Raw genomic sequence first — 144179 nt, 5'->3', positions numbered from 1 at the left:
CGGTTGGCCAATTCTGGCTCCGAAACAATTTTATACTAATTATCGAGCCTTGGAAATAATTTAGAATAATATTTTAAAGCTCGAAATTATTTTTTGGAATTTTTAAATCATTTTTAAGTAATTATATCTAATTAAATAATTAATTAAAATCAATTAATAATTAATTAAATCAATTAATCAATTAATTTCCAAATTAATTGACCAATTAATCGATTAAAAATTAACTGAAATTAATTAACTAATTAATTCAGATTTATTTCTGAATTAAAAATAATTTTCGGAATTAAAATACTAATTTTTAGAATTTTCAGAAATTAAAAATGAATTTTTATAATAAAAATAAATAGAAAATATGATTTTAAACATTTTTAAAACAGGAATCCAATTTTTGCAAAGTCTGGAAACCTGGGGGACCAAACTTCATCGTTTTCAAAAGTACAGGGACCAAACAGCAATTTTGCAGTTCCAGTCGCCGGAAAAGTCGGGGGTGGCCGGAGAATTCACCTCCGGCATCCTCCCACCATCATCACCTCCAGAATTAAACTACACAACACCAAGAACCTATATCTGCAATCAAAATTCATCAATAACCCCAGACTTGGTCGGAATTTGATCAAGAAACTCGCCGGTTTCCGGCGGGTTCGACGTAAACTTCAAAACACAACTCCCTTCTCTACAGATCTCGTTGATTCATGAAACTTGTACGACTAGATTGCAAATTTCACAGAGAATACAATACACTATACCACAACATCAATCTATATCAGAATAAGAAACCCCCAATTTCAATTAAGAACATTCATACGGGTTATAAACCCTAATTTTAAAATTCAAAAATCAAACTCAAATTTGAACATGTTATTGAACTCCAAATCAGACGTATAATATATCAAAATAATCAGGAAAATAAGCTCTACAACATGGAGTCATCAAATCATACAAACAATCATCCGAACAAAAATTCATATTTTTAATAAATTTAATTCGAAAATAAATAAATTTCCAGAAAATAAACCTTTGATTCTGCAGTGAAACAAAGCTCAGAATCTGATAGAACACTTCAAATCCTTCGTTTTGGTTACTCAAGCTTTGAAAACAGAGATCGGTAACGCCTTCGTTTTGCTGTTTGATTCTTAGAACAGTTTTTTGTAATTAGGGTTTTTCTTTAAAAATTATAGAATTAACTATCTGCAAATGATTTTGATAGGAAATAAAATACGGAAAAAGGCTATTTATAATTACGGAAAATTAGTATCCCGTTGGATCATTCCGGATATAAAACGGTACGTTTATTTATAGAAACTGATCCAAACGGTATCGGTTTTCGGGATAATTATCCAAATCAGTACAATTTGTACTGCGGTCTTGGTCTCAGCGCCTGGTTACACGTACTACGAAGTGATAATTGGGATAGTTTAATAAAAAGCTCCCGTTTATCGAAAATACGGGTTTTATTGATTTACCGAAACGAATATTGTATTGAAAATGTTGCGCCGGGACCCGCGCAGAACAAACCGTACGCCGGATCGAAAAAGTCGAAACATGGAATATGCTCGGAATATTACAATTAGGTTAGGAAGGAGTTCTTGGAAGAGTTTCGGGTTCCAAAAACGTAACAACGGATGACGTCGATTGGTTCCCATTTTTATAAAATAGATTTTAAATACTCAGAAAAAGATTTTATAAATTTCATATGATCCTTATAAATCCATAAATCAATATAAAAATAATTAGGAAGATATGACAATTATCTATGTTTTATTTTGGACATATAAAAATTAAAATACTCAATTAATATTATTTTTTTGAATATCCAAGTACAGATAATATTTAACAATTAACTCACAGAATAGATACTGAACACACATAATAATTATTTAATAGCAAAATAATTACACGATATATCCCGGATATTACAGTTATGGGAAAAGAAATTGTGGGTTGTGGGTTGTATTTTTGTTTTTGAATTTTTCTAATTTTTTTGGATTTTTTAGAAGGCAAAAAAAATTTCAACAGTCGGGGGCTGAGCGGCCGCTCAGCAAAGCTGCGCGTGCGCCCAGCATCCTGAGCGGGCGCCCAGCAAAGCTGAGCGGGCGCCTAGAGGGTTTCTGGAAAATACTATTTTCTTGCCCAATTTTTCTGATTTTTTTTGTGGTTTTGGATAGGTTACTAACTTCTAAGGGTTCCTATAGTCACAAATCTTGGGTTGCCTCCCAAGAAGCGCTTCGTTTATGTCATTAGCTTGACGTAGAGTACTTCAATCAAGTTGACAATAAAACGGCACTAACCACTTCCCGGTTTGCCGTGTCCCCATAGTAATGCTTCAATCGCTGACCATCAACCTTGAATGCTTGGCCTGGATCATCCTCAAAAATCTCCACCGCTCCATGTGGAAACACAGTTTTAACGATAAAAGGTCCAGACCACCTTGATTTCAACTTTCCAGGAAAAAGTCAGAGACGAGAGTTGAATAAAAGAACTTGTTGCCCCGGCACAAATGACTTATGATATAGCTTCCTGTCGTGCCACCTTTTCACTTTTTCCTTGTACATTTTGTTGTTCTCGTACGCTTGGAGTCGAAATTCATCAAGTTCATTTAACTTAGGCATTCGCTTCTTCCCAGCTGCATCTAGATCAAGGTTTAACTTCTTCAACGCCCAATAAGCCTTATGCTCAAGCTCCGCAGGTAAATGACATCCCTTACCATAAACAAGTTGAAACGGGGACATCCCAAGTGGAGTCTTGTATGTTGTTCTATAAACCCAAACAGCTTCATCGAGCTTTAAAGACCAATCCTTCCTTGACGGACAAACAGCTTTCTCTAGAATGTGCTTGATTCATCTATTAGACACTTCAGCTTGACCATTCGTTTGCGGATGATAGGCAGTAACAACACGATGATTCACATTGTAGCGCTGCATCATAGAAGTGAACTTACGATTGCAGAAATGTGACCCCTCATTACTTATGATTACTCGTGGTATTCCAAACCTTGTGAAAATCTGCTTATGAAGAAAATTCAACACTACCTTTGCATCATTCGTCGGTAGAGCCTTGACTTCTACCCATTTTTAGACATAATCGACTGCCAGCAAGATGTACTGATTATTACAGGATGAGACAAATGGTCCCATGAATTCGATTCCCCAAACATCAAAGACCTCGACTTCAAGCATCACATTTAACGGCATCTCATCCTTCCTTGTAAGATTCCGCACTCTTTGGCAACGATCACACCTTAAAACGAACTGATTTGCATCCTTAAACAAAGTAGGCGAGAAAAAACCTGTTTACAGAATACGAGCTGCTGTCTTTTCACCACCATAATGTCCACCATAAACTGTGGAATGGCAGTCTCGTAATATCCCCTCCATCTCATAGAATGGGATACATCTCCTGATGATCTGGTCAGCTCCTTGTCTAAACAAATACGGTTCATCCCACATGTACCACTTCACCTCATGCAGAAACTTCTTCTTTTGAGCTGCATTCATATTAGGAGGCATTATATTGCTGACAAGATAGTTCACAATATCTGCGAACCATGGCTCTTCCTCCTGAACTGCGAACAACTGCTCATTCGAAAAAGATTCGTTGATCAATGTGTTACCATAAGAAGTAGAATCGGGATTCTCTAATCTAGAGAGATGGTCAGCTACTTGATTCTCAGTACCTTTTTGATCCTTGATCTCTAACTCAAATTCCCGTAGCAAGAGCACCCAACGAATAAGTCTGGGCTTCGAATCCTTCTTTGAGACAAAATAGCGAATGGCAGCATGATCAGTGAATACTGTCACCTTTGTCCCAAGCAGATAATATCGAAATTTTTTCGAAACCAAAGACTATAGCCAAGAGCTCCTTCACAGTAGTGGTGTAGTTTATTTGAGCTCCATTTAGAGTCTTACTAGCATAGTAGATCACATGAAAAAGATTATTCTTGCACTGCCCAAGAACTGCTCCCACCGCATAATAACTCGCATCACATATCATCTCAAAAGGCTCTGTCCAATCAGGTGCCGTAATAACTGGTGCAGTTATCAAACTCTTCTTGATAGTCTCGAATGCCGCCAAGCATTCATCATCAAATTTGAAAGGCACATCCTTCTCGAGCAAGTTGCACAATGGCTTAGATATCTTCGAGAAGTCCTTAATGAAATGCCGATAAAAACCCATATGACCAAGAAAACTACGGATTCCTTTCACAGAAATAGGTGGTGGGAGATTTTCTATGACTCCCACCTTGGCTTTGTCCACCTCAAGACCCTTGCTAGAGACTTTATGCCCAAGAATAATGCCTTCACACACCATAAAGTGATATTTTTCCCAATTGAGCACCAAATTAGTTTCCACACACCTTTTACGCACCGCACGAAGATTATTCAAACATTCACCATACAAATGTCCAAAGACGGAGAAGTCGTCCATAAACAATTCGACATTGTTTCCAATCATATTAGAGAATATAGCCATCATACATCTCTGAAAAGTGGTCGGTGCACCACATAAATCAAACGATACTCTGCGAAAAGCAAACGTGCCAAATGGACAAGTGAAGGTAGTCTTTTCTTGATCCTCTGGTGCAATGCAAATCTGATTATACCCCGAATAGCCATCCAGAAGACAATAATACTCATGACCGGCCAACCTGTCAAGCATCTGATCAATAAATGGAAGAGGGAAGTGATCCTTTCTCGTGGCTTTGTTCAACTTTTTGTAATCCATGCATACCCTCGATCCTGTGACTGTTCGAGTGGGGATGAGCTCGTTCTTCTCATTTGCTACCACAGTGATACCTCCTTTCTTAGGTACACATTGCACGGGGCTCACCCAAAAATTGTCAGAAATAGGATATATGATTCCCGCATCCAGCCACTTCGGAATTTCTTTCTTTACCACTTCTTTCATGATAGGATTAAGTCATCACTGTTGCTCAACAGTCGGTTTACTACCTTCCTCTAGCAGAATTTTATGCATGCAGTACGAAGGGCTGATCCCTTTGATATCTGCTATAGTCCACCCGATAGCCGATTTGAATTCTCTCAAAATCCTCAAGAGCTTGTCCTCCTCACTACCTGAAAGGTCAGATGCAATAATAACAGGTAAAGTAGATGCATCACCTAAAAAAGCATACCTCAAGTGTTCAGGCAATAGTTTAAGCTCCAAAGTAGGTGCTTCCTCAATGGATGGTTTGAGCTTTCCTACAGCATTCTTGAGATCAGAAGTACCAAGAGATTCAAATAACATGTCTAGCTTTCGCCTCCAAGAAGAAGCATTTAGATATTGTAGTTGCTCATTGCCATCCTCATCGTCACTGTCAAAGTCCCCCACTAAGGCCTTTTCTAAGGCATCAGACATTAGCATATGATCAAGTTCTGAAGTTACCGCAGAATCAATCAAATCCACCTTTAAGCACTCCTCGTCTTCTGTAGGGAATTTCATTGCCTTGAATACATTGAATGTCACATCCTGATCCTGCACCCTCATAGTAAGTTCACCATTCTGCACATCTATCAAGGTACAGCCTGTAGCCAAGAAAGGTCTTCCCAAGATTATGGGAATCTTCTTGTCTTCCTCAAAATCCAAAATGACAAAGTCTGCAGGGAAGAAGAGCTTATCCACCTTAACTAACACGTCCTCCACTATGCCTCGTGGGTATGTAATAGAACGATCAGCCAATTGTAGAGACATGTAGTTGGGCTTTAGATCAGGAAAATTCAACTTTTTGAAGATAGACAACGACATCAGATTGATTCTTGCTCCCAAATCGCACAGGCATTTGTCAAAAGACAACTTGCCAATGGTGCAAGGAATGGTGAAGCTACCTGGATCTTTAAGCTTTAGAGGTAATTTTTGTTGCAGCACAGCACTGCACTCTTCCGTTAGAGCAACGGTCTCAAGGTCATCCAATTTCACCTTCCTTGAAAGAATACTCTTCATAAATTTCACATAACTAGGCATTTGCTCCAGAGCCTCAGCGAAAGGTATGTTGATGTGAAGTTTCTTGAACACCTACAGAAACTTACCGAACTGCTTATCCAGCTTTTGTTGTTGCAATCTCTTAGGGAAAGGTGGTGGAGGATAGAGTTGTTTCTCCCCTGTATTACCCTCAGGCAGAGTGTGTTCAACAGTAGTCTTCCTTGGTTCCGCCGCTTTCTCCTTTTGCTTCTCTTCTTCATCAACAACTCCAGCTTCTCCGTCTTTCACTTTTTCAGCATCAACAACTTTTCTAGACCTTAAGGTAATAGCTTTGACTTGCTCTTTAGCTTCCTTCCTGCCTGGCACTTCAGTATCGCTGGGAAGTGTTCTAGGTTGACAGTTGAGCACTGCATTGGCTATTTGACCGATTTGATTTTCCAAGGTCTTGATAGAAACAGCCTGACTTTTGCACAACAGCTTGAGTTCCACAAAATCAGCACTAGAAGGTGGAGCAGCACCTCCTTGTTGAGGATATGATTGCCTTTGAGCATAATGTTGTGGTTGCTGGAATCCAGGTGGATTAAACTGTTTACTTACACCTTGCTGATATGGTTGCTGAATAGCATTCTGAGTATTGTTCCAGCTGAAATTGGGATGATTTCTATTGTTAGGATGATAGGTAGCTGGCACGGGCTGCTACGGTCGCTGATAATTGTTCACATACTGAATAGATTCATTCACAAGAGAACACTGATCCGTAGCATGAGAACCTGCATAAAGCTCATAAACCATAGCTATCTGATTGACTCCATAGGTGGCTAAAGAATCGACCTTCAAAGACAGCGCTTGGAGCAGCGCTGCAATAGCTGTAGCTGCATCGACTTCCAGAATACCTGCTACCTTCCCAGGCATCATCCTTTGAGTTGGGTTTTGATGTTCATTTGCAGCCATACTTTCAATAAGATTATAAGCCTCGGTATAGCTTTTGGCCTACAAGGCGCCTCCAGCTGCTGCATCGAGCATGGGCCGAGATTGGGCCCCCAAACCATTATAGAAACCAGTGATCACCATCCAGTCAGGCATACCATGATGTGGACACTTTCTCAATATCTCCTTGTAGCGCTCCCAAGCTTCGCACATAGATTCTGTTGGTTGCTGCACAAACTGAGTAAGAGTACTCCTCATAGCCGTAGTCTTCGCCATTGGATAGAACTTCACTAGAAACTTTTGCGCAAGATCTTGCCAAGTAGTGATGGACCCAGCTGGTTCAGAATGTAACCAGTCCTTAGCTTTATCCCTCAGAGAGAATGGGAAAAGCCTCAACTTGATAGCCTCATCAGTCACACCATTATATTTGAAAGTACTACAGATCTTGACAAAATTCCTGATGTACATGTTGGGGTCTTCAGCCGCAGCACCTCCGAAAGAAACAGAATTTTGCACCATCTGAATAGTGCTCGGCTTGATTTTAAAAGTGTTAGCATGAATAGCCGGATGAAGGATGCTTGACTGAATGTCATCAATTTTAGGTCGAGAAAAGTCCATCAGAGCTGGATCTGCCGGAACTATACGATCACCCATGATTACTGGTTCTTTCTGTTCACTCTATTTATCCGAATCTTCAAAATCTATCTTCTCTGGAATATCAAGAACTGAGTCTGTCTCCTCAGCCGTATCTAAAGTCCTCTTGCGAGTACGAGAAAGTGTTTGCATAAACGCTCGCTAAAGTACCTGAAACACAACCGGAAATAATAAGTAACACGTCTTAATCAATGAGTCCTAATGACCACTGATGGTAAGTACATTGTTATTCCTAGTGGACTAACAATGAGATTTACAGAAGGGGGGTTGAATGTAAATCTCAAAACTTTTTCAAGTTTTGAGCAGTTTCAAAGGCTGTGTGTTTAAGATAAACAAGTGTGTGAATTGCTTTAAGCTAATGCAGACAGATATATATTCAAGCACAAAAGTACAGAACACAACAGACCTTAAAAACTTTTCTGGTGGATTTGTTGTTCCACCAGAGATGGTATTTCAGAAAATCTGTGATTCAAGAAGTTGATCACAGCTGCATCCTAGTACAAACTAGATAATTTTTCTCAAGATTTTTCTAAACAGCTCTGGAAAAATTCTGTTCTAATTACTAGCTGCTACTTGGTTTATATAACACCAAGTTTTTACAAGTGAAGACAAAGATAAAAAGTACAATAATAAAATAAGTTCTCCACTTGTTTCTTCTCCATTTTACTCCAGTGCATTGTTGACTATTGCCTCTTTATACTAGAGTAGAACGGCTGCTTTTTCTGATGTTTCTGAAATAGGCTACCACATCTCAGTTGTCTCTGTCAACCCATGTGCCTCTGTTTGTAGGTACAACTACCACTTGTCAACTGCTATTTAACAAAACATCCGTTGAAGCCTTCATCCGTTGATGGCTTTATCCGTTGATGTGCTAGCAGTTGAAGCTCTATCCGTTGATGCACTCATCCGTTGAAGGATGTTATCCGTTGAAGCTTTAGAGACATCTGTTGAAGCTTTGTTTCTCATCCGTTGAAGGTCTTTAAGTTATCCGTTGATACCATTTCATTTATACAAAATTACAAGGCTTGAAATATTTACAATTGGCCTTCCTATCTGCATATCCTTTAGTAGTCAACATGACTTATAATTTCCCTCAACATTTAAGAATTATATCTCAAATTCAGAGACTGAAATGTGCTACAACACTAGACTTATTTCTTAGTAAAGCTACACCATCAACGGATAGCCAAAGTGGTCTTATCCGTTGAGGCTACAAACACTAGATTTCTACTTAAGTGTTTTGTTAAACATATCATCAAACTAATGCACATATATTCCTAACAATCTCCCCCTATTTATGTCTATAAGAATTGTAGACATAAATTCAAGGTTAACTTGATGATAACAAAACACTTAACAAATATATGAACTGAAACTAAGTAGAAATTTAAAAGTGCTGCCAAAGTGTATGTACTAGAAGGTAATTGAAGATTTACAGTGTTTCCAAGGGTGCTCCTCTAGCCTGAGCAAATCATCTTTTTCTTCTTTGATCCCTGGTTTTCTTTCCTAGCCCTTTTTCATTTTCCTCAATTTGGAGTTGGAGTTGTCTGAAGAATTCAGCTTCATCTTCATCACTGATATCCAACTTAGATTGCATTTCTTTGAGAGTTTCATTGCTGGCAATCTTGAGTTGGTCTTCAAGTCTGAAAAATCTTCTGACTCCTTTATCATCTCTGAATTCCATCAACCAATGAGGTGATTTGTGAATTGTAGTTCCCCTTTCTTGAATGAGTAAGGTTCTGGGCAAAGCATTGGGCTCCCTCCAAGTTTTCCTTATGTTGGCAATCTTGTTGAGAATTTCAGTCTTGGCAGTCCTGGTAAAGCCAGAATCCTTTTGTATGGCTGAAAAGACTCTGATCAAGGTAGAGTAACCTTCATTCAGAATCCTGTAGAGAGGCCATGTTCTTTCCCCAGCTCCTTGGTATCTGAACACCAATCTCTCTGGTAGCTGTCTGTAAGCAGCAATTCCCCTTACATCCTCCAGCTCATCCAGATAGAGTTCAATGTCTGAAATTTCTTTTATGTCACAGATGTGAACATAATCATCTTTAGAAATGGGTGGCTTAGGGTTAGGTTTATGTTTTTGAGTGAATTTCTTACAGTTTAGGAGAGGTGTAGATTTGGATTTTCTTTTCTGTTTCTTTGGTAGTGGAAGAGTGGTTAAAAAGGTAGGCAAATTGATGGTGTCCCAATCAATAGGTTCCTCTTTTGGGATGATTGGTTCACCATGGATGTTTATAGTGGGATCAGCAACAAAGGGTTCAGGTATGGAAGGTAGAGATTTAGTTTCTTCAGTGTTGCCTTCACTCCTTCTATGTGCCTTGGCCTTTCTTCTGTTTCCCTTCTGCCATTCCTCTTTTTCCTCCATGCTTTCACCAAATATACTCCCAAAAACCTCATCTAAGTTTGCAATCTTGTCTTCACCCCTGACTTCAATTCCTTTCTCATTTTTAACTAGACTTGACTTTAGCTTTTGTTCAAGCTTTGCTTGTGCTCTTTTGTCAGCCTTGAGTTTTTCAGCTTCTTTCTTTAACCTTTTGGTTTCTTCCCTCTTGGCTATTGAGAATTTGGGATGTCCTTGCATCACACATATGCTCTTTCCCTCTCTAAAGATAATAGCCATGTTTCTCCTTACTGCCTCATCCATGGTCTCCTTGTGTTTTATGATGCTTGTACCCAAAACTTTGTCTTCATCAGGCTTTGGAAGAGGAAAGTCCACTTCTTTCATCTGAGCAAAGTCTAGAGGGTTCTTTGTGGAGTCCTTGCTGGATCTGGTGTTGGGCTTGAGAACCATAGGTTTTAGATTCTTGAAAGAAGTCTCTCCAACCTTATTTCTCCTTTCTGGCTTGTGCTCCATATTGATTGGTTCAACCTTTGTGCTATGTTTCACAGATATTGAATTATCTTGTGTTGAGCCAAACAGCTGTTGCATCCTTTCATCAATTCTCCTCCTTTGCTCTTTCACCTGAATTTCAGCTGCTGCTAGCTGGATTAAATCAATTCCATCAGGCTTTCCTTTGATTTGAATGATTGGAGAAGTAGTGATGGCAGGAACTAGCACTTTAGATATTTGGATTTTTGTAGATGGCTCTCCTTCCCCTTCCCTTTTACTCTCCCCCTTTTTGTTAGCATCAAGGAGAGGGGTCAGGCCCTGTGCTTTTGCCAGCTGCATAAGTAGATTTGTTTGAGATTGTTGGTTGTGAAGAATGGTGGCCACAGAATCTTCAATAACTTGAACTCTGTCTTCCAATTTGGCCAGCCTTTTTTCAGTATGTGATTCCTTTTTCAATCTCAACAAAATGTTCTGCATTGTACCAAAGGGCATGACTGAATCCAATTTTTCAGAATTGTAGGATTTCAAGTCAGCAATATCCTTTCTGAGTTCATCCACACTCAGATTCTGTCTTACTTGCTGCAACTTCATGAGATGCAGTGAGTCCAAGTGAGCTGTAAGGATAGCCTTTGTACCAGCATGAGAAGTTTTCTGAATGGCCTGTTTGATAGTACTGATTTGTTTGACTAAGGAGACATTGAATTGCCCTGTTGTAGACTCCTTTGTGAAGGCCCATTCAGGTAGATTTGGAATAGAACTAGGGCCCTCATCTCCCCCTAAGTTCATGCTTCCATCAGAAGAAACAAAGTCATCATCATCAGAATTTACTCCAAATTCTTCAAATGACTCACCAGCTGTTGAAGGCATCTTGTTAATAGCAGTTTTGTCCCTTTGAAGAGATGCTGTTGTATGTACTAGATGTAGTGTCTTTTCTGCCTCCACATTGCCCTGTGCAGCCAATACTTGATAGGCTGAAACAGGATGAGTAAAAGTGTCAGCATCCAAGGAAATGTTATCAATTACAGCTTTGTAATGTTGCTGAAATTGTCTTTCCTTTTCAGCATCATTTACAATCATTGACTCACTAGCAATGGCTGGATCCATCCTTATATCTGCTGTACCTGCCTTTCTCTCATTTTCTCTATGTTCTTGCATCAGGGGCTCCCCCTGGCTCACACAACTCACTCCCTCACCTTCACCTACTAAGGTGGTACTCCTCTCACTTACTTTTGCCATGCTGGAAGAAATAGCATGCATATTGGAGCTCTCAATCTCTCCTTTTTCCTGGGAGCAACCCAGCCTCTCACTCAAATTGTCACTCCCTTCCCTCAGTCCTAGCAGTGATTGTACAGTAATCAAGTCTTCTACACTTGGAATTGTTTCAGTTTTTTGTGTAGAGACTATCAACGGATGAGGAATAGCCGTTGAAGGTGAAACTGATGGTATCAACGGATAACTGCTGTTAAGCTTATCCGTTGAAGAACAACCACTTGTCAACGGATGAGTAATATCCGTTGAAGAAGGAAAAGAAGTAGAAATTGAAAGTGATATAACTGTTGAATCTGTGTAGATTGATATGAGTTTTGGTGACACAGATCCTTCAATTACATCTGAAAGAATTTGCGGGTGATCCAACAAATCATCTAAAAGATGATGATCACCTGTATTTGAGTGGGGCTCCTCCCTGAGTTGTAAAGAGGGAGAATCAGGAATTGATGGGAATAACATATCCACATCTAGAGATGGTGAAGAAGTGTGTGGTGATTGATGTGTGTTAATTGTGAGAGAATGGGGCTGTGACTCCACATTTGTTGGAGCCACATCAAACTGAGTTTGAGAAGGCATAGATACAGATGGGTGTATCTGTGCAGTGTGTGCACCCTGTGTAGAAGATTGGGTTCTAGCTCTCTTTCTTCTAATAAAGGCTTTTGTTGGTGAGTTTTTGGCTTTAGTGTCCCTCCCTCGTTTGTGTGTTCCTGGTTGGGAACTATTTTCAATAGTCACATCCTTTTGGGAGGATGCAGCTAGGGATATGCTAGTAACCTTTTCAACCACCACAGCTTTTTGAGAAACTGTGGCTTGGCTAGCTTGGGAAGCACTTTTCTCTCCTTCCTTATCCTGGGGGTTTCTTTGATGTTCACCCCTCCCCTCACCACTCACACCCTGTTCACTCCCCTCAGGGTTAATGGTAGGTGTTACAACTGTTGTCTTTTGAGAAACAACTGAGGTGGTTTTCTTTGTCTTTGATTTTGAAAGTTTAGTTTTGGTGACCTTGGTAGGAATCTGTTGGGGCATTGTCACAGATTCCATGGCCACACTAGAAGATAAAGAAATAGAGGGGTTGGAGGAAGTAGGAGTTGTAGAAGCAATTACCTCACCTACCTGAGGTGCATTCATGATTGGTAAATATACCAATGGCACACTGCTGTTGAGATCCATTCTCAATAAATCTGCAAGAACTCTTTTCTCTTGTGCCCAGCACTTGAGTTTATTATTCTCATTCGTAATGACCAAACCTTCAGCAACATGGTTAGCCAATAACATAAAGAATCTAGCATAATAGATGTTATTAGGTCTATTAGCTTTGTTACCTAATCTAGTACCCAATTCTAGCATAACATAGTTGCTAAAATTAAAATACCTATCAGAAACAAGCATATAGAGCATATTAACAAGAGATGAAGTTATGGCATCAAAATTGCTAATTTTCCCAGAGAAAATCTTGATAAAGGCATCCCCAAGAAAACTCCATTCTTTTCTAAGGCCTTTTCTTTTAATACTCCCTAAACTAGCAGAGGAGAATAACCTATGGAATCTAACATGTTGGATACATCATTATCAGTGTGTGGTGTCATGGCATTGTTCTCAGGTAATTTAAAACATGCTAGTAAGTCATCACAGTTAACACAGTGATTTTTACCTTTGAGAGTGAAGGAGATAGTCATTTCTATGGAGTTGAACTCAGCAGTTGTCCAAATTTCCTCAACTACTTCACAGTAAATCGTTGGGGCTTCCAGCATTGCATAGCTAAGTTTACAGTTTTTGATGAAGTCCATCATTTTGTGATAATCTGAGTGGGCTTCATTCTTTTCTACCAAAGCTATGAAATTGTTCTTCTCATAGATGAACCCAGATTGAGACATAATCTTTACTACTGGTGCCATTGTTGTGAGTAGAAATTGCAGAGAATAACTTGAAGGTTTTACAGAGAGAAAATGGTAAAAGCTTTGAAATTTCAAGAAAGCGTAAAGTAAAAATGAAAAATCAGAAGGGCTTATATACTTTCCAAAAAAAATAAATAAGTGATTAAACAATAAATATGTGTAAGTGAATTTCAGCCGTTTAAGAATAAACTGTAAGTATTCTGAAAACTACCTTTAAAACAAATACATACAGCTGTATGTATGAGTATCAACGGTTAAGACAATAGAATCAACGGCTGTGAAACACTTGAATCGACTGATGTGATATTTCAACGGATAAGGTAAACTGTCATCCGTTGAAGAGCACTTCAGTTTTATCCATTGACGGATAAAAATTCCAGAAATGTATATGACTTTCAACGGATAATGAACATCCGTTGATAGAACAATTTTGACTTTCAACGGATAGGGAATATCCGTTGATGGAATAATCTATGTTAAAAATCAAATTTGTTCTTGCAGCTAATACATTTCAGGCTTCAATTCAAATTGCAATAAGGACATGAATTTTAAGAGTAATTAAGCATACCTAGCTCACTTACCAATCTTGTGAAAGTTGATTCATCAAGTGGCTTGGTAAATATGTCTACAATTTGTTGTTCACTTGGAACAAAATGAAGTTCCACTGTACCTTTCATCACATGTTCCCTAATGAAGTGGTACTTGATATCAATGTGCTTGGTCCTTGAGTGCTGCACAGGATTCTCTGTTATGGCTATGGCACTTGTGTTGTCACAAAAAATAGGAATTCTATCAACATGTAGTCCATAATCAAGGAGTTGATTCCTCATCCATAACACTTGAGAGCAGCAACTTCCAGCAGCAATGTATTCAGCCTCAGCTGTAGAAGTAGAGACTGAATTTTGCTTTTTGCTAAACCATGATACAAGCTTGTTTCCCAGGAATTGGCAGGAGCCAGTTGTACTTTTCCTGTCTATTTTGCAACCTGCATAGTCTGCATCTGAGTAGCCAATTAGATCAAAACCAGACTCTCTAGAGTACCAAATTCCTAGATTTGGAGTCCCCTTGAGATATCTGAAAATTCTTTTAATAGCTACTAAGTGAGATTCTTTAGGGTCAGCTTGAAATCTAGCACAGAGACATGTAGAAAACATTATATCTGGTCTACTGGCTGTTAAGTATAAAAGTGAACCAACCATGCCTCTATAACTTGTAATGTCTACAGACCTTTCAGTCTTATTTAATTCAAGTTTGGTGGCAGTGGCCATGGGAGTTTTTGCAGATGAACATTCTATTAAGTCAAACTTCTTTAAAAGATCATAAATATATTTAGTTTGACTAATGAAAATTCCATCACTAACTTGTTTACCTTGTAAACCAAGAAAATAGGTTAGTTCTCCCATCAGGCTCATTTCATAATTACTTTGCATTAGCTTAGCAAACTTTTTACAAAGCTTATCATCTGTAGATCCAAATATTATGTCATCTACATAAATTTGAACAAGTATACTAGAGCCATTAACATTCCTAAAGAAGAGAGTTTTATCAACAGTACCTCTAGTGAAGTGATTCTCCAAAAGGAATTTTGATAAGGTTTCATACCAGGCTCTAGGTGCTTGCTTCAGTCCATAGAGTGCTTTCAACAGATAATACACATAGTCTGGAAAATTTGGATCTTCAAACCCTGGAGGTTGACTTACATAAACTTCTTCCTCCAATTTCCCATTTAGAAATGCACTCTTGACATCCATTTGATAGACTTTGAAATTGGCATGGGCTGCATAGGCTAGAAAAATTCTGATGGCTTCAAGTCTTGCAACAGGAGCATATGTCTCATCAAAATCTATTCCCTCTTGTTGAGAATAGCCTTTAGCAACCAATCTTGCTTTATTCCTTATGACAATGCCATTTTCATCCATCTTGTTTCTGAATACCCATTTTGTGTCAATAGGACTCTTGTTCTTTGGTTTGGGTACCAGCTTCCAAACTTTGTTTCTCTCAAATTGGTTCAGCTCTTCCTGCATAGCTAATATCCAATCTGAATCCAATAAAGCTTCTTCCACTTTCTTAGGTTCCTCCTGAGATAGAAAACTACTATACAGACATTCATCTTGAGTAGCTTTTCTTGTTTGCACTTTAGATGATGCATCACCAATGATCAGTTCAAAGGGATGATTCTTGGTCCATTTCCTTTGAGGTGGAAGATATACTCTAGATGAGGTGGCCTCAGTATTGTCATGATGTGAGACAGAGTGTTGATTAGTTGAAACTCCCCCTGAGTTGTTGGTCCTTTGCAGGGAACTTGGAGTTTTATCAACTGATGATGTAAATCGATTATCCGTTGATGAACTATGATCAACGGATGCTTCATTTTGTACTTCAACGGATGATGCACTATGTCTTTCAACGGATACTGCATTGCCTCTATCAATGGATGCAGAATTTTGTGCATTATCCAAGTGCATGTTTTGAATCCCTTTTGAAGTGTCATCTCCATCAGTCTCCTCTTCACTATCATCACAATATATCTCAATGTTGTCAATTTTGAGTCTTTCATGTTGTCCCTCATCTGTTAGTCCATCAATCTTTTTATCATCAAACACAACATGCACAGATTCCATAACAATGTTGGTTCTTAGATTGTAGACCCTATAAGATTTTCCAGCTGAGTAACCAATAAATATCCCTTCATCAGCCTTTGCATCAAACTTCCCTTTATGGTCAGATTGATTTCTCAATATAAAGCATTTACATCCAAAGATATGAAGAAAGTTTAGAGTTGGTTTTCTTCTCTTGAACAACTGATAAGGAGTCATGCCTTTAGCTTGATTGATCAAAGAAATATTCTGAGTGTAGCAGGCACAATTAACAGCTTCAGCCCAGAAATATGTTGGTAACTTTGATTCTTCAAGCATTGTTCTAGCAGCCTCAATTAAAGATCTGTTCTTTCTTTCAACTACCCCATTTTGCTGAGGTGTTCTTGGAGCTGAGAAATCATGCATGATTCCATTTTCTTCACAGAACAACCTCATTGTCAAATTCTTGAACTCAGTTCCATTGTCACTCCTGATATTCCTAACCTTCAAGTCAGGATGATTATTGACTTGCCTGATGTGATTGATAATAATTTCACTTGCTTCATCCTTTGATCCAAGAAAATAGACCCATGAAAACTTTGAGAAATCATCTACAATCACTAAGCAATATCTTTTTCTTGCAATTGACAATACATTGACTGGTCCAAACAAATCCATATGTAGCAGCTGTAATGGTTCATCAATTGTTGTTTCAAGCTTCTTTTTGAATGATGCTTTCCTTTGTTTGCCTTTCTGACAAGCATCACACAAACCATCCCTTGAGAATTCAACAAGAGGAATTCCTCTAACTAAGTCCTTTTTGACTAGATCATTCATTGTCTTGAAATTCAAATGGGATAGCTTCTTGTGCCATAGCCAACTTTCAACTGGACTTGCTCTGTTGAAGAGACAAGTAATAGATTCTGCATCAGTAGATTTGAAGTCAGCTAAGTACACATTTCCTTTTCTAACTCCAGTTAGAACCACTTTGTTGTCTTTCTTACTGGTGACAACACAGGCTTCAGAATTGAAGGAAATTGTATTCCCTCTATCACATAGTTGACTGATGCTCAGTAAGTTGTGCTTGAGACCATCAACTAATGCAACTTCATCAATGATGACATTCCTTATTGAAATCAAGCCATATCCCATAGTAAACCCTTTGCTGTCATCTCCAAAGGTTATGCTAGGGCCAGCTCTCTCCTTAAACTCTGTGAGCAGGGAGAAATCTCCTGTCATGTGTCTTGAACAGCCACTGTCCAAGTACCATAGATTTCTTCTGTTTCCCTGCACACCATAAAATCAGTCAAGTTGATTTTGGTACCCAAGTTTCCTTGGGTCCATTCATGTTAGCCTTTCTCCTAGACTTCATTCCTCCTGCATCTTTAGACTTAGGTAACTTTGAGTCAACCTTGATCTTAGATGTAGTTGGTTGAGGTGTAGGGTTAGTCACAGAATCATTTAGCACATTTGGAATTTGATAAGGCATGGATTGTGCAAACATGTTATTCCACATAGGCATATTGTATGGCATTTGAGGCATACTAAATGCAGTAAGATAAGGATTGTTAAAATATGGCATGTTTGCAAAATGTGCATAAGGATTCTGTTGAGACATAACAGGCATAGCATGCAGAGGTGATGCAGACATTTTAGGCATGGAAGAGGGTACAGGTTTGGGAGTTTTCTTAATAGATTTGCAATTAGCAGATAGATGATTAACACTATTACAATGCACACAGCTTTTTCTAGGAGCATACTTATCAGGTGTGTAATTGTTATGTTTGTTAACCCCTACCTTCCCATTTCTATTAGATTTCCTTTTAGTTTCCTTTTTATCCTCAACCACTTTGAGCCTATTCTTTAACTGATCTAAGGTCATGTGTCCTATATTCACCTTACTGAAATCTTTGGATGTGCTTGCTTCTTCTTTGACAAAGTTCTTGGAAGTTGAACCAAACTTTTTGTTGAGTTTCTTTAGTTTTTCACTGTTAGAAACATCTGCCTGTTTTAATTGAGGAACCTTCAACGGATGCTCCTTTTCTTCCTTCAACGGATAATTTTCATCATCCGTTGATTCCACATCCGTTGACAGCCCATCAATTAATTCCATTTTCTTTTTGTTTTTATCCCAGGCAGTCTCACAAAATGATTCAATTCCTTGGACCTTGACAATTTGAGCACTAACATCCCTAGATGTCTTCCAGGCTTTAATCACCTCTTGCTCTCTCTCTAATTGATTAGAAAGTATTTCTACTTTCTTAACAGATTCAGCTAGTTCATTTTCAACAGATATACAATGTAGCTTAGTTTTCTCTAGGTCAATCAACTTATCTTCTAACACAGCATTTCTATTACTTAAAAACAGATTGTTCTCTTTAATCCTACTATTTTCTTTAGCAAGAGATTTAAGAGACACACGCAAGTGATACAATTCAGTAGACATGTCATTAAAAGCATCATTGCACTCTTCTTTAGTAAGCTGTGTTAAATCAGTAGTGATTACCTGGTTGCTTGATGAAATAACTTCATTTTCCTCAGAATCAGCCATGAGAGCCAAGTTGACATATTCCATATCTTCATCCTCTTCTTCTCCATCAGCTGCCCAGTCTTTTTCTTGAGTAATGAAAGCCTTCTCCTTTTGCTTGAGCAGATCAAAATATTTCTTTTTGTAATCTACTTGGTCAAATTTCTTCTTTTCAGAAGTTGGCTTTCTGCACTCACTTGCAAAGTGTCCACTTATACCACAATTGAAACACTTGAACTTGGATTTGTCCACCATGTTCTTATGAGGTTTAGTGTCTCTAGTGTTTTTCTTAAATTTCATCTTTGCAAATCTTCTGGACATAAATGCAAGATGCTCATCAATACCATCAGAGTCATCTTGGCTGGAGTTGTCTTCATTCTCAGCAACTTGCTCCTTACCCTTGCTTGATTCTGATTTGCTTGTGCCATCTTTGGAGTTTAATGTTGATCTCACAGTTTCTTGTCTGCATTCTTTCTCATTTTCAGCTACCAAGGCAACTGAACCTCCTTTCTTTCTTCCCTTCTCCAATACCTCATCCTGTTCCAGCTCTAGTTCATAAGTCTTCAAGATTCCATATAATCTTTCAAGAGTGAAGTCCTTACAATCTTGAGAGTTTCTCAAGGAGACAGTCATGGGTTTCCATTCCTTTGGCAAGGATCTTAAAAATTTAAGATTTGAATCCTTCACCTGGTACACTCTACCATACAGCTTCAGTCCATTCAACAGCTTTTGGAATCTATTGAATGTGTCATTTAAAGATTCATTTTCTTCAAAATGAAAGTACTCATACTGTTGAATGAGAAGCTGCATTTTGTTTTCTTTTACTTGTTCTGTACCTTCACACAGTAGCTGAACTGTGTCCCAAACCTCTTTGGCAGTTGTGCAATTTATCACATTGTCAAACATATCCTTGTCAAGACCATTAAACAAAATGTTCATAGCCTTCTTATCCTTGTGGACTTCTTCTGTGTCTTCCATTGTCCATTCTGCTCTAGGTTTTGGAATGGATTGACCAACAACAATTGTGGCTGTAGCAACTGTGGCTACTTTGTGGGGAATGTGAGGACCATTCTCAATGCAGTTTATATAACCTTCATCTTGGGAGAGTAGATGAAGGTGCATTTTCACCTTCCAATGGTGATAACTATCTTTGTCAAGAACTGGGATCTTTACTCCAATATCCTTCTTACTCATCTTTGTTAGTTTCCAAGAACTTTAAACTCTTTGTGTGTCAAGAGCCTGCTCTAATACCAATTGTTATTCCTAGTGGACTAACAATGAGATTTACAGAAGGGGGGTTGAATGTAAATCTCAAAACTTTTTCAAGTTTTGAGCAGTTTCAAAGGCTGTGTGTTTAAGATAAACAAGTGTGTGAATTGCTTTAACCTAATGCAGACAGATATATATTCAAGCACAAAAGTACAGAACACAACAGACCTTAAAAACTTTTCTGGTGGATTTGTTGTTCCACCAGAGATGGTATTTCAGAAAATCTGTGATTCAAGAAGTTGATCACAGCTGCATCCTAGTACAAACTAGATAATTTTTCTCAAGATTTTTCTAAACAGCTCTGGAAAAATTCTGTTCTAATTACTAGCTGCTACTTGGTTTATATAACACCAAGTTTTTACAAGTGAAGACAAAGATAAAAAGTACAATAATAAAATAAGTTCTCCACTTGTTTCTTCTCCATTTTACTCCAGTGCATTGTTGACTATTGCCTCTTTATACTAGAGTAGAACGGCTGCTTTTTCTGATGTTCCTGAAATAGGCTACCACATCTCAGTTGTCTCTGTCAACCCATGTGCCTCTGTTTGTAGGTACAACTACCACTTGTCAACTGCTATTTAACAGAACATCCGTTGAAGCCTTCATCCATTGATGGCTTTATCCGTTGATGTGCTAGCAGTTGAAGCTCTATCCGTTGATGCACTCATCCGTTGAAGGATGTTATCCGTTGAAGCTTTAGAGACATCTGTTGAAGCTTTGTTTCTCATCCGTTGAAGGTCTTTAAGTTATCCGTTGATACCATTTCATTTATACAAAATTACAAGGCTTGAAATATTTACAATTGGCCTTCCTATCTGCATATCCTTTAGTAGTCAACATGACTTATAATTTCCCTCAACATTTAAGAATTATATCTCAAATTCAGAGACTGAAATGTGCTACAACACTAGACTTATTTCTTAGTAAAGCTACACCATCAACGGATAGCCAAAGTGGTCTTATCCGTTGAGGCTACAAACACTAGATTTCTACTTAAGTGTTTTGTTAAACATATCATCAAACTAATGCACATATATTCCTAACATACATAAACTAAACAAATACGCCGAGTCCCCGGCAACGGCGCTAAAAACTTGTTAGACACAAAACACGCGCTAATAATTCACGCAAGTATACGCGTTCGCAAGAAATATAGAATAATTTCTAGTTCGTTCCCACAGAGACTCAGACTAATTATGTTCAATTAACACTTGCTCACCAATGTATGATTACTTCTCAATGTCCAGATAATAACACGTAGATTTGATTAACCAATTATTAACTATAATTAACTATGGGAATTAAACACTTAATTGATACTTTAATTAACAATATTAAACACACATGAGATCATAACTTCATTACTACTTCCTTCAATAGTTATTGTTATTACCCTTAGCATGTATCGGTGATGATATTAATTGAACAACACGAAACTGATAAAAGCCAACTTTCGTTGTACTAATATCATTTCAACCAAACATCCATAATTAAGATAGAAGTTGAATAGGCATCAATTATGTTGAGACCCTATATGTCTACAGAATTTGACAACATAACGATTTAAGCACAAGTCATTCCTTATGATTACACAGGGCAAGTCAAAATGGTTAGAGTTACCCACTAATCATGCATACACATACATGAACCTATGCTAGCATGGCAAGTTCTAAACCTCAAGATCCACCGTTGCTTCACAAGAGATTAACACCCTATCTTATATGTTCGTGACGCACATAAAATGAATAAGCGCAACCTATACTAGATATCATATAATCATCACACACTAAGGTATTAAACAACTAACTAAAGAATTCCATAGTAAATCCGTTACGACCCCATGATCACGATTAGCCCATGATAGAGCTCATCGTCACTATGGGTTCATATGAAAACATGATAATAACACACAAGATAAACTAAATAAAATACTTATTAAAACCAGAGTACGTCACAAGAGTAATAAGGTTCAAAGTAAAGAAAACTAGCATCCACTGATACAACGAATAAAACGGTCTTCTTCCTTCTCTCCTTGCTCCTCTTCTTCGTTGCGATGTGCTAAAACGGTCTTCTTCCTTCTCTCCTTGCTCCTTGATTGATACCACGATTCATCAAATGTGAAACGTCTCTGAAAACTACTTATATAGAAGCTCCACAAGACCCAGCCATCTCAGAAGTCAGAAGTCCAACAGAAATAGAACTCTAAAAAACAATATTTAATTTTACGACCCCGAGCGGCCGCCCAGCAATCCTGAGCAGGCGCCCAGCTTCCTGAGTGACCGCCCAGCCAGGCTGAGCAGGCGCCCAACACCTTACTGGAAAAATGCTTATTTTGCTCCCATTTTCTGCTGCGTTCTGCTCCAAACTTCCCACTTCCAATGCCAAGCACATACCTAGGCTTATTCCTGATGAAATCTCTCCACAAATGCAAGTAATACCCTGAAATGCACAAACACTAGAAAAACGCATCAAATACACAAAATACTTGATTTTAAGGCATCAATTCAAGCCATTATAAGACGTTCTAAGTGGTATAAAATGCCACTTATCAATTAAATCAATTAAAATTAATTAATAACTAATTAAGTTAATTAATCAATAATATAAAATTAATTGATTAATTAAAATAATTAAAAACTAATTAAAATTAATTAATAAAATAAATCAGATTTATTTTTGTATTGAAAATGAATTTTGGAATTAAAATAATGATTTCAGGAATTAAAAATGAATTTTAGAAATTAAATAATGGATTTTTGAATTATTTTTAATTAGAGAATTCCATAAACAATTTTTATTGATTAAAATACAAATGAAATGGATTGAAATCGGGTTGGATATTCAAAGAAACGGGTCGGGTTTCGGGTTGCCAGGAGAATCCGGGTTGCCAAGAACAACCCGCCGGATTTCTGGAAAACCCAGAAACCGGCGTGGATTCCGGCTACCTTGGAAACTCCGACAAGACCCTAGCAGCCCCAACGAACTTCGAATTAGCATGATTTCTACTGCGTTTTTGATATCCAAACAATCCAGAAACACGATTCATGCCATAACATCACCAAAACCATTTCAAAACGCAATCTCCGATCACAACTCATGAAATTTCCGATGAATAATCCAAAAACTTCGATTTCACAGAATACTTGATGAAATTTGGTGCTTAATATAAGAAATTAAAGCTGGGATTCATACAAACTCAACCACACAGTCAAAATCAATAACTCTGACATGATTGATTCAGAGAAATCAAAAATAGAAATGAAGTAAAACCAAAACTCGTCTTAGATCGTTCGGGAACCAAATAATAAGAGTTTATACTCAAATCAACTCTAATAAGCATGATAAAGCTTGTTATATCATCATATACAATCAAGAATCAGCACAACCCAGAAATCCAAATTCATGAATAATGATGAAAAATCGTTTTTTTTCAAAACACCTACCTTATTCGATGATATAGGTATGAGATTGTAGAGCATGGAACAAGCTTCGAATCGGTTACAGGAACGTCAACAACGGATCTTCCGATCACTAGATATCGCTGTTTGAAGATTAGGAACAAATCAATCCATTCAAATCACCCTTATCTTATTTTGTAATTATCTGATTTTTATGAATATTTATGGATAATTATGAGAAATAAAATAGAAATTCAACTATTTATATTTACAAGAAATCAGGAACCCGTTGGATCATTCCGGATATAAAATAATATGTTTATTTGAGAAAGCATATCCAAAACGGTACCGGTTTTAGGATAATTATCCAAATCTGTATAATTTGTACTGCAGTCTTGGTCTCAGCGCTTTGGTTACACGTATTACGAGGTGATAATTATAACATTTTAATAAAAATATCTCGTTTATCGAAAATACGAGTTTTATTGATTTACCGAAACAAATTTTGTATCGAAAATATTGCGCCGGGACCCGCACGGGAAAAACCGTACGCCGGATCGAAAAAGTCGAAACATGGAAAATGCTCGGAATATTGCAATTAGGTTAGGAAGGAGTTCTCGGAAGAGTTTCGGGTTATAAAAACGTAAAAGCGGTTGAGGTCGGCTGGTTCCCGATTATATAAAATAGTTTGTAATTACTCGAAAAAAGAAATTATAAAATCCATAAATGTCCAATAAAATCATAAATCATCATAAAAATAAATAGGAAGATATTACAATTATCTATATTTTATTTTGGACATATAAAAATTAAAATATTCAAATTATATCATATTTACATATCCAAACACAGGTACCACTTCAGAGATAATTACCAAAATTCATATAATAATTACATAATATTTATTATTAACAAAAATAATTACACGTCATATCCCGGATATTACATGGTGGCGCTATGCGTGCGTGTATCATGCATGTCATGTGTGTGTGTCCTGTGTGTGTGAGTACAGTATGTGTGTGTTATGTGGTGTGGTTCCAATCGTGCAATTCTTCCGGTGTTTTCACCGGGTATCTCTGATGGTTACTTCTGCGGTTGTGTTGCCTTGCTGTGTGTTTGTTTAATTCGAATTAATTCGAATCGAATTTTGGTTTTTGGAAAATTAAATTAATTTAGTTCTTTTAATTATCTGCAGGATTTATTGACTAATATTTCGTGATATAAATAAATGGTGCAGGAATTATAATATTAATCGGTGAAATTTACGTAGGATGCCCAATATAACGGGAACTCGTAAATTTTATCGTCGTCGGTGAGCCGATGGTGGGCAATGATGATTTTTATCTGAGTCCTAGATTTATTAATTAAATAAAATTAGTTCGGTAAAAATTAATTATGAAACGAAATATACAAACAAAGACATAAAAGTACGGATAATAATAATAAATAATTGAAGTTGTACTGGTGTTTGCGATTTGAAATTGGATTATATGTTGTTGTTGATTGAGATTGACGTCGAATTGTTCGACGGGTAGGCCGATAAACAAAGGAGACGCTGCCCGATTTTGGGGAAATTATTTCCGAAAATACGGGAACATGACCTATAATTATCGAAAACGTCGAACAAGAATGTGTAACTAAATTTTACAAAACCTACTTACGTGGCGTGACAAAATATTTTGTGAATAATCAATTACCCTATTATTTTCAAATAACAAATATACATACTTTCCGAAAATAAATACCCAACCAATTTTTGACGATGTGAACCATAATTGCTATGTGTATTTCAATAATACATATAAATATGACTTGGGTTATGAAACCGTATGGGTAGAAGTGATAGGGGTGTTATGCTAAGCAAGACGATTATCTATATTAGGGTATCTCAACCCTGTAGGTCCTAGTCAGAAGACCCGAGGAGTGACGTCGGACTAAGAATGATCTAGTGATTAGTTGTCGAGCTCAGCGAGGTTCCAATTGAAGTACCTGAGTGTTGAGATCGTAACTAGAATAGGGTAGTGGTTTGACGATAAAGACAAATGTTCAAGGCAATCCAAAAGTCAACAGATAATAGTGATTAAAGCTTATCAAGCCAAGTATTCCTGAACTTTTTTTAAAATACTGCAATTATTTCTTCGTTCCTATTCTAAGTTTAGAATAGTTATATATTTTATATTTCGCTGCAATTACTCTTATTATGCAAGTTCTTTTTATTATTGTTCCTATAATTCGATTGCTCTCTTGAGCAAATACCCATTATTTCAGGTTATTTGCGAACCCCGAGTTGGGATGTTTTGAAATCGAAATAATTTAACATCAAAATACTCTACGGGATGGATGGTTATGGTGATGGTTATGGTGAGGGCCAGCGATGAGTTGTACCCTATGGGCCGGGGATGGACCGGACCCTTGGGCGATAGTACCTGGGTACCCGAATGGATCTATACGGGAGGGTATAGATCTACACTATATCCTGACTGATCAGCGGGGTATGAGTGTGAACTAGTGTCCAGTCTAATTTGTTGTTGATCGCCATTAACGGCATTCTTTCATGAAAAGTTTTATGATTCCAAAACCGGACAAAACCCTGATTCAGGAGATGAATCTGGGAATCGCTTATCACTTTTGGATTTATAATTAAAGGCTGGTAACAAGCCAATGTTTATCTGCTCAACTCTCTCATATAAATAGAATTGTTTAAAACTGTTTAAAGATTTTGTCCGGAAATTTTCCTTTGATATCAATGCTTGAAACTCAAATTACATACTTGCTGGGCATTTTTGGCTCACTCTTGCTTTGTAAATTCCTATTCTTTCAGAAACAGATAAGGATAAAAGTGAATAGCGTTGATAGACAACAGAAGTTAGAGATATCTTCGCTGCGAGAGGATGAAGATATTAGAAAAATTATGACAAGGATGTTCACATAAAGGTATTTACACTCGTATTGTAGTTGTTGTGAATTGTAGAAGGTTAGATTCTTATTTCATACCATAACTTGTACATGATCCGGATTCAAGGGGTTAATTGAATATTCTATTACCTTATGTAAAGATTGTTTAGTGACACCAAATCTTGATCCCGGATTTGGGTTGTTACAAGTTGGTATCCAAGCTACAGGTTATTGGTCACTGAAATAAGAATAGGTGAGGGTAAGATAGGAGTGATAGGCCATAAGAGATAGGAAAGACCCTAGGCATATATATTTTAAGTTCGAATTGAGTGCGAGTGAGGATTAGCAGGTCCGATACAGAATTGGTAAGCCAAAATTATTGAGGGAAGTGTGAGACGAATATTACAATGCTATAGGTATATTGAGTTCTCAGATTCTACAGTAATGAGGAATCGACAGATCAATGGAGACTGGGTATGTTACCCTACTTTTCATGTGGTTTTGAAGAATATGCGATTGATTCTTGTGAGAATTTATGTAAGGGAAGCTAGGTGAGTATTAGTACGATTGAACTTAAAATTAGGTATTATGACGAGTTCCACGCCGGGGGAAACCAGTTGATGGAAGCTGATGAAGAACAAACGTTGCACATTTTAAAGGCACCACCGTTGCGAGAAGATTCTTATCACTTATCGGGAGTTGCGCAAGGAATGATATTTACCTTACTGGATATAGGTAAGGCTAGCAAGAAGGTGTGACCCTATCTATAGATAGAACGTCGAATCTCCTGCGTGGTTGTAAGCATAACGTCAAGGACGATGACAAGAATTTCAAAGATAGTACCAGATGTCAGCATTGCGGTAGAATTGCGAATAAATGATATACAACGGTAAATGAATATTCGTCGACTAATAAGTACGAGCAGAATCCAAGGAAAAGTAGAAGATTTACCAAAATGGAGAGACCCTTATATGGGCATTCTTTTAATTAGATATATCATTAGCGAATCATAAGAATAGCAAGTAACTTATATAGTAAGGACGACCAAATATTTGATTTTCAAAATTTTAAAATGAGATTTCGAAAATGATTTTCTTAATCAACTTTTAGAAAATCTTTGCATAAAATGAGTTTCACGATTTGGTTGTTGAATTACTACTTAAGTTCTTGTCATTACAAACAGAAAATGATCTAAAAAAGAAAAATGGATTTAGACTCAGTATTTTTAATTTGGAGGACCAAGTAGACCCACTAGTAAGAAGAAAGTTTAAATTTTTCGTGAAAGACCAACATAAATTTTGTTTAATAATATCAATAATTGAATCAATGTGTTACAACATTATTTACCTAATTCGTGAAATTATTAAAATTTAACGAGATTCGAACGGACAGTGGATGATTGAAGGAAATGGAAGAATATTCCATATGATTAGAGAAAAATAGTATTCCTATCGACGGAGTTGAGACATTGTGGGATCGATTGTTATTCTACGCGGCATAGAGGAAATCGGAAATAATAATTATAAATTTCGTAAGGACGCGCTTATGGTCGAATCATTAAAATAGTTGATGTGAAGGCATTTCCAGACAGCATTCTGAAGCAATAATGTGACTTGAACTGTGAACCTGTATTCGAATGATCCTGAAGGCATACGTAGGTGAAGCGTGGAAGGTGATCAACCCTGACATCCTTTCTTTTAATACGATAGCATATGTTCTTCTTAATTCTTGAGTACGTATGAGCTTCTTTTGTAGATAAATCATAGGAGGCAAAAATGAAAGAAAATTTATTGTATTCCTTCTGAATTGTTTCTCTTCTCAAATTATTGATTCTTGATTGAGAAAAACAGTGTTGTGGTGTGACGCTCTGTCGAAATGATGAAGAGTCGGGTGGGACGCCACCTAATCATGTGTTGTATGTGTTAGTGTATACTGAAAATATTTATTTGAAGTATGTACATTTATTTCTGGCCAGTTTATTTGAGAATCATTTGAATGTTTACATGTTGTCTAATATTATATATTATGAACAATCTAGTATCAAATGGGATACAGAATATTAGATTGTTAAATACGGTTATATAATATAATAAGGTTCACAACACAGGTGGTGTTGGACAATCCACTGGTATGGCTGTAGTATTATTTAGATTAGTTTATATTGACTAATAAATAATACTAGTATACTTTGTGTATATTGAACAGGATTAAATTTAGAATTGTTCCCTTAATACTGATTAAGAAGGAGAACTAAGATTCTATGTTATTATTAATGCTTAGGTTCTTAATCCGGAAATAGTAATTAACACGTGTATATTATTTACAAGCTTTGATTTATATATGAAATAATTCTTTTGAATTATATCATTATATTTTGGGTGATGGAATTATATACATGGTGGATATTATTTATTGAAGGAATCCATGTCCTGATAATATTCGGGTTAACGATGTCCCCTTGAAAGCTCAAAAAGATTTAATTATGTGAAACCCTGCAGGTGGAATTTATTCTGGCATAATTAAATAAAGGTTGAGTGGATGATCAAGGATAAAAGATATTAATTAAATAAATTATCAGTAATTTATTTAATTAATGGACATATGATATTTTAAACATGGGGAATTTAATAAGCAAATAATATTGGAACCGAATTAATTAAATTACGGTATTAGGAAAGGTAGTGCAAATATTAATTCTTTAGTGGATTGAATTGATATTTAATTACATTGGGCTAGGCTCAAGATGTAATTAGAAGGCCCAACCTAATTATCCATGGTCCCTATTGTAGCCTATATATATTCTTATTCTCTTCTTGCTTGGGATTGTGTGAAAACATATTGTAGCCACCAAGGAGCAAGAAGAGAGGATAACTTGAGAAGACGGAGGCCACACTTCGCTCAAGGGAATTTGGGAATACAATAGAAGAGCGTGGAATCAACCATTAACAAGGTAATCCTCTTTTCGTAATCTTTATCGTAAAACGTAGTAACACCCTAAGTCTGTGGTTCCCAACAATTGGTATCAAGAGCCTGGTAATGGGTTCTACGTTTTATGATATAATGTCCATGTCGTAATTATATATGCGTGTATATAGTGTTTTGCTTGTATTGGTTTTGATGCAGGTTGTTAATCCACTATTATGGCCATGTATATTTTAATTATGTGTTTGGATCCCACGTGGTTTAATCGTGGTTAATTTTTATTTTGGTTTCCACGTGGTTTAATCGTGGTTGTAATTTACACGAGGGTTGATCGTGTTAGAATAGATTTTACAAAATTAGTTTTGTATTAGATCTATTTTTTTATAATTCTTCCAGGTATTTTGTAACAAGTTATGTGCGATCGGAAATCGATTCCGGTAGGTTTTTGTTCCGCTGTGCGATTACAAGGGGCTGCTGGGTCTGCTGGGGCTACTGGGGGCGTCGGGACGCGTTTGGGGCATATTTTTTTTTGAGAGCTGGATTTTTTTCAAGGGCCATAATAGTGGAAAATTTATTTTAATTTTTTCCATTAAATTTTAATTATTGCTTTAATTTATTGATTATGTGTGTCGTTAATTATGTGTGTAATTCTTTTAAAATTGCATGTTTAACTTAATTAGGACGACATGGACATAAATTTTATTTATTGCTTTAATTAAATGTTATATGTTGCTAAAATTATGTGTGTATTTTGAATGCATGATTAGACATAATTATAAAAACATAGGGCCCCATTTAATTTTAAAATTCCTCAATTTTAATAAAAAAAATTCTAAGTGGGAGAGGGAATTAATATGAAATTAAATCTCATGGTCTCCATTATTGGTTGTAGGTAATTTAACATAAAGACGAATATAAATTATATATACGTCACCCATCGTGGCATGTAATTTATGGTGTCTAGAATGTTATAGAAATTACTAGAACAAACTACTTAAATTAATAAATTTTGAAAGGAATAAATACGGATTTTCTTTATTTCTGATTTGGGGCGATTTTGTCAAAAACGGGTTCATCAAACTTGTAAGGCTGTGGGTTTTAAGCGAGACCGATATGACTCCTCCACTACCTGGAAATCAAACCATTGATGAATATTGAATTGAAGTATTCTATTCAAGGCAAAATTACGAATATTGGAAGGTATATACGCCACCCATCGTGGCGTACCAAGTTCCATAGATTTCAAATAATTTAAGATTTGATGATGGTATACACTTAGCTATGAAAAATAATATAGTCCACCCCAACGTGGCATATTGTTTAGTAATAGGACCGAAGTAACGTTTAAACGAAATTAGGTGGTATACATGTCACACATCGTGGCGTACCAGAAGCTTATGGTGTTTAGATGTTAGTGCATTAAATTTTAATAATTGTTAGAGGAATCAATAGATCTTAATAATTAATGCACCCTTATTTATGTGATGTTTTTATGCATGATTCTCAGGATAAAATGGGTTTTAATCCACTATTCACCATACTTAAGGATAACAAATTTACCGGACCTAACTATATTGAATGGAAACGAAATTTGGACATTGTGTTGACTGCTGAGGAGTACAAGTTTTGCACTTATGAACCCAAGCCTGAACAGCCTGTTGCTGATGCTCCTGAAGATGAGAAAGAGTATTATAAACGGTGGATTAAGGCTGATGAGATGTCGCGATGTTACATTCTGGTAGCAATGTCGGGTGTTTTGCAGCATCAGCATCAGTCTATGGCCACTGCTTCGGATATGCTCTTTAATCTCAAGGAACTTTTTGGAGATCAGAATAGGGCTGCTAGGCAAGTAGCCATGAAGGCTTTAATGAACACTCAGATGGCTGAAGGCACACCTGTAAGGGATCATGTTCTCAATATGATGTCCCATCTGAATGAGATAGAGATCCTTGGTGCTGAACTTGACGGGGAAACCCAGATTGACATTATCCTTATGAGCTTGTCCAAGAGTTTTGAGCAGTTCCGCTTGAATTATAACATGAACAAGAGGCAATATAGTCTCGCGGAACTGCTGACAGATTTCAGGCAGCTGAAGGATTATTTCGGCAGAGTGTTCAAGTGAATGTGGCTGAGAAAGGTTCTTCCTCTAAGCCGAAAGGTATTAAGAAGAAGAAAAAGGCTCAGACACAGAAAGCTGTGAAGGCAGTGGGAGTTCAGGGTGGTGTGAAAAAGCCTAAGGGAAAGTGCTTCAGATGCAAACAGTCAGGTCACTGGAAACAGGATTGTCCTCTTCCTAAGAAGACAAACAATACTAGTATGTCTCTTTCTCTAGTTACAGAAACATTTATAGCGGTTATATCTACGAGCACTTGGTGTGTAGATATAGGAGCCACTGATCATGTTTGTAATTCTATGCAGGGGTTCCAACTATCCAGAATGCTTAGAGATGGTGAGATATACGTGTTCATGGGAGATGCTACGAAAGTAGCAGTAGTTGCAGTAGGAGTTATTCATTTATCTTTTGGTTCTGATAGGATTTTGGTTTTGAACAATTGTCTTTATGTACCTTCTTTTAGAAGGAATTTAATTTCGGTTTCTAAACTTGCTTTGGATGGTTATAATGTTTGTTTGGATCGTAATGTTTCTATTATGATGAATAAACGAATTATATGTTCTGGTACATTGCAAGACAATTTGTATATAATTAATCCTAGTCAACCTGCACTGCAACTGCACTTTAGGGAATCGAACAACACATCTTCTAACTCTACTAAAAGAAATGAACCTTCTAGTTTGAACCAAACATATCTTTGGCACTTGAGATTAGGTCATATTAACTTGAGGAGGATTCAAAGACTGGTAGTAGACGGGCCTTTAAGCTCATTGGCAGTGGAGCCATTTCCAGTTTGTGAATCCTGCTTGGAAGGTAAAATGACTGATAGGCCTTTCAAGGCAAAAGGGAATAGAGCCAAACAACTGTTAGAATTGGTTCACTCTGATTTATGTGGACCCATGAATATCCAAGCAAGAGGTGGTTATGAAAATTTCGTCACTTTCATTGATGATTATTCTAGATATGGGTACGTTTATTTGTTGCACCGTAAGTCTGAGTGCTTTGATAAGTTCAAAGAGTACAAAGCTAAAACGGAGAAGCGACTTAATAAAAGTATCAAGTCACTACGATCAGATCGTGGTGGCGAATACTTGCTTGGAGAATTTAGGGAATATTTATCAGAAAATGGGATAGAATCCCAGTTAACTGCACCAGGCACACCCCAGCAGAACGGTGTAGCAGAGAGAAGGAACCGGACTCTTTTAGAGAGTGTTAGATCGATGATGAGTTATTCGGATTTACCCAAGTCGTTTTGGGGACATGCCTTAGAGACAGCAGCTTATCTTCTGAACTTAGTACCTTCTAAGTCGGTTCCTAAAACCCCCTTAGAATTGTGGACCGGGGATAAACCGAGTCTAAGACATATTCGAATATGGGGTTGTCCAGCACATGTGTTGAACAAGAACGCGACTAAGTTAGAATCTCGTACAGAAGTAAGGTTATTTGTAGGCTACCCCATGGGAACGAAAGGATATTTATTTTATAGTCCGAAGAATCGGGATGTCATTGTTAGCACCAATGCAAGATTCTTGGAGGAGGACTATATAATGAATCACAAACCCATGAGTAGTGTCATTTTAGAGGAACTAGTGGGAGAGACAAATAATACCCATGAAGCTGTAGTACAAGTAGAACAACCACAACATAATGTACAACCTGTCACTAATACCGCACCAGTGCCTCGTCGTAGTGGGAGGGTTGTTCAACAGCCTGATAGATTCATGTTTTTGGGAGAGTCTTCAGACTTGGTCCCTGGTAAACATGATGATGATCCCCGTACATACGAAGAGGCAGTACAAGACACAGATGCAGATCTTTGGCAAAAGGCGATGGAATCTGAGATAGAATCAATGTATTCTAATCAGGTCTGGGAGCTCGTGGAACCACCCAAAGGTATAAAACCTATTGGATGTAAGTGGATCTACAAGAAAAAGAGGGGATTAGATAAAAAGGTGAAAGCCTGGAAAGCAAGACTTGTTGCGAAAGGGTATACTCAGAAAGAAGGTATCGATTATGAGGAAACCTTTTCACCGGTAATCATGCTTAAGTCAATCCGTATTCTTTTATCTATAGCAGCTCATCTCGATTATGAGATTTGGCAAATGGATGTCAAGACAGCTTTTCTTAATGGAAGTCTTGAAGAAACCATCTATATGCAGCAACCAAAAGGATTCATTAAGGAAGGCGAAGAGCATCTGGTATGTAAGCTTAAGAGGTCTATTTATGGACTTAAACAAGCTTCTAGAGACTAGAATATTCGTTTTGATCAGGCAGTCCAGTCATATGGATTTGATCAAAGTCCAAGTGAATCGTGCGTGTATAAGAGAAGTGAAGGTAATGCAGTGGTTTTTCTAGTACTATATGTAGATGATATTTTACTCATTGGAAACAATGTTGAGATGTTGTCATCAGTAAAGGCATGGTTGTTCAAACAATTTGACATGAAGGACTTAGGTGAAGCGGCATACATCCTTGGGATCAAAGTTATAAGGGATCGCAAGAAAAGGATGTTGGATTTATCTCAAGAGCCCTACATTGATGAAGTATTAGCTCGTTTTAACATGCAGAACTCCAAGAAAGGTTTTTTACCTTTTAAGCATGGAGTTGCTCTATCTAAGAAGCAGTGTCCTTCGACACCTAAGGATATAGAGAGCATGAAGCAGTTCCTTATGCTTCAGCATGTGGAAGCTTAATGTATGCTATGTTATGTACGAGGCCTGACATCTGCTTTGCTGTAGGCATGGTTAGTAGATATTAGTCGAACCCAGGTCAGGAACATTGGAGTGCAGTAAAAACTATACTCAAGTACCTGAGAAGGACTAAGGAGTATATGTTAATTTACAAGGCCTCAGATCTATTTCCTTTGGGATATACTGATTCAGATTTCCAATCAGATAGGGATAAGAGGAAATCAACCTCGGGATATGTTTTTACTTTGGGAGGTGGAGCCGTTATATGGAGGAGTGTAAAGCAGAAATGCATTGCAGACTCCACCATGGAGGCCGAGTACGTGGCGGCCTCTGAGGCTGCCAAGGAGGCTGTATGGTTCAGGAACTTCCTTTTAGACTTAGATGTGGTACCTAATTTGCCTAGGAGCTTGACGGTGTATTTTGATAACACTAGTGCTGTGGCAAATTCAAAGGAACCGCGAGACCACAAAGCAGCTAAACATATTGAACGTAAGTATCATCTCATACGAGGAATCGTAAAGCGAGGGGATATAGTTGTGGCTCACATATCATCAGAAGACAACCGAGCAGATCCTTTCACAAAGAGCTTGCCAACCAAGGTTTTTGACAAGCACGTGGAAGCGATAGGAGTCAGATGGATGGACACATAGATATTTATGTAATAGTGGATTAAATAAACACTGATGTACACATAGAATATTTTGAGTATAAGTGGGAGATTGTTAGTGTATACTGAAAATATTTATTTGAAGTATGTACATTTATTTCTGGCCAGTTTATTTGAGAATCATTTGAATGTTTACATGTTGTCTAATATTATATATTGTGAACAATCTAGTATCAAATGGGATACAGAATATTAGATTGTTAAATACGGTTATATAATATAATAAGGTTCACAACACAGGTGGTATTGGACAATCCACTGGTATGGCTGTAGTATTATTTAGATTAGTTTATATTGACTAATAAATAATACTAGTATACTTTGTGTATATTGAACAGGATCAAATTTAGAATTGTTCCCTTAATACTGATTAAGAAGGAGAACTAAGATTCTATGTTATTATTAATGCTTAGGTTCTTAATCCGGAAATAGTAATTGACACGTGTATATTATTTACATGCTTTGATTTATATATGAAATAATTCTTTTGAATTATATCATTATATTTTGGGTGATGGAATTATATACATGGTGGATATTATTTATTCAAGGAATCCATGTCCTGATAATATTCGGGTTAATGATGTCCCCTTGAAAGCTCAAAAAGATTTAATTATGTGAAACCCTGCAGGTGGAATTTATTCTGGCATAATTAAATAAAGGTTGAGTGGATGATCAAGGATAAAAGATATTAATTAAATAAATTATCAGTAATTTATTTAATTAATGGACATATGATATTTTAAACATGGGGAATTTAATAAGCAAATAATATTGGAACGGAATTAATTAAATTACGGTATTAGGAAAGGTAGTGCAAATATTAATTCTTTAGTGGATTGAATTAATATTTAATTATATTGGGCTAGGGTCAAGATGTAATTAGAAGGCCCAACCTTATTATCCATGGTCCCTATTGTAGCCTATATATATTCTTATTCTCTTCTTGCTTGGGATTGTGTGAAAACATATTGTAGCCACCAAGGAGCAAGAAGAGAGGATAACTTGAGAAGACGGAGGCCACACTTCGCTCAAGGGAATTTGGGAATATAATAGAAAAGCGTGGAATCAACCATTAACAAGGTAATCCTCTTTTCGTAATCTTTATCGTAAAACGTAGTAACACCCTAAGTCCGTGGTTCCCAACAGTATGCCATATAGTATGAAAGACTGGCCATCTTGCGTACAAATATGGTTGTCTCATTCACATCTAAATCTTCACTCATTCTTCTTCCTTCAATTTATTGATTTATAGATTCTTCCAACTGTTTGTTGCATTGTTATTCCTTATCTGGTTCTTTTCAATCAAAATCATATTCACAAACTCTCCTCTTACGTAGAGTCTGTTCTTTGATGATTAGAAAAGAAATGGAATAGTCCTGTGTGATAGGTAGAGTTAGGTGTCGAAGGAGGATATGATTGCAAGCCGATAAATGGTGGACATTTGCGCGCAAGGAAGAATGGATAAACCGACAACGCGGTCATGGCAAAGATATCAAATCAGACAATTGTTCATGTTACGAGGATCTCATCAGTATGGTAGATTACTTTAACGCGATGCACTTCAAATCAGAGGATTTCGACGTGAAATGAATGGTTAGCGAACCGTAACAAATAAATTAGTTATAAAATAAGGAAGTAAGGTGGTATGCATCAGACAAAGCGAACGAGTGTCGGGACGACAATCGAAGATCAAAGGAATTCTGAACAATGACTCAGATAGGCGATTAATACATGAAGCATCCTTTCGTTGTGGGAAGATATTTGTTGTGAAGATTCAATATAGAAGCAATCTTAATTGCAACCAAATTTCAAACGTGTTCTTCAAGAAACTATGAGGTTCTCCAATTTGAGTAAATAAGTTTTGGTGAATTTGATACCCACAACTGGACCAGTGATGAAAGTTCGATGCGGAAACATAAGTGGAGATGAGGTAATGATGATTCAACTGTGAAACCTTTTAAGAAATAACGATCCGGCAATTGAGTTTCCACCAGATGGTGACGATAATAAGGAAAACCATGCGTGTTTATTAGAAGATAAATAGATTAGTTAACGAAATTAAGTGTGTATCGTCAACAATAAAGGATTGATGTGATTAGTTGAAGGACGCGGTATAATTCTTAAAAGTAACTGTACACAATTAGTAATGACATGAAATAAGTTAAAATACTCGTGAAATAAAATTTTGAGAAATAACAAGATAAATTTTAAAGTTCACTAATCAAATTTTGTAATATTCTGAAAGAACTGAGAAAAGTATGGTTATATTAATCATTGTTGGTTTAAGACCTTAGTCCCATTTCAAAAAGAAATATGTTATGCCAGTTAATCATACATATGCTGGTTAGAATGATATAGTTTGAATTATGGTGAATGGATGAATTTGGTTGATAGAAGTGGATGGATATCATTGTGGACGATTTGGTTGATTGATGGTGTCGGCTTGAGTCCGACTGGTAGTCAATGATATAGGGGAATTGCTACCCAAATTTTCAGAAATTACCCTACATTTAAGGATAAAGAAGTATATTGTTGTTCTCATCAGTACTCCAAATGATTGCGATCTCGATTCTTGAGAAAGTTGTTATGACCAAACCGACTTTTTATAATTGGTCTTTGATTCCATTTAGCTAGTCAGCAATTGATTTAAGTGATCAGTTAAAAGAGTTAATTGATCAACTTTACCAACTAATGGTTAGTTAAATGGAGATCGATTCCAATTAGATTGAGTCAAGCTCTAACATGATTTTCAGATCCGAAATCAAAGTAGTTAGCAAGTTGAAGGAAGTAATGGCATTAGCAGAAATTGAAGGTTTAGTAAAAGTAGTGTGATGTTACTGCAAGCCTGTGCGAAATTTTACCTAGATGAATACGCCCTTTTCGACAAACAAGAGGAACAGAAAGTTATTGGTACATGCTAGTAAGAGGAATATTTTCAAGAACTGAAGGTTCAAGATAAAGTAAAGAGTTTCTATCATCTGTAATACGTTCCAGGAAGGACTTGGATGTATACCCATATCGAATGACGATTTAATGGAAGCTACTATAAATTAGTGGAAAGAACGTTTGCAAGAACCGAAGATCCAAGATAGAGAAAAGAAATGTTACAATTTGTAATAATACCCCATGAAGGACGTGAATGTACCTCCACTGTCGAATTACGATTTAATGGAAGATGCTATGTGTTAGGTCACACACACTGTAGAAGGGGGTTGAATACAGTGTATAGCACAATCAAATCGAATTCAAAGAACACAAGTAACAGAAAACAAACTTTATTAAACTCTGTTACAATGTAGAACTGTCCTCTCCCAGTGATGAACAAATATCACGAGAGCTGCTAGGGTTACAATTAATAATATTCTCGATGATGATAACACTTATAGTGTAAACCCTATGTCTGTGTTTATATATCACACAGTTACAAGATAATCGCTAATTGATGTGGAATATAATTTTGCTTCCTAAAATATATCAACCAGTTATCTTATCTTCCAAGTATTCCATTCTTCACAGAATTCCTTCTTCATGCATATCCCTTCTTACGTTTATCTTGATCATCTTTCCTTTCAATCAGCCGCCTTCCTTATCTGAAAGTTTCCTTTAAGTCCTGATATTATCTCCTGATAAATATCTCCTGAACCTTAAGTACTGATAACTTAAGTTCTGACTTCAGTATAAGTGCTGATTTCAGTTAAGTACTGATTTGTCCTGTTTAAGTAAGATCTGAAAACTAAACATAAATCATATTAGACATGACATTATCAAATATATCTAACAATCTCCCCCAACTTGTAAATTAGCATAATATACAAGTTTAACAGATATTTGATAATGTCAAAAACATTAAGTACAAATGCATGAGAATTTGACTAGATAACTACAACTTACAGTCCTTAAAGCTTTACCAACTTTAACTTCTGATAACAACTTCAGTCTGTATACATATCAGAATTTGAGCAGTTGTAGATCTTGACTTGGCTTCACTTTCTGATCTCTTCGATGTCAGGAGTTGTTCTGAGATAGTTCTTTAACAAACATCTCTCAGCATATCTGAGTTCATCAATCATCCTCCTTTTTGCATCTTTGAGTTCTGCAGTATCTTTACCAGTTTGAAAGATAACATATCTGAGATCATTAATTTTTGCTTTTCTCAACTCCTGATCTAATCTTATGACATAGGCTTTGTCAGACTCTAGATTGAATTCAAGTCCCTTAATACCAAGATATGTTCTGATCGTTGCAGTATTAGGCTTCATATCAACAATATCACCCTTGTGATCTCTGTACTTGGGACAGTATGTGTTGTCATACTTTACAGAATAAAGCCTTTTCTGTCTCTGAATTTGAGTCTTCAAATAACTTGCAGCACTTTCTGTTATTCTGTCATTCACTTGAAGTAAGAATAAAACATGTTCTAGTTCCTCAAAATACTTCAGTGGTGTAGTATTTTCCCTTATAAGATAAACCCTTCCATCTGTCATGAAATATAACAAGATGTGTTCTTTCAAGAAGGTATGGTATACCATCTGTACAGATTCTAGTTGATTCAATCTTTCAGGAGTTGCTCCAACACCTGGTTCACTTAAGGAAGTTGGATCATTGGTTGTGTTCTGCACTCTTCTTTCATCAGCACTACCCAATCTAGATTTATCTCTTGTTTCCTTTCCAGTAACCACTCTTGCTTCAAAACCACTTGCTGCAGTCTTTAAAGGTTGAGTTTGTTTGGCTTTAGTGAATCTTGGTAGGAGTAACTTTGAGGATTTAACATGAGCAATGTCAGAGGTTTCCTTTGACTTATCTTCTGATATCAAGTCAACTTGAGCTATGTCAGAGGTTGCTTGCTTCATTGTTATATTAGAACTAACTATATCTTGACTCTGAACAACTTGAGCCATGTCAGAGGTTGTTTTAGAAATCTTCCTTGAAGTCAGAGTAAGATCAGCATCTTCAACAAAAATTTCTTCATCCATAGGAGGCACATAAACCTTTACAGGTTCACCAACTTTTTCTTTGCCCTTGGTCCTTGGATCTATCTGCAATTGTGATTTGGCCTTGGTTGCCACAGGATTTGTCCTTTATTTTATCACAATGCCTTTAGTCGTAGGAAGTTTCTTTTTAACAACAGAAGCTTCAGATTTGGAGTTGACCTTTTCTAACTTAAGTCTAGCTTCTTTTTCCATTAGACTCTCAAAGTCCATTCCTGGATTTTCTTTCAGAAATAACTGTCTTGAAATTTCTTCATCAAGATCCAAAAGTTCATCAGAACTTATCCTTTTACCAGTATCAGAAGTTATTCTTCTCCCAGTATCAGAACTTGTTCTATGACTTGTAGTTCCAGCTCTACTTGATGAGAGACCTCCACCTTGACCACGACCTCCACCCATTCCAGAGTTTCCCGGGTCATTACCATCATCCTTTTTCTTCAGTGTCTTATCAGGTTTGCATTTGGACTTAATTACTTTCTCCCCCATTTTGGCATCAGCAGGTAAAAGAAGAGAGAGAAGCAATTCCACTAAGGATTGGATCTCATTGAGTTGAGATTGCTGAGAAGCTTGATTTTTCAAAATTTCATCAATCTGAGACTGTTGCTTCTCTTGGGTTTTCTCAATGTTGTTAATTTGGTCAAAAGAAGGTTTGAAAAACCTTTTCTTGTCCAGCTTGATAAGTGTATCTTGCTGCATTAAGGATTCTTGAATCTTGTCAACCTTGGCCTGAGTTACAGACTGTTGACCTTGAAGGTGCCTTGTAGTAAGTGCAGTAACTCTTAGCTGTGTCTTGAAATCTTCATTGACTAACAACTCATCAGCTTTTTCCAAATGATCAGCAAGAATCTTTTCAGTAGGAACAAAGGTAACTGAGTTCCACTCCTTAGTCCACTCCTGTCCTCTAGGAGTTTCACTCCAAGGTACTGGTGTTTCCCCTGTAATAAACTTTTTGACTATTTCAGCCTTTAAAGGAGATTGCAGAGGTGCATGTCCAGAAGGACCAGCTGCATCAGCATCTAAATTTGTAGGAGCATTACCAGTAGCATCAACATTTGCAGCATCAAAACTTACAGAGTCAACAGCTTCAGCATCTTCTGATACAAGAATAGTATGAGAAGTTATGGAGACTTCCACATCATCCTCTAAAGGCTGATCTCCAACTAAGTTCTGATCAACATCCATATTATGATGCTCACCTAAAATCTGATCTTCAGTGTCTAAATGCAGAGAAGGTATTGTAGGCAATTCTGGATGAAAATCAGCATCAGGAATTGGTGTGGCTGGTGGAATGACTTGTGTTATTGGAGCTTCTAGATGCAAAACTTGAGGCACTTCCATTATGAATGTCAATTTCATCACTTGGCCCCTGGGTATCAGCATTTATTGGAGATACTGGAGGTGTAGGAATGTGAGTGGATTCTTGCTCATGTAGTGGTGAGTGATGAGTAGCATGAGGGTCTGAATCAGCACTAGGAGAATTGTGAGCTTCAACAGGGTCTTGTGAGATCAGAGATTCCTGATCCCCTTCCTTAGCTGCTGCTTCCATTCCTTTACCAGAATCTTCAGGCCTTTTTGCCAATGTTTTGAATCTTTTAGCTTTTAAGGTGACTGTAGGAGCTTTATCATCAAAATTATGCTTTCTAAGCCTTTTTAGAGGCCTAGAACTCCCAATATCATCATCCTTCTGAGAAGAGACCTTCTCAGCTTCTTGAACAACAGGTTCTGATGCAGGAACCTGTTCCTCAGCATCTGATTCATCCCGCAGAATGAATCTCCTTCTCTTCTGTTGTGTCTGAGGTACTTTCTTAGTCCTCTTAGATTTGGAAGATGAAGGCTGCACTGTAGGTTCTGATTGTTGAGGTTGAGAATTTTGTGGTGGTTGAGTAGAGGTAGTAGGTGCTGATGGATGAGGTTCAGATGGTTGAACATCAGGGTATAATACAGTGTACTTAACAGGATCATAGGTTATTAAGGCTTGTTTGACAGATAAAGAAATTAAGAGGGGTCTTAATATAGCCTTCTTATTATCAGTAGATAATAAGTCAGTAAAAGCTCTCTTAGCTATTCTGAATGATGAAATTAAGTCACCATAATTTTGGGGCTTAGTATCACAACAGAAACTATAAATAAGCTGACAGAATCTAGCAAAATAAATAGTAGATCTATCTTCATTCATTCTGTCCCCAATAAAACCTAAAACAGCACGTGCATAGTCAAAATCAGTTCGATTTATAAGAGCATGCCCGATTTGTTGGCTGAATATGGGAATTGCATCAAAATTGGAACATTTGTTTGCAAAAGCTTTAGTTATGCAATCAGAGAAGAAACTCCATTCCCTCCGTATGAAAGATCTCTTCAACTGGCCCAGCTTTGCCAATGTTCTTTCATATCCCAGACTGGCCATCATGTTTTGAAGACTGGTTCGTTAACAGTAGAGTAGACACAGTTTTTAGGTAGCTGCAGGGCTTGTCGAACTGTAGACAACGTCACAACATACTCATCCTCCCCAGATGAAAAAATAATGCTTGGGGACCCTTGAGCACCACCATCATCATACACATCGCTTCTCCAGAACTCCAGTACTTATGTACCAGAAACTGGTTCGGGTTCAGTCAGAGCATACCCAATATCAGAACTAGCAAGAAAGTCCTGAATAAAATGAAGTTCAGAGGGTGCTTCTAACTTGCTAAGAATAGCAGAGAAGTTATTGGGAACAAACGTTGCTCCATCAAAGATTATGTCCTTTGGTGCCATGTGAATTCGTGAGAAAGAAGATTTCCTGTAAGGTGTTTGAGAAAATGTATGTATGAAAAATTGTCAGTAGATGAGAGAGAATAGAAGTAAAGAGAGAGAGAGAGAGATAAAATATGAAAGTAAATAAAAGTTTTTACAATCTTTTCTCTCTTTTACTTATACATGGTAGAAAAAGTAACCGTTTGGACACCTGTCAGACATGCAGCAGTAAAAGATAATTAATGGGCACGTGTATTCAGTAATCATTACTTATCACATGCAGTTTTTCAAGGAAAAACCGTTCCACTTACCAAGTAATCCCATTAATCAAGGTAGTTCAGTTTTATTTTTAAAATTTAAAACTGTTCCCAATTAAAAAAATTTATCACTACGTGACCAATATTCTGTAAAAATATGACAAATGAGAGAATAACCAAAAATAAATCAAGTAAATAAATCCTGCCACGTCAGAATCAGAACTTGATTTGTATCAGAGCTTGAAGGTCATCAGAATATGGTTAGTATCAGGATTTAACATGTTATTAGAATATCAAACGACTCAGAGACAAAATCTTGCATAAATATAAAATTTCATTAATATATTTAGCAAATACATTTCATGATATTCAAGTTACATGCTGAAAAGTACAAGATTGTCCTAAGCTACAAATCATAACATCAACAGCTTTTGTCCTAAGCTAAGAAGCCAGACAAAGCTGACGGTGAAGAGAAACAGGGGAGCAGAAATTATTTCTTCTTCCTACTCTCAACAAAAAGAACAGCGAGACGAATGATTCGCTCCTGCTGTCGGAGATGACGGAGATGTAGATCTCTTTGGACTGTCAACAGGTCACATTTAATGATCTTTGGAAATTGAATCCAGAGATTATGAGGAATGTTGTTGATATGATATGGAGTTGGAATTCCATTTTGAAAAATATGTACAGTCTCAGTGCCATAATTGTAAAACCAGCCAAACTCAGCCATTTGTGGTGATAAGAATAAGAAGAGAGTGAGTTTGTGAGAAAATAAGAGATGTGCTGGCTGGAATGAAGTGTTGGTTTAAATAGGCAATAGAATGCCAAGAGACACAAGGAAAATTAAATGGTTATAGGTAGAAATAATTCTACCTCGTCTCCCTAGACTGATGAGAATAAAAACAGCCTTTGGAAGTGTAAAACAGGATTTAATGCGCACAAGAAATAAGTAAAAATTATTGTGCATAGACGTGTACCACTAACCCAAATTATATTGACTGTTAATATCTCACCCAAACATATTCTGATTTTAAATAAGACTGTTTCAGATTTTAACCACAAATAAGTCAAGTAAAGAATCAGAGTGTAATATCAGAACTTAGACTTATATCAGAACTTAACAGTCATCAGAACAAGATTTCTTAACTCGAAAAATGAATGCATATTTCTGTAATTCATCACACAAATTCTGATTTCGTTTCTTCATAACTTAATCATCATAACTTCCATCATAACTTGTCCTCAGAATTTATGTAACTGACACTTAAACGTTCATCTAAACACCATTTATCACCATAGTAATTTTCATCATTCATATGGAGTGTATGTGTGTGCAGTATGCTAAATATCAGATAAAGATTAAAGTCTGATTCACTTCAGTACATCTTAAAACCAAGGCATAACTAAGAACTTTGCTCAAAATCTGTCATGATTCTGAAGTCTACTTTAGAATGGGTTCATGCATGAGTCCACCTCAACTGTTTTGTGCTCATTTTATGCATCTTTTAAAATTCCATTTTACAGTGGCTTCTCAGTGTAAGTGAGTCACGACTGCTTATCAGAATTTATGCTATTATCAGAGTATTTCTCCAGTAATCATAGAGTGTGAAAAGTCACCAAGAAAAATATTTATTTTTGCTTTTCTGATGCATATTACTTAATACCAGCAATGCACTTGGGTATTCCCTTCCACAGTTTGTACTCTAGATCTCAAAGGAGTACCTGATTTTTATTTCTTTTTCTTTTCCTTTTCTTTTGATAAGTAAGGTTTATCAGCACTTAGTACATTCACAAGATTTACTAACATCAGAACTTAACAGATGAGAATCATTATTCTAGTTTTTGACTTAGTAATAAGATAGACAAAGTAAACTTAACTAATCTCAATATCAAAATTTGCTTGTGTCAATAGATTTCCACATAAACAATTACTTCAAACATGGGATTTGTTAGTATATTAAAGACTACTAGGTCAGCATCTAGCATATTTATCCTCATTGGATTGAATAAACACAGAAACATTCATATCACTATCAGAGTTTAGAAATTCATAGCAGACAACAATCAGTACTTAAGCAATTTTCAATTAAGCACATAATACACAAAGATAGTAATATCTGTAAATACTGATCATAAAGTCTGATGTATAAGAACAAAAACTAAGCAGATTTAGAGAAAGAACATGAAACCATTCCAAGTTCATTTACCAATCTTATAAAAGTAGCTTCACACAGTGGTTTTGTGAAGATATCTGCTAGTTGTTGATCTGTTGGAACAAAGTGCAGTTCCACTGTACCTTCATCCACATGTTCCCTTATGAAGTGGTACCTTATGCTGATGTGCTTAGTCATTGAGTGTTGAACTGGATTACCTATCATAGCAATAGCACTTTGATTATCACAGTAAATAAGGATTTTAAAATATGTTAACCCATAATCCAGTAACTGATTCTTCATCCAAAGAATCTGTGCACAACAGCTTCCTGCAGCAATGTACTCTGCTTCTGCAGTTGATGTGGAAATTGACTTTTATTTCTTGCTAAACCAAGAAACCAATCTGCCTCCAAGAAATTGGCAGCTTCCACTTGTGCTTTTCCTGTCAATTTTGTAACCTGTAAAATCTGTATCTGAGTAACCTATTAGATTAAAGTCTGATTCTCTAGGATACCACAATCCCAGATCAGCTGTTCCCTTAAGATTCTTGAAAATTCTTTTCACAGCTGTTAAGTGAGGTTCTCTTGGATCTGCTTGAAATCTTGCACAAAGACAGGTAGCATACATGATATCAGGTCTACTAGCAGTTAGATAAAGTAGAGAGCCGATCATACCTCTGTAATCAGTAATATCTACTGATTTACCAGTATCCTTATCCAATTTTATTGCAGTGGCCATGGGAGTGGATGCACTTGAACAATCTTGTATTCCAAATTTCTTCAGCAAATTTCTGGTGTACTTGGTTTGACAAATAAAAGTGCCTTTTTTATTCTGCTTGACTTGAAGGCCCAGAAAATAGCTAAGTTCCCCCATCATACTCATTTGATATCTTGACTGCATCAGTTTGGCAAACTTATTGCAAAGTCTGTCATTTGTAGAACCAAAGATGATATCATCAACATATATCTGAACCAAAAGTAAGTCCTTTCCATGGTTGAGGTAGAACAGAGTTTTGTCAATAGTTCCTCTGTTAAATCCACTTTCCAGAAGAAACTGAGCTAAAGTCTCATACCATGCTCTTGGAGCTTGCTTAAGGCCATAAAGTGCTTTATTAAGCCTGAAGACATGATTTGGAAATTTGGAATCTACAAAGCCTGGAGGTTGTTCAACATATACTTCTTCTTCCAACTCTCCATTGAGAAAAACACTTTTCACATCCATTTGAAAGACAGTAAACTTTTTGTGAGCAGCATAAGCCAAAAATATCCTTATGGCTTCCAATCTAGCAACTGGTGCAAATGTTTCATCATAATCAATTCCCTCCTGTTGAGAATATCCTTTTACAACCAGCCTTGCTTTATTCCTTGTAATTATGCCATCACTATCAATTTTGTTTCTGAACATCCAATTTGTACCAACAACAGATATGTTCTTTGGTCTTGGCACTAGGGTCCAGACTTTGTTTCTTTCAAATTCATTTAACTCTTCCTGCATTGCTTGCACCCAATCAGCATCTTGAAGAGCTTCTTCCACTTTCTTTGGATCAGTCTGAGAAAGAAAAAAATTATAGAGACATTCACTTGAAGTAGCTGTTCTAGTTCTGACACCTGCATCAGGATTTCCAATAATTAAGTCAGGTGTATGTGATTTAGTCCACTTCCTTGCAGATGGAAGGTTTTCTCTAGAACTGGATGCTCCCCCATGATCCATGCTATCTTCATCAACATTTTCTGATGCTTCCCCTGAAACTATGCTCTCTGAGTTGGATCCTTCAGAATTTAAGTTTTCAGAACTATCAGAACTTGGCTTATCAGAACTTGATGAATCAGAACTTGAAGAGCCAGTTGTATGTTCTGATGCTTCTTGAGATGTGGTTGTATCTTCAATATGCTCCCCCTGAACAGGTGCATCTTCCTTTGGCGTAGTCACCACAGTTTCAATAAAATTAGTTTAATCCATCAGAGTTTGCAGTATCAGGATTTAGATTGTCAGGATTTTCAGTATCAGAATTTAAGTCTTCATTTTCAAATCTCAGCTGATCAAGATCACTGAAATCTTCAAGTCCAGTAATCTTCTTATCATCAAAGGAGACATTGATAGATTCCATGACAACCCTTGTTCTTAAATTGTAGACTCTGAAGGCTTTTGTAGAAAGTGGATACCCAACAAAAATTCCTTCATCGGCTTTTAAATCAAATTTGGATAGCTGTTCAAGGTGAGTCTTAAGAACAAAACACTTGCATCCAAATACATGAAAATACTTCAGATTTGGCTTCTTTTTCTTCACCATCTCATATGGTGTCTTTCCATGCTTGTTATAGAGTGTTGCATTCTGAGTAAAACAAGCAGTCTGCACAGCTTTCAGCCCAAAAATAGGTTGGTAGCTTTGCTTCATCAAGCATAGTTTGTGCAGCTTCAATAAGAGATCTATTCTTTCTTTCAACAAATCCATTTTGCTATGGAGTTCCAGGAGCAGAAAATTCCTGCTTGATTTCATGGTCTTTGCAGAACTCTTCCATTGTCAAATTCTTGATCTCAGTGCCATTATCACTTCTTAAGATCTTCACAGAATCTTTGACCAATTTATCCAGTTGCTTGACATGATCAATCAAGATAGATGCAGTTTCACTTTTTGTGTGCAAGAAATACACCCATGTGTATCTGGTGAACTCATCCACTATGACCATAGCATATTTCTTCTTTACAATAGACATGACATTCACTGGACCAAATAGATCTACATGAAGTAGGTGATAAGGCTCAAGAATTGATGATTCAGTCTTGCTCTTGAATGAAGATTTTCTTTGTTTAGCCTTCTGACATGAATCACAAAGGCCATCAGGAGAAAATACTGATTTTGGCAGTCCTCTCACAAGATCTTTCTTGACCAGTTCATTTATATTGTTGAAATTTAAATGAGAGAGTTTCTTGTGCCAATTCCAGCTTTCTTCAATTGATGCTCTACTCACCAGACAGATTGCAGACCCATCAGTACTTGTTGAAAGCTTGGCTTCATAATGTTACCATGCCTCTATCCTTTCAGAACAACGTTTCCTGTAGATTTGCTTACAACTTCACAGTGTTCTTCAAAGAAATCCACATGATAACCTCTGTCACATATTTGACTAACACTCAGCAGATTGTGTTTAAGTCCTGAGACCAGAGCTACTTCTTTAATGATGACATTCCCAAGATTGATATTGCCATATCCCAGTGTTTTTCCAATGTTTCCATCTCCATGAGAAACACTTGGGCCAGCCTTCTCCACAAAGTCTGATAGCAGGGCTTTATTTCCAGTCATATGTCCTGAGCATCCACTGTCCAGAACTAGGATGTTTTTCCTGTTGCCCTGCAATCACAAAGACCACTAATGATTAGTTTTAAGGACCCAGACTAGCTTGGATCCTTTGGCCTTATTAGGTTTGTTAACATTTGCAGCGGATATAGTTTATGTTAACATTTTTCTTATCAGCATTTACACATTTACACTATCAGACTTTGTATCAGAACTTACACTAGAAGGAACAATGCTAACTTTCTTTAAAGAAGGTTTTATTTGATAATAATCATAGTACAAACTATGATATTCCTTACAAGTATAAATGGAATGCCATAAACTACCACAATGAAAACAAGGATTTTGTGGCCAATATCTAACAGACTGACTCTTAACTCCTGACTTTGAAGATAAGGAGTTTATATTCTTATTCATCCTGCAAAAAGAAGCCAAATGGTTAGAACTTCCACAGTTATGACATGTTTTTCTAGGAGCATTAGGAAAAGGCTTATAATTATTGCTTTTATTCACACCTTCCTTTCCATTCCTATTTTTCCTAGGTGACTTTACCTTGTTTATATTCTTTACATCTTTCAGCTTATGCTTAAGCTGCTTTTTTGTCATTAAGCCTACGTTTACTTCAGTTGTCTTTTCCTGTTTTAGTTCGTCAGAAGTTAATTGCTCTTCAACTTCTGATTTCTCAGTATCAGACTTTACAGCTACAAACTTAACAGGTTTTAACTTTGGCTTTTGTTTAACAACTATAGGCTTAATTTCTACAGTTCATTTATCATTCTAATCATCTCCATAACCTAAGCCCTCTTTCCAGTTTCCACTACTTAACAAATTCTGAGTTGTTCTGCCAGAGTTAGTCCAAGTCCTGATAATCTCTCTTTCCTTTTCTAACTCAGTCTTTAGAGATTCATTCATTTTAAGTACTTCATCCCTAACATAGAAAGCATCATCTCTATCTTTCTGAGTTTGATGGAACATGTCTAACTCTTTTTCTAAATAATCCTTCCTCTTTTTACAAGCAAGAGTTTTAGAATTTAATCTTTCACATGTTAAAGTTTGATCTCTATAACTAATGAACATGGTTTTAAGATATCTTCTCAACTCATTAATGTCATCAGTATGAAAGGCATAAGTAGTTTGAGGTACCTTTAACTCAATAGCTTCAGGACTGCTATCAGCATTTGCCATCAAGGCATAGTTCACCTCACTTTCAGAATCTGAAGTGCCTGTCCAGCTTTTCTTCTTTGTGAAAAGAGCCTTGCCTTTGTCACTCTTCACTTTCTTGCAATCAGGAGATATGTGGCCTTTCTCACCACAGTTGTAGCATTTGACATTTGTGTAATCTCCTTTGTCAGACTTCCCTTCTTTGCCTTCAGATTTTCTGAAACTCTTCTTATCAGAACTTGCACCTTTGCTGGAAAACCTCTTTCCCTTTCTGAATTTCGTGTATGCAATCCTTGTGATTCCATTCACCATAAGAGCACACAACTTCATCATCTCTTCATCAGCATCCATCTCAGGCAAGTTTTCAGTTTCTGAGTCATCATCACTATCAGAACTTGATGACTCAGTATCAGACTTTGTGATGAGCGTTTTTCCCTTGCCTTTCCTTGAGGTAGCTGCCTTGGGGGATTCTTCTTCAGCCTTAAGAGCAACTGTTCTTGACTTTCATCCTTTCCTCTTGCTTCTTTGTTCCATCTCAAGTTCATGAGTCTTGAGCATCCCATAAATTTCATCAAGAGTTGTTTCATCAAGATTATAGTTGTCTCTTATAATTGTTGCCTTCAAATCCCAACTTTCAGGAAGAGCTAACAGGAATTTAAGGTTTGAATCTTCAAGATCATACTCCTTATCAACTAGTGACAAATCATTCAAGAGTTTGACAAATCTGTCATATAAATCAGTCAATGACTCATTAGGCTTTGAGTCAAAGTGTTCATACTCTTGAGTAAGTATTGTCTTCCTGTTCTTCTTAATCGAATCAGTTCCCTGGCACCTTGTCTCCAAGGCATCCTATATCTCCTTTGCAGTCTTGCAGTTAATTACCCTGTTTGACATTATATTATCAATGGCACTATGCAGCAAGTGTCGTACCTTAGCATCATTAGCAATTGATGCGATATCTTCAGCAGTGTAATCACTCTTCTCCTTTGGTACAGACTTTGCTACTTCACCTGTAACTACAACAGCGAGTTTTGTTAGCTTGTGAGGTCCTTCATTGATTCTGTCAAGATATTCTGGATCTGTAGCTTCCAGAAACATAGTCATCCTCACTTTCCATATGCGAGTTTTGTCCTGTTTAAGTAAGATCTGAAAACTAAACATAAATCATATTGGACATGACATTGTCAAATATATCTAACACTGTGAAATACTGGGAAACTCGCAAATCCAAGTATCTGATGTAAGATAGAGACTGACGAAGTCTGCATGTGAACTCAGGAAAAAGGAATGTTGATCAAATGGGGAAAGCCAAATATGCGATCAGTGATGATTTAAGCTAGGCTAAGAAGAATAAATACCGATGAATTTTGATAATTCTGTTAGTAAGAATTTAAAAATTATAAATAAAAGCCTTCATTCTAGCGTTAACTTCAGAAATGACTTATCTAATGATGAACATATTGGTATTATCAAGAAAAAGAGATCCCTTATGTTTAAAAGAAATAATGAATAAAGAGAATGAAGAAATAAGTAAGAAAAGAAATGGAATCAAAAGGATGATAAATAAATTTTATAAAATGATCCAGGATATAAGCAAGTTGTAAATGTAGGTTGTGCTAGAACGGATATGAGAATGAAGTGAAACGCCGATAATTAAAAATAGGAATTTCATTAAAAGAATGCGCGTAAGCAGGAAAATTAAATAACAGTATTTGTGGCAAACTATTAGAGAAGAACGATACAATGAATCTCATATCGGAATTCTTTAGAATTAAAGTGAAGTCCCAAAGGTTCGAACAAATGATTTATCAAGGTTACCTCGGGGAATGAAGTAACAATTTCTCATCGGTTATTGTACAGAGATTGAGCTGGTGTCAAAAGCCCTGTATCGTATGACCCAGTAGGGATGAAGTAAAAAATTAAGGAAACTTCAGAAGTATAGAATGGAGGAATAATAAAATAAGAAGTGTTTCGCGCTATGTATAAAAATGGTCAGGGAAAAAGAGAATGGAGGTATGAAGTTACGCATCGATCATCAGAAGTTGTAAATCTGAAGATTAAATGAACATAGTGTGTAAGAAGTATGTGGATAGTGTAATTGTATTTATTGGTAACATCCTCGCCCATTCGAGGACTAAGGAAGACCAAGTTGAACGCCTGAAGATATGCCTACGAAGGATTGAAAAATAGAAACTGCATCCTAAGCTTCAAATGTATGAATTCAGGTCATAATTGGTTATGAGCTATGGAGATTTGGTTAATTACCAACCAGACAAGGGCCATTTAGAGACAAATATCTTGAGTAGAAAAGAAAGAGTGAGTATCACTAAGATTTCTGGGGAGTGGATAAAGGAATTGGAAAGGTTAGAAATTGAAGGTCGGATTTTGATTCAGTTTATGTTTTATGCTGATACTTACTTTTTTGTTAGATATCAAAGGTGGTTTTAATATAAATGATTGATGTTCACTTCAATATGGAATGTTGTGAGCATCAAAGTTCATATTAATATCTAATTTGATATGACAACAAAATGAGTATTATTACCAAGAGACCGGGTTTTGAATAAAGTTATGATTCATTCTGTTCCAAATTAATATATTTCCTTTCAGATAGTAAGAGATTCTCGCTGGATGAAAATAAGAAATTGGGATATACTGTTAAGTGGTAAGTTAAATGCAATTGTTGAAATTTTTCCTTTAAGTTTAACCTTTTGAATAGATTTAGGACATTTTGAAGCATAAAATGCCATGAGCTCAGTATATAGGATGCAGATGAACGAAAAGTACACGAGATCGGTTAAAGATTCTCAAATACGATTGAAAACGATAATAGGTCAGGCTAATCGAATGAAAAGAGACTTAAGAAGTAAAGTTGAACAACCAGTAAAAATGGGAGGCATTCATGACCATGACTTATTAAAATTAGAACCAAAATAAGATTAGTGCAAACTAAGTTAGTCCTTTGAGACAGTAAGAAAATAGAATGATTTTGAATGAGTTGGTCTTGTTAGTCACAGGTTTAACGAGTTCATAAGACGTTCATGTGTGTATGACCAGGAAGAGTAATTTAGCTCCATATTTACGGACTGGAGATTTAAATTAGGTTGCATGAGCAACTGATAGATGTTAATATTGGCTAAAGACTGTTGAGTAGTGATGAAAATGATGAGTTCTGAGAAATTTTAAGTAAGATACTCGAAATGTATCCGTGTTTGTTCCCTAGCATGATTCTTTTAAGGGGGGGGGGAGGATGTAACGTCCGGGAAATATTATGTAATTATTTTTATCAATAAATAATTATTATGTGTTTTTTATGTGAATTTTGGTGAATTATTTGATGATTGATATTAATATTTGGATGTTTATTTCTGATAAAATTTAGATATTTTAATCTTTAATTATCCAGAATTAAATATGGATACTTTTGGTATTTTTCTGGTAATTTTTGAATTATTACATGATTTTATAAGGATTTATAGAATTAATAACGATTATTTTTACGTAATTATAAAATTACTTTTTAGAATTAGAAATCATCTCACTTCAACTGTTTTTGCGTTTTTACAATCCGGAACTCTTCCGAAAACTCCTTCCTAACCTAATCTGATAATTCTTAACACTTTTCATGTTTTGACTTTTTCAATCCGGGGTACGGTTTGACCCGTATGAGTCCCGGCGTAAAATTTTCGACACGCTAATCATTTTATAGATCGATAAAACTCGTATTCTCGAAAGGCGAGTTATTATTACCTTATTTTTGTATAAAGTGTTTTATAAGAGGCCCTGTTTTGATAATTATCCAAATCTTGTATGAAAATTGTATCGTTATATAGTTACTTAGCGGCTAAGTAACCTAGTTTTTGGATCCGATATGTAAATGTAATTATCGAATTATAAATAAATGAAATATTTGATGGGTCTCTCAGCGATGTGTTGCCTTATTGTTAATTATGTGTGATTTGTAGGTACGAAGATTATTTGTGTAATTAATTATTGAGCTGTATGGCATTATTTTGTTTTAAAATGATTTTTTTGAATATTTATTCTCATAAATGCTAAAATTATTTCTAAAATTATATTTGTTGCTTTTTAATTTTATTTATTATTTTTAGGGGTTTATAAAATTTAGAAATCAATTTTTTATTGATTATTTGTCTCTAAATAATTTTCTGATTATATTTAATTGTAAAATCAGTATTTAATTCCAGAATGCTTCAAAATCATGAAAATTTTATTTTATTAAGTTTGGAATATTTCGAGAATTTTAAAATTATTTCGGAAATTTTCGGATTAAATCTACCTGCAAGTTCATTCGTTAAACTATTAATTTCGGGTGTGTTGAGCATTTTAAAAATATATTTCAAAACTACGAAACTTGTGTTTTATTAGTTTCGAAATATTTATAAAATTTAGAAATTATCTTGATATTATTTCGCTGAGTTTTTGCACGCATACACCGTTAAATTCCCAATTCCGTAACAGAAAATAGGATAATAACGAAAAGAAAAAAAAAAGAGAAAACAAAACAAAATAAATACAACCCCTAATTCCCCCACCCCCCTTTTCGATCTTTTCTCTCGGCCCATCTCTCTCCACCACCGACTGTTCTTTCTCCCTCGCTTAATCTCTCTCACGTTTTTGCCCTCTCTCTCTCCCGATTCCCTGTTGTTCTTTTCAATTAATTCCTCCTCCTCCTTCTACCTCGTTGTCCCGTTGTTTCCCCTATCTTTATTTCCGGTAAGATTGCCCTCTGTTCGTTATTTTCAGGCCTCCGCCCTTCGCTGTTTTCTGGCAAAGTGGTGGCGCGTATGCGTGCGTGTATCATGCCTGTCGTGTGTGTGTGTGTGTTTGTGTGTGTGCCCTGTGTGTGTAAGTACAGTACGTGTGTGTTATGTGGTGTGGTTCCAATCGTGCAATTCTTCCGATTTTTTCACTGGGTATCTCCAATGGTTACTTCTGCGGTTGTGTTGCCTTGCTTTGTGTTTGTTTAATTCGAATTAATTCGAATCGAATTTTGGTTTGTGGAAAATTAATTTAGTTCTTTTAATTATCTGCAGGATTTATTGACAAATATTTCGTGATATAAATAAATGGTGCGGAATTATAATATTAATCGCTGGAATTAACGTAGGATGCCCGATATAACGGGAACCCGTAAATTTTATCGCCGTCGGCGATGAGCCTCGACGAGCCGATGGTGGGAAATGATGATTTTTATTTGAGTCATAAATTTATTAATTAAATAAAATTAGTTCGGTAAAAATTAATTGCAAAATGAAATATACAAACTGGTATTTGGGATTTCAAATTGGATTGGATGTTGTTGTTGATTATGATTGACGTCGAATTGTTCGACGGGTAGGCCGATAAATAACGGAGACGCTGCCCGATTTTGGAGAAATTATTTCCGAAAATACGGGAACGTGACCTATAATTATCGAAAACGTCGAACGAGAATGTGTAACTAAATTTTATGAAACCTACTTACGTGGCGTGACAAAATATTTTGTGAATAATCAATTACCCTATTATTTTCAAACAACAAATATACATACTTTTCGAAAATAAATACCCTACCAAGTTTTTGACGATGTGAACCATAATTGCTATGTGTATTTCAATAATACATATAAATATGACTTGGGTTATGAAACCGTATGGGTGGAAGTGATAGGGGTGTTATGCTAAGCAAGACGATTATCTGAATTAGGGTATCTCAACCCTATAGGTCTTAGTCAGAAGACCCGAGGAGTGACGTCGGACTAAGAATGATCTAGTGATTAGTCGTCGAGCTCACCGAGGTTCCAATTGAAGTACCTGAATGTTGAGATCGTAACTAGAATAGGGTAGTGGTTTGACGATAAAGACAAATGTTCAAGGCAATCCAAAAGTCAACAGATAATAGTGATTAAAGCTTATCAAGGCAAGTATTCCTGAACTTTCTTTTAAAATACTGCAATTATTTCTTCGTTCCTATTCTAAGTTCAGAATAGTTAAATGTTTTATATTTCGCTGCAATTACTCTTATTATGAAAGTTCTTTTCATTATTGTTCCTATAATTCGATTGCTCTCTTCAACAAATACCCATTCTTTCGGGTTATTTGCGAACCCTGAGTTGGGATGTTTTGAAATCAAAATGATTTGACATCAAAATACTCTACGTGATGGATGGTTATGGTGATGGTTATGGTGAGGGCCAGTGATGAGCTGTACCCTATGGGCCGGGGATGGACCGGACCCTTGGGCGATAGTGCCTGGGTACCCGAATGGATCTATACAGGAGGGTATAGATCTACACTATATCCTGACTGATCAGCAGGGTATGAGTGTGAACTAGTGTCCAATCTAATTTATTGTTGATCGCCATTAACGACATTCTTTCACGAAAAGTTTTATGATTCCAAAACCGGACAAAACCCTGATTCAGGAGATGAATCTGGGAATCGCTTATTACTTTTGGATTTATAATTAAAGGCTGGTAACAGCCAATGTTTATCCGCTCAACTCTCTCATATAAATAGAATTGTTTAAAATTGTTTAAAGATTTTATCCGGAATTTTTCCTTTGATATCAATGTTTGAAACTCAAATTACATACTTGCTGGGCATTTTTGGCTCACTCTTTCTTTTTAAATTCCTATTTTTTTGGGAAACAGATAAGGATAAAAGTGAATAGCGTTGAGAGACAAAAGAAGTTAGAGATATCTCCGCTGCGAGAGGATGAAGATGTTAGAAAAATTATGACAAGGATGTTCGCATAAAGGTATTTACACTCGTATTGTAGTTGTGAATTGTAGAAGGTTAGTGATGTGATGTTAAGCGAAGCAATTATCTGAATCAGGGTATTTTAACCCTGTAGGTCCTAGTCGGAAGACCCAAGATTTGATGTTGGACTAGGAGTGATCTAGCGATTAGATGTCAAGATTAACGAAGTTCCAATCGAAGGGCCTGAGTGTTGGGATCATATCCAGAATGGGATAATAATTTGATGATAAGGCCGAACGTTCAAGTCGAACCAAAGTCAACTAGTAATAGCGATTAATGCTTATTAAGGCAAGTATTCCTGAACTTTATTTTAAAATACTGCAATTATTTATTCGTTCCTATTCTAAGTTCAGAATAGCTAACTGCTTTATATTTCGCTGCAATTACTCTGATTATGCATGATCCTTTTATTCTTGTTCCTATAATTCGATTGCTCCCTTGAGCAAATACCCATTCTTTCGGGTTATTTGTGAACCCTGAATTGGGATGTTTTGAATTCAAAATGATTTGACATCAAAATACTCTATGGGCTGGATGTTTACTGTAAGGGCCAGTGATGAGCTGGATCATATGGGTCGGGAATGGACCAGACCCTTGGGCGATAGAGCCTAGGTACCTGAATGGATCTATACGGTTGGGTAAAGATCTACACTGTATCCTGACTGATCAACAGGGTATAAGTGTGAACTAGTGTCCAGTCTAATTCGTTGTTGATCGCCATTAACGGCATTCTCTCTCGAAAAGTTTTATAATTCCAAAACCGAACAAAACCCTGATTCAGGAGATGAATCTGGGAATCGATTGTCACTTTTGGATTTATAATTGAAGGCTGATAACAGCCAACGTTTATTCGCTTAACTCTCTCAAATAAATAGAATCGTTTAAAAATTGTTTAAAGCTTTTGTCCAAAACTTTTCCTTCGGTATTAATGCTTAAAACTCAAATTATATACTTGCAGGGCATTTTTGGCTCACTCTTACTTTGTATATTCTTATTTCTGCCAGAAACAGATAAGGATAAAAGTGAATAGCTTTGATAGACAACAGAAGTTAGAGAAATCTCCGCTGCGAGAGGTTGAAGAAGTTAGAAGAATATGACAAGAGCATTAGTATAAAGGTATTTACACTTGTATTCTAGTTGTTGTGAGTTGTAGAAGGTTAGATTTTTATTTCATACCATAACCTGTAAACGATCCGGATCCAAGGGGTTAATTGAATATTCTTTTATTTTATGTAAAGATTGTTCATGACACCAAATCTTGACCCCGGATTTGGGTTGCTACATATTGTAAGGGATTGAAATCGAGAGCTCTATATGCCACCACTAAACACACTTGCGATCTCAGCCTCCGATATATCAGAATCACCACACTCTGACGATTTTCACGGTGAAGAACCACCGTTGCAGATCTTGATTCCAGCTGCGAAACTCAAATCTTTAATAACCAAATTCCTCTGTTAACAAATATAGCTCCCTGCCTCCCTTCATAAGAGTTCTTGTTAAAATGAACCCAGTTTCAATCTGTTTATCTCACTAATTTCTGGTTAGGGATCTAAGAAGAAGACCATAATTAGACAATTAGATTGAATCAATTGCCTTATTGCCTTGGGACTGGAGTATCTTGCCTTTTTTACTACATCCTCCGTCCCACCCAATTATTTTGCATTGAAGAACGGTGACGAGTACTCGACACATATTTTAATATTCTTATAAAATGTTTAAAAGCTCTTATAAAATGTAATTGCGTAAATTCTTTTTATTTTTTAAAAAAATAAAAATATAATATTCAAATTTAAAGAAAAAGAAAATTTATAAAAATAAATTATAAAACTATACATATCAAGAATGAAAAAACTGTTGGTTAAAGAGGGGATAACTATCCTTTTGGTCACAAGTTCGAATCACACGAGAGGAAAATTTATGATTATGCCTCCTGAGTCAGAATCTGTCGCTTAAATGCGATTTACCTTGGTTCCGTGGTTTGCAGGCTATTGCGTGAGCCCGTAGGGTTTACCCAGTGCGCACCTAAAAGGGTAGCGACTGCGGGTTAACTACGATAAAAAAATGAAAAACATCGTAAAAAATGGGTGACGAAAAGTGTATATGTTTGCATATCATTTCAAAAAATAAAATAAATAATATGTGTTTATAGTAGCAAATTTATCGCGAGTACTAGCCGCGATAAGATATTTTTAAGTACTTTTTTTTAAATCTTGGAAATTAGTAACATTTATCATGCTAGTCTTAATTTTTTTTCATTATATTTTTTCATCACACATGAAATACTCACAATAAATTTATTAACCGAAGATTAGATGACATGTTTTATTCTACGAAACATGTTTAATTTATAGAACGTTTGTTCAATTGCAAAAGATACATATTATATTTATTAAACTTAAATGATTTTCAAAAAAAATAGTGAATTAGTGATATTCATAAAGGATACTTAACAAAATAATATATTTAATAATATTTTGATTGCAAAATGTCCTAAATTTCCGATAAAAATATAATCTGCATAAAACTTTTCCCTACCTAAGAAAGATAATAATTTGTGATAATATAAATATTCCATTGTGGGGGATCTATACAAGAGAACAGATGATGCAAGATCCATCCCATTAAGTTGTTGGGGTCCGAACAATAACAACATATTCCAAACTCTATAAGCTTCCAAATTGCTTAGCCGTACGCAGCTTAATTAAATTATTCAGAATATTTACCAGTTACCTGGCCTCTTATTCTTCCAGAAGCTGATTCACTACTTTACGTTTAGAAATATTTAAATTTCCTATTAATTTATACAAAGTTTAGTCGGTTCGAATTATATATCAAATATAAATTTAGGAGTACTTCTGTATAGTAAGGATGGTGAATTTTTAATTTACTAGGTAGGAGTCCCTTGACTCCCTTCTATGTATAACAAGGAAAGATAATTTAATATCTACAAGGATATTATTTTTCAGAATTTATAATAAAAATCATATAATGACATGTTATTTGTCATGGTCAGTTTTCTCATAATTTATATAAACTAGTTGGTATTTCGTGATAATCGTTGATAAGATTAAAATAGAAATATCTAATACCATTAATTTTGTTAAATACTATTTAGAGCGTATGATAATAAATATTATTTAAATACGTGTAGTCATAGTAACTTGAACTCAAATAAAATCATAGAATTTTTATTATAAGTAAATCTTCTATAATTATGTAGGTATAGAGAATCCAATTATGGTGAAATTAAATAAATTAAATTATATGAATATATTTTCAATAATTAAGTTGTGCGAAATTAAACTTGAATTTAAAATAAAATTGTTTATGTATTTTGATATTTAGACTATTGTACTTTACTTAAAGAGTGTTTTTATTTAATAAAAATATGGATATATACATACGTTAGGCAATTTCTTCTTTCTATCATTCTTCTGAAATTTACACGTGTGCTTTTATGTTCAATTTTAGAAAAATGTCAGGTACCCCAAATTGTACTAATAATTTTTTCCAAATATTTATATGTAAGCTATATAAATAATTAGATATGAGATTCTGCGCGCACACATATATATAGGAAATTTTTATGAAGACCATATTTTCATCGGTGACCCTGTAGACCACATTTGTTCTATGGTCCGTAAAAAAATACTATAAAATATATTATTTTATGAAGTATGGTTTACGAGCATCATTAATTCATTAAAATTATGGAATATCATTTAAATTTAATAAGTAAAATGTGTATGTTCTGCGAGCTGAATAAATGTTCTGCAAACTTAACATGTTTTGTAGAATTAAATATTTTTTGTAATATTTTACATGCACTACATATATGATATTCAAGATTTTGAATAAAATAAGGATATTTGTATAGCATTATTCTCAAATTAATATATTTTACAATGTTTTTATGCAAATTTTATTTACAGGACATAAGTGGTATTCAAGATTTTCAAAAAAAAGTGTTCTCCATTAAATTTAACTCATATATATATATACATATATATATATATGTATAGGGTAGCACTCCAGGAGAATTCTCTAGAGAATCGTGGAGAACCATTATTTAAAAAATATAAAATATATTATTTATTTTATTTTTCATCATATATAATTATAAATTATAATTATCAAGTTACACAAATTTTTTATTTAAAAAATTATTGAAATTAATGAAAAAGTTTAAATTGGTTCTATAGTAGAATCACACTTATTAAAAATTATTACACTGTAGAATCAAATTTAAAATCAAATAATTTTATCAAATTTAATTGTTAATTTTTTATTATAATTATAATTATTATTCTAGATTAGCATCGAATTTTATATTTTTAAATTAAAATTTTGTTATTTATGATGAGATTTTATAATAAAATCAATGGTTCTCCATGGTTCTCCATATAAGATGGTTTTTCAAAGAGCAAAGGCATATATTGTTAGAAAATGGAAACTTTGAGACATGTTTTAGACATGTTCTTGATTTAATTTCCTAAAACTAATTGTTGGAAGTTGTTCCTTATTACGAGGACTTAAACTTTTATGTTTGGATCTAAGTCGTTTTTTTAGTGTAATCCATAAATAAATTGAGTTGAAGTTAGTAGTTTTAAATGTTTAATTAAAATATTTAATGACTTATTATATTGTTTTAATGTGAATATTAAATCTGTAGAACAGTGAGGATTATCCATTGAAGCTTAATGTGGATTATCTGTTGAAGCTCAATGTGGATTATTCGTTGAAGTTTAATGTAAATTATCCGTTGATAGAATTATCCGTTGAAGTTCAACGTGGATTATTCGTTGATGCACAATATGGATTATCCATTGATGGATTTGCTGAGTGCATTATCCATTGATGCAAAGTGCAAATCTTGATGGGCTAAATCATGATACTGACTGATATGTTTCTAAAAATATTCATTAAATGCAATTTAAGTCTGAATATTTATTTTAATTAATGTAATATATTCAGTTACGTTTTTGGGTTATATATATATATATATATATATATATATATATACTGAACAAAACGTATAGAAGAGATATACTAATATCACAAAATAGTGAAAACCCAGGTTGTTATCTTCTCTCTTTCTCTCCTGCATGCATACAGAATATAGCATAGGTTTTCTGGGTGAACTGAGGTATAGGTCGCTGTTGATTGTTACGTATCTGTGGATGAAGTACTCTGAGCTGTTATATCCTGGAAGCGATATTGCTGCAACCCAACATAACGTAAGTGGGGCAATAATCTCTTCAAGAACAGTCTAGGCTTCTCGAAGGCTAGGCGCCTCAGCTGTTATTGGTTCTTTCAGAATTCTTAAATATTCTGATAGAGCTAAGTGTTCTATCCTTTCTTTGTCAATTTCAGTTACTGATTTATATCTTGTTGTTTGCCTTCGTGACTTTGTTTCGTTATTTGGTTATTGTTCGTTCTTGTTAATTGTGACATATATAACTGCCTCATTGTTGCGCGTAGTGTTAGTTCTATTTAAAATTATACCCAACAATTTTGAAGAGATTATCTGTGTTATATATTAATTAGCAAGATGGTTAACAAAATTGAAGTTAAGATGGTTGAAACTGGTTCTGGTTCTGGTGGTACTGTTTCCATTGATTGGACTACGTACCGTTTTCCCAAGCCAATTGATTTATCGGGTATGCCTGATAAATTCGGTGGTGGAGTTTCTTTTTCTTGTTGGCAGAAAAAGATGAAACTCTGGTTAACGGTTAAGGGTATATAGCCAGTGGTACAGTATGATCCTTCTTTGTTGGATCAAGAGAAAGCTGAATTAGTCAAGGCTTATGTTTTATGGGCTGAGAAGGATGGGGTGGCTAGGGCAGTCATTTTGGAAGCCTTGGAGAACACCTTGTTCGATGTTTATTCATTAGATGCCTATACTGCTAAAGTCTTATGGGATAAGCTGGACCAAACCCATAATACTGAATTTCAAGGTCTTGAGAAGTATTCTATGGCTAGGTTTCTTGATTTCAAGTTGGTGGATGGGAAATTCATGACTGAACGGGTTCATGAGTTTGAGATGTTGGATCATGCTTTGGGTGAGTCCGATATGATCTTTCCTAAGAAGTTTTGAGTGATGTCTGTGATTGAAAAGCTCCCTAAGTCTTGGGAAGAGTTTTCTCTCTCCCAGAAAAGACAGAATGGAGAGATCACATGGACTAACTTGATGTTGGACATCTCTGTACAGGAACAACACAAGTCCAAACAGGGACATATGTTGCCTGTGAAACATGGGAGCTCGAAGGTGAATGTAGTGACTGTAGGACAAAAAAGGTAGTCACTAAGAAGGCTAACTCTAAACCTGGTAAGAACAAGGCTAAGAAACCAAAGGAGAATAAACCATGTTGGTCTTGTGGACAGGTTGGTCATTGGAGCAAGGACTGTCCAAGTAAGAAAGATAAGAAAGCTGGAGTGGTAGCTCAAGCAAATATTGTGCTTGGATTTGGAACCACGAGTGGGCCAGTAGCTAACATGGTCATTGGTGAGGTTGTTGCCTCTAGAACCAATGACTGTTACTTACAACCCTGTACTACTTTCCACTTATCAGTCACATGAGTGGTTCATTGATACTGGAGCTAATATACATATTTATGCTGATATTAGCCTGTTTGTATCTTATCAACAGAGTCATGGAGCGATAGTGACGATGGGGAATGCTAGTGCTACACAAGTGCTTGGAATAGGAAACGTGGACCTGAAGTTTGCTTCTGGGCGGATTCTATCTCTAACTAGAGTGCATCATCTTCCCTCTATTCGTAGAAATATTATAAGTGGAAGTTTTTTAGTTAAGAACGGTTTTGAACTTTCTTTGAAATGTAATAAAGTAGTTATTACTGTTAGTGTATACTGAAAATATTTATTTGAAGTATGTACATTTATTTCTGGTCAGTTTATTTGAGAATCATTTGAATGTTTACATGTTGTCTAATATTATATTTTGTGAACAATCTAGTATCAAATGGGATATAGAATATTAGATTGTTAAATACGGTTATATAATATAATAAGGTTCACAGCACAGGTGGTGTTGGACAATCCACTGGTATGGCTGTAGTATTATTTAGATTAGTTTATATTGACTAATAAATAATACTAGTATACTTTGTGTATATTGAACAGGATCAAATTTAGAATTGTTCCCTTAATACTGATTAAGAAGGAGAACTAAGATTCTATGTTATTATTAATGCTTAGGTTCTTAATCCGGAAATAGTAATTGACACGTGTATATTATTTACATGCTTTGATTTATATATGAAATAATTCTTTTGAATTATATCATTATATTTTGGGTGATGGAATTATATACATGGTGGATATTATTTATTGAAGGAATCCATGTCCTGATAATATTCGGGTTAATGATGTCCCCTTGAAAGCTCAAAAAGATTTAATTATGTGAAACCCTGCAGGTGGAATTTATTCTGGCATAATTAAATAAAGGTTGAGTGGATGATCAAGGATAAAAGATATTAATTAAATAAATTATCAGTAATTTATTTAATTAATGGACATATGATATTTTAAACATGGGGAATTTAATAAGCAAATAATATTGGAACCGAATTAATTAAATTACGGTATTAGGAAAGGTAGTGCAAATATTAATTCTTTAGTGGATTGAATTAATATTTAATTACATTGGGCTAGGCTCAAGATGTAATTAGAAGGCCCAACCTAATTATCCATGGTCCCTATTGTAGCCTATATATATTCTTATTCTCTTCTTGCTTGGGATTGTGTGAAAACATATTGTAGCCACCAAGGAGCAAGAAGAGAGGATAACTTGAGAAGACGGAGGCCACACTTCACTCAAGGGAATTTGGGAATACAATAGAAGAGCGTGGAATCAACCATTAACAAGGTAATCCTCTTTTCGTAATCTTTATCGTAAAACGTAGTAACACCCTAAGTCCGTGGTTCCCAACAATTACGCATACCGGTACATTCTTTGAAAAAGGGTTATTAAATGTTGAACCCGTTTTGGGTGGTTTTATTAATGAGAGTATTGCACCTTCTGTTAATTGTGTAGAATCGTCTGATTTGTGGCACTTACGACTTGGTCATTTAAATTTTGGTGCTCTAAAGAATATGATGAATTTAGAGTTGATTCCAAAGTACGTCAATGATAAGAAATTCAAGTGTCAAGTGTGTGTAACTGCTAAACAAACAAGGAAACCTTTTTATAATGTTGTTAAGGATTCAGACTTGTTAGATTTAGTACACTCGAACATATGTGAATTTGGTGGTGTGTTGATTAAGGATCACTGTAGATATTTCATTACCTTTAGATGATTGTAGTAGATATTGTTATGTTTATTTGCTTAAATATAAGGATGAAGTACTAGATTAATTCATTATGTATAAAAATGAAACTTAAACACAAACTGGCAAAGTACTTAAACGTTTGAGATATGATAGAGGTGGTGAGTATACAAGTACTTTGTTTAATGAATTATGTGCAAGCAATGGAATAGTTCATGGGGTTATTCCACCATACACACCTGAGTCTAATGGGGTGGCAGAGCGAAAGAACAGAACTTTTAAATACATGATTAACAGTATGCTAATTAATTATGGGTTGCCTAAGTACATGTGGGGAGAGTCTCTAAATACGGCTTACCATATTCTGAATAGATCCCCTCTGAAACATATAGATAAGACACCATATGAATTGTGGAGAAAGCATAGGACTAGTTTGATTTATCTTTGTGTGTGGGGATGCCTTGCTAAGGTGCTTGTCCCTGACACAAGAGAAAGAAACTGGGTCCGAAAACTGTTGATTGTATCTTTCTGGGCTATCTTGAAACCACAACTGCTATGAGATTTTTAGTATTAAAATCTGATATGGATGGTATTGTAGTCAATTCGATAGTTGAGTTTTGTGATGCAACTTTCTTTGTGGAAGTATTCCCTATGAAGACTGTTATACCTTTGGGTAATTCTGAGGATGATCCCACTCACACATCGAGTTCTATTCCTGATCATGTGGAAAAGATGATAAATGTGGGGGTGGATCCTAATAGTAGCTCTACTCCTAAGGAAGTAGAGAAACCTAAAAGGAGTAAGCGTGCAAAGGTATTCAAGGACTTTGGAAGTGACTTTATCACTTACAATATCGAGTATGAGCCTTTAACTTTCCGTCAAGCCATGGATTCTTCGGAGTCAAGGCATTGGAAAGGCACTGTAAAGAGTGAAATTGACTCAATTGTTTTAAACGGAACATGGGAGTTAGTTGATCTCCCTCCTGGGTGTTCTACTATTAGATGTAAATAAATCTTCAAGAGGAAGCTAAACCCTGATGGCTCAATAGATAAGTACAAGGCTAGGCTAGTTGCTAAGGGCTTTAGGCAAAGGGAAGGCATTGATTATTTTGATACATATTCTCCAGTTGCCCGAATGACAACAACCAGAATGATTATTGCATTGGCTTATGTACATGGTCTTATCATCCATCAAATGGATGTAAAGACGGCTTTTTTTCATGGTGACCTTGAAGAAGAGATTTATATGGATCAAGCTGAGGGAGTTTTTGCTTCTAGTAATAAGATGAAAGTATGTAGACTAGTCAAGTCCATTTATGGCCTTAAACAAGCACCTATAGACTGGCATAAAAAGTTTGATGAAACTATTTTAGACTTCGAGTTTTTAGTTAATGAAAGTGACAAGTGTGTCAAGTATAAGATTAGAGGTAATGATTGTGTGATCGTGTGCTTGTATGTAGATGATATCTTGTTGTTTGAAACCAATATTGAGATTATTAACTGAGAAAAAGAGTTTCTTGAAGAGGCACTTTGAAATGAAGGATATGGGTGAGGCTAGTGTGATTCTTTGGATCAAGTTGACTGAGTCAACTGATGCAATAACATTGTCACAATCTCATTACAAAGAGAAATCTATACTTGAGAAGTACGGTTATTAAAATTATAGAATTGCTAGTACACCATATGATTCAAAAGTTGCCATAGTCAAGGATAGTTCAGGAGTTCTTGTGTCTCAGTTAAGATATTCTCAGATTATTGGGAGTTTGCAATATCTTGCTAATGTGACTAGACCTGATATTTCTTATTCCATGTCTAAGTTAGCTAGACATACAAGCCGTCCAAACAAGACTCATTTGGAGGCACTGAATAGAGTTCTTAGATATCTGAAGGGAACTATTTCCCTTGTCTTGTATTACCGGAGATTTCCGGGGGTACTCGAGGGCTACAGTGATGCAAGTTGGATAGCTAAGAAATCTGGTTCCAATGGAGTGACTGGATATGTGTTTACCCTTGTGGGTGGAGCAGTGTCCTGGAAGTATTCTAGACAGATTGATTACTCGGTCTACTTTTGAGGCTGAGTTGTGTGCACTTGATACCACGGGGACGGAGGTTGAATGGTTACATGGACTCATGATTATGTTACTTGTGGTAAGCAAGCCACTTCCTGCCATTTATGTTCATTTTGATAGCCATACAACTATCGACAAAGTCAGAAGTATAAAGTATAATGCTAAAACAAAGAGACACATCCAAGTTAAACTAAATCTATAAGGGGTTTTGTGTCTGATAGGATTATTGCTATAGAGTTAGGAACTCAGGATAATATAGCTGATCCGCTAACTAAAGGGCTTGAGCATGCTGTAGTCCTTAAGTCGAGGTTGGGTATGGGGTTGATAACCCATCATAATTCATCAACAGCGGGAACCCAATACACCTGGGGGAGATCCCTCAAAGTGTATTCAATGTGGTAATAACAAGTTGTAAGGATGAATTGGTAGTAACTCTACCATGTATATTGAGATACTGATGTATCTGAGTCTATCCCCTGTAAACCTTAAGAGGTACTTGAACTGCTAGTTAGCAAGAGTTTTAATAACTCTCATTGTAACAGTTTTGGATCAAGATTTGATAAATTCTGATGGACCAAATACTGTGTCATAATTTGTAAACTCTGAATGGGGTCAAGTCGAAAGACGAGATGTTAGCAGTATAACTTTGAAGATGCCCAGCTAAGCGAATGCAATTATGTAGTCGCAATTAGAGGAAAGGGTTATTCCTTGAAGCATTCGACGAACAGGATTGAGACAAGACCATAACGTCTCAAAGTCGTAGATCTGCACCATAGCCTTTTGACTTGTCATCATCTATGGAGTGTGGTTGCACCAAACGGATAGAGATACAAGGTGAAACATTCCATCTATGTCCGGTAGCCATAGAAATAGAGGACTTAGGAGGGTTCAAACCCGGAAGGCCACCGACTCTGAAAAGCAAGTCATTATAAATCTGATATGCATTTCTATATGGATTTGTGGGGGATTGTTAGAAAATGGAAAATTTGAGGCATGTTTTAGACATGTTCTTGATGTAATTTCCTAAAACTAATTGTTGGAAGTTGTTCCTTGTTATGAGGACTTAAACTTTTATGTTTGGATCTAAGTCATTTTCTTAGTATAATCCATAAAGAAATTGAGTTGAAGTTAGTAGCTTGAAATGTTTAATTAAAATATTTACTGACTTATTATATTGTTTAATGTGAATATTGAATCTGTAGAACAGTGAGGATTATTCTTTGAAGCTCAATGTGGATAATCTGTTGAAACTCAATGTGGATTATCTGTTGAAGTTCAATATGGATTATCCGTTGATGGAATTATCCGTTGAAATTTAATGTGGATTATCCGTTGATGCACAATATGGATTATCTGTTGATGCACAATATGGATTATCCATTGATTTATTTGCTGAGTGCATTATCCATTGATGCTAAGTGTAAATCCTGATGGGTTAAATCCTGATACTGACTGTTACATTTCTGGAAATATTCATTAAATGCAATTTAAGTCTGAATATTTATTTTAATTAATGTAATATATTCAGTTACGTTTTTGGGTTATATATATATATATGTGTGTGTGTGTGTGTGTGTGTGTGTGTTAGATATATTTGAGATGTCATGTCTAATATGTTTCATGTTTAGTTTTCAGATCTTAACAAATAGGAAATAACAGTACTTACTGGAATCAGTACTTACTGGAAGTCAGAACTTAAGGACATCAGAACTTAGTTTATCAGAAGATAAATATTAGAAGATAGATATCAGAACTTAAGTACGGGAGTACTTACAGTTAAGGAAGGAAGCTGATTTACAGAAACGAAGATCGAGACTAATACAAAAGAAGATATGCATAGAAAGAGTTAGAAGATAAGAAGACTTGTATAAGATATCTTATTGATATATTTTAGGAGATAGAATTATATTCCATATCAATTAGATGTTATCTTGTAACTGTGTACTATATAAACACAGACATAGGTTTACACTATATGTGTTATCATTATCGAGAAGATCATACATTGTAACCTAGCAGCTCTCGTGATATTTGTTCATCACTGAGAGAGAACAGTTCCATTGTAACAGAATTTATTATATTGAATATATCTGTTTACTGTTACTTGTGTTCGAAATCGATTTGATTGTATTAAACACTGTATTCAACCCCCTTCTACAGTGTTATGTGACCTAACAATTGGTATCAGAGCTTATCTGTTAACACACATACGGTAAAGATCCAAACAATCATGTCTGAAGAAGCAGAAAATCCAACCAAGCCCACCAAAACTGAAGAAACTAAAAACACTCAAATCCACAGTCGATATGAGACTATTAGGGTTCCCATACTGAGACCTTCTGAGTATCCCATATGGAAAGTGAAGATGGCTATGTTTCTGGAAGCTACAAATCCATAATACCTTAACAGAATTAATGAAGGACCACATAAGCCAACCAAGCTCTCTGTTGTAGTTGCAGATCAGCCAGCAAAGACCATACCAAAGGAGAAAAGTGAGTATATAGCTGAAGATATCTCATCCATTGCCAAGGATGCAAAGGTAAGGGATTTGCTACATAGTGCCATTGATAATGTCATGTCAAATAGGGTAATACATTGCAAGACTGCAAAGGAGATATGGGATGCTTTGGAGACAAGATGTCAGGGAACTGATACAATCAAGAAGAACAGGAGGACTATACTCACTCAAGAGTATGAGCACTTTGACTCAAAAGCTGATGAGTCATTAACTGACTTATATGACAGGTTTGTTAAACTCTTGAATGATTTGTCACTGGTGGACAAGGAATATGATCTTGAAGATTCAAATCTAAAATTCTTTTTAGCTCTTCCTGAAAGTTGGGATTTGAAGTCTACTACTATAAGAGACAACTATGCTCTTGATGAAATTTATGGTATGCTCAAGACTTATGAACTTGAGATGGATCAAAGGAGTAAGAGGCATGGGAGAAATTCAAGGACAGTTGTTCTTAAGGCTGAGGAAGAATTCCCCAAAGTGGTTGTCTCAAAGAAAGGCAAAGGAAAGGCTCTCATCATAAAGTCTGATTCAGAATCATCAAGTTCTGATGATGATGATTCAGAAACTGAAATTTTACCTGAAATAGATGCTGATGAAGAGATGATGAAATTGTATGCTCTTATGGTGAAGGGTATCACAAAGATAGCCTACAGGAAATTCAGAAGGGGAAAGAAGTTTTCCAAGAAAGGTGGAAGTTCTGATAAGAAAGGGTTCAGAAAGTATGAAGGCAAAAGTGCAAAGTCTGACAGAGGAGACGACTCAAATGTCAAATGCTAAAATTGTGGTGAAAGAGGCCACATATCTCCTGACTGCAAGAAAGGAAAGAGTGACAAAGGCAAGGCACTTGTCACAAAGAAGAAAAGCTGGACAGACTCTTCAGATTCTGAAGATGAGGTGAATTATGCTTTAATGGCAAATGTTAATGGCAGCCCTGAAACTGCTGAATTGAAGGTACCTCAAACAACTAATGCTTTTCATACTGATAATATTACTGAGTTGAGATTATATCTTAAAACCATGTTTATTAGTTACAGAGATCAAACTTTAACATGTGAAAGATTAACTTCTGAAAATCTTGCTTATAAGAAAAGGAATGACTATTTAGAAAAGGAGTTAGTTAAGTTTCATCAAACTCAGAAAGAAAGAGATGATGCTTTTATGTTAGAGATGAAGTGCTAAAATTGAATCAATCTCTAAAAACTGAGTTAAAAAAGGAATGAGAGATTATCAGGACTTGGACTAACTCTGGCAGAACAACTAAGAATTTATTAAGTAGTGGAAACTGGAAAGAGGGCTTAGGTTATGGAGATGATAAAAGTGAAAAAGGAACTGAACAAAATGAGCCTATTGTTGTTAAACAGACATCTAAACCAAAGGTGAATCCTATTAAGTTTGTAGCTAAAACTGTAAAGACTGATTCTAAAAAGATGAAAGAGTCTGTAGCAGAAGTTAAGGAAAAGTCAACTTCTGACAAATTAGAACAGGATAAACTAGTTGAAGTTAACATAGGCTTAATGACTAAGAAGCAGCTTAAGCATAAGCTGAAAGAAATAATGAATGTCAACAAGGTAAAGGAAGCTAGGAAAAATAGGAATAGAAAGGAAGGTGTGAATAAAAGCAATAATTATATGACTGTTCCTAATGCTCCTAGAAAGAAATGTTATAACTGTGGAAACTCTAACCAACTTGCTTCTTTTTGCAGGGAGAATAAGAATATAAACTCTTTACCACCTAAGTTAGGAGTTAAGAGTTAGTCTGTTAGATTTAAGCCAAAAAAATCCTTGTTTTCATTGTGGTAGTTTATGGCATTCCATTTATACTTGTAAGGAATATCATAGTTTGTACTATGATTATTATCAAATAAAACCTTCTTGGAAGAAAGTTGCTTTAATTCCTTCTAGTGTAAAGTCTGATGCAAAGTCTGATAAACAGCATGTTAGCATAAACTCTGATATTAAATCCGCTGTAAATGCTAACAAGCTTAAAAAGACCAAAGGATCCAAGCAAGTCTGGGTCCTTAAAACTAACCATTAGTGGTCTTTGTGATTGCAGGGCAACATGAAAAACATCCTAGTACTGGATAGTGGATGTTCAGGACATATGACTGGAAATAGAGCCCTGTTGTCAGACTTTATGGAGAAAGCTGGCCCAGGAGTTTCTTATGGAGATGGCAACACGTGAGAAACTCTGGGATATGGCAATATTAATCTTGGGAATGTCATCATTGAAACAGTAGCTCTTGTCTCAGGACTTAAACACAATCTACTGAGTGTGAGTCAAATCTGTGACAGAGGTTATCATGTGGATTTCTTTGAAGAACACTGTGAAGTTGTAAGTAATTCTACAGGCAAAGTGGTTCTTAAAGGTTACAGGTATGGTAACATTTATGAAGCCAGATTTTCAACAAGTTCTGATGGTTCTGCAATCTGTCTGTTGAGTAGAGCATCAATTGAAAAAAACTGGAATTGGCACAAAAGACTCTCTCATTTAAACTTCAACAACATAAATGAGCTTGTAAAGAAAGATCTTGTGAGGGGACTGCCAAAATCAATATTTGCTCCTGATGGCCTTTGTGATTCATGTCAAAAGGCAAAACAAAGAAAATCTTCTTTCAAGAGCAAAACTGAGTCATCAATTCTTGAGCCTTATCATCTACTGCATGTTGATCTATTTGGTCTAGTCAATATCATGTCTATTGCAAAGAAGAAATATGTTATGGTTATAGTGGATGAGTTCACAGGGTACACTTAGGTGTACTTCTTGCACAAGAAGAATGAAACTGCATCTACTCTAACTGATCATGTCAGACAGCTGGATAAGTTGGTCAAAGATTCTTTTAAAACTATAAGAAGTGATAATGGCACTGAGTTCAAGAATTCAATCATGGAAGAGTTCTGCAAAGAGCATGGAATCAAACAGGAATTTTCTACACCTGGAACTCCACGGCAAAATGGAGTTGTAGAAAGAAAGAACAGGACTCTCATTGAAGCTGCACAAATTACGCTTGATGAAGCAAAGCTACCAACCTACTTTTGGGCTGAAGCTGTGCAGACTGCTTGTTTTACACAGAATGCAACACTCATAAACAAGCATGGAAAAACACCATATGAGATGGTGAAGAAAAAGAAGCCAAATCTGAAATACTTTCATGTATTTGGATATAAGTGTTTTGTTCTTAAGACTCATCCTGAACAACTGTCAAAATTTGATCTAAAAGCTGATGAAGGAATTTTTGTTGGATATCCACTTTCCACAAAAGCCTTCAGAGTCTACAATTTAAGAACAAGGGTTGTCATGGAATCTATCAATGTATCTTTTGATGATAAGAAGATTACTGGACTTGAAGATTTCAATGATCACGATCAGCTGAGATTTGAAAATGAAGACTTAAATTCTGATTCTGTAAATTCTGATGACTTAAACTATGATCCTGTAAGTACTGATGTCATTGAATCTGTGGTAACAACTCCAAAGGAAAATGCACCTGTCCAGGGGGATCAAGCTGGAAATCCTACGACATCTCAAGACTCTCAAGAAGCATCAGAACCTGTCACTTGCTCTTCAAGTTCTGATTCATCTAGTTCTAATGAGCCAAATTCTGATAATTCTGGAAACTCTGATACTTCAAATCCTGAAGGATCCAAGTCAAATTCTGAAGTCTCAGAGAGCATAACTACAGGGGGGCATCAGAAAATGATGATGGAGACAGCATGGATCATGGGGGAGGATCCAGTTCTAGAAGTCAACTTCAATCTGCAAGGAAGTGGACCAAATCACATACACCTGACTTAATTATTGGAGATCCTGAAGCAGGTGTCAGAACTAGAACTGCAACATCAAATGAATGTCTCTATCATTCTTTTCTATCTCAGACTGAACCAAAGAAAGTGGAAGAAGCTCTTCAAGATGCTGATTGGGTGTAAGCAATGCAGGAAGTGTTTAATGAATTTGAAAGAAATAAAGTCTGGACCCTAGTGCCAAGACCAAAGAACAGATCAATTGTTGGCACAAAATGGGTGTTCAGAAACAAAACTGACAGTGATGGCATAATTACAAGAAATAAAGCAAGTCTGGTTGCTAAGGGTTATTCTCAACAGGAGGGTATTGATTATGATGAAACATTTGCACCAGTTGCTAGAGTAGAAGTCATAAGAATCTTTTTGGCTTATGTTGCTCACAAAAAGTTTAAAGTCTTTCAAATGGATGTGAAAAGTGCCTTTCTTAATGGAGAATTGGAAGAAGAGGTCTATGTTGAACAACCTCCAGGCTTTGTAGATTCAAAATTTCTAAATCATGTCTACAGGCTTGACAAAGCACTTTATGGCCTTAAACAAGCTCCTAGAGCATGGTATGAGACTTTAGCTCAATTCCTTTTGGAAAGTGGATTTCACAGAGGTACAATTGATAAAACACTATTCTACCTCAACCATGGAAAGGACTTACTTTTGGTACAGATATATGTTGATGATATCATATTTGGTTCTACAATTGCCAAACTCTGTTAGAGGTTTACAAAGATAATGCAGTCAAGATATCAAATGAGTATGATGGGAGAACTTAGTTATTTTCTGGGACTTCAAGTCGAGCAAAATGAAGAAGGTACTGTTATCTGTCAATCCAAGTGCACCAAAAATTTACTGAAGAAATTTGGAATGCAAGATTGTTCAACTGCATCCACTCCCATGGCCACTGCAACCAAGTTAGATAAAGATACTAGTTCATCAGTAGATATTACTAACTACATAGGTATGATTGGCTCTTTACTCTATTTAACTGCAAGTAGACCTGATATCATGTATGCTACCTGTCTTTGTGCAAGATTTTAGGCTGATCCAAGAAAACCTCACTTAATAGCTGTGAAAAGAATTTTCAAGTATCTTAAGGGTACAGCTGATCTAGGATTGTGATATCCTAGAGAATCAGATTTTAAGCTAATAGGTTACTCAGATGCAGATTTTGCAGGATGCAAAATAGATAGGAAAAACACTAGTGGAAGCTGCCAATTTCTTGGAGGCGGATTGGTTTCTTGGTTTAGCAAGAAAGAGAAGTCAATTTTCACATCAACTACAGAAGCAGAATATATTATTGCAGGAAGCTGTTGTGCACAGATTCTTTGGATGAAAAATCAGTTACTGGATTATGGGTTAGAATTTTCTAAAATCCCTATTTACTATGATAATCAAAGTGTTATTGATATGACAGGTAATCCAGTTCAACACTCAATGACAAAGCACATCAGCATTAGGTACCATTTTATAAAGGAACATGTGATGGAAGGTATAGTGGAATTGCATTTTGTTCCAACAGATCAACAACTAGCAAATATCTTCATAAAACCACTATGTGAAGCTACTTTTACAAGACTGATAAATGAACTTGGAATGGTTTCAGGTTCTTTCTCTAAATCTGCTTAGTTTTTGTTCTCATGCATCATACTTTATGATCAGTGTTTACAGATTGTCTTATCTTCATGTAATTTGTGCTTAAATTGAAAATACATTAAATACTGATTGTTATCTGATGTGGATCTATATACTCTGATAAGTGTTTTGAATGTTCTGTGACTATCTAATCTAATAAGGATAACTATGCTAGATGCTGACCTAGCAGTCTTTAACATACTAGAAATCCCATGTTTGAATTAGTTGTTTATGAGGAAACTCATTAACATAAGCAAATTCTAATTTTGAGCTTAGTCAAGTTTACTTTGTGTATCTTATTACTAAGTCACAAACTAGAGTCTTGCTTCTTATCTGTCAAATTCTGATGTCAGTAAATCTTAAGGATGAACCTAAATGCTGATAAGCCTCACTTATCTGAAGAAAAAAAGAATAATAAAAGTCAGGTACTCCTTTGAGATCTAGAGTAAATATGTGGAAGGGAAGACCCAGGTGCATTGCTGGTATTAAGTAATATGTATTAGAAAATCAAATAAATTTTTCTTGGTGACTTTTCACAATCTCTGATTAATGGAGAAATACTCTGATAACAGCATAAATTCTGATAAGCAGTTGTGACTCACTTACACTGAGAAGCCACTGTAAAAAGGAATTTCAAAATATGCATAAAATGAGCACAAACAGTTGAGGTGGACTCTTGCATAAATTTGTTCTTGAGTAGAATTCATGATTGATGACAGATTTTAAGCACTTTTCTTAGTTATGACTTATTTCTAAGATGTATTGAAATTTATCATACTTTAATCTTTATCTGATATTCTGCTGAATGCACACACTTTCACTCCATATGAATGATGAAAATTACTGTGGTGATTAAGTTGTTTTTGACAAACAGTTAAGTGTCATTTGCATAAATTCTGAGGACAAGTTCTTATGAAAGTTCTGATGATTAAACTCTGAAGAATCAAGTCAGTATTTGTATGAAGAATCAGAGAAAAAGATATTCACTTTTTGAGTTCAGAAGCCATATTCTGATGACTGTTAAAATTTGATATAAGTTAAAGTTCTGATATTAAATCCTGATGGAATCTCTGATGCTAACGTGGCATTATTCTTTACTTGATTTATTTGTGGTAAAAACTGAAATAGTCATATTTAATCAGAATATTTAGGTGAGATTAAAACAGTCATAATCATTAAGGGTTAGTGGTAAACGTGTGAGTCCTGAAAAATTGCATGTACGCGGTAATCATTGCTTATTTCCTGTGCCCATTAACTCCTGCTTAACTTTTTACTGACTGTTCACAGGTTTCCAGGTGTAATTTGTCTACCATGCTTCAAATATTAACCGTTATCACATGGGCTGTATAAATAAGAGAGTTAAAAGATTTTCTAATCTTTTACCTACTTTTCTTATTCTCTCAACTCTCTTATTTTCACTCACCCACTAATATTCTCTGAAGCAGTTTTTCTTACAGGCATTTTCACAAACACCTTTCGAGCAATATATTTTCTCACTTAATTTCTTACAGAGATGGCACCAAAAGACTTGATTTTCAATGGAGCTAAGTTTGTTCCTAACAACTACTCGTATATTCTTAGCAAGGCTGAAGCTCCATCGGAACTTCACTTTATTCAGGATTTCCTTGCTAATTCTGATATTGGGTATGCTTTGACCCAACCTGAAGTAATCTCTGGAACCCAAGCGGTAGAGTTTTGGAGAAGTGGAATCTATGATGATGGTGGTGCTCAAAGGTCCCCAAGTATTATCTTTACAACAGGGGAGGATGAGCATGTCGTGACTTTGGCTACAGTTCACCAAGCATTGTAGTTGCCTGAGAACTGTGCTTATACAACTGTTGAGGAGCCAGTTCTTCAAAATATGATGGCCAGTCTGGGGTATGAAAAGACATTGGTAAAGCTGGGTCAATTGAAGTGACCTTACATAAGGAGGGAATGGAGTTTCTTCTTTGACTGCATTACAAAGGCCTTCACCAACAAATGTTCTAATTTTGATGTAATCCCCATACTCAGTCAACAAATCGGGTATGCTCTCATTAATCAAACTGATTTTGATTATGCAAGTGCTATTTTAGGCTTTATTGGGGATAGGATGACAGAAAATAGGAATACTGTCTATTTTGCTAGATTCGTATTCCTATTTTCTGTCAGCTTATCTATAGTGTTTATTGTTCTGATAAGCCCCAATTAGCCAGTGAATCAATTTCACCATTTAGACTAGCTAAAAGAGCTTTTAATGACTTATTATCTACTGATAATAAAAAGGTTGTGTTAAAACCCCTCCAAATTCCTTTATCTGTAAAACAATCCTTAATAACCTATGATCCAGTTACATACACTGAACTATATCCTGATATCCAACCATCTGAACCTCAACCATCAGCACCTACCACCACTACCCAAACACCTCAAACTTCTCAACCACAACCAAAATCTACCATCAGGACATCTTTCCAACCATCAACTCAATCATCTCAACCTGAATCATCAGCACATACTATCAGATCTTCATCTTCCAGGCCAAAGAGGACAAAGTATATTCCTTAACCTCCACAAAAGAGAAGGAATATGATTCTCATAGATGAATCTGATAGTGATGAAGAGGACACAGTTGAAGCACAGGTTCATGCATCAGAACCTGTGACAGTTGAAGCTGAGAATGTTACTTCTCAGAAAGAAACTGCAGTTAAAAGTTCTGATACTTTGAAGAGGAAATCTATAAGTTCTGAAGCTGCTAAAGCAACTCCTTCACTGGCAAGGAGACTAAAGAAAATGAGGGCAGAAAGGTACAAGGCCAAGCCTATATCTGAGGATTCAACTGAAGCTCAGGAAGGGGATCAGGAATCTCTGATCTCATCAGAACCTGTGGTAATTGAAGCCCTGTCATTCCCTACTCAAGCTCAGGATACTGTGTCAACACCTCATGTCTCTCCTATTTAAGCTACAGATGATGCTAAAGAACAAACTGAAAACTCTGAGATAGATATTCACAATTTATACCAACTGTTCTTTATCTAGAAGCTCCATCCACAGCAGCTCAGCAATCTCCAACTCATTTTCCAATTTTAAATGCTGAGATACCATCTACACCAACCCCACCAGCTCTGAAGATAAATTCTGATGCTCAGAATTTAGATAATGTTATTCCTGAATCTCCAGTAGCATCACACACTCTTGTGCTATCAGAACATAATGAGTCTTCCTCAAGTTCTGAAGACAGTGTTTCCGTTGAGACTCCAGTTCCCATTCTGGGCAAGGAAGTATTGGTAAAGAAATTTGTTGAATAGGATGCACCTATTCCTTGGGAGGATACTCACAGAGGTGTGGAGTGGACCAAGAAGTGGAATGATACTGATTTCATTCCAAGCTCTAATATTCTGACAAAGCATATTGCTAAAGCTGATAAGTTGCTCACAAATGCTGATTTAAAGACACAACTCAAGATCACTGCTCTATCTACCAAATATCTTCAAGGTCTACATTCTTCTACTCATGAAAAGGTTGATACACTAAAGGAAAATGCTGATAAGCTAGATCTACATATCAAGCTTGACAAGAATAGATAAATCAAACCTACTCTTGAGAAAGTTGAAGCCATTGAGAAGATTCAAGAGAAGCAACAGGCCCAAATTGATGAGGTCCTAGAAAACCAAGCTTCTCAGAAAGCTCAATTGGATGAAATCCAATCTTCAGTTGAACTTCTTCTCTCTCTCTCTCTCTTACTTCCTGATGATGCCAAAAAGGGGGAGAAGGTAGTTAAGTCCAAATGCTCACCTACTGAAATACTGAAGAAGAAGGATGACAAAGGTGATGACCAGGGAAACTCTGATAAGAGAGGAGGTCAAGGAAAATTTCAAGGAAAATCTTCTACACAAAACAAGTCAAGTTCTGATGCTGTGAATGCTAAAAGTCTGAAGTCAAGTTCTAATAAACAAAGTCTGATGTCAAATTCTGATATTCTGGTTCAGTCAGGATCTAAAGACTCTCAGAAGTTTTTACAAACTCTGAAGCTAAAGGGGAAGTAGACTACTGTTTATTATAAAGATCCTAAAATCCAGACACTTGATGAGGAGATAGCTAGAAGATTATTTCTGAAACAAAATCCAAGAATGGATTCGGAAACTCTCAAGGAGGAAGAAGCTAGATTTGCAGCTGAGAAGACAACTCTTAAGTCTAAAGCTTCTGATGCAAAGAAACCTCCAAGGCCTAACGAAAAAGGCATTGTGATCAAAGAAAGGTCAAATTCTGAGGCTTCAAAGTCCAAGACTAGATCACAAACTAAGATTGATCCTAAGTCAAAGGGAAAAGAAAAGGTTGGGGAACCTTTAAAGATTGAGAAAAAGATAAGTTCTTCAGTTCCAGTCTATCAAACTACGATGCATGATGATGATTTGATAGAAGATGAAACTGTTCAAGTTCTGAAGAGAAGAAAGATAATTGAAGAATCTAAAATAACTTCTAACACTGCTCAAGTTGTTCAGAATGAAGAACAGCAAGTTACAGAAGAAACAGCAAATTCTGATCAAGTTGATTTGAAAAAGATGACAATTGCTGATAAGAAGAAGCTGTTATGAAAGAAATCTACTCCAGTTGAACCAAAATCCAATCTTATGATTAATCAACTCGCAACATTTGGGTTGAGAGCCAAGCAACCTAGAGATAGAGCTGGATTAGGTTCTGATGAAGAGAAGATACAAAGAGGAGTAAAAGTTACTCTAAGAGATCCTTTCATGTTGAAAGACAAACCATATGAACAAATCAAACAAAAGCACCTTGACAAAGTGTTGTCTGCTCAAATTGTGATAGATGCTCATGATAAGGATAATCTAAAGGAGAAATTGATCTTATTTCTCAATGATGGACTAACTTACAGACTAGCTGATACTGATGTGCTAAAAAAGTATGTCAGAGAGCTTCAACATATTCACTATCTTCTGGAGGTAAAATATGATGTTACAAGAAGATGGTCAGAATACATTTTGAAGGCTATAAGAGATCTACTTAGAATCTCTGGTACAAAGACTTCTCAGTATATACCAATGATTATTGAAGGTGATGGAAGAGAAATTTCTATGCTGAAGAACTCTGCTAAAATGGAAGTTATTCTGAAAGAAAGATGTTTATGTTATAATGAAAACTCTTCACATCCTAGAGTTATCAGACTTGGTGATGGACTTGAAAGAACATCAATTCAAGCTCTCAGAACAGCCATTTATCAAATTGGTGACAGTAAAGATGAAGAACTGATGCAGGTCAAAGCACAGTTAGTTGAAGTTCTGAGAAAAGCTGAAGATAAGCTGGTAAAAGATTTTGTTAAGAATCATTATGGATTCAGATTGATCCAGCGATGTTGGTAAAGCTACAAGGACTGTAATTTGTAGTTAATAGTCTTATTAAACTCTCATTGCATTTGAACTTAAATGTTTTTAACATCATCAAATCTATTAACTTGTATATTTTTGCACAATTTACAAGTTGGGGGAGATTGTTAAATATATTTGAGATGTCATGTCTAATATGTTTTATGTTTAGTTTTCAGATCTTAACAAACAGGAAATATCAGTACTTACTGGAATCAGTACTTACTGGAAGTCAGAACTTAAGGATATCAGAACTTAGGTTATCAGAAGATGAATATCAGAAGATAGATATCAGAACTTAAGTACGGGAGGACTTACAGTTAAGGAAGGAAGCTGATTTACAGGAAAGAAGATCAAGACTAATACAAAAGAAGATATGCATGAAAAGAGTTAGAAGATAAGAAGACTTGTATAAGATATCTGATTGATATATTTTAGGAGACAGAATTATATTACATATCAATTAGAAGTTAACTTGTAACTGTGTACTATATAAACACAGACATAGGTTTACACTATATGTGTTATAATTATCGAGAAGATCATACATTGTAACCTAGCAGCTCTCGTGATATTTGTTCATCACTGAGAGAGAACAGTTCCATTGTAACAGAATTTATTATATTGAATATATCTGTTTACTATTACTTGTGTTCGAAATCGATTTGATTGTATTAAACATTGTATTCAACCCCCTTCTACAGTGTTGTGTGACCTAACAATATACTGAACAAAACGTATAGAAGAGATATACTGTTAACACATAATAGTGAAAACCCAGGCTGCTATCTGCTCTCTTTCTCTCCTGCATACATACAGAATATAGCATAGGTTTTCTGGGTGAACTGAGTTACAGGTCGTTGTTGAGTGATATGTATCTGTGGACGACGTACTCGGCTGTTATTGGTTCTTTCAGAATTGTTAAAGCTTCTGATGGAGCTAAGTGTTTTATCCTTTTTTTGTCAATTTCAGTTACTCATTTATATCTTGTTGTTTGCCTTTGTGATTTTGTTTCGTTATTTGGTTATTGCCTGTTCTTGTTAACTGTGACATATATAACTGCCTCATTGTTGCGCGTAGTGTTAGTTTTATTTAGAATTATACCCAACATATATATATTCAGAAATTACAATATGTTAAATATCTTGTCGCGTCATTAGAAAAAAATTAAATAATAATTAGGAATACATAACACCACTCTAAATTTTAAGGTACTATTTTTAAGCATATTTAACCGTATACACTAGAGGTTGCAATTTCGGAATTTAGGTCATGTTCATATATTAAAATTAGTTAATTTTAGATTAAGTTAAAATTACGTAAAATTAAATTAAAAAATATATATATATAAATGAAAAGGAATGAAATTTTTAATAGCTGATTACGAATTAAGGTTTGAGATGGGTTTCGGGCCGCTGATGATATTGATTGCAGGTGCAGCCCTTAACATACATGCATGTTAATGAGCTTGCCACTGCTCCGAATATAATAAATGAAAAATGTAATAGTAGGCTAGGCATAGATTTCATCTTCATCAGTTGTCAAATTGTCGCACTTATCGTCCCGTTATGTTTGTCTCTTTTCTCCCCCCACCCCGCTCTCCGACAACAAATTATCATTAGCCACCCCGCTCTCTTTTGCTATTATAATGTACCACTGTTTCAACTATTTTCTTTTTTTAGAGGATAGTTATCACAAGCTTAGAGCAACTTCAAAAATTAATTTCTATGCTCCTTATAAATTATAATTTTATATGGGCTCTTAGTTATCTAAGATATAAATTTGTGATTTCATTCCAACAAGACTCCTCAATCTTCATCTTTATTCTTTTTTTCATCTATTTCTTATTACATGCAAGTAAAATATTATTCTAACTTCTATCTGTACATAAATTGTATCAAAGTTTATATTAATATAAAACTAGAAGATGAGAGTAAAGATGCACTGAGAATGAGTTTTAGACTCCTAATAATTTGAGGAGGCATAAAGAACGTGTTAAAAATAATTTTTGCTTCAATCTCCTCAAATTTTAATTAAACAACAAATGTAGGAATTACTCTTAGATATCACATTTACACACATAATTACATTTGGTAATCATAATATATCTTGTAAGCTATGGAACATCATTCAAATTTGATAATTTTAAATATTAATAATTAATTACAAATTGAGTAGATTTATCCGTATCCAAATCATGTATCAAAATTGATTTTCGAATAATATAATATTTGTGAACATTTGTGAAATTCTAAACCTTTTCCGAATTATATTATGTTCACAATCCGCAAATCACTTTCACCAAACGTTGTAAATGGTTGATATTTATGAAAATTTAAAATTTTCCCTCAATCTCCCTTTTAAGTATATTTGAACTCATTAAATAAAAAAGAAGTGGTCACAAATTGTAACAGCACGTTCACTTTGCTTGGTCAAAGTCAAGAGTAATGCTATATAAACACCGTGCCCTGCATATGCAGCAATTCACACACATATTTATTTTTTCTTTACATTGCCTGCCCATCTCCTTGCATAAAATGGACTACTATAACTCTCGTTTCCATGATGAAGAAAATGAAGAACAAGAAGACGATACAATTTCTCTTACTGATTTTCCCTTGACTCCTGATCAACAAGAGCACCTATCACCACCGGAGAAAGTCGATGTTTTCGAGTTTTCGAGCGATCCTAATTCCATTATGTCCCATGCAGAAGATATTATAAATTGCGGTAAGCTCATACCTTTCAAAGAGCAAGATCAATCTCCCACTTGTCATCAACCTCAGTGTCGTCAAACTACTCCAGTTAAGTATGTGAATGATCATGTATCACAAAGCTTATATAATCGACGTACGCGTTCAGAATCATTGACAGACCTAAAGATCAGTGAATGTCGATCTAACAGCACTAACATGAGAGGTATAAAGATGAGAAACAGCCGGTCTCTTGATTATCAAAAACTCAGTAGGAACTCAAGTTTGAGCTCTGAATCACCTGATATTTATCGAAATAATAGCCGAGGTTCATCAAGGTTTGATGGGAGTACCATAAAGATTCCGAAACCTAGGTGGTACATTTTTATGTTCGGCAGTGCGAAGTTTCCCCCTGAGATGGATCTTCAAGATATCAAGAACCGACAGGTTCATCGTACCACATCGAAGTCACTTTTTCCGAATTTAGAGGTCGTCAAAAAACCTCCGGCTAATCGAAAAAGATCTTGGGGAGTACTCAAAGTTCTAAGCTGTCGAGATGATGCCAGTGTTAATGTAACACCGTCCCTTGCTTGTGTGCCACACGTTTGATAACTAAGTCATTCCGCGACCTACCGTCGAATGCTGCCTTGGACCGGTTGAATATTCGAGTTCTGGTAAAAGTACGTATTTACGAGTATTTAAATTTTGTAATTGAGCATGATTTTGGGGGGCCTTGTTTGACAGGACGGCCTTGAAAGCTAAACTTACATGAAAATTATGGTCGGCAAATTAGTCCTAATGATTATATTACTTGACGTGGAAAGGAAGATTGAAGGATAACGTAGAGAGCAGGAGAGCATGATTAGTTGAAATGTATTTGTGGGGAGGCTAGAGTAATTAATGATAATCACGAGGCTCCCGACATGGTGATGAATCAAGTACAGTTGAGGCCTGCTTACTATTATATTATATTATATTAATGTTACTGTATCTGTTTTATTTTTATCATTTTGCATTTGTAGTAATCTCCGGATATGAGGAATATTATACCTTCATATATTCTTCGTTTACATCCATGAACATTGTGACATTCTGGCGGAATAATTTGAACAGATGAGACTATGTTTGTGTGGTTATAGAGCAAGTTAAAACATGAATACTCTGTAATGCCTTAATGGTGGTTTTAGAATAGATGATGAATCAATAGCAGAGGGAATTTCTTTTTACAGATACAGATTTTGCGTCCGCATTTACAAGGGGGTATCTGCAACACCGGAATTATCCATTACCAACATTTATCAATATCCTTGACAGACAATCTTCAATTCATTTCAAAATTTTATCCATATAAATAAAACAGAATCGGAGAGACACTCTATCCACGATGTAGAGAGAGCGAAGACTCCGTTATATTAGCAGCCATTGTCTCTTGGAACAGCAAACTGTACTCAATAACTCTGCAAACTTAGACTTACTAAATTAGAGAGGTTTCTGAAGATGGTGTTAAAGAGCCAAACATATAGAGAGCTCCAATATAGTTTCAAAGTTGAAACAAGGGTCAAGGATCACTATAGGAAGTCACCACAGCAATGTGTTGGTTAAATATGCCTTGCAGTAAACTTATATTCCTTCTTTTTTGTTCTCTGCGGCCCAGTACTCAATTAAATTCCTCTATGCTTGATTTAACTTGGGACAGAAAATGGTAAATGTTCCCCACTACTATTCCAAGCTCTCGAGAATCAGCTACAATATCACTCAATTTCTGAGTCCAAATTAAAAAATTGGTGTCCATCTCAAGTATGCATCACAAATAATTCTAATTCCATACAATCAACATAACTAATCCAAGATAATAACTACCCCATCACAAACTACCAAAACATCATTCATTCTGTTGATGCACTTAAAAGTTGAATCTAGACTTATATTCTGCCCAAATTGTTCCATCAACAATACATGACTTGTAAGTTGTAACCGCGAGGACTTGACATTTATTGTACATGCCGACTTAAAAAAGACTTGTATATATAAAATCACCATATAAGAAGAAACGATGATAATTGAGCCTGCTGTTATTTTAGTAACCAAGCCCTGAAAGAGTCAAGTTGCGAAACAGAAGAGATCCAGCAAACCAGTCACACTAATGGGCAAAAACATTTGCAACAAAAAATGTGACTCAATTGTTATGCATATCCAACTCCACCCCAAATACATAAAGTTTGATCGGACACAACGGTAGTGAAACCTGAAAATGCATCATTAGTTGCATATATAACTTAAACCCTGTGTTCAATCATCTGAAAGTCTGTGCAATTTTCATATCCCAGGCAGTGATTTGGTGCCCTATGAAAGAAAAGGTCACATATCCCACTACCACCATATCTCCCAGATCATCTTCTGAACTAGAATCAACCCACATCTTAGCTCTCAATCTTCCGGGGTTGCCCTTTACAGGAAGCATATGCCATTTCAATTCTTTCTCATTTATATTCAAAATGGCTTTTGGTGAAACCTTTAACAGTCTTGGGTCTATTGGTAGTTTCAAAATGAATGTAACATCTTCAAGTGGAACTAGCAAATCTGGGTTGGAAACATACTGAATCGTTATAGAAAGTAAGATTCCACTGTGCCTGGGCCTGGGGTAGAATACTATACTTGAATATAGGTACAGGATCCCTCGAAGGTGTAGTCCTCACTCGAAACATCCCATTTCCAAGGGTATTGTGTCAGGACCAGCACAAGTAGTAGTAGTAATATAGTTAAGCAGTATTAATGTGTGATATTAGTAGTACTGTTAGGAGTAAGTAGTAAGGGTAAGTTGGTCATTTGTTTGTCGTTTCAGTTAGTTGTCAAGTGTGCCTATATATACAGATGTAATATGCTACATTTCAGTTTATGCATTATGAATATATGAAAATGGAACTTGTTCCACAAATCTCTATCTTCTCTCTCTGTGGTTTCTCTCTAGAAATCTATCTTCTTTTTCAAGTTACTATCTGATTCTGTCTCTCTCTACAATTTCTGACTCTATCTCTCTGTTTCTGCCTCTAATCTGGTGTTTCTCTCTGTTTCTTTGCTATATCTAGCTGTTATATCTCTCATATAACCAGAAAATACCAAAAACAGTTGCAAAACTAGTTCGGGAACCACCAATTCCTGACAAATTGGTATCAGAGCCCTAAAATCAGATCAATCACTGCTTCAAAGATGTTGTGCACTCCAATCCGAGCTGATCCAGCTTAGATTCACAGTAATCGCAGCTCAAAGTTCAGAACTTTTAATTTTCACTCAATCAGGTGTTATTTTAATCTCTACTGCTAGATCTGATCTTATTCCGTGGAGTTCAGTGATTGTTAGTATAGATACTGCTACTTTAGTGGTGTTTAGACCTAATTAGTGTTAGTACTGTTATTATTGAATAAAAGCACAAAAAAGTATTAGGTTAACACTTGCTTAGAGCTCTTCTGTACTATAGTTCTGTTTTGGTGTGAATTGGAGAACTGTGAGTAGTTGAGATCGAAAGTATTGAGAAGGTTTGGAAATTATTGTGGATTGAAGAGAAGTTGTGTGTTGTTATGTTTATCTGTAGTAGTATCGATTAGCTGAGGTATTGAGACTTAATCAAGTATGTGTTGTTGATCATTTGAATTTGTAACTAGTGGTGCAGACCAGGTGTTTGTGTGAATTCCTGTGAGTACAATTTACTTGTGGTGTTAGTTTTTGAGATTATAGTAAAGTGTTGATTGGTTTGTGAGAAGTGAATATTGTGTTGGAGTTGTGATTGTGTTGTATTCAAGTACTAAAGGTGTTTGAGGAATTGTGTGTGAGAGCTGACTCTAGTGAATTGCTGAAATTGTATCACTGCTCAAGAACTATAGGTGTTTGATTAATTAACTCAGAGAACTATAGCAGAGTATATAGCTGCCGTGTAGTAAGTTTGTTGTGAGAATTGTGTAAAGGAGTTGTTGAAGTAAGGAAATATGTCAGAAATTAGTGAAGTATGTTTGGTTGAAAATGAATTACTACAAGAAGTTCAATAACAATTTCTTAGTTACAAGGATAAGGCTGCTAAGAGATTTATAGAACTGGAAGAATTGATTAATACGGCTGCACAAAACATGGAAATTCTGAAAAAGAAAGCTCATAGAAGGAGAAAGACTAGATCTAATAACGGTGTTGTTGGAATGATGCATACTGACCCTCTAGACGACACTGAGGAAGCCTTACATCACTTAAAATTTAGTTTTCCCAAGTTCTCTGAAGGCTCTGCAGTGGTTGAATGGATTCAAGAATGTGAACAGTATTTCAAGGTTGAACCGGGGTTGCACTTGGGTGGAGTAATTGAGCTAATTCCACATCAACTGGAAGCTAGATTAAAGGAAGGACTTTGTCCTTATTGTATGGACAAAGATGGACCTAAGCATCAATGTAAACAGCCCTGTCAATTCATAATGAAGAATCTGGGTAAGGACAAATTGGAGAGCAGAATTAACAACACTTATAAATCAAATTCTGAGAGTGAAGCTGATGAGACTACTGAAAACACTGTGGGGGTGATTAGGGGCCTTGCATATGCTGCTGGAGGAACATGTACAGGGGAACCTCTCTATGATGAAGAACTTGTTTATGATGCATTTCCAGGAGAAGATTTAGAAGATTGGAAATCTGAAGAAATCATTTGTAAAGCCTTGGGTCTGGAGAACTTCTTTCAATCTAAGGAAAATGCTGAAGAAGGAAATTATGGTGGTACAGAGTTAACGGAGGGTGAGTCTCTTCAACTTGAACCTCTGGATGCTCATGTGTTCTGTAAAGACTTTCAGGATAATGATTCAAGTTCAGAAAATGGGGCAGTATATAGAGTATTATGTTGGGTTCCGAAGGCATAAAACGCAGCGGATAAACGTAAATAAAACAAAAAAAAATCGAAACCCAAAACAGGATCCATGTATAATTATGGGCAGATTATGGAGATAACGAATTATACCTTTCAAGAGCTTAACTTTCACGAACTCAACGGAGATCCTAGCTATCACGCTTTGTGTCTACCTCTCGGAGAAACACCTCTATGGTATCCACACGAGCACCTTCAAGAACGTCTCACGAACTTGACTACGGAATGGATGTACTAGCCTCCTTATTGACGATCTGAATTGCCTCTGCCTCTCTTTGCTGCTAGGGTTTTCTCAAAAACGTACAAGCCTCTTTAACCTATCATTATGTATTTATAATGGCTGATTAAAAAGACCCATAACAACAAAGCCCAACCCTAGTAGGTATTGGATTAAATAATAAAAACGAATTTCTATTATTTAATTAATAACTAAGTCATACTTAATTATTATGGGCAAAAAACATTCCTTTTAATTTGAATTTATATTATCTCAATTAAGTCTTACTTAATTATAATAAAATTCAAATAATCATCAATTAATTTAAATCCATAATTTAAATTAACTATTCCATTAAGTGCTCTATTTGTGCGACCCTATAGGCTATTATTTAATTGGCAATAATTTTATTCTCTAATAAAATTATAAACAATGAGCGGTATCTAGTAATACATCATTGTTACCCAATTAAACAATAATTAAATCGTGATTAGATAAAACCTTTCGTGATTAATGTTTTTCGTGTAATATAATCCCTTTAACCATACATATTATAGATTAAACTCGAGGCATGTATTTAGTCATCCTCTTCAACATTTAATCCGGGTTTACTTGATCCATGAGTAAATTATCAAGACAAATCATTATTTGAGCATGGCCATGCTTTTATAAACTCACTCAATCAAGAGGCCAATAATATCTCTCCTAATTATAGGAGGGTTAAATCCTTTATCTATCATTCATATTTCTCATACGACTCATGATATACCCGATGTCCACTTTTATCATCACCCGATTAAAAGTAACTTTTAATGTAGTCAAAGTATATTAATCCTCGTATAGAAATATAATGATTTCAAGTCAAAGGATCGTTACACCATTATCACTGTGAGTCTTTCTTATGACTTTATTAAACATGAAGAATCTCACTGTGTGTCTGTCCAGTACCATGTACTCTCACATGTACCTATGTATTGACTTTAGTATCCCCATACTTATAACCAATGAGATGTGGTTATCTTGTCAAACAACATACTAGTCTATTTATGTATTATTATTGTCCTATATAATAATACTCGACTAGGGACCTTTAAGAATATGATATATTATATAATCTCAAGTTCAAGTCATGTACTTAAACTATACAATTTGTATCATGATTCTAAGGACATTTATTATGCTAACAAAATATCGCAGTAATTAAGGTCATAATAAATACATTTATTGAATGATCAACTGACATAAAGATTTAAAAGAATAATATATTGCCTCTAGGGCACCTACACTAACATATTAGACATTGGAGTTAGTGTTCCTTCTTCCACTAAAGAAGTGGAAGCTACCAATGTTCTGAATCCAGCAATTATGGAAGGAACTCCATGCTTTATGGAGCTTGATAACCTGAGCAGACCTTTTGCAGCTGGTCAGTTTGAGTGTATAAAGGGGAAAGAGCAGCAGCTTACTGATGAAGAAATACCTCCAGTGACTCCCACTCAAACGAGAGAAATGGCTGAGACTTCGATTCACAAGATGACTGAAGATCCCTTAACAGTGACAATTTCTTACAGATGTGGGAAGTTGTCTAGCAATTTTAGCAAGAATAAAGTGCTTATATTTGATCCTGGTGGTTATATTTCAAGTGGCCAGCAAACATATGTTGTGGGAATGTTCACAGAACTGATCATGTATAAGAAAGGAGGAAAATTAAATGAAGTTGCAAAAATAAACTCAGTCTGTGGTAAGTTGGGACAATTGCAATTTCAGGAAAGAATTATTTCGGAGTTTCTTGCAATAAATCCTTTGGACTGTCCTCAATTAAGGAGTAAAGTGTTCGAAGGTGATATAATGAATCAAGATAGAACTCATGGACAGGGTGGGCCTGAAATGAACAAGTCAATGAAATTTTCATATCTTGAAGCCTCGAGGAAAAATATTATTGTATACATATTTGATCCTGGAGGAGATTCAGGTTGCCTTCAAGGTGTTTCTGTTGGAGTTCCTGATTACCTATCACTACTATATAATGTTCATAATGGAAAAGAGTTGTACATAAAGAAAAATAGCACAAAGGTTCAGGCTTTATCCATGGTGCATGAAGACACAACAGTGATTGATATTGGAGCTTTGGCTATCACGGTAGGAGGTGTGATGTACATGGTGGGAAGAAGGATTAACCAAAACACTTTGGTTGACAAAATAATGATGTATAATGTTCATGAGCAGAATCTGAAGAAGCTGGTGCAAGCCTCCTGCAATGATACATTAGTACATTTAGAGGATGGGAAGGTTTACTTAAAACAACTAAGGATTTCCTTTGAAATCCATGATCCCCATGAGGACATGGTTAGATTTTGAAGAGAGGAGGAATGTCAGGACCAGCATAAGTAGTAGTAGTAATATAGCTAAGCAGTATTAATGTGTGATATTAGTAGTACTATTAGTAGTAAGGGTAGGTTGGTCATTTGTTTGTCGTTTAAGTTAGTTGTCAAGTGTGCCTATATATACAGATGTAATACGCTACATTTCAGTTTATGCATTATGAATATATGAAAATGGAACTTGTTCCACAAATCTCTATCTTCTCTCTCTAGGGTTTCTCTCTAGAAATCTATCATCTTCTTCAAGTTATTATCTGATTCCGTCTCTCTCTACAATTTCTTACTCTATCTCTCTGTTTCTGCCTCTAATCTGCTGTTTCTCTTTGTTTCTTTGCTATATCTAGCTGTTATCTCTCTCATATAACCAGAAAATACCAAAAATAGTTGCAAAACTAGTTCGGGAACCACCAATTCCTGACAAATTGGTATCAGATGCCCTAAAATCAGATCAATCACTGCTTCAAAGATGTTGTGCACTCCAATCCGAGCTAATCCAGCTTAGATTCACAGTAATCGCAGCTCAAAGTTCAGAACTTTTAATTTTCACTCAATCAGGTGTTATTTTAATCTCTACTGCTAGATCTGATCTTATTCCTGTGGAGTTCAGTGATTGTTAGTATAGATACTGCTACTTCAGTGGTGTTTAGACCTAATTAGTGTTAGTATTGTAGTTATTGAAGAAAAGCACAAAAAAGTATTAGGTTAACACTTGCTTAGAGCTCTTCTGTACTATAGTTCTGTTTTGGTGTGAATTGGAGAACTGTGAGTAGTTGAGATCGAAAGTATTGAGAAGGTTTGGAAATTATTGTGGATTGAAGAGAAGTTGTGTGTTGTTGTGTTTATCTTTAGTAGTATCGATTAGGTGAGGTATTGATACTTAATCAAGTATGCGTTGTTGATCATTTGAATTTGTAACTAGTGCTGCAGACCAGGTGTTTGTGTGAATTCCTGTGAGTACAATTTACTTGTGGTGTTAGTTTTTGAGATTATATTAAAGTGTTGATTGGTTTGTGAGAAGTGAATATTGTGTTGGAGTTGTGATTGTGTTGTATTCAAGTACTAAAGGTGTTTGAGGAATTGTGTGTGAGAGCTGACTCTAGTGAATTGCTGAAATTGTATCACTGCTCAAGGACTATAGGTGTTTGATTAATTGACTCGGAGAACTATAGCAGAGTATATAGTTGCTGTGTAGTAAGTTTGTTGTGAGAATTGTGTAAAGGAGTTGTTGAGGTAAGGAAATATGTCAGAAATTAGTGAAGTATGTTTGGTTGAAAATGAATTACTACAAGAAGTTCAACAACAATTTCTTAGTTACAAGGATAAGGCTGCTAAGAGATTTATAGAACTGGAAGAATTGATTGATAAGGCTGCACAGAACATGGAAATTCTGAAAAAGAAAGCTCATAGAAGGAGAAAGACTAGATCTAATGACGGTGTTGTTGGAATGATGCATACTGACCCTCTAGACGACACTGAGGAAGCCTTACATCACTTAAAATTTAGTTTTCCCAAGTTCTCTGAAGGCTCTGCAGTGGTTGAATGGATTCAAGAATGTGAACAGTATTTCAAGGTTGAACCGGGGTTGCACTTGGGTGGAGTAATTGAGCTAATTCCACATCAACTGGAAGCTAGATTAAAGGAAGGACTTTGTCCTTATTGTATGGACAAAGATGGACCTAAGCATCAATGTAAACAGTCCTTTCAATTCATAATGAAGAATCTGGGTAAGGACAAATTGGAGAGCAGAATTAACAACACTTATAAATCAAATTCTGAGAGTGAAGCTGATGAGACTACTGAAAACACTGTGGGGGTGATTAGGGACCTTGCATATGCTGCTGGAGGAACATGTACGGGGGAACCTCTCTATGATGAAAAACTTGTTTATGATACATTTCCAGAAGAAGATTTAGAAGAAATCATTTGTAAAGCCTTGGGTCTGGAGAACTTCTTTCAATCTAAGGAAAATGCCGAAGAAGGAAATTATGGTGGTACAGAGTTAACGGAGGGTGAGTCTCTTCAACTTGAACCTCTGGATGCTCATGTATTCTGTAAAGACTTTCAGGATAATGATTCAAGTTCAGAAAATTAGGCAGTATATAGAGTATTAGACATTGGAGTTAGTGTTCCTTCTTCCACTAAAGAAGTGGAAGCTGCCAATGTTCTGAATCCAGCAATTATGGAAGGAACTCCATGCTTTATGGAGCTTGATAACCTGAGCAGACCTTTTGCAGCTGGTCAGTTTGAGTGTATAAAGGGGAAAGAGCAGCAGCTTACTGATGAAGAAATACCTCCAGTGACTCCCACTCAAACGAGAGAAATGGCTGAGACTTCGATTCACAAAATGACTGAAGATCCCTTAACAGTGACAATTTCTTACAGATGTGGGAAGTTGTCTAGCAATTTTAGCAAGAATAAAGTGCTTATATTTGATCCTGGTGGTTATATTTCAAGTGGCCAGCAAACATATGTTGTGGGAATGTTCACAGAACTGATCATGTATAAGAAATGAGGAAAATTAAATGAAGTTGCAAAAATAAACTCAGTCTGTGGTAAGTTGGGACAATTGCAATTTCAGGAAAGAATTATTTCGGAGTTTCTTGCAATAAATCTGTTGTTGAAGGATTGTCCTCAATTAAGGAGTAAAGTGTTCGAAGGTGATATAATGAATCAAGATAGAACTCATGGACAGGGTGGGCCTGAAATGAACAAGTCAATGAAATTTCCATATCTTGAAGCCTCGAGGAAAAATATTATTGTATACATATTTGATCCTGGAGGAGATTCAGATTGCGTTCAAGGTGTTTCTGTTGGAGTTCCTGATTACCTATCACTACTATATAATGTTCATAATGGAAAAGAGTTGTACATAAAGAAAAATAGCACAAAGGTTCAGGCTTTATCCATGGTGCATGAAGACACAACAGCGATTGATATTAGAGTTTTAGCTATCACGGTAGGAGGTGTGATGTACATGGTGGGAAGAAGGATTAACCAAAACACTTTGGTTGACAAAATAATGATGTATATTGTTCATGAGCAGAATCTGAAGAAGCTGGTGCTAGCCTCCTGCAATGATACATTAGTACATTTAGAGGATGGGAAGGTTTACTTAAAACAACTAAGGATTTCCTTTGAAATCCATGATCCCCCATGAGGACATGGTTAGATTTTGAAGAGAGGAGGAATGTCAGGACCAGCATAAGTAGTAGTAGTAATATAGCTAAGCAGTATTAATGTGTGATATTAGTAGTACTATTAGTAGTAAGGGTATGTTGGTCATTTGTTTGTCGTTTAAGTTAGTTGTCAAGTGTGCCTATATATACAGATGTAATATGCTACATTTCAGTTTATGCATTATGAATATATGAAAATGGAACTTGTTCCACAAGTCTCTCTCTTCTCTCTCTAGGGTTTCTCTCTAGAAATCTATCTTCTTCTTCAAGTTACTATCTGATTCTGTCTCTCTACAATTTCTGACTCTATCTCTCTGTTTCTGCATCAAATATGTTGTTTCTCTCTGTTTCTTTGCTATATCTAGCTGTTATCTCTCTCATATAACCAGAAAATACCAAAAACAGTTGCAAAACTAGTTCAGGAACCATCAATTCCGGACATATTGCATAACAAATCTCTTTACACCACTTGTACCATTAACCCTGAAGGAAAACTCAGTTTCTTTATTATCAAAATACTTTGGGGAATGTGTTCTGAGGTAGATTATTCCTATCAATCCAACTATGGCAAGTAAAGATCCCCTGAATTCAGCACTGATCTCCTCGGATATGTACATGTCAGGTACCTTTTTTTCACTTCTCAAGACCATTACATCTACAAGACAAACACAACCACCATAAAAAATAGTTGTCTTTGTACCTTGATAGGGTGCAACAATTCAAGCCCACCAAGACTTTGAGGTTTTGTGACAATCTTTGGACATACAAACTTTGATGCGTACAAACCGCCCCAAGCTTGATTGTGGCCTGTAAAATCTTTATATAATTATTTAAATTTATTAATGTAACTGTAACAGAGAATTGAAAAGAAGTACGAGATATCCTATATAGTTGCAAAACTTCTTTTCGTCTCTTTACCCATGAGCAAACTAGCAAAGTCTACTAAGTTCAGTTGTGATTTATGGATATAGAAAGAGTACACAAGTTAATACAATGTTCACCAGTTCAAAAATAAGCATTGTTGATATTATAAAACATTGATCACAAATGAAACAGCTTAATTATGCTAATTGGTTTTCATCAGAGTCCGTGGGATATAAACTTTGTAGCACAAATAAATTTGGATAATATAAATCTTCACCCTTAAATGCGCCTCTCCCAACCTAAAATTGAACTGGTAGTTTTCATGTAGTAGTTGTTAATGTTTTCCAGTTGCCTTTGTCCAGAATACAATATATTCAGAGTTGACTTGAGCTTCACTATGCCTTGAAAATCCTCCAAACCTTCGACTTCCTCTTCTCCACACAGGTCCTTCCCATTCACAATCACCATAGGAAACCTCACGTTGTCATTACCCACCAGCTCTTGAAGCTCTGTCAGATACTTTGGCTCTTTTGAACAGTTTCTCTCTTCAAATACAACATTTCCACCCATCAGAATCGTCTTCACCAACCCGTTAGCGCCTAGACCATTGTTATCAGTACTAGTTGTGTAAAGAATCACCTTGTCGTTAGTTGGACCATGTCTCAAAATGGATGATGAAGAACTGCCTTGTTAAACTGTACTTGTTGGTGTTGGGAGGCGGCATTCTGGGAACTTGGCAGCCAATTTTTCTTGAAACAATTTTACAGTGTTTTGGATGAATGAGCTTTGTAACCTGAACGTGATAAAATAACCAAAGAGACATATTAATATTGATACTCTGGCACATACTTATACGTTTATTGAATATATCAACATCAGCTGAGAAATAAGAAGCATTCATATGATCAAGAAATAGAAAAGGAAACCTCTGTGCATATATTGCGCATCACAGAATAATGTACGTTAGATACATTGCATATCATAAATAATTTGCATATTATAGAACAACGTACTAGATGTTTCACACTCGTATAGGAAACTAAAAGAAGTAACGGTAAACAAAACACAAAATCATCGAAAAATAAGGTAGGAAAATTTACCCCTCTACGTGGTCACCAAAAATATTACCAGCTTCAACCAGAGCGTCTCTCCATTTTTCCACTTTGTGGTTGTGCTTCACCCTATGCTTTTCAAGCGCCATGCCATAATTTCCGAGCTGGTATCTGATATCTCGAATTTCAACCTCATAAAATATGGGCATTAAAAAATATCTGGAATTCTTCTTGCGTTCAAGAATGAGGACAAGTTCATCAAGCCACCATGTAGAATATGTTATCAATCTTGTACGATAAAGACATTATTATATATATATATATTGAATATATAACTAATTCACAAGAACATTGCTAATTCTTAAATCACATAAGCATATAAGAATTAACAATTAAATTAAGAGAAGAGTTTGAGAAAACAAACAGAGATTGGATTTAATCTCGAGTCCAGAAAACTGTCTCCTTAAAGCAGTTTCGCCCCGCACCATCCGTGTTTAGCGACCTGCTTCCCAGGATAAAACGAGATACTAGTATAATCGATAGATCGAATATACTCTCAGCGAACTTGAACTGAGCCCGATAACTATCACCGAAATATTAGAAAAATTTAAGACTAAAGAGACCGAGAATGAAAGAGATGACTCTTATTTCCTCGACTTAATAAAACTGGTGCCCTAAGACTCTATTTATAAAGAGAGGCTTGAAAGGACTTTTTTTCTTTTCGATGTGGTACATGGTATTTATAAGAAAAACTGAGGAATAGGTTTGTGCTACTCTCGATGTGGTACAAAACCACTTTTTCATATTAAATGGTAAAACTTTGGAACATCAGTTCTCATTCACCTTTTACTCATTTTGAGCGTGTTAATATGCATCGGAATCCCCTCGAAGAGGAGAATACGTTCCAATAAATACACACCACTAACACATAATGTGTCTCACTCATATAGAGTCTCAAAATGATTCACAACTTAGTCTAAAATACTAAGTTTGTCCAACAATCCCCCACAAATGAGATTGATGGTCCAGTAGCACGCACCACATAGACAGAAAGACGCGGAGCTTGACTTGGTGATAGTTCCGGCGGTCAGATATAGCATACGATAGGTAGAGAATGCTCCTTGAACCTTCGCTCGAATAAGTATATCGACTTTACTAGTAGACAGTATGACGCGATGTCCTTGAACTGTTCGACCGTTTGTGTAAACGATGACATACTCATCACTGTATCTTTCCTGACTCATTAAGTTCTCATGATTATGTCCATTTTGGTCCTGGAACATCGTCCTGGTTCTGCAAGAGTTTCTAAAGAATTGTGCCTCGCAATTCTCCTTTGAAGCGGCCATACTTCTCTCTTACATAGGTGATCTTTATCTTATAGAGTAACCCGCGTTTACTCAACCGAATATTATGTATTCAAACTTGAAATCCTTGTATTCGTCAAAGATCATTAAAAGCATAAAACTTAACCTCGTACCTTACGGGTCTCACTGTTTCATCATCATAGAAATAGGCCAGGAGTTACCCCCACAGTGATTTGGTCATCATGATTTAGTTGTCCCATTGAACCAAGTTCTTGGGATCTCCAGTCAGCAAGGTTGGGTGTCCACCATGACGCCGTTAAGCAATAGGCAAGGCTCATTCCTCTCGATGATTTGACAACTATCTCTCGGTCTAACTAGATTCCCTTGGCTTAAACAGATTCGCTCAGTTTAACCATCTGGTTAATGGATCCAAACATTATCATTTGACTTTACATAGTCAATCATGATAATTCTCGTTGAGAATAGTTGTTTAATGGTATTATGTCCTCATCATAGATGTGAGACATACCATTTCATACACAATAATGTGATCTCCCAATTTGCATATTGATTACACGATATATGCATATTGAAGACACATTTTCCTTGTCATTTAGGAATATCCTTACAAAGTGGCTACTCAGCCTTTTAACTGCATTTATTTTATGTACCCGACTCGTATTCCATCATGAATCGAGCTAAGTTTAGGATTTCCATGACACGACTGCTAAGTGTGAAATGTATTCTCGAATGACTTTTAAGTTCTTAAAGTCAAATATCTAATTTACATACTATATTCACATAGTGCAATTAGATATCTTTCGTATTGCAGTCCAAGCTCACGAGCACATATCATACACCTTAAATCTCATTGCAATCACTTCCAAGTGACCAATTTCCATTGTACTCGTGCATCTACCCAGTTTACCAACTGTGTAGCCTATGTCTAATTTTGTACAATTTTAAAAAGTACAACAGACTTGCAATCCTTCTTGAGAGATCCTTGTTCATCAACGCTTGGATAAATATAAATCCATTCCAGCTATGACAACTTTAGCTTCGTTGATCTCTTCAAAATTCACATCACCAACATGTGACATGTATCGTCTAAAACTTTTAAAGTCACGAAGATTGTAATCTTCAAATCAAAACTTTTCAATCTCATCAAGATTTTCAGAAATGACCCTCTTGTCATTACTTCTCGTAATGATCAGATCACTCACATGCAATCAATTATGACTTGCATATCATGTCTAAATAACACATGCACACTTGTCAATTCTCTGATTTTGAATCAGTTTGACATCTCATATTGACATATTTCACATTTATGAAATAACTTTACTAGTTATTACTTAAGGCTTCACTTGTTATTGATATTACCAGCTTTTAGCGTCCCAAAAACCAGCAATTTCAGTTTGCATCATTACCGAGTTTAAGCGTCCTTAAACTGGCAATCCTTATTCACATAGCAACCAATTTTGAGCGTCCTCAAAATGGCAACCATGTCATTTATTTGAAGTCATTGCTTATCATAGCAATATCAAATTTAATATGCCATTATTTCGTGTCAATGTTGTTTCACTCAACATGATCACCGAAAATACAGATTTTCTACTCTTGCTTTATCTAGAGCAACCCTCGGGTTCACGTAAATAGATATTTCTCCAAATATCTATTTAGAAAGACCATCTCAATGTTCATTGATGCACTTTTAAATTTCACAATACGATAATTTTAGTATCATCTTAATGAACCTTATTCTCAAAACTCGAGAATATTTCATAAATTATATAAGGTCATCACTTTCGACTGTAATATTTTAGTATCAGTCTGACCTTATACTTCCTTCAGACCCAGATATATTTTCCCAACAAGATTCTGTCAAACGAAACCACTCTCTCTATTTCTTAACATCTTTTCCCCCACAAAGGACATAGAGAGAACATGCACAATCCATTTTCTAGTACACGTGCTAGAAAATCTTGATTTATTGACTCTCAGTAATAGTCAAATTTTCTCTTGATATATTCACTTATCAAGAAATTATACGAGAAGCGCATTGCTTCTATTAAATTTACGAGTTCACCTTCAAGCAAATTATCAAGACATTCGGGACTAGCAATTATCCAAGTCTTTTGCTCTCTGCAGGTTCATCCTCACATTCATCCAATAACTCGTAAGTTCATTTAGATGACTTTTAATTACAGATCTACTGGGATCTACTAGCTTATCGCATAAGCATTCCTAAACTCTGTAATAGTATTCTTACGAATCTCAAAAATTAGATTCATATATCGGATATTATTAGACTCAACCATTGTCTATGTATCCATCCAAAATATCTCAATTGATTTTGGATCTCATGCTACCAACAGAGGTATTGGTATCAAGTTTCGAGATACCCCCACATTTCAATTATTTTCAAGAATGTTTCATTACATTCCACTATTCATAGAAAATTCAATAATTTTCTATTTTAGATACCCCCACAATTTTAATATTTTACAGAATGTCAGAAAACATTCTAAAACTAATAGGAAATTTAATTATTTCCTTCTGTGGTATCATGTTTAAGGAACGATTAGCCCTTCGTAACTAATATCCTCAAATTCAGTGATAGTCTGAGCTGATCATAATCGTTTTGCATCTCTCTCAGAGCGCAACTCAAGCCTGCATCTACTCCATTTATTTAATGCGAGTAAGGTGCAACGACCTCATGAATATTCACGTTGCAAACTGAATTTGCCCGGTGATTATTCATCATCAAATTTATTCACTACCATCTTAATTATCTGTATTAAGTTGGATTTACCCTTGAGTTTATAGAGCACACATCTCTCTATTTAGCTTCAATATTGACTCGACTATGAGTACGAGTGATAAATGTTTTACTATCAAACCAGACAGTAAACACGTATCGTGTCACTACCTCTCATCTGAGCAGGTTTTACGTCATTCATTAAAACCTATAAGATTTTAATATCATGTTTAAATAACTTCCCGTGGTTCTTATCATTAAAAATTCAATTACCGAATTTCTCTAAAATATTTACATGGTTCACACGAACCTACATTTCTGGCTCACCTACCGGTACAACCATAAAAGGCCCAAGGAAGAAAATAAATCTTCAATAACCCCACATTCAGTGATCCTTGATCAACTGATGCGTTAGGGTTAACAACTTTTCGGATTCTCTCCGAAGTTCAGCATAACTACTGATATCAATATCTGTCGTATTAAGTATCATATGGATCACTATAATAGGCTCGTGTGTCACTGCCGCAGCAGACCGACACCAACACGTAAAATTACTATTTAATTGGAGGAAAAATCCAACCAGAAAAATATAATTTATGTGCCGACCCATAACCTGTACTCCAGGCCCATTAGGTTTTTTAATGTGGAGAATCCTGAACCATTGTAAATCTGGTTCACTTCAGCTGCACAACTCGTCACATTATTTAACAACAAACATGTTACTGCATTCTATCCAATATTACAAGTTTGTGATATAACTCCATTATTAAATATTAAACAATAATAATTGATGCCTTATCATCACTCAACAATGATTAAAAAATTAATCACCAAATAATCAAGTTCCATCATGAAGGGTCACATTTATGTAGCCATATCATTTAATTGCATAGCAATATCATGTTATGAACTTGCAAACACGCATGTAAACTATAGCATATACGATTCTTGTATCAGTGTACTAATAATTCCGAAATCAATTCAGAATTAAGAAACTCTAGCTCATATATATTATCAATCACCATGTTAACAAAACATAATAAGCTATTTATTAATAGCGAAACATGGACGAATTATAAATTTGGGTTTAATCTACCAATTTATAATGATCAACCCGAGAGAGATGTCAACCAAATATGTCCACTTGAATATAAGTTGATCATAAATCAATAACCATTAAAGCATCAATAGCCTTATAAGAAACCAATTATCCAACAACTTTGTGCTTACTTTTGCCTCGTACCTGTTATGCTTAAACAAAGCACCACTTAAAATCAAATTTATATTAATTTCAAGCACATGGCAACAAGTGATCAAAGAAATTAACACACTAAATTTAATTTAATTAATGAGGCAAATAATGGCCACTCATTTACCCATAAATAAATCCAATTTAAACAATCAAATTGACTTTTGCGTCTACTCACAAGAAAGTATGAAAATTGAAGAAAATTGCTTTAAGATTGTTATCAATCTTGTACGATAAAGACATTATTATATATATATATTGAATATATAACTAATTCACAAGAACATTGCTAATTCTTAAATCACATAAGCATATAAGAATTAACAATTAAATTAAGAGAAGAGTTTGAGAAAACAAACAGAGATTGGATTTAATCTCGAGTCCAGAAAACTGTCTCCTTAAAGCAGTTTCGCCCCGCACCATCCTTGTTTAGCGACCTGCTTCCCAGGATAAAACGAGATACTAGTATAATCGATAGATCGAATATACTCTCAGCGAACTTGAACTGAGCCCGAGAACTATCACCGGAATATTGGAAAAATTTAAGACTAGAGAGACCGAGAATGAAAGAGACGACTCTTATTTTCTCGACTTAATAAAACTGGTGCCCTAAGACTCTATTTATAAAGAGAGGCTTGAAAGGACTTGTTTTTCTTTTCGATGTGGTACATGGTATTTATAAGAAAAACTGAGGAATAGGTTTGTGCTACTCTCGATGTGGTACAAAACCACTTTTTCATATTAAAAGGTAAAACTTTGGAACATCAGTTATCATTCACCTTTTACTCATTTTGAGCGTGTTAATATGCATCGGAATCCCCTCGAAGAGGAGAATACGTTCCAATAAATACACATCACTAACACATAATGTGTCTCACTCATATAGAGTCTCAAAATGATTCACAACTTAGTCTAAAATACTAAGTTTGTCCAACAGAATACGCATAATTCTGGGAGAATACAACTATGGCGCTCATAGAATTTCGGATCCCCTCTCTAATTGTCAAATCTACTTCATCTCCAATATTTATGTCATTTTTGTCCATGAAAGCTACAAATCCTCGGGCTTTCAAAGCCTCGTACAAGAAGCATGTAAAGTTGTTGCGAGTTTCCCCTTTGAAGCTTAAGAAGGACATGACAAAATGAGTCTTCTTTAGCCATGGAGAATTAGCTTTTCTGAATCAGATAGTTAGACTGGAGAAAAAAATTAAGTAGTCAAAATGCAGATGGAATACTTCAAGTTCAAAACAAGTGCTTTATTACAAAAGATGTTCTGATATATATACCAATAATTGGTTAAAAATATGTCAACAAACCTAAAGAATGGAGTGAATTGGTCAAAGAAATTATTAATACATGATAAAAATAAATACAAGGCTAGGTTGGAATGTTGGATGTAGCTTCCACGAAGTCAATCAACCATGGCAAGTCAAGTATTCTAGGGCTCTGCACACAAGGTTATACAAATGCACATTCTCGGCTTATATATCTTAATGGTATGATCAATAATAAAAAAATTCTAAGTAAGGTTGATAAGAATTCTTACAAAATATCATTGATGCTGTTAAGTCGGTCAAACAGTGACAGGAAAGCCAACTTCCCTCAGAAATAAATCTCATTAAAATTTGGAACAAGCTTAGAGAGGATAATTTTACATAGAACATTTAAAATTGAATTGTCAGCCTTTAAAGAAAACCAAGAATTTTAAATCATAGATAATAAGTTGTTATACAGTATTCGAGCTTGCTCAAGTAGCACTGCATCTGCAGCATCAGAAAACAAGCTGCTAGAAAGGAACTTGGCTGATCTCTTTGGCTCCTTTGCTTTTTATCTTGTTTAGATGTCTCTAGTCCCAAACACTCCATCAATATTCCAACAACTTTACATAATATTAGGGAATAGCAGAAGGAGTGAATATTTACAGTGGGGGCATCATGTACTTAAGTGACTATATTACGTGTCGAAATTCAACTTTTTTTATCATTTTCATTGAAATTTCAATTTTTTTAATATTGAAGTGCTAAAATTAGTATTTCATCTATTTAATCTCCAATTTATGATCATATAATTATAAATTAAATTAAATATGACTCAAATTATGAAAGATTTGCTAACATTACGGGGGCACTTAACATTTTTCTGGTGGGGACATTTTATAAAATATACATATTTATACCTTAAAATTTTAATAAAAAATGGCTAATTTTTTATTCTTTTATGTGAGAGCACGTGTTCCCGTTGTCCAGTACAATATGCGACCTCTTGTCCCAACCTAAAATTGAACTAGTAGTTCTCATATAATCATTTATACTCTCTAGTTGCCTTTGTCCAGCATACAATATATTCAGAGTTGACTTGAGCTTCACTATGTCTTGAAAATCCTCTAAACCTTCAACTTCTTCTTCTCCGCACAAGTCCTTCCCATTCACAATCACCATGGGAAGCCTCATCTTGTCATTACCCACCAGCTCTTGCAGCTCTGTCAGATACTTTGGCTCTTTTGAACAGTTTCTCTCTTCATATACAACATTTCCACTCATCAGAATAGTCTTTACCAGCCCATTCAAATACAACATTTCCACTCATCAGAATAGTCTTTACCAGCCCATTTGCGCCTAGGCCATTTTTAACACTAGTTGTGTAAAGAATCACCTCGTCATTAAATGACCCCTGTCGAGAGAAGGACGATGAAGAACTGCTTGGTAAACCTGAACTTTTTGACATTGGATGACAGTGTTTTGGATAAAAGTGCTCTGTAACCTGGAAGTGAAATCCTGATATGTTGAGAAGTGTGTATATGATTTGTAAATGAAGAAGAAACAGGGAATTAAAACTTGAAGTAAATATTATGTATAATAGAACATATTAGACATTTAGATCACTTGTATAAGAAAGCTATTAATATAGAACACAGTATTATTTAGCATTAAACATAATAGCATTGCGAAAGAAGTAAGAAAAGTTACCTCTTTACATGGTCTCCCAAAATACTACCAGCTTCTACCAAAGCTTCTCTCCACTTGTCTATCTTGTGGCTATACTTCGCCCTATGCTTTTCGAGGGCCGGACCATAATTCCCGAGCTGGTGTTTTATATCTCGGATTTCAACCTCGTAGAAGATTGGTATGATAAATTGTCTGGAGTTTTTCTTGCGCTCAAGGATGAGAACCAGTTCATCGAGGTACCATGTACAATAAGCATAATTTTGGGAGAAAATAACTATGACACTCATAGAGATTCTGAAAATAATTATCTGGAGGTTTTTTTGCGCCCTAGTACACATGGCTACGTTAAATTGCTTATGTGGTAGTATAATCTAGATATGTGAAACCAAGAAGCAAGCTTGTTTTCAGTTTTGTGATTGTGAAATGTTTGTAGAATTGGAATATTATAAAAAGGAGTAGAGCATTACAATAATTAGAATGTTTTAGAAACAGAGAGAACAAGTAGTTATACAGCATCCCAAGTAGCGAAATCAAACTACTGCAGTTGACAAGCTGCAACAAGGCAAACTCTATCTCCAGGTGTAGTCCAGCAACTTGAGCTGAACTCCTGGGAGGAAAATACCCCAACTCCACTGCTTTTCATCTTGTTTACCAGTCGTCCAACATTCCATTAACAACTACCAACTGAATCTTTACCTAAAAAATATACAAAGCTTACAGTAATCACAAGATCTTCATTACAAACTGCAATTGGTCTAAGGATCAGTTTCACATTAGAATCGACAATTTCATGCTTCAATGTTCAAATAGAGAAAGTATAAATTACAGTTACAGGTGTATTCTCATTCCCATTCACCAACTTAATTATGGGCTCGCTACTATTTTAGCCTTCCTAATAAAACAATAATCATTCTGTACTAGAAATATACATTTCTAAGTTTTAACACTTTATGAGTTTAATCAACGCAATTTAAAAGCTTTCAGTCCTATTATATTGTTTGCCTCTTTTTTCTTTTTTATTTACTCTCTGATTGATTAGTATACGTCAGCCATTTGCTAGGTTGATGGGCTACTAAAAGGAACTTCACTGATTGGGCCTAAACAAGCAATCATCTTTTTATTAAACACCTCTGGGCTTCTAAGCGGGTTATATTATGACCCAATTCATTGTAGCGCACTGTAAATTATTTTCATTGCGTGATCAGTTCCTCTGATTGAAATTACAAAAGAAGTTATTATTCATCAGTTACTTTCTTTACCAATCAATAACCAAATAATTGCACAAAATTCTCAAAGGATTTAAATGCACAATCAATCCATCATTCACTCTTACTAAATCAAAGTTTGCAAAATGTTATATAATTCATGACGGATATATATTCTGGTGGAGTAATAACATTTTTAGTTAATACTGTCTTTTTTTAATTTTCAAAATCTTTTGCAAATCTCCATTTGACATAATGTATTCCAAATAACTTATATTTTTATGTTTTTCTACGTGTTCTAAAAGCTCTATTGAACATTTTTCCAGATTTTTTTCAAATGTGTTTTTAATATTTATCATTTTCGCAAGTTAATATAAATTTTAAATATTATCTAAATTCAGAAAATCTGATATAAAATTTGGGTTGTCCAGTTCTTGATCAATATCTCGCCGGCGGCGTGCCATGTGGGTCCATCACCGAACTTTCCGGCGAAAGTGGGTCCGGAAAGACCCAAATAGCCCTCCAACTCCTCCTCTCTGCTCAGCTTCCACTTTCACTCGGTGGCCTTGCATCATCCTCTTTGTATCTCCATTCTGAACCCCCTTATCCTTTTCGTCGTTTTGAGCAATTATCGAAAGCCTTTTACTTATCGTACCCTCAACTATTTGATTCTGTTCAATGTGTGCGTAATAATGTTCTTGTTCAGGAATTAGATTCTGCAGATCACCTGTTTGATGTTGTGTTTAAGCTAGATTCTGCATTGGCGAAGGAGTCTCGTAAAACGATGCCGATTAAGGTACTTGTCATTGATTCAATAGCGGCGTTGTTTAGGTCTGAATTTGATAATAACCCATTTGATCTTAAGAGGAGGGCAAATTTGTTTTTCAAGATTTCGTCCACTTTGAAATTTGTGGCGAAGAAATATGGGGTTGCTGTTTTGGTGACGAATCAGGTGGTCGATGTCATGCGATCGGGGGATTTGAATGGATTGAGGATTGGGAATTATGACAGTTTGTATAGTTCGGGACGGAGGGTTTGTCCTGCTTTGGGGATATCGTGGGCTAATTGTGTTAACTCAAGGTTGTTTTTGTCTATGAATGAGGAAGTAGTTGGTAATGTCGCGGGTGAGGGTGATGATAATACATTGTGTAGAAGAACGAAGAGGGAAATGCATGTTGTTTTTGCACCACATTTGCCTAGTTCATCTTGTGAGTATGTTATATATAGGGAAGGTGTTTTTGGTGTGCGTGGACAGATAGAAATCTCAGTTTTCGGTACAAGTTTAAATTCAGATGCTAGTAAAAATCCCACTTTTTTGTTGTGTGATAAAGAGTACAGTTGTGGAAATGTGTGAAGCTTATTGCATATTCATTTTCGATACCGGAGTAAATTATGTATATTTTTGTTACGATTGCTCATGGTTCTGCAGTGGAACTCTTCTGGTATTATTCCAATTTAATACTTGTTGCTTTAGAAATGTAAATCTTCCATTTCCCTTCTTTTTTTCCTTAACTATCTTTTGTAGGAGTATTGCTTTTCTTTTTCCAATCAAAAGTCAAAACTCGTGGAGTAATGTCAAAGATAATAAAGTTAAGATAGCTCGTGGAGATTGTATACGGTGAACTAATACCAATATATTATCAGATTGCATTGAAATTTTGGAACATATAGCACTTGTTTTAGTGTCAAATCAGGAATCAAAATGATATTACCAATATGTGATACCATGACATAAATGTAGATCATATTTTAGGGTTTTAGACTTCAGGAATCGACAAGAAGTAGTGGGTGAGAGTATTGATGAGCGGCACCTGAGTCTATAATCCATGTATTGATGGGACTATTAAATTGTTTCTTATCGGCTAGAGTTGAACAGTTTGTTTTTTAAGTATAAAAGTACAAGGTATTTTTTGACTTAATCAGCTGCTGATATCGTCTATTAGACAAATTAATGGCTGCTTTTGAGTCTCCATTCTGATTAGCTTGCTCAAGGTGTAAATGCATGTTCAGGTGCAACCTTTGATGTTTATGGTCATTTCTTTTTCCAATTGCATTCCTAGACATTGGTCTGGGTGGACTATGTAATGTAGCCTAGTGGCCTATGCCATTTAGGATAGTCATGAAGTGCAAGCACTTATTATATCCTAAAATATTGCAATACTCACACTCTTGCAGTGCAATAAGGATCTGATAATCTTTGGTGATTTTTGTTGGATCACGTTTGTTGCTAGATCATGTTTGTTGCTGAATTATCAGGAATTAGAGATAAATGATCGGCAAAATATCATTAATATACTTCTTGAAGAAAAATTTCAACACATTTAGTAAACATGACTAATATTTGATAATGTATTCATAAGAATTTGATCCCATGAGGGTATGTCCTGGGCTATTTGTGTTAATTCTAGGTTGCTTTTGTCTCTTGTCTCTGACCGAGGAAATAGTCTGTATTGTCACGGGTGAGGGTGATGATAATTTGTTGTGTAGACGAACAAAGAGGGAAGCGCATGTTGTTTTTGCACCACATTTTCCTAGTTTATATTGTGTGTATGTTATAATTGGGCAAGGTGTTTTAGGAGTGCAAGGACAGACAGAAACACTGCAGAAAGTGCACTAAACGCAGATCTGCTCGAATGGTCGTAATTCTGGTAGGAAAGAGCTGTACTTGACAAGAACTATCCTCGATGATCAGACGAACTTGAGAACATGCGGATCATTGGTGTCAAGAACTACAGTTAATCTTATGATTGTTGATGAAAATGTAGAAATAAAACTTTCCAAATTAAAGAACACGCTAAAAATTCCGTATTATATTTCACTATCTTATGAATTGAAATCAAGCTCTGATCATATAACAAAATCAGGGAAGAGCAGAACTTTAACCAGTGAAGTTCTGTAATTTCAGGAGAAGATTTGTTTATCGTAAATGAAATGTAGAAATCTACAGACTACACTCGGTGCCTGTTTTCAGATCTGAAACAAGAGAGTATCTATAATCTTCTAGAAATTATTTATATATTGATTTCAAACAAACTACTTCACCAGCATGCATTAACTGCTAGCCAAGGAAGAGAGAAATTTTCACAGCTTAGAACAGTTCAAAAGAATTAAACAAATATATGTGTGCAGTTAACATCTTATGCTAGGTGAATATCATTTCTACTTTGGTTATATTGTTTCAAATAAATTTTTGATGAAATTAATCAAAAACTTTTATTGATAACTAAAATAGATAGTGCTTCGAACTTAAATGATATCATCGGAGAGATTAAAGTCTATACCATTTGTAAACCTGGCATGAACAGATCAAGTATATAAGCATCAATGAAGGATACACATGTATCCGCAAATATTTACATTTTTGTGATCAACCATAAGAACAAAAGAAATCATACAAGGCAGGGAAATGGTTACAAAAAATTATTTGCTCCAATATATCATATAACATTAGTTATCTAATTTCCATGTCAGCTGCCTTAAGTTATACATTTGGACAACTCAGTTTCCACCAACTTGCAACCAGCTTTACAAGAAGTTACAATGGAGGAGAGTATCTTTCTTTGTGACTTTTTGAACTTTAAGGCTAATTTTACATCCCAACTAACATTTTCCCTGTAAAATGAGGAATATTTACTATTAGAGAACTGATACTAGACATTTCTGGAAACAATAAATTACAAGCTGTATCAACCTGTCGTCATCATCAGTATCACATATGGCTTGCATCATGTCTTCGAAAGTAGAGCAAAGAACTAAGAGTATTTCCAATTCAATTGCCAAGTTTTCTTGCGTCTAAATCATTTTAAAGGATTACTGAATCAGCTACAGATATTTGCACGTAAAAACAAAATTAATAAAATTTTGCATTATTGGGGAATGAATAAAGCAGTAGAAGACATTTAGAAATGATATTTGCACGTAAGCACAAAATTAATAAAATTTTGCATTATTGGGGAAAGAATAAAGCAGTAGAAGACATTTAGAAATGGTATAGTATACGGTAGGAAACATACAATGGTATTTGGCTGCATAGTAGAACCCTGAGCTCTACGCAAATGATCCAATAAAGGAGATGGCAATCCATAGTTGAATATTTCATGATTCTTTGAGAGCCAAGTACCCCTCACCATATGCATGGTCCAATCAGACATTTGGCTTCCATTTTCAGAATCATCAGCATCATGAAGATCTAAATCTCCATAATGATTGAAAAAGGTATGAGAAAGAACAAGCAGTGACCAACGTCAAGCAAAACTTAGTTCTAGACTAAACATATACACATGTATCTACAAGCAAATCACTTACAAGATATTGCACACATAATCAGTAAGAGCATGAAAAGTCCTATTCTGAAAGGTAAAAGACAGAAGAGGTACCAATTGGAATGACATCATAGGGGTTGTCTGCTTGAGTTGAAAACCCATAAAACGTAACCAGATGAGAACAAGAGAGTTTCCCGTAACTCAGAAAACATTGTTCCCCTGCATTGCATGGTCTAGAAAGAGGGAACTTTAAGGAGTTTGTAGTGGAGTCTACTTTCCCATATTGCATTATGTGCGGATTTATCTGTGAAATAGCAAAAATGAGAATGAGCAGGGTGAAAACGGACACAAGCTAGAAGGGAAAAAGTCTGAATGTGCAATAAACCAACACCAGACCCCTGTGTTGTGGACTTATGCTATAAAAGGGAAGAAGGGCAAAACTGTCCAACAAGATATGACTAAGGGTAATTTAGGAAAAGAGCTACAGGAGGTGGAGTTATAGTGAGCAAAGGGGGAGAAATTAGGTATCCAGACATTAGTATCGAGTATTACCTACTTGGGAGAGCTCCAACCTCTCGAACGTTGGAAGGCGAGGTCTAGTAGAGTCGCTTGTAATTTGCTAGATCGAGTCATATCTGCTACTTATTAACTTAATACAAGCATCTGTTCTCAGTATTACTTGTTCGACTGGATTATTGTGCATTAATCAGATTTAGATTCATCCAGTCTATAGAAAATTTGGTATCAGAGCATACGATCTATGGGGCATCCTCCAACAACTCAACAAACAGAAAAGAGTGAAGAAACATTAGCTTGTCTTCATGCCTCTATCCGTAGCACGGTTACAGAAGAGGTGTCGGCGGCGGTGAAAGGGGCCATGGCGGCTATGGAACAGTTGTCGGATCGATTCATACGCAGTTTTGATGAGACCTTCAAGCGACAAGAACTGCACTTAGATGAAGCCACCAACCGTTTGGAAGGGAGGGTGAATCAAGCCCGTGAACATCAGCAAATGATGATTAATATGATGAAAGATGATCAATTAAAGTTTCAAGCTGAGGTCCGTGCAACTCTTTCAGAATTAAAGTCTCATATCAAAGCTCCAGCGAAACACACAGAGGTACATCCTAACTGTAGTGGTTTATCTATGGTGGGCAGGTCGGAAACAGGAGTTGAGGCAAGTCAGATGTATGGGCGTATGGGAAAGGGTTTACTATTTGGGGAAGGTAGTAATGGAGGTAAAAGTTTTGGTGGAGGACCAGAGCGTGGAACACAAGGGAAGGAGGGGGAACAAACTGGAGATATAAGAAGTTAGATCTTCCGTTATTTGATGGTAATAACCTAGATGGGTGGATATTAAGGGCAGAAAGATACTTTAACTTTTATAGGCTGACCGAGGAGGAGAAGGTTGAAGCCACAGTGGTGGCGTTAGAGGGGCAGGCATTGTTGTGGTTCCAATGGGAGCATAGGAGGAGGCCTGTAGAACGTTGGGAGCAGGTGAAAGCTCTCCTCAGGCGCCAATTCCGTTAGCTCATGCTCAGGAGGGTTCGGTGGCAGAGTATCGCATGAAATTCATTGAACTCCTGGCACCGTTAGAAAACATTCCGGAAGATTTAGCATTGGGCCACTTTCTGATGGGTTTACGGGAAGATATCCGAGCGGAGGTTCGTCTGCAAGGCCCTATGTCGGTGGATCAGGCCATGGAATTGGCCATTATGATAAAGGATAAAAATCGCCTGAACACTGTGAGAAAGGGGGACATTAAAGGGGTATTGGGGTCAACTAGGAGTTTCAGTTTAGAGGGATCTTCAACGGCCAAGGAAAATTTCAGTTCATATTCCTCACCAAGTAAAGCTCCTTCAAGCTACTCTCAATCCATTTTCTCGACGGCACACAGCTCAGTACCACCAGCCAAACCAATGGGAGAAATAAGGCGTTTAAGTGAGAAGGAATTGCAGTACAAACGAGAGAAGGGGTTATGTTTCAGGTGTGACGATAAATGGGTTGTTGGTCATAAATGTCGTCGGAAGGAATTAAGTGTTCTGCTTTCACAGGGAGAGGATGAAGATGGTGAGTTTAGTCTGGACAGTCCACAATCACAAGAATCTAAAGAGCACAACAGTGACGAAGTGTGTCTTTAAATCTCTTTGAATTCAGTAATGGGAATTACTAGTCCGAAAACAATGAAGCTTAAGGGACGATCAATGGTAAGCCGGTGGTAGTTATGATTGATCCCGGGGCTACACATAATTTTGTGTCCCTCGATGCGGTGGAAGTTCTAGGTCTCACTTTAACTCCAACTAAAATTTTTGGGGTTTCCTTGGGAACTGGGGAGGCAGTGCTAGGAAGGGGAGAGTGTTGTTCAGTAGTTTTACAACTTCAACTTCAGGGAATCACTATAGTGGAAAATTCCTTACCATTATCCTTAGGCAATTCCGATGTGATACTAGGCATACAGTGGTTGGAAAAATTGGGAACCATGTCAACTAATTGGAAAACACAAACGATGAAATTTCCATTAGGCAACGAAACGGTAATATTAAAGGGCGATCCCTCGTTAGGCAGAACGGAGATTCCACTGAAAGCCATGATTCGACAGTAAAAAAAAGAGAAGGGGGGCTTCCTTATGGAATTAAATATGATCTCCAGATTGGACAACAATGAGTGCAATAATGGAACTCTTCCGGTAGCAGGGGAACCTGTGTTACAAAAATACCAACAAGTGTTCGACATACCAAGTAGACTTCCACCTAAACGAACCCAGGAGCACTGCATAGTACTGAAAGAAGGGGTTGACCCGGTAAACGTGCGTCCCTATCATTACCCACAGGTACAAGAGGACGAAATTGAGCATTTAATCAAGAATATGCTACTGGAAGGGATAATTCAGGTCTCAAACAGTCCATTCTCAAGCCCGGTGTTGTTGATTACAAAGAAAAATGGCTCGTGGAGATTTTGTGTTGACTACCGGGCACTTAATAAGGTCACCATCCCGAATAAATTTCCTATTTCCATCATTGACGAGTTGTTAGACGAGCTCCATGGATCACGGGTTTACTCCAAAATTGATCTCAAATCCGGGTATCACCAAATTAGAATGAAGGCAAAGGATACACCAAAAACGGCATTTCCCATGAAGGACTCTACGAATTCTTGGTGATGTCATTCGGGTTAACCAATGCCCCTGCAACTTTTCAAGGAACAATGAATGAGACATTCAAGCCTTTACTTCGCAAGTGCGTGCTAGTATTTTTTGACAACATTTTAATTTATAGCCCGAGTGAGCAAGACCATTTTAATTTGAGCATGTGAAATTGGTGTTAGAAATTCTGCAGCAAAACTCCTTTTACGCGAATGGGAAGAAATGTAAATTTGGGAAGGATAAAATCGCGTATTTGGGGCATGTTATCTCTCATGAAGGCGTGGCGGTAGATAATGAAAAAATCCAAGCTATGTTGAGTTGGCATGTACCGGGCAGCCTTAAGGAGTTAAAGGGTTTTTTGGGACTTACCAGATAATATCGGAAGTTCATACAGGGTTACGCCAATATTGCCTTGCCATTGACAGAACAACTAAAGAAAGATAATTTCAGTTGGTGTACTGCTGCCACACAAGCCTTCGAAAATCTGAAAGCCGCAATGGTGTCGACTCCGGTGTTATCAATACCGAACTTTTCGATCCCATTTACTGTTGAGGCTGATGCCTCGAGGTTTGGCATGGGGGCTGTCCTTATGCAAAAAAAACATCCCATAGCCTTCTTTAGTGAAGTCCTTGGTCCGAGAGCTCGAATGAGATCAATTTATGAAAAAAAACTCATGGCAATTGTTTTGGCGGTTAAAAAATGGAGACATTTTTTGTTGAGTCGGAAGTTTGAGATTTGCAACGACCGGCAAAGTTTGAAATTTTTAATGGAACAACGGGAGGTAGGTTCGGAGTATCAACGTTGAGAAAGCAAGCTTATGGGGTATAATTTTGATATTCGATATAAACCCGGGGTTGTAAATAGAGTCGCTGATGCTCTCCCTCGGGAATAGGGCTGAGCAAAACCCAACCGAAACCGAAAAACCGAACCGAACCGTGCTAATTCGGTTCGGTTCGGTCCTATTTTTTTCAGAAATTCGGTCTATTCGGTCCGGACCGAATAGACCGAAATAAAATTCGGTTCGGTTCTTTTAACAAATATTTCGGTCCGGACCGAATAGACCGAATAGACCAAATGATAAATGCTATATTTTCATATTATAAACATTTTACATATATCTTAAAAATTATAATCATAATTTTTAATTTTTAATTATATTCATGAACTATTAGAACTCTACATAGCACAATACTTTAATTATATTTTAAATTTTATAATTTATGATTTAATTTTTAATGCAATTTTCTTTTTGAAAATTTTTTCGGTCTATTCGGTCCAAAACCGGACCGAACCAAATTATTTCGGTTCGGTCCGGTCCATAATATAACTTCGGTCCGGTTCAGTCCAAGAAAAAATGACTATTCGGTTTTTCGGTCTATTCGGTTCGGTCCGGCCGGACCGAACCGACCGAATGCTCAGCCCTACTCGGGAATTTGTAGGCATGACGGAGTTGGGGACTGGTTTCGGTTTGTGGGTTAGAATGGGAGAAAATATAGCAACTCATTGAAGCTGACAAGCAGCTCAACCAGCTCCGAAAATGTATTGAAGCAGGGCAGACACCTCCACAAGGATATACCCTCGAACATGGGGTGCTACGATATAAGGGACGTATAGTGGTGCCTCAGAAATCAGTGCTGGTAGATTACCTGTTAAAAGAATACCATGACTCTCCCACGGGTGGCCATTCAGGCGAGTTTAAAACGTATCAAAGAATGGCCAGGAGTGGTTCTGGACTGGAATGCACATTACAATAGCGAAGTATGTACAAGCCTGTCAAGTTTGCCCCAAATTTTCCAACATAAAACATCTTCGCTTACACCGGCTGGATTATTGCAACCCCTCCCCATTACGAGTCGTGTGTGGGAAGATACTTCATTAGATTTCGTTGAAGGTTTGCCAAGATCCAAAGGGATCGATAGTATACAGTGTTAGTTGTCGTGGACAGATTAACGAAATATGGGCACTTTATTGGTCTTAAACATCCGTTTACCGCCCCATCTGTAGCTGAGATTTTTACAAAGGAAATTGTTCGATTACATGGCTACCCTTCCACCATAGTCTCAGATCGAGATAGAATTTTCATGAGTTTATTCTGGCGAGAGATATTCCGAGTTCGGGGCTCGTTGCTTCATTGCAGCACTGCCTATCATCCGCAATCGGACGGGCAACCTGAAGTGGTCAATAAGACATTGGAAAACTACCTTCGATGTTTCATCAATGGGCAACCAAAAAACTGGGCAGACTGGCTCCATTGGGCAGAATACTGGTATAATACTGATGTGCATACATCTATTTAATACTCTCCGTTTCAAGCCTTGTATGGCAGCAGTGGGAACCTGGGAAGACAGCAGTGGCATCACTAGAGGAACAACTAATAGAGCGTGATGCACTATTAGATGATTTAAAAGGGCACCTCAGTAAAGCCCAGCAACGTATGAAGGTTCAAGAAGATGCTAAACGAAGGGAACTGGAGTTTTAAGCGGGGGAATTGGTGTTCTTAACTATATCCTTATCGACAGCGGTCTTAGCTCACCGAAGCCACAACAAACTTGCTCCACGCTATTATGGGCCATTTCTAGTGATTCAACGAATTGGACAAGTCGCATACAAATTAGAGCTTCCAGCATCGTCTAAAATACACAATGTGTTTCACATCTCACAACTTAAGAAATGTGTTGGTACAGTCCCAGCAACATCAACTATTCTTCCGCACTTGACTGCAGATTTGGTTATGGAAGGTGAACCTGAAATGGTCATAGGTGTGCGCCAGGGCCCAGGAAAAGAACAAGGAAGAGAGGTGTTGCTTAAGTGGAAAGACATGCCGCAATGGGAAGCCACCTGGGAGGATGTTGACTTGGTGCAGCAGAGGTTTCCTGCATTCCGCCTTGAGGACAAGGTTGAAGTTTGGGTCCGGGGTAATGCAATAAACCAACACCAGACCCCTGTGTTGTGGACTTATGCTAGAAAAGGGAGGAAGGGCAAAACTGTCCAACAAGATATGAGTAAGGGTAATTTAGGAAAAGAGCTACAGGAGCTGGAGTTATAGGAGCAAAGGGGGAGAAATTAGGTATCCAGACATTAGTATTGAGTATTACTTACTTGGGAGAGCTCCAACCTCTCGAGCGTTGGAAGGCGAGGTCTAGTAGAGTCGCTTGCAATTTGCTAGATCGAGTCATATTTGCTACTTATTAACTTAATAGAAGCATCTGTTCTCAGTATTCCTTGTTCGATTGAATTATTGTGCATTAATCAGATTTAGATTCATCCAGTCTATGGCAGAATGATTAGTAGTAACAAAGATGATCTATGTTACCCGGACTCGGGTATGGGTGTCAGACACGGGTTCGTATCCAAGTGTCGGACTCGGTAATATTCTGAAAAATTTACATGTTTTCTGCCTAAAATAAGTGTCCAAGTGTCTATATCCATGTCCGAGTGTCGAGTGTCCGACACGGGTAATCGAAGCAAGATGAAGAGTCCGGGTAACTAAGAAGATGATCCAAATTAAAAATTTCAAAAATAAACAGACTATGTAAGTTGGTCACAATTGTAGTAACCATTCAATACAGGCACTAAATTAGGCATTGTATCTATATATATATGTATATATATATAACCTTTTGTTAAATTTTAATATTCAAGTGATTGCTTTATGGCTTCCCTTCCATCACAAATAGAAATCATCTACTGCAAAATGTTTCATTTGGTCAATCACATGCAAGATGCCAAGACTATGCTCATTCATAAGTCCTGACTCTAATGTCAGTATATAGCCCATAATACCCAATATTTAACTGTTCATACCTCTGAAAACATCTAGGATGTAACTATCTTAACTATTAGGTAGGAAGTTTCAAATTATAAACGGGATTGAAAATTACGACAACTGAAGCAAAATTGAGACAAACCGAATGATTGAGAAAGCCTGCAACAGGAACTAAGCACGTTTGAAATCTTTCATCAGGGAACACAACTTTCATGCTGTTAGAATACCACAGCTCACACGCCCATAAGAAGTGTTCCCATGTGTATAAGTCTGGAGGAAATATATCAGGATGATCATGGTAAAGTGCAGGAAATAACTCGTCATATTGAGAGCGCAAGTGCTGCGAAAATATAAATGCACAAATATATAAGATAGCGAATTGGTAATCCTTTGATTCAAGATAAGATAGTCAAAATTATCTAGGCTAAAGATAGTAATCCGTTCTTTTATCCTCTCCTCAAGATCATGAATGTCACAAGAATACAGTTGTTATAAAGTACTAAGAATAATAACCAAGTACAGTTTATGACCAAGGGAATCCACTTATTTTATATACATAGCGCTTCAAGCCACACAATTTTTTTGAGGCTTTGACCTTAGTTTTATAAAGAGAGGAGAATGATACTTTATCTAGGATTCCAGATCCACTCAGCCCTTGTTAAAATGTAAAATTTGCACACAGTAACCACACATAACACATACCTAGATCTGGAACATTAATTTTCTACCTTAAAGTATTGTTTAAATTTTGACAAGAAAAAGGGGATTGAAAGAGTTGACTACCTCTTTAGCTTGCACTATTTCTTCTAGTAACAAGGTTCCATCTAACTCCAATAATGCATCAACTCCAAAGCTCAAGCCTGCAATTTAGAGTAGAATCACACTTTGCTTAATACAAGAAAGCCCTATTATTTCCTTTATTTTCAGGCTTTCCATCTTTTCACCTGATGCCAACGAAAACATAATAGAATAAGGAAAAAGATAGCACATGTTTCAGATAAGGTGTAGCCGTGTAGGCAGAAGCATCTATACAGAGTATTATAGAGTATGTGTTCAATTCTTTATCTTGTTACAGTTCCCTTGAATGGCTTTGAAGCATTTTGAAGGACGATAAAATAACAATAAAGTACATCATTAAAAATAATAACAAGATGCACGTATAAGGAAATTGACAACAAAATACCGACCTGTATTAAATACAGCAGGAAGTGCGTCAAAGTAGAATTTAAAATTTGAGTCACGGTTGTGCTTCTCCTTCATACTCCATAATAACAACATTGTTTCAGAGGTAATGCCTTCGAATTTTTCCAATATAGGAAACTGCAACCAGGAAAAAGGATTTATAACAAGGAATGGTCATTAAACTGTTGGAATAAAGATACTTGACATATTGATTGGATGCTTTAGGTTACATGATTCTTCTAGGATAAAGTGTACCATGTCTGATTTATGCACGGCCTCCTCCGAGATAATAACAGTAACAGGGATCTCCAAAGCAATGTCTCCTGCTTTTAGATTTTCTCTGGCTATTGCGCCCCTTCCAGCTCCTTCAACATCTATAAAGCAAATAATGTCATGGCAGTAAACATTAAAAATTAAAAAATTAGCAACTTTTCCCAACTTAACACATAATTTATCTGTAAAATTAGTTTGACGAGTTCACTGGTGAGACAACAATGTTATCACAATGAAAAACTTACAAGCAATGTCCAGCTTTGTTTGAACACCTGCACCTTCACCCCATTGTAATAAACAAGTCTCCTTATCACAGCTAACATTTTGTGCAAGTACAGTATCCTGTCTAATTTTATTCCCCAACGCATTGATCTTGTCAAGGATCATCTCGCGTAAATCTTGCAGTACATCTACCCGCAAGTGTTTAGCACTCAAGATAGAATTATCAATAAGCAACAGGACTGAGTGTAGAGCTTCCAGCTCATTCCTGGGGTTGTTAAACTTCACCAATTGAATGACATCAGTTGCATCAAAGTAAAGGTCTACCTGTAGCAACATGCATCAGCTTTTAGTATTCCAAGTAGCCAGCTCCAATAAATTTTGAAGCGATTTACAGCAACAACTATAACGACAAATTAAAAATGTTGAGAGTCTAAAAGGCTGTCAGGTTAGAAACAAACATACCTCATTAAAGGTCATGATTCTTGCCTTTTGAAGCAATTGATCCAATACGGAATTCAACACGACAGCAGTATAAGGGGCTTTGAGATGTATGCATTCATCGGGACTAATACCCAGAAGTTGAAGTAGTTTCTGTAGAATGAATTATAATAAGGAAAGAGCAACTGGATATACACTTAATACGAAGGAATGTAGGGGGACTTGTAAACCTTCTTTTTGTGAAATAGGGGATCATTTTCGGATAACTTAAGAAGTAAAGAATGTCCGTCATCGTGATTAGTAGTCACATACTGCTGCTGCTGCTGCATATAAATCATCAGCATTTTCAGTCTAATGGCTCAAACTTGAATAAGGCTTGAGAGGGGGGGCTAGAGCCTAGGTTGAAATTAATTTTAAATTAATTAAGTGAATTGTATGAGTAAAGAAAAAATGCACAAGAGCCCAGCTAGCATTACTGAAGCAGTAGAGGCTGATGAAACCTTAAACTGAAAGCAGATAGTGAGTAGTATAATACAATCGTAATTAACAAAATTGGTAAAAATTAGTAGGAAACTACTGTAGAAAACAAGAGATAGAAATGAAGTGATTGGATTGGGTTGGGGGGATGTACCTGCTCATTTTCCATCTGGAGGTGGCTAAGAACCAATTAAACCCCTAACTGAAATTGGATTTCGCTGTCAACGCAGTTGAGCCAAAGCTAGGTTTAAAACCAGTCCCCTCCCCTTCTCCGGGACCTCTTTTGAAGGCTTTTTCCTGTAAATATTATAGCCTCATATTTAGACCCGGCAATTCGTTTCGTTTCGTTTCGTTTCGTCAGTGTCGAATATTTTTGTGTTTCGTGTGCTCGAAGGCTAAATACAAAACCGACATGTTTAGCGTTCGTGTACCTTCGTTCATGTACTTTCGTTTCATGTCTTTTCGTGTCGTAGATGTCGTGTTAATTGAATATTAATATATATTAAATATAATATTAATATAAATTAAAATATAAAATTTTTAGGTAAAAAAATTATAAAATATATGAAAAATATATATTTAGATCTCATATATATACAATATAATGAAATCAAATAATATTTTAAAAATAAATATGCATACATTTATTATAATTCTACATATATTCATAAAAAATATTAAAATTTAATTATAATATTTATTTATATCGTATACTTCGTGTCGTGTATTTGAAAGTTAAATACAAAACCGACACTAAATCTCGACCGTGTACTTTCGTGTTCGTGTACTTTCGTGTCGTGTATTAAAAATTCAAACATAAACACTAAATTTTCGTATCGTTTCGTGTCGTGTAAGTCGTGTCGTGTCCAAAATTGTCGTGTCTACTCATATTCCCTGGTATATACTCCCCGGTTCTCAAATTAGTTTCCCAGCAAATTGAGTCATTTTAATTGGGTGGTGGTGAGTGCAAGTCCAACATGTGCCTTGTATGATGTCCTAAATCAAAATTTAGGATATTTGACAAGGAAGGTAGTTCCAACAGTGTCCATGATATCTTATATCACTAGAATAACCTCTTTTACCTTATTTTTAAGTCACTTCTTTTCTCATAGCCCTAATGAAAGTAAACTTTTAAGAATAAAATATTAAAGTTGAAGTAAGATAAATATGTCCTAAGTTACTAGGACATAATATTTTATACTATATTTAAGGCTTCAACTAAAACATTTTTGGACTTGCTCTAAATACAGTAAAAATTATTAGTAATTACTATTATGTCCCTCACCTCTAACTTTAAATATCAATCTTGTAATCTTGCAAGCATTAAATAGGCCGATAAACATGACACATGTTTTGCTTTTTTTAAGATTTACTACTAATTTTGTAATCTTTTATTAACCAAAACTAATCAAATTGCACTAATTTGTTAACTGAAATTGTCTTATTGACTAGTATTTTTGATAAAATAATAATTTAATGTAATAAAATTATTTGAAAAAATATGGAAATACTATTAGTGAAATAAAAAATATTTATATTTGACTCAAATCATAATAATTATTGTAAAATAAAAAGTGAGCATATAAAACTAAGGTCACAAAATTTAGTAAACTATGTTTGTAATCGGAATAAAATAATAGAAAAAATTGCTTATAGAAAGTAAAAATATATATTTAAAAGAGGAATGAGGTAAAAAAAGATTGAACTACCTTGAGTAGATAAAAACAAAACATTTTATATGAGTTTTGATTTTTGCACGTATTTTAATATTTTTTGATTGAATAATTAAAAATAGTATTGGTATTTTTTTGTAAATAAAATAGGCAATATGTATATAATTTAATTTATAAAATATTATTTAAAAATTAATTTTTTAACTAATCACTCAAAGTATATTAAAATATTAATATATGTACAAAAGTGAAAATGTCTTATAAAAAATAAAATCAAAAAAGTACTTACAAATATAGGGCGACGTGTATGTGAAATTGGGAATTGCTAATTTATTCATGACCATGTATGTATTTAATGTAAGATAAGGGATATAATAGTAATTACTTATTACTACACGGATAAATTTTTTACTGCATTTAGCAATCATGTTTTAATTACCGTCAAAACACAATTTTGCTAAAAATGTCATTCTCACATGATTTTTGTTAAAAATATATATTTTATTGTATTTATTAAGAATTGAAACCTCAACAATCTACTCAAACATTTCATATTATTACCACTATGCTACATAACTTCTTGATTTTATTTTAAAATTCTTATTAAATAAGCCGCATCTTCTCTTTTTATCAATTTTTTTGTTATTTTAATTTTTTAGTAAATAAAATGTTGATTTTATTATTTATATGACTTCTTTTTATTTAGTTTTTTTAATTTTATTATAAAAATTTAAAATTCCTTATATATATATATTAAAAGAGGACAAGGGAAATAGGTGTGCTTTTGTATCTACTAAATATCGAACCTCAAACTTCCTACTCAAACACTACATAACTTCTTTATTTTAGTTTAAAATTCTTATTAAATAACCCTCATCCTCTTTCTAAATTTTTTTATTATTTTAATTTTTGAATAAATAAAATGTTGGTTTATATTATTTATGTGCCTCCTTTTTATTTAGTTTTTGTAGTTTATTATAAAACTTTAAAACTCTTTTCTATATATTAAAAGAGAACTATGGGTAAATTGAGCTATTTTAATGGATGTCAAATTATAATTTTGCCCTTTATGTTGAAAAATTATAAAATTTTCATTCCCGCACTATTTTTGTAAAAAATATGTATGTTGTTAATTTTTGAGTAAATAAAATGTTGGTTTATATTATTACGTGACTCCCTTTTTTTTGCTAACTTACGTGACTCCTTCTTATTTAGTTTTTGTAGTTTGTTAGGAAATGAATAACATAAAGAGGGGGTAACATAAAGAGGGGGTGAATGTGTTTTACAGTTTTTAAACTTTTCTTGAATCTTTTATGGTTGAACAAAGTAAATTAAATCTTGTAGTGAAAGAGTGTTCATGCAGAAATTAAACTTGCAAAAATAAAGAACACAGATCTTCAAAACTCACTTAATTTTATATTAAAATTAAGAATGTTTTGCTACAAAATTTCTAGGCTCTTTGTTGATAAAGAGCTTAGCTTCTTCTTAAGAGTGTTACAAGATTTTCTATCTGAATTGTTACAACTACAAAAGACCAGTGTTAACTTTATAACTCAGTTAACTACAAGTTTACACAGTGTACAATAAGACATGCTAATAACCTTTACTAAACTATCACTTGTCATTTCCATATTAGGAAAAGTGAATCTTCTATTTCTAGCTTAACATATCTTTAGCATCCTGTGATTATCTTGATCTTCCTTTGCCAGTTAATCTTCACCATTGATCTTGCACATCCTTCAAGCTGCTTTTTGTAGACTTGTCAATCCAGCTGGTTGGATTATTTGTTGATTGTATATCTTGGATATTGAACTGGTCTGCATTTTGTACTTTGAGAATTTACCTTGAGATCTCCATTTGGTCTATAGAGAACTTAAGATCTCGATAAGTATATTGGCTTATCGAGATCTCTAATACTCCATAGTGAATTTGACTTATAGAGGTCTCTGAGTTCTCGAATGAGACTTTGGCTTGTCGAGATCTCTCAGCTTCATGTCTTTACTTTGACTTGTCGATAACTTAGAGTTCTCTAGTGAATTTTGACTTATCGATATCTCTGAGTACTCTAGTGGACTTTGACTTATCGATAACTCAGAGTTCTCTAATGAATGTAAACTTGTCGATGTAAGTCATATGTCATAGCCTATTTGTATATTCGAGGATTCAACTCAACTCAAATAAGAATGTAATAAGTAAATAGTGGATCGACCGTCAGAGAGATCTCGCAAAGTAATATCTGTCAAAGGATTCAGAGACAAGGTTCATCTACAGACTTGAGGAGTTAATTCACTGGAAGAAGTTCAAGAAGTTGATCATGCCTCAGTGATATAAATCAAGATCGTGGATTTAATCAAGTGACAGAGATCTCGTCAGAGTATCATTAATTACAAGGATTCAATCTGAAGAAAATCAGAGTATCAAAGTCAAGACATGAAGAAACGTCACGGAAGTTAGTCACTCATGAACCAGACAGTACATCGAGTGTCAACATTGAAGTGACGGAATTGATTCATAAGTCTCAGTGATTTTCAGAAGATTATCAGAAGATTGGATGCTGCTCAAGGTTAGTATTAATTCTCTATTAATTAATTAAGTCATATAATTTAATTAAGAAAATAAATTATATCTGCAAAGATTAATTTATTGATTAATTAAATTAATTGATTAATTAATTCAGAATTAATATTAAGGATTTTCAGGTTTTTAATTGGTTTAAAAATCTATTTAAATTGAAACAAGGCAAACTGATTGTATTAGTATGACAATCGGTATGACAATCAATAGTCATACCGAAAGTCATGCTAATTCATTTAATTGTCTTGTTAGAATTTTTATTAGATTAAAAATCTGTTATTAATCTTTGCAAGACAATCTGAATTGTACTTATGTGACAATCGGTATGACAATCAATTGTCATACCGAAAGTCATGCCAGTTCAAATAGATTGTCCTGCCGAAAGTCATGCTGGTTCAAATGATTGTCTTGCTAATTCAAAAGGATAGTCTCACCGATTGTCATGCAAGCTTACAGGATTGTCATTGCAGTTCATTTGCATTCGGCTGTTTACTTAAAAAGAAAAAGAAGCAGCAGAAGTTCATCTATCCATACACAAGTCAAAGAACAAACAGAGAGAAAAAGCAGCCAAATATTTCATCTTATCTGCTAATTCAAGATCACAATTTCTAGCTTGTAAAGTTAAATCCAATCAACTAGAAATCATTCTTTTGTTCGTGTGTATCAATCTAGCGGATCAAAATCCCTAGAACTTAATCTCAAATCGCGTTTAGCATTTGATTCTAATTATTGCAAAAATAGAAAAAGTTCATGTCGAATTTATTCTAGATTTGTGATAATTGATTTGAGATTAATACCTTGTAATCGATACCGTTGTTGTAACACCTTTCAAGTTTAATAATATTTTTATTTAACTTGAATTTTGTTTCACATTTTTTTTATTCCGCATTTAATTCGATTATTCGGTACTGTTTGTATTCAACCCCCCCTTCTACGAACACATTGGGACCCAACAATTGGTATCAGAGCCTTCTGATTAACGAACAAATCAAGATCCTAGACTTTTGTGATTTTTCAACTCCTTGAATTTTTATTTATTCAAAAATTCATAATGACTTCACATAAAGTTGGAACCGTTAAAATTCCACAATTTGATAAAGAGAATTATATCATGTGGAAGAAGAAGATGCTATTATTTTTACAAGTTGCAAATCCCAAATATTCAAACTTGTTAAAGAAGGGTATAAAAACTCCGATGGTTATTGAACCGGAGGTAATAATAGATGGTGTGGTGACTACTGAAGCTAGAACCTATCCAAAAGAGCCTGAAGATTTTACTCCTGCTGAGAAGGAAGAAGCCTCCTTGGATGCCAGCCTTCAATTAATATTAATTGATTCCCTTGATCCCTTGATGAACAGACATGTGATGAACTGTAAAAATTCCAAACACACGTGGGAAACTATTGAGGTGATTAATGAAGGCACAGAGGAAGTTAGGGAGAACAAGTTGGAAATCCTAACCTCTGAATATGAACATTTCAAATCAAATCCAGGAGAAGGAATTACTGAAGTGTTTGAGAGGTACAATGCGTTGATCAACAACCTGAACATCAATGGAAAGTATTATTCAATCAGGGAGGTCAACAAAAAGTTCCTTTTAACACTGCCAGCTCATCTTGAACATAGAATCACTGCCATTAGAGAAGCTAGAGATCTGAGTGAGATTTCTTTGGACAGGCTCTATGGAGTGTTAAAAACCTATGAGTTGGAGCAGATTCAACAGAAGGAAGTCTACGGGAAGGATAGAATGGTCAGCACATCTACTGCACTTGTAGCTAAAGGTCAACAACAACAACAATCTCAACAGTTAGAAAGAATGGTACAGTTTTCCAAGGGCGAGGAAAATGAGTTAGTAGCAGAATATGATCCTCCTACTACAAATCAATCAAGTGATGATTTTTATTCCTTGGAAGAGCTGGAGCAATTGGAAGATGAATCAATGGCCCAAATTGTCAAGAGATTCTCCCATGTCAGATTCAGGAGGAATCCCAAGCTTAAGTACAAGTCCAACTACAACAAATTCCAGAAAGGTGGATCTTCATCCTCTAACACCAGCAGTGGTGGGTACAAAACAGGGATGGTTGATCGAAGCACCATTAGATGCTATAACTGCAATGAGTTGGGACACTTTGCCACAGAATGTAGAAAGCCAAAGCAAGTAAGAAAGAACTCTGAAAGGGCTTATCTGGCAAAGGGAAGAAGCTGGGATGATACTGACAGTGAAGATGAAGATGAAGGAAATCTTGCTCTTATGGCTATTGATGGAAAAGCTTCATCGTCAAGAATAGAGGTAAAACTTTCTGATGCTGAAATGGTTTATCATCTAAGAGGTAACTTAGATTGTGCACGTCGTGATAATGAACTGTTAAGTTTACAGATCACAGACCTTGAGAAAGAGGTCAATGAATTAAGACTTGTGCACATTAATCAAGACAAATTAAAAGAACAGGTATCCTTTCTAGAGAATAGAGTTGACTGTTATAGAAAACTCGAAACTATTCTCAAAGACAAGATCACCGGTCTTGAGACTAAGGTTAGAGCCTACTTCAATTCTTGTTCGAAGGCTAAAGAGTTCTACAGTAAGCAAGCTGTTAATCAAACATCTGGAATAGGTTATGATTACAATGCTGCTATTGGAGAATTAGGCATAAACTCCCCTCCTCATGTATGTGCTAAAGGGAGGGAAGTACCACATGTGCTTAAGGGTGTTGATGAACCCCTCTATAAAGCATCAATTGCTGAACCATTTGATGCGACCTCTTCTGTTATTCAAGAAGAAATACGTGCTGAGGATCATGCTTATGAGAAGATTGTTTCCAAGTCAAGTGAGTCGAAAGTTCCAGTCAAAGTTGTGAAAGCAACTGAGACTAACTCAGACACACATGAGTTGGATAACAATAATGCCATGTCTACCATGCATAAATTGCCTGCTGTTAATCACTCTCATAAAGCATGTGGTATTGCTAATTGTATGTCTTGTGCTTTTAATATGATGTATGCTTATTTTAATGGTAAGCATGTGTCTAATGATAAGACTACTCCTCGTCAGCATGTGAATAACAAGAAGCATGATAGGTCTAAGACTGCTAGTCCTTCTAAGGCTAGAAAGGAGACAATTGTGCCTAAGCTTAAACAGAAATTTGTTAAGGCTGTTTTCAAGGTCAAATGTTCAGTCATTGAGAATGTTGAGACCATTAAAATTAAAAATGTTATTTTGTCTGACAAAGGTCAGTTCTACAAGTATGCCGGGCCCAACCAAGTTTGGGTTCCGAAGAAGGTCTAATCCATTTGAAGTGCAGGGTAGTATACAGGTGTAACCGGTAGTGTGGATTCTTGACAGTGGATCATCAAGACATATGACCGGAGATAGAGCCCTGCTATCAAATGTGGTTGAGAAAGCTGGCCCCATGGTTACCTTTGGAGATAACAGCAAAGGTTTATCTGAGGGATATGGCTGTTTGCAAGCTGGGAATGTTATCATTGTAATTTTGTATATTGTGCTAGGTTATTATCAGGAAGCAGTATCTAACATATAGCACCAGTGACGAGACTTGAGAATATTATGACATATCAGGCACCTGCTGCACATTACACTTGGAATTGTACTCTAGTAAGATGTGTACAAGTGTACTCCTGATTGGTGAGTTAAAAGAGGAAGTCAGTGCACCACAGTTCATGGACTTTGCAGCTGCAGATCTATTGGACTATGCAATCTCTTCTTCACAATCTCACTTCAGGTTGGTATGAACTAGTATACCGCTCAAGCAATCGTCAAGGACATGGTATGGCACTCTAACAGAAGTTGTAATCTTATATGAACTAGTAGAGTCGTCATAATTATACAACATAACAATTAGTATCTAAAGTACTTGACAAGTATCGGTCAATGATATCTTGTTAACATTATGTTGCAGATATTTGTAAGCTTTTGACATGAATGAGAATTACTTAGACTTTACCCTAAGTGATCAATGTTTTATCAAAAACTCATTCATATTGAAAAACAAAATCAAACTTCTTTCTACATTAGTGATTTTTTATTTCATGTAAAATCTTTTGAAATCACTATTGTAAATCATTTTCTCTCTATTACCATATGTTCTGTGTTACAGGTTCAGTCTCCAATGACTTTCTTTCATTGACAGTCATGAGGTTGAAAACCCACAACATCTATCCCAGACTGTAAAGACAAACACAAAAACAGAACCAACCAACACTCTCTTACCACTAAATGTAGTATGAATGAGCGTGAGGGAGATAGTGCCTAGTGCACCACATAAGGAAGGTTCTGTAGTCAACCCAGTAGCTCTGTCTCCTACATAGATGAGTAGTATTTAAACCGAGACAACTGCTAGCCCCCATACATCTTCTCAAAAAGATGTAATGGCTGAAAAGGCACAAAATCAGTTACTAGATTCATTCTCTCAACAGGGTGCATCTATTGAATTTTGCCTGTCGGCCAAGGTATCCAATGTAGTGTCACCACTTCAAACATAATCAATTCTTGATGCACAAGGAGAGGTTACACACACAAAGGATGAGTTGACGGAAACAAGAGTTTCGACCATTTTAAGGTCAGATTCAATTGTTCAAGGTTCGTTAGTGGACCAATTGCCTTTACAGGTGTTAGGAGAGGATACTGATCCAAAAGCCATATGTCAGTGGTCAGTATCTACCTCCCCAGGCTTAAATCCCCTGGATGCATCTGCGGATAGTGGATCTGACATAGGTGCAGATCGGCAACTTGTTGACAATGATTCAGATATTACCTGATAAGTCACAAGGAAATGTCTTCACAGACATTAGAAGGGAACTTTGATCTTTATGCTAAATTCGTTGGATCATTGTTTACCTTCCCAGAATTCAAATCTGGAACCCTAAAAGGGAAACTAGCAACTTGTAAATTATGACTCAGATTCATCTGACGAGTTTAACAAGGATGGGGATTTGTGAACTCCCATTGCACCACCTGTGACCTCCTTAAAGGATGGCTAAGGTGATTTTCCTTGCAGGTACAGCTGGATTATGGAGCTATGAGAGGAGTGATACACTTGTGAGAAAGAGTGTAAACACGAGTGGAGAGAAGAGTGAAACACATGTGAGGTACACTAAAACAGGATCACACACTCACAGTGAGGAAGAAAGAGAAACTACTTGTTATTTCTTTTCCAACCAAGTGAAATATGAGAACTCCTTCAGACGACGGCATACATTCCTTCTTTAAGGGGGAGATAGAAGCTTAAGTAATAGTTTGGAGGATTCCTCAACTAAGGGGGAGAAATAGCAGGGAGTAAGAAAAAGATCCTACTTGTACACTACACCACACCATTGTTGTTTGTAACTACGGATCCTATTGTACGGGAGAGGTGGTAAACACAAGGTGATTTCCTAGTAAGGGAAGAAGCTGTTAGGGGAGTACCATTGGTTTTTATCTGCGGATCCTATTGTACGGGAGAGGTGGTAAAACGAAGGTGATCTTCTTTAATCAGTTGATTCTCATAGGGGGAGAAGCAAGAGATATGGGCTTCTCAACAGGAAATGTGGTTGTACAAATGAAGATGGAACTACTTGAAGATATGTTCAGTCTAGAGGAACATCTACTTGGAATCTGGAAAATGTTAAATCTAGTCCAGAACTTTTCTACTATTTACTTTGCATGTATGTTTATATCTTTTTCTTATTTGTTAGTTAAGTTATCCTCTAGGTATTTGTGTGTTATTGTCTAACAAACAAATAGGGGGAGATTGTAAGTCATATGTCATAGCCTATTTGTATATTCGAGGATTCAACTCAACTCAAATAAGAATGTAATAAGTAAATAGTGGATCGACCGTCAGAGAGATCTCGCAAAGTAATATCTGTCAAAGGATTCAGAGACAAGGTTCATCTACAGACTTGAGGAGTTAATTCACTGGAAGAAGTTCAAGAAGTTGATCATGCCTCAGTGATATAAATCAAGATCGTGGATTTAATCAAGTGACAGAGATCTCGTCAGAGTATCATTAATTACAAGGATTCAATCTGAAGAAAATCAGAGTATCAAAGTCAAGACATGAAGAAACGTCACGGAAGTTAGTCACTCATGAACCAGACAGTACATCGAGTGTCAACATTGAAGTGACGGAATTGATTCATAAGTCTCAGTGATTTTCAGAAGATTATCAGAAGATTGGATGCTGCTCAAGGTTAGTATTAATTCTCTATTAATTAATTAAGTCATATAATTTAATTAAGAAAATAAATTATATCTGCAAAGATTAATTTATTGATTAATTAAATTAATTGATTAATTAATTCAGAATTAATATTAAGGATTTTCAGGTTTTTAATTGGTTTAAAAATCTATTTAAATTGAAACAAGGCAAACTGATTGTATTAGTATGACAATCGGTATGACAATCAATAGTCATACCGAAAGTCATGCTAATTCATTTAATTGTCTTGTTAGAATTTTTATTAGATTAAAAATCTGTTATTAATCTTTGCAAGACAATCTGAATTGTACTTATGTGACAATCGGTATGACAATCAATTGTCATACCGAAAGTCATGCCAGTTCAAATAGATTGTCCTGCCGAAAGTCATGCTGGTTCAAATGATTGTCTTGCTAATTCAAAAGGATAGTCTCACCGATTGTCATGCAAGCTTACAGGATTGTCATTGCAGTTCATTTGCATTCGGCTGTTTACTTAAAAAGAAAAAGAAGCAGCAGAAGTTCATCTATCCATACACAAGTCAAAGAACAAACAGAGAGAAAAAGCAGCCAAATATTTCATCTTATCTGCTAATTCAAGATCACAATTTCTAGCTTGTAAAGTTAAATCCAATCAACTAGAAATCATTCTTTTGTTCGTGTGTATCAATCTAGCGGATCAAAATCCCTAGAACTTAATCTCAAATCGCGTTTAGCATTTGATTCTAATTATTGCAAAAATAGAAAAAGTTCATGTCGAATTTATTCTAGATTTGTGATAATTGATTTGAGATTAATACCTTGTAATCGATACCGTTGTTGTAACACCTTTCAAGTTTAATAATATTTTTATTTAACTTGAATTTTGTTTCACATTTTTTTTATTCCGCATTTAATTCGATTATTCGGTACTGTTTGTATTCAACCCCCCCTTCTACAAACACATTGGGACCCAACAGTCGATAACTCTGAGTTCTCTAGTGAAGAAATGACTTGTCGATATCTCCAAAGCTCATGTCTTCAATTGACTTGTCGATATCTCTCTGAGTTCTCTAGTAGCTTTTGATAAGTGGCATTTTATACCACTTATAACGTCTTAAAATAGCTTAAATTGGTGTCTTGAAATCGAGTATTTTGTGTATTTGATGCGTTTTTCTAGTGTTTGTGCATTTCAGGGTATTAGTTACATTTCGGGGGAGTAATCATCAAGAATAAGTCTTGGCATGTGTTAAGCATTGCGAGAGTAAAGAAAGGGGCAGATTACAGCGAAGAAACGGAGCAAACTTAGGAAAATTCCAGTAGGGTCCTGAGCGCCCGCTCAGCTATGCTGAGCGGCCGCGCAGAAAGCTGAGCGCCCGCTCAGCTATGCTGAGCGGCCGCGCAGGGTCGGGAAATTTGATAATTTATTTTAGACTTCTACTTCTGTTTAGCTTCCAACTTCTATATAATCTGAGTTTTATGGGACTATTATATAAGTAGATTTAGAGACGTTTTCACGAGGTTGAATCGTGGTATTAAGCAAGGAGAAAAGGAGACAAGCAAGAAGACCGTGTTAGCACACCGCAACGAAGAGGAAGCATATTTTCTTGTGATTCTTATTTCGTTGTAACGTTGGATGCTAGTTTTCTTTGCTTTGACCCTATTACTCTTGTGACGTACTCTGGTTTAATATAATTAGTTTAGTTATTATTCTCTTATATTTGTTTATCATGTTTTCATATGAACCCATGATGACGATAAGTGCTATCATGGGCTAATCGTGATCATGGGGTCGTAACGGATTTACTATGGAATTCTTTAGTTAGTTGTTTAATACCTTAGTGTGTGATGATTGTATGATATCTAGTATTGGTTGTGCGTATTCGTCTTATGTGCGTCGCGAACATATAAGATAGGGTGTTAATCTCTTGTGAAGCGACAGTGGATCTCGAGATTTAGAACTTGCCATGCTAGCATAGGTTCATGTATGATGTGCATGATTAGTGGGTAACTCTAACCGTTTTATTCGCCCTGTGTAATCAAAAGGAATAACTTGTGCTTCAATCGTTATGTTGTCAATTTCTGTAGACATATAGGAACTCAACATAATTGATGCCTATTCAATTTCTATCTTAATTGTGGATGCTTGGTAGAATGGTATTAGTACAATGAAAGTTGGCTTTTATCAGTTTCGTGTTATTCGATTAATATCATCGATGTTGCATGCTAAGGGTAATAACAATAACTATTGAAGGAAGTAGTAATGAAGTTGTGATCTCATGAGTGTTTTAATATTGTTAATTCGAAGTGTTAATTAAGTGGTTAATTAAGTACTTAATTGTAGTTAATATTTAGTCAACAATTTTAATTGTTAGTGTCTTAATATTGAGAAGTAATCATACATTGGTGAGTGAGTATAACTGAACAGTAATTAGTCTGAGTCTCTGTGGGAACGAACTAGAAAGTATTCTATATTACTTGCGAACGCGTATACTTGCGTGTATTATTAGCGCGTGTTTTCGCACTAACAAGTTTTTGGCGCCGCTGCCAGGGACTCGGCGTATTTGTTTAGTTTATGTACTTACCATCATTGGTCGTTAGGACTCAGTGATTAAGACGTAATTGTTACTTATTGTTTCTGGTTGTGTTTCAGGTACTTTAGCGAGCTTTTATGCAAACTCGTTCTCGTACTCACAAGAGGACTTTAGATACAGCTGAGGAGACAGATGAAGTTCTTGATATTCCAGAGAAGATAGATTTTGAAGATTCGGATTCAGGAAGTGAGCAGAAAGAACCAGTAATCATGGGTGATTGTATTGTTCAGGCCGATCCCGCCCTTATGGATATTTCTCGGCCTAAAATTGATGACATTCAGTCGAGCATTCTTCATCCGGCTATTCAAGCTAACACCTTGAAATCAAGCCGGGCACTATTCAGATGGTGCAGAATTCTGTTTCTTTTGGAGGTGTTGCGACTGAAGACCCCAACATGCACATAAGGAATTTTGTCGAGATCTGCAGTACTTTCAAGTATAATGGCGTGACTGATGAGGTTATCAAGCTGAGGCTTTTCCCATTCTCACTGAGGGACAAAGCTAAGGACTGGTTACATTCTGAACCAGCTGGGTCCATCACTACTTGGCAAGATCTTGTGCAAAAGTTTCTGGTGAAGTTTTATCTGATGGCAAAGACTGCTGCTATGAGGAGTGCTCTTACTCAGTTTGCGCAGCAACCTACAGAATCTATGTGCGAAGCTTGGGAACGATACAAGGAAATGTTGAGAAAGTGTCCACATCATGGAATGCCCAATTGGATTGTGATCACTGGTTTCTATAATGGTTTGGGGGCCCAATCTCGGCCCATGTTCGATGCAGCAGCTGGAGGCGCCTTGTGGGCCAAAAGCTATATTGAGGCTTATAATCTTATCGAGACTATGGCTGCAAATGAGCACCAAAACCCAACTCAGAGGATGATGCCTGGGAAGGTAGCAGGTATTCTGGAAGTCGATGCAGCCACCGCTATTGCAGCGCAGCTCCAAGCGCTGTCGATGAAGGTTGATTCTCTAGCTACATATGGAGTTAATCAAATAGCTATGGTCTGTGAGCTTTTTGCAGGTTATGATGCTATGGATCAGTGTTCTCTTTTCAACGAATCTGTTCAGTATGTGAACAATTATCAGCGACAACAGCAGCCTGTGCCGGCTACTTATCATCCTAACAACAGAAATCATCCAAATTTCAGCTGGGGTAATAATCAGAATGCTATTCAGCCACCATATCAGCAAGGTGTGAGTAAACAGTTTAATCCACCTGGATTCCAGCAACCACAGCAGTATGCTCAAAGGCAATCATATCCTCAACAGGGAAGTGCAGCTGCACCTACTAGTGCTGATTTTGAGGAACTTAAGTTGTTATGCAAGAGTCAGGCGGTTTCTATCAAGACCTTGGAAAATCAAATCGGTCAAATAGCCAATGCAGTGCTCAATCGTCAACCTGGAACACTTCCCAGTGACACGGAAGTACCAGGCAGGAAGGAAGCTAAAGAGCAAGTCAAGGCTATTACCTTAAGGTCTGGGAAAGTTGCTGATGCTGAAAAGGCAAAAGAAGGAGAAGCTGAAGTTAGAGATGAAGAAGCTAAGCAAAAGGAGAAAGCGGCGGAACCAAGGAAGACTACTGTTGAACACACTCTGCCTGAGGGTAATATAGGGGAGAAACAGCTCTATCCTCCACCACCTTTCCCTAAGAGATTGCAGCAACAAAAGCTGGATAAGCAGTTCAGTAAGTTTCTGGAGGTGTTCAAGAAACTTCACATCAATATACCTTTCGCTGAGGCTCTGGAGCAAATGCCTAGTTATGCGAAGTTTATGAAGAGTATTCTTTCAAGGAAGGTGAAACTGGATGACCTTGAGACCGTTGCTCTAACGGAAGAATGCAGCATTGTTCTGCAGCAAAAGTTACCTCCAAAGCTTAAAGATCCAGGTAGCTTCACAATTCCTTGCACCATTGGCAAGTTATCGTTTGACAAGTGCCTTTGTGATTTGGGAGCAAGCATCAATATGATGCCGTTGTCGATCTTTAAAAAGTTAGATTTGCCTGATCCAAAACCCACCTACATGTCTCTACAACTGGCTGATCGCTCTATTACTTAACCAAGGGGCATAGTGGAGGATGTGCTAGTCAAGGCGGACAAGCTCTTTTTTCCTGCAGACTTTGTTATTCTGGATTTCGAGGAAGATAAGAAGATTCCCATAATCTTGGGAAGACCTTTCTTGGCCACTGGCCGTACCTTGATAGATGTGCAAAAAGGTGAACTTACTATGCGGGTGCAGGATCAGGATGTGACCTTCAATGTATTCAAAGCAATGAAATTCCCTACAGAATATGAGGAGTGCTTAAAAGTGGATGTGATTGATTCTGCGATTACTTCAGAACTCGATCATATGCTAATGTCTGATGCATTAGAAAAGGCCTTAGTGGGGGATTTTAACAGCGATGATGAAGATGGCAACGAGCAATTACAATATCTGAATGCTTCTCCCTGGAGGCGAAAGCTGGACATGCCGTTTGAATCTCTTGGTACTTCTGACCTCAAGAATGCTAAAGGAAAGCTCAAACCATCAATTGAGGAAGTACCTACCTTGGAGCTCAAGCCATTACCTGAACACTTGAGGTATGCTTTTTTAGGTGATGCATCTACTTTACCTGTCATTATTGCATCTGACCTTTCAGGTAGTGAGGAAGACAAGCTCTTAAGGATTTTGAGAGAATTCAAATCGGCTATTGGATGGACCATAGAAGACATCAAAGGGATCAGCCCTTCATATTGTATGCATAAGATTCTGCTAGAGGAGGGTAGTAAGCCAACTGTTGAGCAGCAGCGCAGATTTAATCCTATCATGAAGGAGGTGGTGAAGAAAGAAATTCTGAAATGGCTGGATGCAGACATCATTTATCCTATTTCTGACAGTTCTTGGGTGAGCCCCGTACAATGTGTACCTAAGAAAGGAGGTATCACTGTGGTAGCAAATGAAAAGAATGAGCTCATCCCCACGAGAACAGTTACAGGATGGAGAGTCTGCATGGATTACAGAAAGCTGAACAAAGCCACGAGGAAGGATCACTTCCCTCTTCCATTTATTGATCAGATGCTTGACAGGTTGGCTGGTCATGAGTATTATTGTCTTCTGGATGGCTACTCAGGGTATAATCAGATTTGTATTGCACCAGAGGATCAAGAAAAGACTACCTTCACTTATCCATTTGGCATGTTTGCTTTTCGCAGAGTTTCGTTTGGTTTATGTGGCGCACCGACCACTTTTCAGAGATGTATGATGGCTATATTCTCTGACATGATTGGAAATAATGTCGAGGTGTTCATGGACGATTTCTCCGTCTTTGGACATTCGTATGATGAATGTTTGAATAATCTTCGTGCCGTGCTCAAAAGATGTGTGGAAACTAATTTGGTGCTCAATTGGGAGAAATGTCATTTTATGGTGCGTGAAGGCATTATTCTTGGGCATAAGGTCTCTAGCAAGGGTCTTGAGGTGGATAAAGCCAAGGTGGGAGTCATTGAAAATCTTCCACCACCTATTTCTGTGAAAGGAATCCGTAGTTTTCTTGGTCATGCGGGTTTCTATCGGCGGTTCATCAAGGACTTTTCAAAGATATCTAAGCCATTGTGCAACTTGCTTGAGAAAGATGTGCCTTTCAAATTTGATGATGAATATTTGACGGCATTCGAGACTCTCAAGAAGAGTTTAATCACTGCACCAGTTATTACAGCACCGGATTGGACAGAGCCGTTTGAGATGATGTGTGATGCGAGTGATTATGCGGTAGGTGCAGTTCTTGGGCAGCGCAAGAATAATCTCTTTCATGTGGTCTACTATGCTAGTAAGACCTTAAATGGGGCCCAAATGAACTACACCACTACTGAGAAGGAGCTCTTGGCTATAGTCTTTGGTTTCAAGAAATTTCGATCTTATCTGTTTGGGACAAAAGTGACAGTATTCACTGATCATGCGGCCATTCGCTATTTGGTTGCCAAGAAGGATTCGAAGCCAAGACTCATTCATTGGGTGCTCTTACTTCAGGAATTTGAGTTAGAGATCAAGGATCGAAAAGATACTGAGAATCAAGTAGCTGACCATCTCTCTAGATTGGAGAATCCCGAGTCTACTTCATAAGATAAGACATTGATCAACGAATCTTTTCCGGATGAGCAGTTGTTCGCAGTTCAAATATGTTGTTTCTCTCTGTTTCTTTGCTATATCTAGCTGTTATCTCTCTCATATAACCAGAAAATACCAAAAACAGTTGCAAAACTAGTTCAGGAACCATCAATTCCGGACATATTGCATAACAAATCTCTTTACACCACTTGTACCATTAACCCTGAAGGAAAACTCAGTTTCTTTATTATCAAAATACTTTGGGGAATGTGTTCTGAGGTAGATTATTCCTATCAATCCAACTATGGCAAGTAAAGATCCCCTGAATTCAGCACTGATCTCCTCGGATATGTACATGTCAGGTACCTTTTTTTCACTTCTCATGACCATTACATCTACAAGACAAACACAACCACCATCAAAAATAGTTGTCTTTGTACCTTGATAGGGTGCAACAATTCAAGTCCACCAAGACTTTGAGGTTTTGCGACAATCTTTGGACATACAAACTTTGATGCGTACAAACCGCCCCAAGCTTGATTGTGGCCTGTAAAATCTTTATATAATTATTTAAATTTATTAATGTAACTGTAACAGAGAATTGAAAAGAAGTACGAGATATCCTATATAGTTGCAAAACTTCTTTTCGTCTCTTTACCCATGAGCAAACTAGCAAAGTCTACTAAGTTCAGTTGTGATTTATGGATATAGAAAGAGTACACAAGTTAATACAATGTTCACCAGTTCAAAAATAAGCATTGTTGATATTATAAAACATTGATCACAAATGAAACAACTTAATTATGCTAATTGGTTTTCATCAGAGTCCGTGGGATATAAACTTTGTAGCACAAATAAATTTGGATAATATAAATCTTCACCCTTAAATGCGCCTCTCCCAACCTAAAATTGAACTGGTAGTTTTCATGTAGTAGTTGTTAATGTTTTCCAGTTGCCTTTGTCCAGAATACAATATATTCAGAGTTGACTTGAGCTTCACTATGCCTTGAAAATCCTCCAAACCTTCGACTTCCTCTTCTCCACACAGGTCCTTCCCATTCACAATCACCATAGGAAACCTCACGTTGTCATTACCCACCAGCTCTTGAAGCTCTGTCAGATACTTTGGCTCTTTTGAACAGTTTCTCTCTTCAAATACAACATTTCCACCCATCAGAATCGTCTTCACCAACCCGTTAGCGCCTAGACCATTGTTATCAGTACTAGTTGTGTAAAGAATCACCTTGTCGTTAGTTGGACCATGTCTCAAAATGGATGATGAAGAACTGCCTTGTTAAACTGTACTTGTTGGTGTTGGGAGGCGGCATTCTGGGAACTTGGCAGCCAATTTTTCTTGAAACAATTTTACAGTGTTTTGGATGAATGAGCTTTGTAACCTGAACGTGATAAAATAACCAAAGAGACATATTAATATTGATACTCTGGCACATACTTATACGTTTATTGAATATATCAACATCAGCTGAGAAATAAGAAGCATTCATATGATCAAGAAATAGAAAAGGAAACCTCTGTGCATATATTGCGCATCACAGAATAATGTACGTTAGATACATTGCATATCATAGATAATTTGCATATTATAGAACAACGTACTAGATGTTTCACACTCGTATAGGAAACTAAAAGAAGTAACGGTAAACAAAACACAAAATCATCGAAAAATAAGGTAGGAAAATTTACCCCTGTACGTGGTCACCAAAAATATTACCAGCTTCAACCAGAGCGTCTCTCCATTTTTCCACTTTGTGGTTGTGCTTCACCCTATGCTTTTCAAGCGCCATGCCATAATTTCCGAGCTGGTATCTGATATCTCGAATTTCAACCTCATAAAATATGGGCATTAAAAAATATCTGGAATTCTTCTTGCGTTCAAGAATGAGGACAAGTTCATCAAGCCACCATGTAGAATATGTTATCAATCTTGTACGATAAAGACATTACTATATATATATATTGAATATATAACTAATTCACAAGAACATTGCTAATTCTTAAATCACATAAGCATATAAGAATTAACAATTAAATTAAGAGAAGAGTTTGAGAAAACAAACAGAGATTGGATTTAATCTCGAGTCCAGAAAACTGTCTCCTTAAAGCAGTTTCACCCCGCACCATCCGTGTTTAGCGACCTGCTTCCCAGGATAAAACGAGATACTAGTATAATCGATAGATCGAATATACTCTCAGCGAACTTGAACTGAGCCCGATAACTATCACTGAAATATTGGAAAAATTTAAGACTAAAGAGACCGAGAATGAAAGAGATGACTCTTATTTCCCCGACTTAATAAAACTGGTGCCCTAAGACTCTATTTATAAAGAGAGGCTTGAAAGGAATTTTTTTTCTTTTCGATGTGGTACATGGTATTTATAAGAAAAACTGAGGAATAGGTTTGTGCTACTCTCGATGTGGTACAAAACCACTTTTTCATATTAAACGGTAAAACTTTGGAACATCAGTTCTCATTCACCTTTTACTCATTTTGAGCGTGTTAATATGCATCGGAATCCCCTCGAAGAGGAGAATATGTTCCAATAAATACACACCACTAACACATAATGTGTCTCACTCATATAGAGTCTCAAAATGATTCACAACTTAGTCTAAAATACTAAGTTTGTCCAACAATCCCCCACAAATGAGATTGATGGTCCAGTAGCACGCACCACATAGACAGAAAGACGCGGAACTTGACTTGGTGATAGTTCCGGCGGTCAGATATAGCATACGATAGGTAGAGAATGCTCCTTGAACCTTCGCTCGAATAAGTATATCGACTTTACTAGTAGACAGTATGACGCGATGTCCTTGAACTGTTCGACCGTTTGTGTAAACGATGACATACTCATCACTGTATCTTTCCTGACTCATTAAGTTCTCATGATTATGTCCATTTTGGTCCTGGAACATCGTCCTGGTTCTGCAAGAGTTTCTAAAGAATTGTGCCTCGCAATTCTCCTTTGAAGCGGCCATACTTCTCTCTTACATAGGTGATCTTTATCTTATAGAGTAACCCGCGTTTACTCAACCGAATATTATGTATTCAAACTTGAAATCCTTGTATTCGTCAAAGATCATTAAAAGCATAAAACTTAACCTCGTACCTTACGGGTCTCACTGTTTCATCATCATAGAAATAGGCCAGGAGTTACCCCCACAGTGATTTGGTCATCATGATTTAGTTGTCCCATTGAACCAAGTTCTTGGGATCTCCAGTCAGCAAGGTTGGGTGTCCACCATGACGCCGTTAAGCAATAGGCAAGGCTCATTCCTCTCGATGATTTGACAACTATCTCTCGGTCTAACTAGATTCCCTTGTCTTAAACAGATTCGCTCAGTTTAACCATCTGGTTAGTGGATCCAAACATTATCATTTGACTTTACATAGTCAATCATGATAATTCTCGTTGAGAATAGTTGTTTAATGGTATTATGTCCTCATCATAGATGTGAGATATACCATTTCATACACAATAATGTGATCTCCCAATTTGCATATTGATTACATGATATATGCATATTGAAGACACATTTTCCTTGTCATTTAGGAATATCCTTACAAAGTGGCTACTCAGCCTTTTAACTGCATTTATTTTATGTACCCGACTCGTATTCCATCATGAATCGAGCTAAGTTTAGGATTTCCATGACACGACTGCTAAGTGTGAAATGTATTCTCGAATGACTTTTAAGTTCTTAAAGTCAAATATCTAATTTACATACTATATTCACATAGTGCAATTAGATATCTTTCGTATTGCAGTCCAAGCTCACGAGCACATATCATACACCTTAAATCTCATTGCAATCACTTCCAAGTGACCAATTTCCATTGTACTCGTGCATCTACCCAGTTTACCAACTGTGTAGCCTATGTCTAATTTTGTACAATTTTAAAAAGTACAACAGACTTGCAATCCTTCTTGAGAGATCCTTGTTCATCAACGCTTGGATAAATATAAATCCATTCCAGCTATGACAACTTTAGCTTCGTTGATCTCTTCAAAATTCACATCACCAACATGTGACATGTATCGTCTAAAACTTTTAAAGTCACGAAGATTGTAATCTTCAAATCAAAACTTTTCAATCTCATCAAGATTTTCAGAAATGACCCTCTTGTCATTACTTCTCGTAATGATCAGATCACTCACATGCAATCAATTATGACTTGCATATCATGTCTAAATAACACATGCACACTTGTCAATTCTCTGATTTTGAATCAGTTTGACATCTCATATTGACATATTTCACATTTATGAAATAACTTTACTAGTTATTACTTAAGGCTTCACTTGTTATTGATATTACCAGCTTTTAGCGTCCCAAAAACCAGCAATTTCAGTTTACATCATTACCGAGTTTAAGCGTCCTTAAACTGGCAATCCTTCACATAGCAACCAATTTTGAGCGTCCTCAAAATGGAAACCATGTCATTTATTTGAAGTCATTGCTTATCATAGCAATATCAAATTTAATATGCCATTATTTCGTGTCAATGTTGTTTCACTCAACATGATCACCGAAAATACAGATTTTCTACTCTTGCTTTATCTAGAGCAACCCTCGGGTTCAATATAATGCCTCCTAATTTGAGCCATGGTTTGCAGATATTGTAAACTATCTTGTCAGCAATATAATGCCTCCTAATTTGACCTCAGCTCAAAAGAAGTTTTTGCATGAGGTGAAGTGGTATATGTGGGATGAACCATATTTGTTTAGACAGGGAGCTGACCAGATCATCAGGAGATGTATCCCGTTCTGTGAGACGGAGGGGATATTACGAGACTACCACTCCACAGTTTATGGTGGACACTATGGTGGTGAGAAGACGGCAAGCTCGTACTCTACAAGCAGGTTTTTTCTGGCCTACTTTGTTTAAGGATGCTCACCAGTTTATTTTAAGGTGTGATCGTTGCCAAAGAGTGGGAAATTTGACGAGAAAGGATGAGATGCCGTTAAATGTGATGCTTGAAGTCGAGGTCTTTGATGTTTAGGGAATCGATTTCATGGGGCCTTTTGTCTCGTCCTACAATAATTAGTACATCTTGCTGGCAGTCGATTATGTCTCAAAATGGGTAGAAGTTAAAGCTCTACCGACAAATGATGCAAAGGCAGTGTTGAATTTTCTTCATAAGCAGATTTTCACAAGGTTTGGAACGCCTCGGGTAATCATAAGTGATGAAGGGTCGCATTTCTGCAACCGTAAGTTCACTTCTATGATGCAGCGTTATAATGTGAATCATCGAGTTGCTACTGCCTATCATCCGCAAACAAATGGTCAAGCGGAAGTGTCTAACAGAGAGATCAAGCGGATTCTAGAGAAGGTTGTTTGTCCGTCAAGGAAGGATTGGTCTTTAAAGCTCGATGAAGCTGTTTGGGCCTACAGAACAGCATACAAAACTCCACTTGGTATGTCCCCGTTTCAACTGGTGTATGGTAAGGGATGTCATTTACCTGCGGAGCTTGAGCATAAGGCCTATTGGGCGTTGAAAAAGTTGAACCTGGATTTAGATGCAGCTGGTAAGAAGAGAATGCTTCAGCTTAATGAACTTGATGAATTTCGACTTCAAGCGTACGAGAATAACAAAATGTACAAGGAAAAGGTGAAGACGTGGCACGATAGGAAGCTACATCCTAAGTCATTCGTGCCGGGGCAACAAGTTCTCTTATTCAATGCTCGTCTCCGACTTTTTCCTGGGAAGTTGAAATCAAGGTGGTCTGGACCTTTTATTGTCAAAACTGTGTTTCCACATGGAGCGGTGGAGATTTTTGAGAATGATCCGGACCAAGCATTCAAGGTTAATGGTCAGCGTTTGAAGTACTACTATTGGGACACGGCAAACCGAGAAGTAGTTAGTGCTATTTTATTGTCAACTTAAGGAAGATACGCAATGTCAAGCTAATGACGAAAAAGAAGCTCTGCGTGGGAGGCAACCCATGAATTGTTGTTACATGAACCCTTAGAAGTTAATAACCTATACAAAACCACAAAAAAATAAGAAAAACCGGGCTCGAATTTTTTTTTTCCAGAGACCCCCTGAGCGCCCGCTCAGCTCTGCTGAGCGACCGCTCAGGGGTCGACTGCCAGAATTTTTTTTAAGTTCATAAAAAATCAAAAAAATCAGAAAATCAAAAAAATGAAATACAACCCCATTACCCACGATTTCTTTTCCCATTAACCCATGATTTTATCCCTCAAACCCACTCCTAATCTAATTTTAACCTAATCCATACCCTATATATACATACACTTATTCCATACATCTCCCACACACCTTTTACACTCAAACTCTCTCCCAAACACAAAAACACTATTTTCAAGCACTTTTATTCAGATTCAATGTCACCCAAGAGAGCAAGGACTATTGATAGTAGCAGCACGATCCCTATTGCTGATTCATCGAGGGGAACTGCTGCGAGGCCTCGGTTGAATGACAGAGCTGCGGAGGAGGAATACACTAGGCTTTTGGGGAAGCCGATTCTGAAGGAGAGGGGGTTTTTACCATCAGGGAGGGATGGTGAGTTGCTACCGATGATTGCTGAGAAGGGGTGGATAGCTTTCTGTGAGTCACCTGAAGCAGTACCGATGAGCGTGGTTCGCGAGTTCTATGCGAACGCGAAGGCTGAGAAGAATGGGTTTTCTGTGGTCCGAGGGCTGACGGTTGATTATCACCCAGTGGCGATTCGCCGTGTGATTGGGCAGCGAGAAAGGAAGCCCGAGGAGGAGAACTGGAATGAGAAGACTGCTGAGGATTTCGACTTGGATTTGATTTGTGCTACTCTCTGTAGGCCGGACACAGTTTGGACCTTCAAAACAGGAACTAATGAGTATCTTCACTTTCCGGCGATCGCTATGAACAGGTATGCCCGTGCATGGAATGCGTTTATTTGTGCTAATATTCTGCCTTTTTCGCATGCACATGAGGTCACAGTTGAGAGAGCACAGTTGTTGTGGGGAATTTTGAATGAGGAGTACTATGTGGACCTTGGTGAGTTTATCTACCAAGGAATTCTGAAGTTTTTGAGGGGAGCTAAGCACATGAACATCCCTTATGCATCCACAGTCACGAAGCTTTGCCGAGCAGTGGGAGTGAACTGGCCGTCTCATGAGCAGTTGCAGTTGTCGGCCGCTCCGATTGATTCTGAGACTCTGAATGGGATGCAGAAGTGGACCAGGTGGTGAGCCCGAGGAGCATGGGCTGGGTTATCGTCTTCCAGGGGGCGTCCAGCATGAGGTGCTACTATGGCTAGGCCTAGGCGTGATGATGATGGTTCTTCGAGAGCTCTGGAGGGTGGTGGGATGGCTGACGCCCAGTATAGGAAGTTGTCACGGACGGATGGATGCCATGTACGAGACACAGAGCAGGTTTGCTCAGGAGCTCACCCTTGCGTTAGGGACTGCTTTTCGGGGCCTTGGAGCTGACATCCAGTGGCCAGTTTTTGGTGAGGACTCTGCATACCCGCCGCCTGATACTCCACCCACTGAGGGTGATGATGATGATGACTCCAAGTAGGTATACCCTGTGTTCCTTTCTACTACCTTCACTGGGGACAGTGAAGATTTTAAGTTTGGGGGTGGTAGTTAAGGAATATTTTGTGTGTGTGTATATAGCTGCATATTCATGGTAGTTTAGTTCATATAGTTGCATAATTTTTGTCATATAGTTTTTTTTTATTTATAGCTTTATTTATTTATCATGTCATGTAGCTCATGCATATGCCATGATCCCTTTTGCGATGATTTACCGACTGAATTGTGATATTAATACAAGTGTAGTGATAGCATTAAAGTGATGTTGAGTCGTGTAGGTTGATATGCATGCTAGAAACACTTGTATTTTCACTAAGTCTTAGAGAATGCGTAAGGACTAGATTGTTGTTATGATCTGATTGCTTTCGAGGTTAATCTATTTATTATGCTTAGAATTTGATAATAGGTTCTTAGTGATAAAGGCATGAAGAAGGAAAAAATGGAATTTGTTGCTAGTTGTGGCTAGGCGTCAAATGGCTAGTAGCCGGCTCGCATGTTATGCGAGTAGTCTAGGGTTGAGCAAGATGGAGCGAAACGCACTTGCTCAGAAATTTTGAAAAAAAAAGAAAAAAAAATATAGAAAAGAAAGAGAAAAAGAAAAAAAAAGAAAAAAAAGTATGTGTTTATGCATAATTGATCATGAGTGGGCTCTTTGGTATTCGAGTTATTAAGTTCTTAGGGGACTTTGTGCCTAGTGACCTAAGGCTTTTAGAGTCTGGGATCCGCTAACCTAACGCTCGCTACATGGATGCCATTGTATAAGTCTTTTGTGGACCTCACTCATTGCACGGTCAAATAAGCATTTGTTGTTATAAATAAAAGCATGATTCCGTAATAAGCTCCAGGATTCTTGAAGTGTTATAAGTCACTTTGTGCCTAGAATTTTTATTCACAGTGATTTGCTTGACTTGTGAGTGGTGATGAAAGATCTTGTCTGGTTTCTGTATCTGACCAAATTTCTTCTGAATTTCTTCATCTATTTTCCTCCACTTGTCATCCAATTCCTTTTCAACAGCTGTAACATCAAGCTCCTTGAGATTTGACTTAGATTCCAGCTTAGCAGCTGTTATTTGGATCAGATTAATGTTGTCCAATACCGGTGGCTTTGGTAATGTAATTTCTGGAACTATTACTTGGCTGATTTGAATATTTAACACATGCTCCCCCTCACTAGTTTCCCCTCCTTGACTAACTGGGATGGTTGAATCTTTATCCCCCTTTTTGTTATCATCAAGTAGAGTGGAGGTAGAAGTTTGTGCAGCCACCAGCTTTTGAAGAAACTGAGCTTGCTGTGCTTGATGTAGATGAATAGCTGTGAGAGAGGCTTATACTGCTTTCAGTCTTGTGTCCAAGGAATCCACTTAGTTGCAATATTAGAATTCTTCCTCAACTATTTGTTGATGTCAAGCACTGTTGTATCTGGAAATTTAGCATCCAATATTTCAGAGACATCCTTCTTGAC

At 36.2% G+C, this 144179-nt stretch overlaps 3 protein-coding genes, 2 non-coding genes and 1 pseudogene across 9 annotated transcripts; 3 read left to right on the top strand and 3 right to left on the bottom strand.

The window, feature by feature from the left end:
• The first annotated feature begins 6997 nt into the window (after positions 1–6997).
• Positions 6998–7104, top strand: LOC141716062 (small nucleolar RNA R71). Its single transcript, XR_012572794.1, has one exon. It is a non-coding gene; the product is annotated as a small nucleolar RNA R71 (small nucleolar RNA).
• A 74997-nt stretch (positions 7105–82101) lies between these two features.
• LOC141714926 (uncharacterized) lies at positions 82102–82866 on the top strand. Its single transcript, XM_074518421.1, has one exon. The coding sequence runs from the start codon at positions 82102–82104 to the stop codon at positions 82864–82866; it is 765 nt and encodes a 254-aa protein (XP_074374522.1).
• A 1366-nt stretch (positions 82867–84232) lies between these two features.
• On the bottom strand, positions 84233–93841 carry LOC141714925 (uncharacterized; annotated as a pseudogene).
• Positions 93842–104714: 10873 nt separating this feature from the next.
• On the top strand, positions 104715–105712 carry LOC141714924 (DNA repair protein XRCC3 homolog; the record flags this gene model as incomplete). The annotated part of the gene is made up of 1 exon (XM_074518419.1): positions 104715–105712. A coding segment is annotated over one exon (939 nt), but the record flags the coding sequence as incomplete, so codon positions are not given.
• A 1851-nt stretch (positions 105713–107563) lies between these two features.
• LOC141713225 (ribulose-1,5 bisphosphate carboxylase/oxygenase large subunit N-methyltransferase, chloroplastic-like) lies at positions 107564–118367 on the bottom strand. 5 transcript variants are annotated; one of them, XM_074516537.1, is made up of 12 exons: positions 118216–118367; positions 117815–117907; positions 117609–117737; positions 117170–117470; positions 116907–117025; positions 116657–116789; positions 116253–116329; positions 115612–115809; positions 108676–108865; positions 108313–108494; positions 107991–108091; positions 107564–107911 (listed from the first exon to the last, which is right to left on the bottom strand). In XM_074516537.1, exons 1-12 carry the CDS (start codon positions 118228–118230, stop codon positions 107776–107778), a joined length of 1674 nt encoding a protein of 557 aa, XP_074372638.1. In that variant the 5' UTR covers positions 118231–118367; the 3' UTR covers positions 107564–107775. The 5 variants fall into 5 exon arrangements, with proteins under 5 accessions (XP_074372638.1, XP_074372640.1, XP_074372637.1 ...); XM_074516539.1 differs by having other exon boundaries at positions 117815–117904; positions 118216–118361; XM_074516536.1 differs by lacking the exon at positions 118216–118367 and having other exon boundaries at positions 117815–117943.
• A 13308-nt stretch (positions 118368–131675) lies between these two features.
• Positions 131676–131782, bottom strand: LOC141715601 (small nucleolar RNA R71). Its single transcript, XR_012572358.1, has one exon. It is a non-coding gene; the product is annotated as a small nucleolar RNA R71 (small nucleolar RNA).
• Positions 131783–144179: the final 12397 nt, after the last annotated feature.

The sequence above is a fragment of the Apium graveolens genome, chromosome 3 (assembly GCF_009905375.1).
Source record: "Apium graveolens cultivar Ventura chromosome 3, ASM990537v1, whole genome shotgun sequence".
NCBI lineage: Eukaryota > Viridiplantae > Streptophyta > Magnoliopsida > Apiales > Apiaceae > Apium > Apium graveolens.
Note: the sequence above shows the minus strand (reverse complement) of the source record. Positions and strands in the feature narration are given on the sequence as shown.

Bases quoted from the DNA above. Each gene is read 5' to 3' on its own strand.
- LOC141714926 (XM_074518421.1), top strand. From the start codon at position 82,102: ATGGACTACTATAACTCTCGTTTCCATGATGAAGAAAATGAAGAACAA.
- LOC141713225 (XM_074516536.1), bottom strand. From the start codon at position 117,928: ATGCTGATGATTTATATGCAGCAGCAGCAGCAGTATGTGACTACTAAT. The intron at 116,790-116,906 runs GTACACTTTATC...TCCTGGTTGCAG, and splicing joins CCGTGCATAAATCAGACATG to TTTCCTATATTGGAAAAATT. The intron at 108,495-108,675 runs GTACCTCTTCTG...ATCATTATGGAG, and splicing joins CTATGATGTCATTCCAATTG to ATTTAGATCTTCATGATGCT.